Source organism: Heloderma suspectum, chromosome 2, assembly GCF_057233095.1.
Source record: "Heloderma suspectum isolate Gila_16-S chromosome 2, 16-S_ref, whole genome shotgun sequence".
Lineage (NCBI taxonomy): Eukaryota > Metazoa > Chordata > Lepidosauria > Squamata > Helodermatidae > Heloderma > Heloderma suspectum.
The window spans coordinates 31,698,209-31,805,499 of NC_139459.1; the positions used below are offsets into that span (position 1 = coordinate 31,698,209).

The 107,291-nt window shown below is 42.6% G+C and overlaps 3 protein-coding genes across 7 annotated transcripts; all 3 read right to left on the minus strand.

The window, feature by feature from the left end:
* Positions 1-741: 741 nt before the first annotated feature.
* On the minus strand, positions 742-15,870 carry TMEM267 (transmembrane protein 267). 2 transcript variants are annotated; one of them, XM_084833168.1, is made up of 3 exons: positions 15,830-15,870; positions 13,403-13,790; positions 742-2,491 (listed from the first exon to the last, which is right to left on the minus strand). In XM_084833168.1, the coding sequence occupies exons 2-3, from the start codon at positions 13,724-13,726 to the stop codon at positions 2,156-2,158; spliced, it is 660 nt and encodes a 219-aa protein (XP_084689294.1). In that variant the 5' UTR covers positions 13,727-13,790; positions 15,830-15,870; the 3' UTR covers positions 742-2,155. The 2 variants fall into 2 exon arrangements, with proteins under 2 accessions (XP_084689294.1, XP_084689293.1); XM_084833167.1 differs by having other exon boundaries at positions 15,500-15,870.
* A 2,671-nt stretch (positions 15,871-18,541) lies between these two features.
* On the minus strand, positions 18,542-58,839 carry C2H5orf34 (chromosome 2 C5orf34 homolog). Of its 3 annotated transcripts, none has more exons than XM_084833171.1 (13): positions 58,738-58,839; positions 54,166-54,395; positions 49,889-49,978; positions 40,831-41,063; positions 38,707-38,808; positions 36,949-37,069; positions 33,936-34,027; positions 31,805-31,874; positions 29,853-30,023; positions 26,216-26,310; positions 23,188-23,280; positions 21,659-21,699; positions 18,542-21,209 (listed from the first exon to the last, which is right to left on the minus strand). In XM_084833171.1, the coding sequence occupies exons 2-13, from the start codon at positions 54,358-54,360 to the stop codon at positions 20,977-20,979; spliced, it is 1,536 nt and encodes a 511-aa protein (XP_084689297.1). In that variant the 5' UTR covers positions 54,361-54,395; positions 58,738-58,839; the 3' UTR covers positions 18,542-20,976. The 3 variants fall into 3 exon arrangements, with proteins under 3 accessions (XP_084689297.1, XP_084689296.1, XP_084689295.1); XM_084833170.1 differs by having other exon boundaries at positions 40,420-41,063; XM_084833169.1 differs by having other exon boundaries at positions 38,677-38,808; positions 40,420-41,063.
* An 8,296-nt stretch (positions 58,840-67,135) lies between these two features.
* PAIP1 (poly(A) binding protein interacting protein 1) lies at positions 67,136-103,189 on the minus strand. 2 transcript variants are annotated; one of them, XM_084833173.1, is made up of 12 exons: positions 102,840-103,189; positions 91,851-91,999; positions 91,049-91,183; positions 84,622-84,810; positions 81,506-81,618; positions 81,195-81,306; positions 74,381-74,506; positions 72,849-72,955; positions 70,622-70,739; positions 70,445-70,499; positions 69,312-69,405; positions 67,136-68,799 (listed from the first exon to the last, which is right to left on the minus strand). In XM_084833173.1, exons 3-12 carry the CDS (start codon positions 91,157-91,159, stop codon positions 68,700-68,702), a joined length of 1,125 nt encoding a protein of 374 aa, XP_084689299.1. In that variant the 5' UTR covers positions 91,160-91,183; positions 91,851-91,999; positions 102,840-103,189; the 3' UTR covers positions 67,136-68,699. The 2 variants fall into 2 exon arrangements, with proteins under 2 accessions (XP_084689299.1, XP_084689298.1); XM_084833172.1 differs by lacking the exon at positions 91,049-91,183.
* Positions 103,190-107,291: the final 4,102 nt, after the last annotated feature.

The window sequence follows — 107,291 nt, forward strand, 5'->3', positions numbered from 1 at the left end:
ATTCACATACCTGGATTTGCTGATACGTAACGTGGGGGAAAGCCCTGGATAACGATGGTAAAGAGAATTGCCAGCTTGAAGTACACAGCAGGCTTCACATCTGTTTACATACAAAATTGTTGTATATCCAACATGTAATCTACGCTGTGAACAGGATGCAATTCAAACACATACGGACCCTATGCTAATCTACGTTTTGTGGCTTCAACTATATTTCCTGCACCTGCATTAACATGTGTATGTGTATATACATGCACGCAGCTAGCCTCCTTCCTGTCCACACCACCCCTGTGATCTGCTCCAGTATGTAAACTATGACTTCTCCATACCTTGTCTCAAGAAGATCCTGTGTTTTAAAGTTCTCCCCATCTGGTATTATGACCACTGCTCCTCTAATGTGATATGCAAATATCCACTGTGTTCTGAGCTACGAGGAATGGTTAGCTCACATAATTTTGGCCATGATGATGTTGTTAGAGGCAGCCATAAAATGCACAAAAAGTGCAGCCTGCTCTTTAGTTGTCTGCACTACTTATTAGTCTAAAACTGTCTCCTTCTACAGAAGCTGTTCCATAAAAGCATCAACAACTAAGTTGTCAAGCAGAATTTGACTGCCATTTGTTTTTATAAAGGCTTTTAAAGAACAGGAAACTAGATGTTTTCAGTAGTGTTAACTCAAAAGTGCTCTTGTAGAAAACTGCCGACACAAATATCTCCAATTAATTTCATTTTCTTGAATTTGTTACTGTATTTTACAAGCAGCTGTATTTTTATCAGAGATGTGGGAAACAATTTATCATAGTTGCACAGCAGCAGTGCTTGATGGACTGCGGTAATATAAAATTGCACACTTGAATGTTCTTCTGCAAACCAAAAAGGACATTAAAGTTCAGTAAAAGCTTCTAAATAAAAAACACTGTTGTACAAGTAAACTGAAAATCTTTCATACTGCAGTTACCTTTCCAGCACTATTCATTTTGTTATAATTCCAGCAAAAATCCTTAAATCAAATCCTTTCATTATTGTACCACAAATAATATTTGGACAGTCAGTTCTTTGTTTCACCCCTTTCACATTCTGTACATGATGGAATCCCTTAATTCTAAAATGAGCTAATCTTTCAAATGTTTTAAATACTAAAAATATACAAAAAATGTAAGATCTCTGTAATTGGCAAACAAAATACTTGGCCTGTTACAGTGTTAGGTTGCCAGACACACATTTTTTCCCCTCACCTCCTTTGCTTCTAGACAGACAAATGAGGAGCCAAGGCAATGCTCTTCATGGTGCCAGCTTTGGCTCTAGGCCACCAGTTGCTGACCCTAATCTAAATAAAGCACAAGATCACTTTTGTTAGTTTTTTCTGAATATATAGTTTTGAATATTTAATGGTCCTTAGCAGATATGCTTCAAAGTGCTGTACATATGACAACTAAATAGAGAAAGGATAAGGCTTCAAAGACAGAAATACGAATAGCAGTATGTGACTAGAGTAAAGGCCCTATAGCAGAGGAGACAGAGGGAGGAGAATTTTAAAGAATCACTAATAAATATTTAGCAAGGTTGGGAAAGAGAAGGATATCTTCTGCTTCCTATTTGATCCATTATTTACGGTTTCAAGATAAATTTGCATTGAGGTGGAGGATACCTTCAGGGTTTCTGCCTTAAGAGGTGGACAAGAAATATTTGAAATAAATAATAAATTAAATAAATGTCCACACCACTTCCCTCTGCCGCCTAGGAAGAGCTGCTCCCCACCCCACAGACCTCAGCTCTATGAGCCTTTCTTGAGCCCCAAGGTTATACAAGAGGCTGAGAAGGGAGGAACATATTTTACTTGCTTCCTGAAACTAGAATTTATGGGCTAGGGGTTGATTTATGAGCTGGCCAAAAGAGGGACATAGATGAGGATAGCAGCTATTGATTTTTCATAAAATAGTTATCAAATTTTGGAATAAAACAAAGGAAAACAAGTACTGAAGGAGATGCTAATAAAGAGATTGCTTGGACATTAACCAATCACATTAGCTTTTGGAGCAATGGCTTCAGGGAATCAATATTGAAGCTATAAAGCTCTGTGACTTCAGCTTAGACCTAACTTAGAAATCATGAGGGAATTATTTCAGTGACGCAAACACAACCATCTACAATACCCTTAGACATCAATACGAATCCCATGTTTTATTGACATCAGTTCTCTTGTTCCTGTTAAATACATAATAAAAGAACAGAGATGAGGTAATGATGCAGTGATTGCCACATAAAGCCAATAAGGCAGGGGAACAGTTTTTCCAAATGGGCAGATCCACAGGCCATGACGAATTCCATCTCGAATATGATGTGAAGTCCAGGAGATAAACAGCATCCAGGGAAGAAAGCACCAGGAATCCTTCAGCTTGAAAAGGTGCATAATAAATTTCAACATCAGACACACAACAGGGATCACAGTAGAACAGTGAAGGAATGGCCTTCGTGGAAGAGTCAGGGCAGCCTGAGGGAAAGAAAAACAGTGCACAATGGTAGCCTGCATTACAAGGAAAACAGTTTCTTTGGCATTTAACAGTAGAATCTACTTAATTCATCTGCATTTTGACAGAAATAAACAGCACAAAAAGTACCCAAATTATCCATGACCAGATTTTGGTATATCTGGTATGTCCTCTACTATTTTATGTTTTGGTGTAATAATCCTTTCTGTTGTTGCCTGAGTTGGTCTTCTTGTTCCAGGTCCTGGGATGTTTTTCTTTCTTCATTTCATTTAAGTGCTAAACTGGAAGGGATGGGGAGATATTTGTCATATTTGCCATTTGCCACATTGGCTGCAAGCTCAATCCATATGGTTTTCTGCCAAACCTGAGAGTTATTGAAGCAGGACATGCCAAGATTAAACTTCCACCTTTCAATGGTTAGGGACTTTACACAAATACAGCTCCTGTTTTCAAATGAACAAAATTGGAACATATGTGCTTAGTTGTCAAAGACAGGTTGCAAAACACTGGACATTTGAAATGGTTTATACTGTAAGTAATTCTATTTCCAGTTTTCAGGCAAAAGTGCCTGTACTTATGTAGCCAAGATGGTACCACCCGCAGGTATCAGCAGACTCAGGGGGACCACAAGGTTTGCAGAAGTACAACAAAAACATTAGAAAAAATTATCAGGGGGGTGGGGGGAGAGACACACACCAAACAGCCTAAGGAGGACAAAAAATGCTCAGTGGCTACAGAATGCTGACTGACTGCTGACAGGGGGGAAAGTGGAAAACTGGGGGAGGGGGGAATGGAATGGAGTATTGTGGAAAAGGCGGATGGAGGAGACACATAAATCTATATTTAAATGTCTCCAGGGACAGAAGTGAGACTTGCCCATAAAAATCAAAGGTGTTAATTGGGCACCAGAACCCTACTCTACCTCCACCCCACCCTGCTAAAAAAAAACAACTCCAAAGGTAGCAGCAACATGAAGAGCTCCTGTTCTGAGTTCTTATTTAGTATGAAACACCTTTTAAAAACTTGTATACATCCCAAAGCAAATGCAATTTATTCTCCCAACCTTGCAGATTGGAAGTGAGTGTGATATGGAGACAGGTGGCTTACTGAATACTGTTGGTCAGGCTATGAGTGATTTACAACCCTATAGCATTATCCAGAGGTATCAGATCGCTACTGCAGGTTGGGCTGAAATTGAGAGAGTAGTTTACAAGAACCCGGCAATGTTATCTTTGCTTTATTCCCACTCTATAACAACCTAACAGTATAGGTCACTGTTATACCTTTATTGTATTATTATTATATCCTGCTTTTTTCCTCTTGCAAAGAACTCAAGGCAGTTTACACGGTCCTCCTCCTCTCCATTTTGCAGGTTAGCCTAAGAGCCAGTGACTGACACAAAGTCACCCACACAGTGAGCTTCATGGCCAAGCGGAGGACTAGAACCTGTTCTCCTGAGTTGCTTACAATTGCCCTGCAGTGTAGTTCACTACTACTACAAGAGGTGGGGCTGATTTTGATTCCCGCTCAAAATCCCCATATATCTCTGGTCACAGCAAAAGTCAATCTACTTAAATTCTACTTGAGACCTCCTCCTCAGGCTAGATCAATCACTCAATTACATGCAGAAGCCTCATACTCCACTGTCTTGCATACAGACTGACTGCACTTTTAAATGTTCAAACACTACAAAAATAAAATAAGTGTTGCACATGAAGTAAGACCTAAGTTAGAGTAGGGACTCCTTTCTTTGATGATGTTTGTTGTTTCAACCTCTTTTGCCACAGGCTCAGGTAATACTAACCCACTAGGGATACACTGTAACATTTTGTTGCAGGGTCCCACTTGTTATCTTCTAATTTCTACATCACTGTTCTAGATTATTCTTTAATTTCTGATCACTCTTCTACGTGTGTCGTTTTTAAGTAGAATTACCTTGATGAGAAGCAATATGCTTCTAATTACCAAATACCAGAGACTAGCAATAATATTATCAACATGTCAGGACTATGAACTTCCCATTGGTTAGCTGGATGGCAGCTCCTGGAGCTCAGGTTCTAGGACACATCACCCTCTGTACAGCAAGACAAGGTTAATAGCAACCAATGTTGCTATTATGCTTATTATTTGTTTTTTAATTACTGATTGTTTTTAACTGCAGTTGTAAACTGCTTTGGGCAGCTCATAATGAACTGGGAAAGCAGGTTATAAATGATGATAAACTTTACATTAATTCCATCCATCTCCACCCAACAAAAATTTTGAGATGCAACCTTAGTCAGTGTCTTGGGGCTGTTTGACCAGACTAAGAACATAAGAAGAGCCATGCTGGATCAGACCAAGGGTCCATCAGTCCAGCAGTCTGTTCACACAGTGGCCAACCAGGTATTGACCAGAGACCCACAAGGAGGGCATGAGCGCAACAGCACCCTCCCACCCATGTGCCCCCACAACTGGTGTACATAGCTCACTGCCTCTGGTACTGGAGGTAGCAATAGCCATCAAGACTAGTAGCCATTGATAGCCTTTTCCTCCAGGAATTTGTCTAACCCCCTTTTAAAGCCATCCAAACTGGTGGCCATCACTACTTCCTGTGGTAGCGAATTCCATAGTTTAACTATGTGCTGTGTGAAGTACTTCCTTGTATCTGTCCTGAATCTCCCACCAGTCAGCTTCATAGGATGACCCTGGGTTCTAGGATTTTGAGAGAGGGAGAAAAATGTCTCCCTATCCACATTCTCCACATCATACATAATTTTGTAGACCTCCATCATGTCTCCCCTTACCCTCCTTTTTTCCAAGCTAAACAATCCCAGCTATTGTAACCTTCTCTCATAGGGGAGATGCGCCAGCCCCTGAGCATTTTAGTTCAGATCCCATCAGGCTATACTTGGAAGTTGGGATTTTTTGCCCCAATGTGCATAACTTTACACTTGCTTACTCTGATCCGCGTTAGCCATTTAGATGCCCATTCTCCCAGTTTGGAGAGATCCTTTTGGAGCTCTTCACAATCCCTTTTTGTTTTAACCACCCTAAATAATTTGGTGTCATCTGCAAACTTGGCCACTTCACTGCTCACTCCTAATTCCAGATCATTTATGAACAGGTTGAAAAGCACTGGTCCTAATACAGATCTCTGTGGGACCACTGGGGAACTACCACGTTAAAGACTACCACGTTAACTGCATGAAAACTAACACACTGTTAACACACAACCTCAAAGAAAAATTAAAAATACAATTAACAAACCAAACAGTAATTCTGGCATATTAGTCTAGATTATGCTTGCGGAGAAGAGAAAAAGAAACATTTGAAAATTAAGTTCCCCATGTGCAAAGTGGTCTGCAGCTATATTCCTTGTGAAGTGTGCCATCTACTGGAAAAAGGTGAGAAGCAACAGCTTCAATGCCCGGCATTCTAATACAACACAGGATGGATCTTCAAATTAAAATACCAAAATCTGATCCTTTAGAGAACTAGTTCACTCTGCTATTTTAGGATAGTTTCCTTTCAAAAGCATTCTCTCCTCTTATACTAAACACCCACAAAAATGGGGAAAGCAAACTAGGAAAAACTAAATGCCTTTCCAAAAATGCTATGAATTTTGGAGTAAATCACAGATTTTATTCTCTTCATTAAAAAAACAAATAATTGTAGTTCTGTAGTAAAAAACTCAGAATGAACTATGATTTTATGACTATTACATAATGATCACACAAGTCAAGACACAGGCAAAAGGGTCTTGGTCTTAGCAACAAAGCAGCATTAGAGGTCTTTTCTTATGAAGCTGAACCTCAACAAGATGAAGGTACTGTTGATAGGTGGGTCATCCATCCAGGGAGATGGTGTTCAACTTGTTCTGGAAGGAGTTGCACTTCCCCTAAAGCAGGGGTTGGCAACCTGTGGCCCTCCAGATATTTTGGCCTCCAACTCCCATGATCCCTTACCACTGGCATTGCCGGCTAGGGCTGAGTTGTAGGCCAAAACATTTGGAGGGCTACAAGTTGCCCAGCCCTGACCTAAAGGATCAGGGTTGTATTCTGGTGGTGCTCATTTACCTAACAAAGTCACTAGAGGTCCAAGTGACCCCAAACACCTTTCATCATCCAAGGCTGGTGTGCCAACTCAGCTGTGCCCCCCTCCTGGTCAGAAATGGCATGGCTACAGTTATCCCTGCTTGGGTAACCTCCAGGTTAGACTACTGCAATGCACTGTGTGTGGGGCTGCCTTTGAAGTCTGCCTACTACTGGGACTGGTGCTAGAAACTCAACTTGTCAGTGCTTAAAGAGCTGTCTTGGTTATTGGCCTGTTTCTGAGCACACTTTAAAGTGCTATTGCTTACCTTTAAAGCCCTACATGGCTTGGGACCTAGATGCCCGAGAGAACATCTTCTCACATATGAACTGCCTTGTACATTAAAGTTTTCCCCAGATGCCCTCCTCTGGGTGCCCCACAATCAGAAGTGAAGTGAGTGGCAGGAGTGGAGAGGGTCTTTTTTTGTTTGTGATGCCCTGCTTGTAGAAATCTCATCCCAGGGTTTTTTGCCTGGCACCTATCTTAATGCCTTTTAGGCAAACATCTTTGTACTTTCCGAGGCTCACGGGTCCCCAAACCTTTGGGGCTGGTGAGCACATTTGGAATTTTGAAGATGTGTCATGGAAGCTCTCAAAAAATGGCTGCCATGTGGTGGGGAGCCTTGCCCATTCAAAAAAATGGCTGCCATGCTGGGCATGGCTGGACACAAAACACGTCTTTCATAAATGCAAACAGCTGAGACTAAATTAAAAGTAACTTGCCCCCAAACCCAAGTACAAGACAGAGGTGTGGCCTGAGCTCCCAAATAAAGATGGTACTAGAGGGCAGAATGCCAGCTTCCCAGAAGAGGCAGGGAGCTTGATGAGTGCTAAGAGAGGTGTCAGCAGGCACATTGGTGCCAATGGACATGATGTTGTGAGACTCCAGTTCTAATGGCTTAAAAAAACCCTCTGCTGTGATTGTTTTTAGCACTGCTTTTTATTGCTATCAACTGCTTTATTGATTATTGCTGTTTTATGAGCTACGGTAAGCTGCTCTTGGACATTTTAACTGAAGGGTGATATAGAAATGCTATCAAATAAATAAATAAATAAATAAATAAATGAATGCTCAGTTGGAGACTTCAATTCTCTCTTCCCCAGCATATGAACTTATGAAGTCATCAGAGCATTTGTCTATCAGCCTACTGCTGTCTCCTCCAATTGACGACAGGTTTCCAAGGACTTAGGCAAAGGCAAAGGCTTCTTTCTCAGCCCTGCTACACGATATTCTTTTTTTAAACTGAAGATTTTAGGGATTGGGCCTAACATAGGAAGACCCTTGCTGGATCAGACCAAAGGCCAACCTAGTTCAGCATTCTATTCCAACAGGGACCAACCAGATGCCTATCAGAAGCCCCAAAGCAGGTCATGAGCAGAATATTACCCTTCTGCTCATGTTCCCCATCACCTGGTATTCAGAGGCATACTGATATACTAATATAACCTTATCCACCTTGAATTTGTCTCATCTACTTTTAAAGCTATCCAAGTTGGTGACCACTGCTATATTTTGCAGAAGTGAATTCCAGTTTGACTACGCACTGTGTGACGAAGTAATTCACCAAAGACCTTCTTCACACAAAACAAGTGCACTACATTTATTTTATTTTTATTTATTTACAACATTTATATACTGCTCCATATCTAAACAGATTCCAGAGCAGTGAAGAATAAAATATAAAAGGAATAAAATATAATATTAGCCATTATTTTAAAAACAGAATATCAATAAAACCATGGCTGGCCAATTGGGGAAGGTTGTTTTAAATAAAAATATCTTCAGCAGGTGCCGGAAACAAAACAATGTTAGCATCTGCCTGACATCCAGAGGCAGAGATTTCCCCAGAGAGGGAGCCACCACGGTGAAGGCTCTACTCCAGGTGGATTCCAGCTGGGCCACAAAGCTATGCAGAACCACCAGGAGTGCCCAGCTGATGACCTCAGTGACCAGGCTGGCTGATAAGGGAGAAAGCTCTCTCTCAAATATCCTGATACCAAGTTGTTTAGGCCTTTTTGCACTAGTAACAAAACCTTAAACCCGGCTTGGTAGCAAATAGGTAGCCAGTGCAGTTCCCTCAGCAAGGGTGTTACATGCTGAAAATGGGCAGCTTCTGATAGCTGTGCTGCTGCATTCTGCACTAGCTGCAGCTTTGGACCCACCTTAAGGCCAGCCTCACATAGAGTAAATTGCAGTAAGCCAGTCTTGAGGTTACTAATGCCTGTACCGGCATGGCCAAGCTATCCCTGTCCAGGAGAGGCCATAGCTGGGGTACCAGTTGAAGCTTGTAAAGGGCACTCCAAACCACTATGGCCACTTGGGCCTCCAGAGACAGTGATAGATCAAGGAGTACCCCCAGACGATGAACCTGATCTTTCAATGGGAGTGCAACCGTATCCAGAACAGGCGATAAGCTTATCTCCTGGACTCGCAACTATTCACCCACAGGGCTTCTGTTCTGCCAGGATTCAGCTTAAGTTTATTGGCCCTCATCCAGCCCATCACCACGTTTAGGCACTGATCCAAAACCCGAACAACCTCATCTGACTCAGATGTCACAGGGAGATAGCGATGTGTCATCAGCATACTGATGGCACTTTGCTCCAAATCCCCTAATTATTTGGATATAGATCCAAATAATGATTTGGATATATGATTTGGATACAACACCTTCATATAGGTGTTGAACAACACTGCAGGTAAGATGGTGCCTTATGGAACTCCAAAGCTCAATTGCCAGTGGGCCAAGGAATAGTCACCCAATGATACTCTCTGAAATCAGCCCCATAGGTAAGACAGGAACCACTGTAACACAGTACCTCCATCCCACAGAGCCGATCCAGGAGGATACCATGGTCAATGGTATCAGAGATCGAGCAGAATTAACAGGGTCACACTCCCCTGTCCCTCTCCCAATAAAGGTCATCCACCAGGGTGTCCAAGGCTGATTTGGTCCCTTAACCAGGTCGAAAGCCATACGGGAATAGGTCTACATAATCAGTACCCTTCAAGAGTGCCTGCAGTTGCCCCACCATGACCCTCTCAAGTACCTTCCCTAAGAAAGAGGTATTCACAATTGGGCAATAGTTGTCAAATATCTCTGGATCCAGAGTGGGTTTCATCAGGAGTGGTCGCACTACTGCCTCCTTAAGGACAGCAGGAACCATCCCTTCACGCAAAGATGTATAAACCACTCTCTGGACCCACCAGGTCATACCCCCTTGGCTAGCTTTTATTAGCCAGGAAGGGCATGGATTGAGAGGGCATGTGGTTGGTTGCACTGCTGCAAGTACCTTGTCTACATCATCAGGCCGCAGCAACTAAAAGTGATCCCATAAAATTGGGCAGTTGATGGCACCAGACACCATGACTGGAGCTGCACTAACAACAGCATCATGTTCACTGTGGAGACAAAGGATTTTGTCCTCAAAGTATGATGCAAAAAGGTCACAGTGGTCATCGAGCTATACCTGCTCCCCATCAGTTGCCTACCTGAGGTGCGTAAAGAGAAAATTCTGGCAGAACCTCTATTGCTGTTCAGAAGAACATAACGTAACAGCCATGCTGGATCAGACCAAGGGTCCATCTAGTCCAACGTTCTGCTCACACAGTAGCCAACCAACTGTCAACCAGGAAACCAAAAGCAGGACACAAGTGCAACAGCACCCTATTGCCCATGTTCCCCAGCGACTGTTGTACATAGGCATACCGCCTCTGGTACTGGAGGTAGCACATAGCCCTCAAGCCTAGTAGCCACTGATAGACTTCTCCTGTAGGAATTTGTCTAACCCCCTTTTAAAGCCATCCCAGTTGGTGGCCATCACTACATCTTGTGGTAGCGAATTCCATAGTTTAACTATGTGCTGTGTGAAGAAGTACTTCCTTTTATCTGTCCTGAGTCTCTCACCAATCAGCTTCATGGGATGACCTTGGGTTCTAGTATTATGAGAGGGGGAGAAAAAAGCCTCCCTATCCACATTCTCCACACCATGGATAATTTTGTACACCTCTATCTTGTCTTCCTTTTCCCCTTTTTTCCAAGCTACACAATCCCAGCTGTTGTACCCTTCCCTCATAGGGCAGATGCTCCAGCCCCTTGATCATTTTAGTTGTCATTTTCTGCACTTTTTCCAGCTGTACAATATCATTTTTTAGATGTGGTGATCATAATTCATACATGAGTGTGCATGTCGCTTAAAGACCCTTTGAACAGCCTGTAAACTAGGGCAACCTGGTACACCCCAGATGGTTTGACTACAACTCTCGACTGCCCCAGCCAGCATGCTCAATGGTCAGGGATTATGGGAGTTGTAGACCAAAATATCAGCACCTGCTGACCTCTTTGAAGGTTTTTAAGTGGGAATTAAATACTCTGTTATTCTAGCTGGCCTTCCCGTTTTAGAACTTTCATTCCTTGTTGTTGATTGTTATATACTGTTTTTATGCTGTGTTGTTTTTATGGCTGGATTTTTTGTTAATTTGTTTTTAACTCTGTACACCTCCTAGAGTATTTGTGCATAGGAGGGTTATAAATTGAATAAATAAATATCTGGAGGTTGCCTACCCCTGCTGTAAACCAACGCTACAGTACTAGTAAACCCTAAATCAATATTGTATGAACGTCCTCTGAAGTGAAGTTTTAGACATATCCCAAATTCTTTAGCATAGGTATGAGGTGGGCTTTTATGAACTGATTTCTTAACTCATATTGTTGCTACAGTTGTTTCAAGCTTATCATTGAAGTTAATATAAGGAGGAATTCTCAGTATTCTACTAGTTCAATTATGACACAAAATTCTGTGAAGGACGATGGGTTCTCTATTCCTGCCACAACAGCCTTGTAAATAAATACAAAACAGCTAATTGATAGAGGGGAGGGAGGAGCCCTTGGTTCAAATCCCCACTTATCCACAATGCTCACTTAGGCCACCTCTCAGCCTAAACAAGGATTGCTGGAAAGAAAAAAATGAGGCAGAGGAAAAAGCCCCATATATTCTATTCTGAGCTCCCTGGGAGGTGGGTTACAAATGTAATAACAAAGAGGAGAGCCACAAAGAGTTATGGGGAGAAAGAGACAACTGGGGGTAGATAATTCCTTTGCTCTTATCTCAATATAGGTGTCTTTTCGAGGATACTGGAGAGCATTCTTTCTCAAATGTAGGATAACAGACATCAGCTACTTAGTAATTTAAAGGAAAGACAGTCAATTTGGTAAAGTGGGTATGTGATGTGCAGGCACAACGAGGAACAAGACAGTTTCTATGAGGAAGAAACCTGTCTGAGCACCACCTTTTAAGTGGAAGGATACAAATTGAATAAATAATAACTACTCCAAAGCATGTAGCAAAATCCTGCACTTTTTGTGAGATGCTTCTCTCTTTCAAAAGCTAGAGGCAGCCCAGGACTGCGTATGTGTGCTGCTGCCCTCATTCTGCCAGTGAACACTATTAGCAAAGAGCAACAGTCAAGTGTGAAGATCCAGCTGGCTGGAGCTTTGAGTTTGTCTGAAAAGAACCTCCCTTCAGCTTTCAGCCTAGAGGCTGGAGGAGGGAATTGGTCTCTGAGGATGTACACTATCAGGTCCAATCCCTCCTCCACTTAGATCTTCGCTTGCTTTCAGCATAGCACAAGCCTCCATGATGAGATCTGGGGATGAAGGGGAGTAAGACCAAGCTCCCCCACCCTGCTATTGCTAGGGTTTGAACATGGTGAACTTACTGCATTTCTCCCATGAGCCCAATACAAACCCCCCAATGGCTTTGGAGCTGAAAGGGGAAGGATCATGCTCACAAACATGTTTTCTCACACCCTGCCCAAAGCAGTTGTGAGGAGTGCATGGTCAATGCCATAGCACAGCCCATCTGCTTGAGCTGGGAAACATATGGCTTCAGCAGAGGCCACTGTGGATCTCCCTGGTCTGGGATCCATGATGCCACTCTGGGGACAGTCATGCACATAGCGACCTCTCTGCTTGAACCTAGTATTTTAGGGCTCAAGCCCAATCCACCCTCATAGCCCAGAATTCTTTAATCTGTGGGGGAAAGCTTGCTCATAGGTGAAAAGACTCTGAGCCCAATTCCCCCCCCCCCATTGTTTTGTACTGCAACTGGGAAAACTCTTTCCAGTTTAAAGAAGCACTGGTGAGGGTGGGATTGGCCTTGGAGGACAAGCATCCTCTGAGACCAATCCCTCCACTCCCCACTGTGAATCTTTCCCCTTGTCCCCCTTTACTTTAAGGTTTGTATAGGAAAGAAGTCTCAGCAGTAGTATCTCCTACAATACTGACCTTATGCAGCTGTGCCTCTTGGCATTAGACAGGCTAAAGTTATTTCCTTTCACATCAAGCATGGATGGCCCATTACTGTCACAGAGCAGAGCCAAAATGGCACCAAAATCAAAGCTCCACATATAAAAGACGTACTACTTGATTTTCAACTTATTTGAAGTTGAAGTCATAATGATTTTCACCTTAAAATTAAATGTAAAATATCTCCTAGCTTTGGACACCAATTAGCATAAAAAGCTGCCCATGTTTCCTTTTTATCATGTCCGGCACAGGTAGGAGGGGATGGCACATTAGGATGGCCTGCATGATGGTCTACCTCCAAACCTTAGGTTCACCAATTAATCTGAGGGCTAGTTTTAATATGCAATTAAAGTTTTAGTTTATAAATCTACTAAAGGTAGATGAAGCTTGAAGCCATAATTTTTAATATAAAAATTAATTTGTACATATTTCAACTACAAAATCATTGCAACATTTACTTTTGATATATCCAATAGTTTCGGACTGAATTCCACATAAATATTCAACAAAATCCAACTGTGGTTTTGCTTACCTTTAATGAAGGAGAGCCAGCTAGAACAAAGTGATCCATGTCAATCACAGATGAGAGGAAGCCAGCTAAAATGACTTCTGTAAAATCACTTTTCTTCTTGAGGCCAATTACTATTGCCCAAGACCACAATCCCACAACACCATGCACAGTGTTATCAGAGAGTGCCCGCAGCAAGTCATTTTGCTGAATGATAGAAAATTGTAGAAGTCTATCTGCTACAAAGCAGAAAATCCCCAGTCCTAGGCTTGAAATAACAGAAGCTGTGCTGAATGACTGGAGAAGAGCATGGGTCTTTTCAGTCTCAGATGCCATAGCAAGCAACATCTCTCCATGCACAAAATGCCATCAGGGTACATATGGCCCATTGTCTGTTAAATCTTCATTCATTCTGTAATTATTACAAAGAGAGCTTAATGAGAGGGCTTATCAGCACTAAAAAATCTGTATCCTTAAATGAGCAGAGAGATCATAGAACAGCACAGAAATCTGAGAAGTACATAGAGTACCAGTAAACACATTTTCCAGCTCGCTGTCCTATACAAAGCAAAATCTTTGCATGTTCTGTCAAACTGTGTCCAAGATACATCCTATCCTCCACCCAACATTTTCACCATTTTGACATCATAGTATTTTACCCCTTCTGATTGCCTAAATTTTCAAAAGCTCATATGTGTCTCTCTTCCAGTTACTATTCAATCTCTGATGTGTCACGACTGCTTTTATACAGACTTTCTTCATACTTGCCTACCCCTGCCCTCGTTCCAGTAGAAACACTAACCTATAGCGTTGTATGCTCTTTTCTGCATTTCATAAATATATCTTTAAAAAGACAACTATCACTTTGCAACTCTTGCTGTTCTGAGGAAGAAGAAATGAGCATATGCAGTCCAGTTATCAAAACATGCTAGTTTTACAATACTAGCAATAAAGAAAATAATTAACTAAAACAACGAACACGTGAGCTATATTTAATATTTCTTTTAATTAGCAAGCAACCTCTAATTGGTTTCCTCTTCCTTGCCAACATTTACCCAGCTCTTGTCACAAGCAGGGAGGGGTGCTTTTTGCATGCTATGTCCAAAGCTGTACTATGATGTAAAACAGCAATTCTGAAATCCTTGATAATACTTGGGACACTAGTTGGGGGTGTGGATAAATTCCACAATCACAGCCCTGTAGTGGAGAAAAGCCCAAAGGGTCTACACAGTGCACTCCCTCTTGGCCACCATGGGAAGGTATGGGTGTCAAAAGTTAGAAAAAGCCGAAGGTGAAGAATGTGATGGCACCAAAAGAAACCGGTGAAGAGCTACTGTACCCCCAGTCCATGCATTACAATGCAGTGACTGTTTAAATTTAAAGCCTAATCCTTGTTCTTACTTGAAATGCCCTGCCCAGCTTCCCTGCCAATCTTCTCCCCAGCAAGATTTTAATCTATCTCAGCTCTTGTCCCTGCCAGGTTTTTCTTCTCCTTCCAGGTTCTTACAATCACTACACTCCCACCATATTATTTATTTATATACCACAATCATGGTGCTTTAGAGCAGGAATGGGCAGAAGGCAGATGATCTCTAGATGTTCTGGGCTTCAGCTCCCAGGAGCTTCCTACCAGTATAACCAATAGGCAGGAATGCTGGGAGCTGAAATACCAAGCATCTGGAAGTCTATTTCCTACCTACCTACCTCTTCTTCTGAATACAGGAAGACTGGTCTCGACCCTGAAGGGCTTACACAGGGAAGCCATAGGCGAAGAGTAACGGAAGCAGGAGTCAACAAGAAAGCAATATGCAGTTGTTTTCAGGTGTACATACTTAGGCTTAACTACATATATATTGATACCTCACCCCTCCCGCACCCTTACGCAGCCAATGTGATAGGCTGAAACTCAACAGGTGAAGCTTTATACAGTGACGGGGGGAGATGGGGTAAGAAGAGGAGGTGCTGAACGTCTGCCAGTTGTGCAACGACTTCGTACAGCACGTCTCCTCTCCCTCAACCCTACATACTTGCCAAGGGTGGCTAAAGCTTCCCCTGTTGAACTCCGGCCCATAACGTCACAGTTCGAAAACCACAGCAATCTTGCCGAGGGGAAACACCTACCAAGTGGCACCTGTACATGGCGGTGAGAGCACGGAACTGGTTAGTCACCTACTCTGGTGACTAAGCTCATTCCTGCCTCTCGCCTGCAAGGCGGTCCGTCGCCAGCCCGACTCCCGCTTCCAGCTCAGCCTCTCCCCCGCATTTACGGCACCCTGAAAACAGCCTCGGCTCCCTTCCTTCCTCTCCCCATCCTCCTCAGCCAGCCAGCCCACGCTCCACCGCAAACGCCCTCCTTTCCCTCTCCTCGCCCTCGCCGCCCCTCCCCTCTAACGGTCACCTCTCTTCCTCGCCCCACCCCCCGCCACAAGCCCCCGGAACGGCCGCACTCACCTCCCAACCGCCAGGCGAGAACTTAGGCGAGCGCGAGCCCCGCCCACCGGCGGCTCGCGCGCAGCATTGTGGGACGGCTCAAAGGCGCCGCCCACCGGCGCTCTTCCCCTCCTCGCGACTGTGAGCTGCTCAGCGACGCCCTAGCAACGGCTTATTCTCTTCCCCTCGAAAGACGTTATGTTGACGTGGCCTTGGGTGATGGCTGAAACGAATTATGTATGCGAAAGAGCAGGGCTAATAAAGAGTGCCTTTTTATTTATTTATTTATTAATATAAGGCCTGCTCTTTAGCATATATAATTAGTTTTAGCCATAACCCAAGGCCACGTCAACATAATGTCTTTTGAGGGGAAGTGAGTATGTTGACGTGGCCTTGGATGATGGCTAAAACAAATTATATATGCTAAAGAGCGGGGCTAATAAAGAGTGCCTTTTTATTTATTTATTAATATGAGACCTGCTCTTTAGCATATATAATTAGTTTTAGCCATAACCCAAGGCCACGTCAACATAATGTCTTTTGAGGGGAAGTGAATATGTTGACGTGGCCTTGGATGATGGCTAAAACAAATTATATATGCTAAAGAGCGGGGCTAATAAAGAGTGCCTTTTTATTTATTTATTAATATGAGACCTGCTCTTTAGCATATATAATTTGTTTTAGCCATAACCCAAGGCCACGTCAATATAACGTCTTTTGAGGGGAAGTGAATATGTTGACGTGGCCTTGGATGATGGCTAAAACAAATTATATATGCTAAAGAGCAGGGCTAATAAAGAGTGCCTTTTTATTTACTAATTAATATAAGACCTGCTCTTTAGCATATATAATTTGTTTTAGCCATTACCCAAGGCCACGTCAACATAACGTCTTTTGAGGGGAAGTGAATAAGCCGTTGCTAAGGCGTTGCTGAGCAGCTCGTGTGGAGAGGAAGAGGGCCCGTGGGCAGTGCCTTTGAGCCGTCCCACAATTAATAACTTTGCCAGTCTTTAAGAGGCCACAAGACTGCTATATTCGATGCAACAAACTGACAGGGCTACCCCTCTGAAAGTTAACATAGTAAGAGCTGTGCTGGATTAGACCAATGGTCCATGTAGCCCAGAATTCTGTTCACAAAGTGGCCCACCAGCTGCCTGTGGAAAGCTTACATGTAGGGCACGAATGCAACAGCACCCTCCCACTCATGTTCCCCAGCAACTGGTGTACATAGGCATATCACCTCTGATACTGCAGGTAGCATATAGCCACCATGACTAGTACCCATTAATAGCTTTCTCCTCCCATGAATTTGCCTAACCCCCTTTTAAAGCTATCCAAATTGATGGCCATCACTACATCTTGCGGAAGTGAATCCCATACTTTAACTATGTGCTATGTGAAAGAGTACTTCCTTTAAGCTGTCCAGAATCTCCCACCAATCAGCTCCATGGGATAACCCTGGGGTTCTGGTATTATGACAGAGGAAGAAAAATCTCTCCCTATCCACTTTCTCCACACCATGCATAATTTTGTACACCTTTATTATGTCTCTCCTTACTTGCCTTTTTTCTAAGTTAAACAGTTCCAGAGATTATAACCTTTCCTCAAACAGGAGCTGCTCCAGGCCCTTGATCGTTTTGGTTGCCCTTTTCTAAACCTTTCCCAATTCTTTTTTTAAATATATTTTTATTTTATCTTTATAAACACTACCAAAATTACCAACAACCTACTCAATACTTCAGTTCTCATCCATACAATATTTTAGTTAGGACACCATAACAGAAAGAGAAGAAAGAAAGGAAAAAAGAAAGGAGAGGAAGAAAGGAGGTCAAGAAAAAAAAAAGAAACAAGTTCTTTCCCCTTCTCTCCCTCTCTCCACGCCTTAAGAATTAAATTTAAACTCCAACATCTCCCAACCTCCAATGGTATTCTATTTTTAAAAACTATATCTATTATACAACCTTACAATTTAGTAAAGCAATCTTTTATATCAACGCAACGGTTCTACACTTCACTCCCAAAAGCCTGAATATTAGTAATAATAATAATAGTAATCAAAAAGAAAGAATATAGTATTATATAATAATAAAACTTAAGATGAATCTTCAACAGTCAATATTTTTATACTAGATATTTTGTCTATTTTAAAATATAAAATAGAAGAAACAAAGAGAAAGAGAAAATAATAATAAAAAGAGAATACATAAAGGTAAAGAAATATGTATAAAATCATTTCTTCTGAGTTAGCCTAGATCATGAAAGCTACACACAAGAAGTTAACAGTACTTGTTTAGAAATTCCATTTCATGGAATGGTGACAGAGTTCTCACGCATTTTAACATTCAACCAGGCCTCCATCATTTCATGATTTGTAAACTTCTTCATCTGCTCTTCAGATACAATACAAAGTGTAGCAGAATATTTTAAGTAATATTGTAAGTTCATTTGTTTTGCCAGATTTTTTGCTTTGATAAATTGCCTTCTTTTATTCACCACTTCTTTGATGTAATCTGGGAACAGCATAATTTTATCCTGTTTCCAGGAAAGGCTTCCAGGTTGTTTTGCCAAATTCAGGATATAACACTTTTTGGAGACTTTTGCAAATCGAACTATAATTGTGTAATCATTCCCTTTAGGATTTGGCACACGAAATGCCTGCTCAATATCAAGAGAATAATCAGAGGATATAGAAAGTATCTCATGCAAAAGTTTATCCACAAAAGTAGACAATTTCACATCATTAGACAAGCTTTTAATCCCCACTATACGTACATTAGCTCTCTTCATATAGGCCTCCAATTGAGAGATTCTGTCAGATATATTTTTACAAATAACTTGTGTTGTAGTTTCTTGCCACTCGGTCTTCAAGCTCATTAATTTTGGACTCCATTTTTTTCTGTGACGCATTAATTAAATCCACGGCTCTCTGCATATCAGTGATGGAATTTTGAATTAAGTCCAGCCTTTGCTCTAGTCCCGAAAATTGCGAAGATAGGGTTTTCATCATCGTAAATAATCTGCTAAATCTTCTGTTTTTGGCACCTTTGACACAGGAGTTGTGGGAGGTGTTGAAGCAAGCCCTTTTCGTCTCCTTGGTTCAGCCATAATTTTCTCCAATAAATCCTACAGGTCCTCAGATGTTCTCAAATATTGTTCAAAGTTCTTAAATCGTCTCTCATAGGTTGCTGATTTTTCTTGCAGGATATATTGTTATGGAACACACCAGCACTGTTTTCTCCTATGAAATAGTGTAGCAGCCATATCGGGGGTCAGACTAAGTAGCCTCATGCAGCATCATGCTTCATGTTCTTGCTGAGCTCTTGCTCTCTGAAATATATGTTCGTAAGCTGACGAGACACAGGAATTTCTTATCTTGTCAACAAAGGCTAAGGTCATAGAACTGTATATCATGTTCTCTGCTGTTCTCTGCTTATCATGGCTACCCTATAACCCATTTCTTGTATTATAAACAATGGTGCTAGGAGAAGAAATGTTAAGGACTGCAACCCCACACAGGAGGGAGAGGAGGAGCCGTTTCCTATGTGTCACAATATCTATAAAAACAATGTGCTGATGTAAATCGGGGCTTTTGGCTCTTTGGAAGTGATTCCAGCCTTAAGCCCGCGTGTTAAATAAAGAAACTCTTTTTCCTTCACTCCGTGGTCTCTGACTCTGGGTTCTGCAACAATAGGAATCGCATTAGAGCTTTTCATGTTGGTACAGCCCTGGGGGAATAACCCTGGCATCTAGCTCCTCCACTATCGTGCGGGGGTTACCTTACTCCAGTCAAAAATCCAGAGCTATTTGCCTTGCCCCTGCTTTCAGTTCTAGGTGGGAGATGAAAAGGTTTTTCAACCTTTTAAAAAGCTGTTTGAGAAAGCTCCTACGGAGAGTCCGTGGAAGCTGCCAGGGCTACATTGGTCCCAAACTGGAAGTCCAACCTTTCCCAATTCTACTATATCCTTTTTCAGATACAGTGTACTGAAGAAGTATGCTTTATTACTCTTTGCAAGATACCAACAAGGAATTGTGCCCAGGCTTCAAGAACATAGAAGCAGCCCTGCTGGATCAGACCAAAGGCTTATCTAGTCCAGGATCCTGTTTCCCACAGTAGCCAACCACAAACCTCTGGAAGTCCACAAGTAGGACAGGAGGGCAAAAGCCTGCTCCAGCTGCTGTTCCCCAGCTAGTGGTGTTCAGGGACATGCTGCCTCTTCTTTTAGAGGGAGCATATAGAACTCATTGATGGATCAGTCCTCCATGAATTTGTGTAATCTCCCTTTAAAAGCCATCTCTCGTGGTATTGCTCTCTGTGAAGAGTATTGTGGCTTGTACATGGCCATTGGAGAATGCCTCATGCATGAGTGTTCCTTATCCCTATGGCACGGCTTTTCAGATGCATGCATGGGGCTCATGAAAGTGACAGGGAAGGTGATCTGCACTCCAATAGGCAGGGCCTGTTGGAGAAAACAAGGAATATTGCTCCAGGTGTACTCTGTACCTGTTGCTATATGCAAATTAAAAATGGGAAGCACAGCAAAACTGATTAGCCAGTTGTTACAAGACATCATTTATTGTCATGCTGAATGAATGAAAATATAGGAGGTATTCAGTATTTTAATTTTGCAAGGTTTTATTGACAATAAATATCCTTGCAACAACTGATGAAGATCGACTTTATCAACCGTGATAATTCTGAGATTATACATGCACAGAAACAGCAACAACAATTCCTTTGAAAGGCAGGAAAAAAGTTTAAAAGTGACAACAGGATGGAAAATTTAGTAAAATAGTTTGAACAGATGGTGTTGCCTTATTCAAACATCTTCTATGAACTACAGCAATTTTATAAATCTCCTTCATCCCTCTCAACTAAAATCTCAAATATCAGAAAACCACGTTATCACAGTGCAGCAAGATCTTTCATGCATGTGGGAATTCAGGTTTAACTCTTAAACGTTAATTCAATACAGTGACATTCATTTAATGAAGTTACGTTTGTCATAACAGAAATCCTCTCATCTTGTGCCCTTTATATAAACTATGGTTTGTTATGTTCTAAACCTTATATAAACTATGGTTTGATCATCTATAAAGTCAGTGGCTCAGAACAACAATGAAATCGATTGCCTGACCTTGCAAGTCCGATTTTTTCATCTTCAGTCAGGTTAATGAGGGACAGTATCACTTGAAATACTTTTGATCATGTCTTGCTTTTTGGAAGAAGTTAAAAGAGAATCAATATCATTGATAACCTTTGATGTTTTTTCCAGAGTCTCAGCTATGTTCTTTTTACTAACAACCTCAATTAAGGTTTCCTCTGGCCTATCATCTATTTTGGAGGATGGATTTTTTTTCACAGCTGAAACCATACTTGGAATATTGCTGTTCTCCACTAAAACTATAGTTATATTGTTAAGGAAAAAAATAACACAAAACTGAAAAGCAAAATCCAACACTCTTTGCACACCAGCAACAAGAAAGTAAGTCCCATTCTGAATAGACATGAACAGACTTGCATGAATAGACATGCAAGTTTTAAAAATGTCCACAGGGTATTTCAAGATGTCATCAAAAGTGTACATATATAGCAGAGTCTGACAGAAACATTTTTAACAATGAATGAAAACCTCTGGCATAAGCAAGCAACATCTTAACTATTACATAACAGACACAGTCTCATGAAGGTGCTATAATATTTTCATACTATTTACACATACTTTACTGCTGCTTTGACTAACAAACCAAGCCAAAGTATAGAAAATATTTATTACTAGGAGTCTTTAAGTAAGTATGATCTAATAATTGAAGAAATGTTCTATAGATTCAGAACAGGTTATAAAAGGATACAGTTGAATCTTTTTATTTTTTCAAGTTCAGCAGCAACTGACCTATTAAAAACAAAACAAAAAACCTTTGAGAACATATTTCTCAAAATGCCATTTCACTTATCACCGTTTTATACAAATTTATTCCAGGGACAGAAAAAACATAGGTGAACATTCATCCTTCACCTACTACATCCTATTTTTGTTTTAATCATTGAAGAGTACATTTCAATGTATTCCTAAATTTATTAACGAGCATTATTGTTCATAGCAATAATGTCTGAGAAGTCTCCTGGTTGAATGAAAAGAAAAAAAAATACTCTTTGTTGATTTAGGTCAACCAATTTCAGAAAACATTTAAATTATCATTAGCCATCAAAGCAAAGGCTTTGAAATTTCAACAAGTAAGGTCAAGTAAATCAAATCAGTATGACCTGTCCTAGTTTGGGAAGTGGATGGAGAAATAGAGGTTTTATCCGATTTTCAGTTTCAGTTCTGGTTCTGCTGAATTGAACCTTTATCCTGAATCAGACCAGAACCCAAATATTTTTACAGTCTAACTTGAACTGGTTTGACTCCCTGCTAAGGTCTATAGGACCACTTCTTCCAATACCATTTTGTCTGTGTTTTAGGATTCCCTGCTAAGGCCTTGCTCCAAGTGCCTTTAACTGGATGTGATACTTCTGTTGTTCCTGTGCTTTTATTTGCTGCCTCTTAATATTGATGTTATTGTTTTATTGTACAACACCCTGAAATCTGGATAAAAGGCAGTATAAAATAATGTTAGACCGGGGAGATCTGAGTTCAAGTCCCCACTTAGCCATGAAGTTCACAGGGTAACTTTGGGCCAGCCATTGACTTTCATCTAACCTACCTCACAGGGCTGTTGTGAGGATAAAAGGAGTGGAGAAGGTTGCCTTGGGGCTCCTTGGAGGAAAGGCAGGATCTAAATGTAACAAATATAATTTAAATGATTTAAATAAAATAAAGTAATAAGATAACTCACAAAATGCTGAGGGTTAAGGTGTGTGGGGCTTTTTGCACAACATATTTAGCTATTGAAGCATTAGATAGGTTGGACCCTCAATCAATCTTATTAACTTGGCTGTCCTAGATGGTAGTAGCTACTAGGAAAGCAGCTTCTTTATGTCCAAAACAGAACCGTTTACTGCAACACATAAGGGTACATGTTCTTTAAGGATTTTAAGATGTGTTAAGTTGCCATTGACCTAGGTAATCTGTCTGCAATGTAACCCCACAAAAAAGCCCTCTGTAGGTATGGTGCTAACAGTGCTTAGCATTTTACTTCACTGCTTCCATTTACCATACTATAAAACATTTTCACATGAAATCCCAAAAAGTGGATGCTGCATTTGTCACTTGTTGGCAGAATGTGCTGTCTTTAATAGGAAAAAAGCAGCTCTATTGCTGTATCAAGGCTTTTAAGATAGCGAATCCGATGGAAGGCCTGCTTCCTTGAAAATACCGCTGCAGACTTTGGAGTTGTTATTTTATGTTTGGTGACTTATGAAAGACATTTCAGAAGAATACCAGTTTTCTTCAGGAATAGGCTGTGGTGACCCCGAACGTATCTCTCTGTCTTTGTTCAAGCTTCTGCACCATTCCACCACTGTTGTGATATATCTGCATTTGAGAGGAAGAGCTTGTGTTATATCCAATACGAGCGGGCAACACCCACTAAGAACCCATGGCATCCGTGGTATCCCATTCTTGGCAAGGAAAGCAAACCCACCTGTCTTGGCAAGGAAGTGTCTCTCGTAGGGAAGCAAATTCCTTACTCTTATGCCCTTATGATGCATCCAGACAACAACTTTCCCTGCACTTGGCTGGGCAGTGCAGCATACAAGGAAGGAGTTACGCTGGGCAGGGAGGGGCCATAGCTCAGTGGTAGGGCACCTGCTTTGCATGCAGAAGGTTCCAGTTTCAATCCCCAGCTTCTCCAAGTCGGGCTCGAAAAACTTCTGCCTGAAACGCTGGAGAGATGCTGCCAGGCAGCGTCAACAGCACTGGCCTAGATGGGCCAATGGTCCGACTCAGTATAAGGCAGCTTCCTATGTTCCCACAATCCAGAGTAAGCCAAGTACTGTTCTTCTCAGGATACCCTGACATACACTGCTGGTAGCATAAGAAGTTCTCTGTGCAGGATAAATAGCCTGTGGTGGTTCCTCTCAACCATGCAGCCTGGCTGTCTGGGCTGAAAGGCTCAGAAGCACCGAGACAGCATTCCCAGTCTCTAGCAGCTTCGAAGAATTTGTTACACTTATACCCCCACTTAGGGAGCCAATCTCCACAAAAAAACTACAATGTGTTACGGAACACACTGGGTGTCTGTACACCCCAACACATTACTGGGGGGTATTTAACCACTTGCCTGATCACCATAGGTGAAAAGGAACTATGTGCAGGACAGTGGGCTGCTGGCGGAGGAACTTAATGCTCGGTCCGTCCCTCCCTCCAGCAGCCCACTGCGTTTCTATGCTGGGCATGTAAAAGGGCATGCTGCCGCCTCCTCTGCATCTGGCACAGAAACCATGGGGGCTGCTGGGTGGAGCCCTTTTGTCCATTCTTCCCTCCAGCAGCCCCTGGGTGGGAAGAAGCTCTCTCTGCGCCCAGCTTAGAAACAAACCCTGCACATCGTTTTATTGCGGGTTTTATTTCTTTTAATGTGTTCTTAACTGTGTTTTTCATCTATTTTATGACTGTTTTAACTAAGTTTATTTTAATCTGGAGTTTATTACAGATAGCTGTCTTGAGCACCATTTTTTTCTGGTGGAAAAGCAGGGGAATAAATCAAATCAATCATTTTACTAGCCTGCTTTTTCTTCCTAAAAAGGGTCCCTCTTCTACCAGCCACTTTTACGAGTAAAAAAGCAGGCTAGTAAAAATAATCACAGGCTAGCAACTTTTATGGGCTTATTGACAATTGATGGTATTCTCTTCTGGTCCCTTGCAGTTGATGGCACAGTTCATGTTCTAGGCTCTGCCTTGCAGAAGGAGAGGGCAGGAGAAGCTGTAAATAGATTTTGGGGCTGGCTGATGGTAAAGAGGCCAAGTCACAAATGTAGCCCTTGTGATAATTTCTAGAGTCTTATGATCCCTGGCATTTGAGGAAAATCCCAAAACTGTACTCCTGGGAACTCCAATGTGGTGCCAACACGCCCATAGACAGCTCTCTTGGCATCGAACAGACTCCCTGCCCGGCCTGATTTTTATTTTATTTAAGACTTAAAATTTTTTTTTTTTTTAATTGGGAAACTGGCATGCTGCAAAGTGAAGTGCTGCCTGTCAGCACCATTTTTATTTGGGTTCAAAAGAGTGGTTTTGTGATTTAGAGCTCAGACCCCAACTCTGCTTTGTATTTAGGTTCTTCGGCAAGTTACTTTTTTTTTAGTCTCACCAGTTTGCCTTCTGGGAAATGAGTGTTTTGTGACCAGCCATGCCTACCATGGCAACCATTTCATGAATGGGCAAGCCCCCCACCTGCCTCATGGTAGCCAGAGGGAGAGGAAGCAGCAGCCAGACACCGCCAACATTCCTGAATCCAGCTGCAGATGAAGCCCCCTCCCTCATGCTACTGACTCGCTACTGAGGCCATCCGTGGGTGAGGAAGCAGCAGTCTGCACCCCTCCATCATGCCTAGATTTGTATGAGGCGATCAGAGGGAAACAAAGCAGCGGCCCTTCCGCTTTGTCCATGACCAGCTGAACTTTGCAGCTAAAAATCTAGTGCCTGAACTTGCGCTTTTCCTCCTCCCTCCCAATCACCTTTCCTTTTGTGTCTTTTTAAGACTGTAAGGCCACAGGCAAGGACTGTCTTAAGAAATATCTTTGTAAGCGGCCTTCGGAACCTTTTTGGCAAAAGGGCAGAATAAAATTGTGATAAATAATTTTGTGAGAGCATCTATGACATTCTTCCAGAACTTCAAATGTGCCCATTGACCCAAGAAGACTGGGGAGCCCTGTACTCACAGGTGAGACTGACACAGGGTATGTAATGGCTTCAAAGGCCAACGTAACGCTGCCTTGCTTGCTACTGTTGTGCTACCAAGCGAGGCAGGAATAATTTGTACAAATGGTGATGGCTGCTGCTATGGTTGGTGTTGGATGCAGCTCCTAAAACAACCACCATCTTCTGAAGCATTGCAAAATTTATTAATTTAAAACACTTATATCCTTCCTTATTTCCCAAATAGGAACTTAAGGCAGCCAGCAAAGATCAGCACAGTATTGAAAAATAGAGGGGTGGGGCACAGGTGGGATAAGCTTTTGGTTGTATATGTTGCTCTGCCAGTGCAACAGCACATTGAATTAGCCCATCTCTAAAAAAGTACCTGCCTAATATTAACTGTAAAACATTTGTTAACACGGATGCCACCAAGGGCAAAAGATAACAAATAGACAACTTTGCTGAAATGTGTAGCACCAGAAAAGATTTCTGTCATTAAAGCAATTTGGAAAAAGATTTCCCCTGTATTTGCTTTAGATGAGTTGAACAATTCCTGAAAGGCAGAGGAAGTCATACAGAAACGCCTGAATGTATCAAAAAGATCTACAAATACCTTTCATAGAGCCCGGGACGATCTATCTGGAGAAGCTGCTGTGCCCCTTCAGGTGAAGTCAGTTTACACCAACCTGTGTTAGCATCCTGAGGTCTCTTAGAAAGAAAAAAACAAGGTCAAGAAAAGTACCCTCCTTTATATCACTCTCCCAATCAACTCCTGCTTTCCCACTGTAATGTGTTTCAGATTGGGGATGGTTTTCTATTTCTTTCTCCAGGTTGGGGGCTACCAGGGCTGCTACACACTCCCATGACTAAAAACACACCTTGGGAGCCAAGTGGGTCAGTATCACTCCAGATACTAATCTCTCTCTAGTTCTTCTGCAAGCTCAGAAGCAAACCCAGCCTCTCCAGGACTCCCCAAAAGAATGATACTCTACTCCTGCTATTGTTTAAAGGCATAGCAAGAGCACCCCTAAATAAATTCTATGACTGCCACTTGCTGGACAATCATACCCCAGGAACAAAATACTTCAACCTACACCAGGGACCCTCCAGATGTTTTGGCCTACAACTCCCATCACCCCTTGCCAGCACAGCCGACAGTGAGGGATCATGGGAGTTGCAGGCCAAAACCTCTGGAGGACCACAAGTTGCCCACTCTTGATCTACACAATCTAGTAGAGCAGCCTTCCATAACCAGGGCACCGTCCATATGTGTTGGACTACAACTCCCATCAGGGCCAGCCAGCATGGCTATTGGCCATCCTGGCTGGGGGTGATGGGAGTTGTAGTCCAACAGATCTGGAAGGCACCAGATTGGGGAAGGCTGCAGCAGATCTCTAAGGTCCTGCATGTCAGGGTGGAAACTGAGCCAATAGAACCCCAGAGCAGTTCTGATTCTGAGGAGGAACAGCAATCCGTGGGAGAGGAGCGCGCTCATCTCTCACAGGCACAGCAGCTGGCAGAGATTCCTCCTGCCAGCATTCCTGAGATAGTGACCCTGGCAGCGAGAGAGTGCTGGAGGGGGGCTTGCTGGATGCTCGACACCGACACCAGGAGCAACGACAGCTGGAGGGCGCAGAAAGGAGGCGTAGCGCTTGTTTGGCACGCAAGCAACGGTTGCGTCCTGAGGACCCAAGGGAAAGAGGGAGGAACTCTCCCTAGCCCAGAAGTTCAGGGTCTTCCCGTGATTCTCCTTCAAATGGGGATCAACTGCCTACCCAGAGCATAGGCTACTCTGCTGTTCCTTGCTTAGTTGCTGGTGATTAGCATCTGAAAGAGTAATTAAGTTGTAAAAGGATTAAAGCCTTGAAAAGAATCCTTTCGTCTGTGTCTTGAGTTACCTATTGGAGTAGACTGAAAGGGGCCACCAGGGCGCTCCTGACAGCGCAAAACTCAATGTTAACTTTGCCCCCATTTCTCCAAATGTCGCAAGGTACTCTTCAGAGAGAAAACTGAAATATTATTTCCTTTTGCTAGCTGCCTCCTTCTATAACCCTGGCTCCATCCTTCAAGGGTAAACCTTCTCAGCTGGTAGGCCATGGACTCTTAAACACTACAGAGTACAGGGGCTCTTCAGTTCCTACTTCTCCCAAAACTAAAGAGAAAGTGTACACAGAAGTGCCAGCAGCAGCAGAAGTCCTTTCCAGGTGATAATTTCCCCCCGTGCAATAATTACACATGCGTTATTCATTTGTTGCATGAGTTCCAGACAGCTTTATCCTGGGTCGCACTTCCTTTATTAGGAGACCACATTTTTTCAACATTTGAATGGCACTATTTTGTTGTGGAAATGTGATTTCTCATCCACAATGCATGTTGATTGCTAAAGTGACTAACTCCCTTCCGCCCTTCTCGTGCCGTTTTGTGAATTTTAGAAGTTATTACATTAAAAAAAAACCTTTATAAACCCAAACACTCCCCAGTGAAGCACACAAATGTAGAAGTGCTTTCTCCCTTTAAAAAGCTATCCTCTGCGGCTTCCCTCTTCCTGTCAATTACAGGGATGGGATATTGTGCCGCTGAGTCTCTATTGAGACTCCAAAACAAAAATCTGGGTTATTTCTGATCACTTGGAAAAGGGGGATAAATATAGGCTTTGTTTGCAGAGTTCTGCTCTCCACCCAGTTGGATGCAGGCTGTCTCTGGTATTTTAGCTTGTGTCAAGACTCTGTTTCATCCTTCTGTTTCCTGCTATTTTCCTTTTGTATGTACAGTGCTTCCATAGGCGAGTGGTTTTTTTGTTTTAAAAGAAAGCTTCCCCTGGGGCTCCTCCTCATCCAGTGGGAGGACCATCACATGATCCAGGAGTGGCATCAGCACAGAGACAGCCCAGTTGTTTGGACCTTTTCTGGGGTTCAAAGAAGAGTCATGTCAGTTTCCACTGCTGAAGAGACAAGCTGTTCAGTTCAAAGGTGGCCTGTTTCTTCAGCCCTTGTTTGGATTAAAGCTCATGTTCTCAGTGATGATTCAATTATTTATTAACAACTACCACTCCAAACTTTATATTGAGGATGAAAACAGGATATCGAGTCAATTAATTGCTGTTCCAGAAACAGTTGTCCAAAAACATTTTGAGAGCCTTTTTAAAGAGACTACTGGAAGGTTCACATCTCCCTTTTCAAGTCATTTTGGTGGTGGTGGTGGGACTCAAAAAACAGCACTCTCGAAGCTCATCTACATTATTTATGCATTTATTTGTTTAATTTATATCCCACCTTTCTGCCAAAAGAATGGTGCTCAAGGCAGCTAACAATAAATCCAGATTAAAAATAAAATCTGAATTAAAACGTAACAAAAAACAAATAATTAAAAATGTTACAGTAAAGGAAATAAACAGTGCCAGCCTATTAAAAACCCCTTAAGCAACAGACTAGCTTATATGCCAAAGGTCTACCTGAATAAAAATGTCTTTGCCTGCTGGTGGAAGGACAATACAAAAGGGAGGCATCCTACCTGCTGTCAGCAGTGGCCTATAGCCTGGGAGGCATTATGAAAAGGCATTATATCACCCATATCAGCTTGCCTCCACTTTAAGATCAGCAAGAGAAGCCCTTCTCACTTGCCTGCCTTTGAGGGCAGTTAGGTGGGCAAGTACATTAGACAGGGCCTTTTCCACATTGGCCCTACAGCTCTGGAATGGGTTGCCATGAGGAGTCTGCCAGGCCTCATCACTGCAAACTTTTAGGAAGGCCCTGAAGACTTACTTGTTTACTCTGGCCTTCCCCCGACTATGTTTACTGGACTATTCCGCTCTATAGCTGAAATTACACTGTAGCTTTTTAGTAACGTTTTATTGCTGGTATCTGTTATTTTATGAATGTTTGCTGCCTTATTAGTGTATCTTTATTATATGAATTTTAATGTTGTAAGTTGCCTTGGGAGGGCTTCTGCGCTGAAAGGCAGCCTAGAAATATTTTAAATAAATAAATAAATATTATCTACACCTGAGAGTGCCTTGTAGAGCTTTAATCAGAAGTTGTAGACACTTTACACAACCAAGGAGTCACCATAAAGTGACTCTTTTCCTCCTTTAATTTTCATGTAGTAACGTGGTTTTATAGAGCGGTTTTAGAAAAGACCATCCATGTGATGAAACTGAACAAGCAAAAACAGATAAACATAAGGAAACTAGGGAGCAGGACATAGTTACTTCAAACATAAAATTAACTAAACCAATTTCCTTTAAGGCTCACCTGTGACTTTCCATAGTGAGAACCAAAATCCCACACCATGCTCACAATCATTCCATCATGAAAGATAGCATGTACTTTATTATCTGAATATGCAAAGAATCTTCCAACACTGGGAATAACCTTTTCAGCCAGAGGGACTGGTAGCATTTCTCCTCCACCCATCTCAGGAGACTATTTCAAAACAAACCGCATAGGAGAAAATTAAGTTAAGTACTAGCATGCATCTTTATACTAGCATTTGGCCTTCTATTACCCATTTCAGGCCCCAAGGCATGGTCTGAGGGCATAATAAAACAGCCACCTTGCTGAAGCTAAGCAGTTCTGGGTCTATTCAGTGCTGGGATGAGAGACCACTGACAGCCCCTTTTACACAACTCTAAGTTCCACAGAGGAAGAAAGGTGGACTATAAATGTACTAAACAAATTAAGCAATTTCCTTCCTCACCAGGCTTAGCTTTGTCTCATTAAACACCAGGAGCTCTGGAAATATGCAGATAGCCCTAATTGTGCTACAGATCATAGCCCCTAGACCCAAAATCCAACCACTTAGGATTCTGTACAAGAATTTCAAATTTGTTTTTGTAAGAGCTAATATTTGGACCTTGTCTGGGGTTTGAAGAACCCCAGTTCGTCAGTTTCCACTGGTGAAGAGACAAACTGCTCAGTTCAAAGGTGGCCTGTTTCTTCAGCAGCAAAAAATGCTGAGGAAAAACAAGTGAGAAAGCTCTCCTACAACATACACAAACATGCTCTCAGTAATTATGTCACAATCATTTGTCAACAACTACCACTCAAGAACTTTATATTGAGGATGAAAACAGGACTTCCCATCAGTCAATTGCTGATACAGAACCTGGACAGGATGGCCACAAAATCTCCACAAAAAATGGAGGGCTATTTCATTGCATGCCACACGTGGACTCTTTCAGTAATTTAAGAGTGACAAAGTCTGGACAGGCGTTCTGGTGTCAGAGAAGGGCTGGGCAGCCTAACAGAAGAAGCAACTTGCTGGATCAAAACAAGATTCCCCCCAGTAACACATTCTAGAATCTCAGCAAACAGCTGGCAGTATGAGATTCAGCAGAAATTGGCTAGTGGCTCACAATCTATCTTTTGCTGCCCCCTGATGTAGAGCAGGCCACATGAACGTAACCATACTTAGAAGCTTTAAGAAGCTGAGAACACAAGAAATGCCCTGCTGGATCAGACCGGAGGCCTATCTAGTCCAGCATCCTGTCTCCCACAGTGACTAACTGGATGCTGCAAGACAGGCATGGAGGCAATAGCCCTCTCTTGTTGTTGTTCTGCAGCAGGCACAGAGGAGCCAGGGCAAACAGGAATGGGGCACCAGCAGTTTTTGATTAGCAGAAACGCTGATCTGTCTCCTCCCCACTCTCCCGCCCCAGACTACCCTGTTCCCTTTGAGTTTAGCTGCAATCCTTACAGTACCTGGGGAGAAAATGAATTTTCCCAGCAATAATATACTATTCCTTGCTGTAATGCAAAGTATTTTGGGGTGGCTTGGTCTTGAATGGGCAATTAAGACCCATTAGCTTTACCAAAGCCGTGCTCCTAGTAGAGGAAAATTCCTAGAACTGGTTGTTGATATGGATCGACACAGCCACCTGAATTTTTGGACTGTCCTTGGGGCAGGGCTATGGGGACTGTCATGATGAGCGCCTGCACTTCAAAATTTACCGCTGTTCCCCAGTGACCGGTATTCAGAGGCATGCTGCCTCTGATCCTGGGGGTACTTTTTGTTAGGTCTTTATTTCTTTTTCACTGGTCCTTAATAATATACATTTGATCAATACTGTTGCCTGTCCTGACATTTCAGGCTGGGTTGGGATATAAATCTAAAACACACATATGCTTCCTGGAAAATGAGGAGGCGTCTCACAAGCAAGATGACGTGGCAACACTTTATAAAATGACAACTTTTTCACACTTACCACCTTCCAGCAGGAGACATTGTAATTATGGGTTAGTGAAAGCGTGTTCTCAAGATCATGTTGAAGAACTCTAGGTAGGAAAAGGAAAGGAAAAACTCCCTGCATTTCATAGTGACATAACAGGCTTAAAAAATATTATTGCTAGTTTACGTTCAACTTGATAGTGCTAAACCCCTATTGTGGGCAGAAGGTAGATTGGGATCTACTGGTATACCGCTGGATGATTTGCAGAAGATTTATTTATTTATTTATTGCATTTATACCCCGCCTTCTCTCCTCTTGCAAGGAACCCAAGGCGGCTTACATTCTCCTCCTCCTCTCCATTTTATCCTCACAACAACAACCCTGTGAGGTGAGTTGGGCTGAGAGTCTGTGACTGGCCCAAAGTCACCCAGTGAGCTTCCATGGCCGAGTGGGGACTAGAACCCGGATCTCCCAGCTCTGTCCCAATTGTTTAATAACAACAACAACAAAATAGGCTTTCCCAAAATAGGCTTCTCTATTGAGAAGCAGATTTGAACTTGAAGATACAGGTCACATCAGTGGCTCACGAAGTGCAAGCGGTAATTGGCTCCGCCCCCTAAACTGCCATTTTTCATCCAGCTCCACCTCCCAGCCACTATTTTTGCACCTGGCTCTGACTATTGGAACTTGAGGTTCTATTCAAACAATAATAAATGTCTCCCTGTCCCCCCGCCCCCACAAAACAGGGTAAGAACAGGGGCTGGTATTGGGCATTATGAATATATTACACCACTACTTCGTCATGTTTACTGCTCCCAGTCTGTTTCTAGGCCTATATTCAAACTACTCAAACCCTGAGATCATCATCCAAGTACTTTCTCCCAGTGTCCCCTTCCTAGTGAGGTATGGAGTTGGCTATAAGAAAAAGGCCCTTTTCAGTAGAGGCTCCTGGGTTGAGGAACACCCCCCCACCCCACCCCCAGAGAGGCCTGCCTGGCACCTAGTCCAGGGCCCCATCTACACCAGGCGTTTATTCTGGGGTGGGTGTGAGTCAAGGTCCCTTACGATAGATGACACAGTCACAAATTTGCAGCCATCTGTGGTTTTCGCCTGGAAAAAGCAGAGTTCCAAGGAGTCATTTTACTGCAATTTTGGGGTTTGCTGCAGGTTCCCCCGCAGTTGTGGGCCATCTGTTCCTTCCCTGAACTGACTTTGCATCTTACAGTGGGTGTGTTGTAGGCATGCATAGTGCCTGGGTCACCCTGTGACACCCCTTTGCTCCCCCATCCCTTCGCAGCTGCGCAGTTACAGAGGCACAGAGGAACGTTATCATTTATATCACACTTTTGCATATTTTTGCAGCTTTTTTTCTTCACGACAGTTGCTTTTGGACTCAGTACCCAAGGGCTGGGGGAGGGGCTGGGGGGAGGAACAACATTGCTCTGGCTACCATTTCGGAGCAATGGCTAGGAATGCAGCGCTCACGCCTGCAAGTGCGAACCATCGCAAGAGTCTTGGGCTGGGGAGCTGATAAACTGAAGCTGCGGAAATGAAGGAGCACAAAATACCAATTTTTAATCTAAAACAGGCTCAGAAAGACACAGCACAGCCCCTGAAATATAAAACAGCCACTGAAGTGTTGTGCCCCCACAGTCATTGGGACTGCACAGCTGCGCATTTCAGTATAATGGCAAAAAAAAGAGGGCATGGCGCATCTCTTACGGAAGTGCACAGTACACTGCCAGTGTATCGCAGGGCATGGTGATTCAAAGCCGCATTGCTGTGCAGTTGCGACAGGGTGGGGGGCCAAAGCGGTGCCATGTAGATGGGGCCCAGTATGTTCTTGGAGCGAAATACCTTTCCATTTCCCAGGCCTTTTGAAATAATGATGCAGTTTTCATTTTGTTCAGTTCTGTGGATTTTTTTTTTATCCCTCTGCTCTCTCTTTAAACTGATCTGGTCTGTGGTTTTACTTCTCTACTCTCTGTTTTGAATTGACTGTTTTGGTGCATGCGTTTTATTTGTCACTGGTTTGCATTATTATGGTAACATGATTAATTTTGGTTGTAAGCTGCCCAGAGAACTTCTGTTATAGGGTCGCATATACTGGAAATAAATACATAAGAAAACAAACAGCTAATAAAAATACGTAGCTAAAATATTTCACCTTACTGCTTGTGTAATAATTCCCCACACAGAGTAGAGGCTCCCAGGTATATCAGGTGGCAGACTACTTACAGAATACATTGTTCCTTCTCTCTTGAAGATGAAAGAAAGAAAGAAAGTTAGTTTATAAAAGTGCTAAACAAGACTCCCAATACAATAGATTATTAGTCTATTGTATCTTAAATCCCCAGTGTTGGCCATCATATGACTGTTCTACTTTGCTCCAATCCCCTGACCTCCAAAACGTGCAGACATCAATATTTCAAACTGAAATAATGTATTTCAGCAAAGAATTCATTCAGCAGTAAGTTGCTTCCAACTCTTGGGGCAGTATCAAATGCTGGCAGTCTGCCAACGCTAAATACATCACGCTAGTAGAAACCAATGATAAAGCAAAAGAGAGCAAGCGCTTGCTAGCGCAGTCCCCCAAACGAGCACTCTCAGAATGGACAAGTCAGTGGAGCTCCCTTCCACGAGTTCCGCTGACTTGTCTTGTTTGGGAATGGCCCAAAGTTTTTACAGCAGGATGGGCTTTTGCTTCTTTATTGAAAGAAAACAAAAGAAGAAAGATTGGTTACGCATGTGGAGATTCCTACAAGAATCTTGGAAGGAGGTTCTCCTTGTTTACAACTCTAACAAAGCTTTTATACATTGCATGAACATAGCACAGGGCTCCTTCACACAGAGCTTTTATCTTGTGATTGAGATTGCTCCTTCACGGACACTTGCGGGCTCTTTACATGATGCTGTGACCCTGCCATGACCCTCCTGCGCTAAATGCCCTTTGTTCCATTTTTAAATAGGTTGTAGATAATGAGCTATCAAATTACCCCGTTGTGTTCGGCTTCAGTTTCCTCCATGAAAAGAGGAAAAGCGGCAAGGCGTGGAGCGAGATCAATGAAATGGAAGACTCAGATACGGGGAGAAGGAGGTGGGGGGAAAAGGAAGCGGGTGAAAAAGGGAGTTGTTGTGATCCTGCATTTAAAACTGAAGCAGAAAGCCCCATTTTAAATGCAGGATTTTAGGCTGGTGTAGAGATGCCCAAAGTCATGGCTAATGCTGACTGGGTATGGAACACTATAGAGGCAGGACAAATTGCATTGCACTTTTGATTGGTTAGTATTTGCCACACAGAAAAACAATAAGTATTACTTACCAGTGTGATAAGCGGTTCCTGCCATTCAGGTTCTATCTGTTTATTCAAGTGGCATTGAAGCCAGGGCATGAAAATTTCTCTTTGACCCAGATATCCTGTCTGTTTACTTGGTTACATGCAGGGTCAGTGAAAGCTAATGGCTTTTATGTTTTTCTTCCACAGGAAGCACAACTCTGGGTTAGTTTTCAGGGTTGTGCTAGTGAGTGCTAGCTCCCTGTTGCTTTAGAGTTCATTTCTCCTAGTGCCACAGCACCATTGGATACTGTCCTTGGTTTGTACGTAGTCAAGGTGTGGCAAGCTACTGCAGATCTGCTATTCACTGATGCAGCCTTGACAAAATGAACTCGAAAAAAACACTGCATGCAAGATTGCACTGTGGACAGTCGTGGCAATAATCCCAAAGTGAGGATAATGCTCCATGGTAAAGCACACACACTGCATGCAAGAAGGATTCCAGGTTGAATCCCAGGCATCTCTGGTTTTTTAAGGATCTCAGGCACCAAGGCTGGAAATGATTTCAGCCAGAACCCCAGGAGACCAGGGGGGTTGAAGCTTAGGCTGCGGGCCAAATCTGACCTGGCTACAGGCCAAATCTGGCCCTCTGGTGTTCCCCAGACGGCCTGGCCCTCTTCCCCCAGCCCCACCCCCATTTCCCCAACCACCACTCATTGGGTGGTTTCTCGGCTTTTGTGCAGTGTTTTCCACCATTCTACAAGGTTAAAATGCCACTCCTATGTTTAAGGGCGCAACCCTATGGACTGCACCCTTGCTGATCAGAAGCCTCCAAAATCAAAGGTTTCTGAGATTCCTATGCCCTGCCGGGCTGAAGTGGAAGAGGCAATCTTTGCCTCCCCATGCTCTGATCTCCTTTGGAAGGCACTTTCAAGGGTGAGGAAGGAGGCTGGAGGAGCCTCAGGATAAATCATATCCTGGTCTTGCCGGTCTCCTCCCCTCCCCACCCACTGGAACACCCCCTTTTCCTCCTCTCTGAGGTCAATTTTCCGACCTCACAGAGGCAGCCGGGTCGGATCTCTGACTCCCCCTTCTGAGGTTGGAGCGCTGTCTCTGACCTTGGAAAGGGTGTTCCGAGCCATCCTATGGTCCTTGCAACGTTTGCCTAGAGAGCGTGGGGTTGCTCTCTTAGTTACTTTAGCTTTAAGCTAAAATATGCTAGTTTTTGGCTGACCCCTTATGCCTTCAGCTCCATCCAGCCCGAGAGAGCTTCTCTGAAATTGAATTCCGCCGTTAAGCTGAAAGAGGTTTGACACTCCTGCAATAGACAGTACTGGGCTAAATGGACCAACAGTCTCACTCCGCACAAGGCAAGGCTTGTGCTTTCTGAGGGCCCCAGGGGAGGTGGGATTCTGCTTCCAGCTTTCACAGGGCATTAAAATACATAACCTATTGGGTATCATGGGAGGATGAGGTACCATCACAGATCAGGAAATACAGAAAGCCCTCTGCAGTCTCCCCTATTTGCATGTTTTAAAATGGGGAGCACAAACTGAAATCTAAGTAATCACCGTGGATTTCAAACATTCCCATCATTTGGTGGCCATCTCACTAGTTCCAAAAAGACAGATGGTTGTGTATTCCATCTCCTACCATTTGTGAAGTATCAAGAAAAACATAACGGAAACCCTAGTATGTGGTGTGTGTGTGTGTATACACACACACACACACACACACACACACACACAATATACATAGCACATCTTCTTATACCAGATACTGAATAGTTGTTAACCTACATCAACATCCACTTTTATGTGCTAGTTTTATAGTTTTCTTGAAAACTATGAAACTGAATAAAAATATTCAAGAATGGGGGTTAAAAGATAAAACTGTGGTAATTTACCTGTTTTGTTTGTTCCTGAATATAATAACGAGTGAAATATTTTCCCAAAAAGGCACTTTCTGATTTGAAAACAGATCCATCACCAGGATAAATTTCTATACTTTTCCTTCCAAGAAAAAGCCTAAAGGGAAGCATTAGTCATTAGTCCCACTAAACATTTTGCTGATATTGGGCTGGAGCCAGACTTATTCATACTTAAAAGTACTCTGGATCCAACTCATTGTACTGAAGTCACACTGGCTGCAATCCAGTACACAGTTTTCTGTGCTTCAGCTTAATTGAGCTCAGCTGGACAAACATGAAACTGTCCTAGAATGTGGTAGTGCTTTCAATTTTTAAAAAAAGTTATTTTATTAAATTTTATAATATACCTGACAGAGCACCTCTCCCAGCATGAATCTACCCATACGCTATGCTCATAATCTAACGTCTTCCTCTAGGTCCCTCCTTCAAATGAGGCTTGGAGGGTGATAAGAATGGAGAGGACCTTCTTGGTGGTGGCCCCCAATTATGGAAAGATCTCTCCAACGAGGCTCAGCTGGTACCAACATTGTTACCTTTTCAATGCCAGGTGAAGACCTTTCTCTACTCTCAGGCATTTGGCAGCATATGATAAGTTTTTTAATCTGGTCCTGGGATTTCTTATTGTTGATTGTTAACACCTTTTAGATATGTGTGTGTGTGTGTGTGTTGTCTATTTATGTATCTGTATATAAATGGTTTTGATACCATGTATAATATTGTATTTTTAAGGTTTTTAATCTTTGTAAACCACCCAGAGAGTTTCACCTATTGGGCAGTATACAAATATAATAAATGAAAGTTTTGTAATATACAAAAATAGATTATTGCTGTGCACAAGAGAATGAATTATAATAAACCAAATGCATATATTAAGTGTTAAGGTATAAACTTTGTTCTTTCAATAGTTAATACAAGTTAATGGTTTTCTACAAATTATTACTTTTCCATCTACCTTTTAATCTGACACAGTCTATTAATTAAGTTATAATGACATGATTAAGCTTTCAATGGTTTTGCTAGCTAAAGTAGGTCATCTATATATCAACTAAAAATAAAGTATACTTTTTGCTCCGTAACTATTGTTTTTACTCCTATGCAAATGTATGCACAGTTTGCACCTTTCAGTCAGATCAGCCAATCAATTAAAACTCATCCAATCACTCTATATAAAACCGACCTTCTGCAGAATTGCTAATCAATGGGGTACTTTCAAAATCATTCTTATTAGGCAGAGGAGCTAGAAGGGCTACCAGCAATGCCCTCTTCCATTCAATAGTAGTTTAGAAACTCTAGCAGTCCCTGTAGGGACAAAGTCTGTGATTGCACAGAAGGGAAAACAATTACAGATACTAAATAATAACAGGCTTGATCTCAAATTACTAGACTCCCGCTGGAAGAACTGAGCGGGAGAGGAGGCAATCTTTGCCGATCCTCTCTTCCCCCTACAGCCCTCTGCATCACTCTATAGAACAGATTGTCAGAGGGCACAAGCAACTGCCCAGGGAAGGGGAATAATCAAACATCGTCTCTCTCCCTTCTGCCAGAAGAAGCATTCTGTGAGCAGAGTTCTGCTCACAAGATCGTTGGATCTGTACCAATGTATTTAAATATAATTTTCCAATTGCCATAACCCCCCAACAATTTTCTTAAAGTTAGATAAGGAAACTAATTTGTTAGACTTTAAACCTGCCTTTGTCAACACACATGAACACAAACACGGTGATTCTCTTTAACCTGTAAATGACACCCTTGCTCCACAGTACTTTGATTGGCTGGGAATGCGAATAATATCCACCATCTTCTTTTCTCAGTCGGAAGGAATCTGTGAAACTCCACCTGTGGATCAAATCAGTGAAGCATTTACTAAGCAAAACCTGACTGCAATTTTTAAAACTATCTAGATCTCTGGATATTATCCCTGTTTTCTCAGCAGGAAGTCCCACTTTGTTCAGTGAAATGTATTCCTAGTAACTGTGTATAGCTGGGGTGGGGAACCTGCAGTCCTCCAGATGTTGTTGGACAACAATTCCCATCACCCCCAACCATTGGCAATGTTGGCTGTGGCTAACGGAACTTGGAGTCCAACAATACGTGGAGGGTCAGAGCTTTCCCACCCCTGATGTACAGGACTGCAGCCTAAGATTAAAAAAAAACCCAGAATTTTGTACCAATCTGCCCACCAGTTTCTGGGTAGAAACAGCCAAGCTTCTGAGCCTACATTAGATTTCCACACTAACTGGAGATTATGTACTATCTGTTATAATTATTTAACAGATGCTGTAATTTATTACTATACCCTCTCAAAAGGATGTTTATGTTGAGAAACCTTTATGTTCTTCTATTTCGGAGACAATAATAGTCCACCGTCACCCTACCTGTTATGTATCATATGAAGTTTCTGAAAGAGATTATTTGGAGTTTTGGAGTGAAATATGATCAATAGACAGAGCTAGGTGTTGTCAGTATAATACAAAAAGCAATTATCAGCTATAGATTCATTGAGAAACATTCTTAGTATCTAGCACAATATTCTTATTCCTTGTGTGTGATCACATGCTTTTACATTCTATTTCTCTAGCACTTTAGTATGCAGGCATCTCTACATTAAAGAAAACCCCTGCAGTCCTACTGTTGTGAAGCCTTTCCGCATTTACTGCAGGCTCCCAGATGGCAACCACATGATTGCAGAGAGGGGAAGTTTTTAATTTTCAATGTTCCATAGATCTCAATGAAACATCGCCATCTAGTGGCTGTTTAATAGCACAACAACTAATACACACAGTAGGGAAAATCCAGGATATTTAAAGACTTCATTATCTCTGGATCTATTTAACATGGAATAACCGGGAAACACCACGGGATGTGCCCTGGAGGTTGACAACATTGTGAAAAGGACCTGCAAACTTCCGTGAGTGACCTCCCAAAAATGCACAATAAGAACCTTGTGTGATGGCACCCTGCAGATGACTTTACAATTCCTAGCTTCAATCTTCAAAACATCCAGGAGACATCACTATTAATCCCATTTTGCAGATAGAAACCACCAATTACTTTTGGTTTCCTGGCGTTTGTGCAGCTTTTCCCCACTCTAAAAAGGTGGAAATGCTTTTCCTAAGACTTAGTTACCAGCAGAAACAGCTTTAAGCTAAAATATGCTAGTAGTTTTGGTATTTTTGGCCAACCCCCGTTTTGCCTTCGGCTCTGCCCATCACTGGAATGTGCTTGTCCCCGCAACAGCTTCCCTGAAATTGAATTAGATCTTCACGCTGAAAGAGGTCCCCCAGCCTTATTCTAAGCATATTGCAAAATGCCGTTGAAAAGTCCAATTGTGCTTCAAGAATCTTCATTGACTGTACGCCAGTCATTGGCTGCCTTGGTACAAGGAACTTTTTTAAAAGACGGAAAGGCAGGATATCAATATTTCAGAATAAATAAAATATAATTAACCTGTGCAGATATGGAGCATGGCAGCTGAGTGGTAAAGCTGAAGGCAAACAAGTAACCACCTTAGACATTTCATATTCGGAAACATCAAGCTGTACATTTCCACTGTCTTTGTTTCCTTCATCAGCTTCAGCTTCATTACTAGAGTATGACTGGTAAAACATAAACGCCAATGACAACGGGTACTTCCATTCTTCAGGGCAGGCGGACACAGACATACGCTGCATAACCCTAGAATATTCAGATGAACAGATCTGAAAAGACCCATAGATCTCAGCATCTTTTTGCGCAGAATTTGAACTGCTCTCCCGAGTATGATTTTCTGCAACTTTGCAGGGGATTTTGTCCTTTCCTTCTGTTCTCAGCTGCTTAGAAGACAGTTTTAAGACAGAATGTTGGCTGGATCTTCCATACCAATCCTGGGTCAATTCACTGCAGCTTTTCTCCAAAAACAGTAACGGCGTCGATAACTTCTGACTGACTTTGCATAAAAACTCCACTGTAAATTCTTGCTGAAGCTCTGGCAAGAAGAGGCAAGCGTGACCATCTAAAGAAGAAACCTTCACATTCCCGTTATGCATACATATTGCCCCTTTAGCAGTATGGGGACTGGGCCACTTCGCTTCACCGATATCTGTGAAAAGAACCTGTAAAGGGGAAAACAGAATTATTCAAGCACGAGAACATTTTAATTGCAACTCTATGCTAAAACTCTAATTATTTCAGTTGATCGATACATAATTACTAGTAAACAGCTTGTATTTAGCAAGCAGAGATATGTTATTGGCTGCCACTGGAAATCTTTGCTTCCCCCAGTCTGAGAATGATTTGAAACTCCCACAACCTAAAGTCCTCTTCCAAAACTCTGTCTGCCTTGGTAAGTGCTCCATGTGACTGCTGACCTAACACACATCTCCCATCCTGAGTTTAAAAGGATGTGTGTATCCTGTATAAGAGGATGTTGGACTACATGTCTACCAATTTTTTAAAAAATAATAAAACAATTATATAGACAAAACAAACATTCTTAAAATTTTAAACTTAAAAATACATTCTAATAAATTAAATATGTCATATCTGTACCAGTATTTGGCCTTGTTGTTGTTGTTCAGTCGTGTCCGACTCTTCATGACCCCATGGACCATAGCACGCCAGGCCTTCCTGTCCTGCGCTCTCTCCCGGAGCGTGCTCAAGTTCATATTCATTGCATCCGTGATGCTATCTCGCCATCTCATCCTCTGCCGTCCCCTTCTCCTTTTGCCTTCAGTCTTTCCCAGCATCAGGGTCTTTTCCAGGGAGTTTTCTCTTCGCATTAGGTGGCCAAAATATTGGAGCTTCAGCTTCAGTATCTGTCCTTCCAATGAGCACTCAGGGTTGATTTCCTTTAGGATGGACTGATTTGACTTCCTTGCAGTCCAGGGGACTCGTAAGAGTCTTCTCCAGCACCACAGTTCAAAAGCATCAATTCTTCGGCGCTCAGCCTTCCTTATAGTCCAGCTCTCACAGCCATACATTACTACTGGGAAAACCATAGCTTTGATTAGACGGACCTTTGTCGGCAAGGTGATGTCTCTGCTTCTTACTATGCTGTCTAGGTTGGCCATAGCTTTCCTCCCCAGGAGCAAGCGTCTTTTAATTTCATGGCTACAGTCACCATCTGCGGTGATCTTGGAGCCCAAGAAAGTAAAATCTGTCACTGCTTCCATTTCTTCCCCTTCTAGATGCCAGGAAGTGATGGGGCCAGATGCCATGATCTTAGTTTTTTTAATGTTGAGTTTCAAACCAGCTTTTGCACTCTCCTCTTTCACCCTCAACATGAGGCTCTTTAGATCCTCTTCGCTTTCTGCCATTAGGGTGGTATCGTCTGCATATCGGAGGTTGTTGATAATTCTCCCAGCAATCTTAATTCCGACCTCTGATTCATCCAACCCGGCATTTCTCATGATGTACTCTGCATATAAGTTAAATAAGCAGGGTGACAATATGCAGCCTTGTCGTACTCCTTTCCCAATTTTGAACCAATCGGTTGTTCCATGTCTGGTTCTTACTGTTGCTTCTTGACCCTCGTACAGGTTTCTCAGGAGACAGGTAAGGTGGTCTGGTACTCCCATCACTTTAAGAATTTGCCACAGTTTGTTGTGATCCACACAATCAAAGGCTTTAGCGTAGTCAATGAAGCAGAAATAGACATTTTTCTGGAATTCTCTTGCTTTCTCCATGATGCAGCGAATGTTGGCGATTTGATCTCTAGTTCCTCTGCCTCTTCGAAACCCAGCTTGTACTTCCGGTAGTTCTCGGTTCGCATACTGCTGAAGCCTAGCTTGTAGGATTTTGAGCATCACCTTGCTGGCATGTGAAATGAGCGCAATTGTGCGGTAGTTTGAACACTCTTTGGCGCTGCCCTTCTTTGGAATTGGAATGTAAACTGACCTTTTCCAGTCTTGTGGCCACTGTTGAGTGTTCCAGATTTGTTGGCATATTGAATGCAGCACTTTAACAGCATCATCTTTTAGGATTTTAAATAGCTCGGCTGGAATACTGTCATCTCCGCTAGCTTTGTTGTTACTAATGCTTCCTAAGGCCCACTTGACTTCACTCTCTAGGATGTCCGGCTCAAGTTCAGTGACCGCACTCTCATGGCTATCAGGGACATTCAGATCTTTCCTGTATAGTTCTTCTGTGTATTCTTGCCACCTCTTCTTAATCTCATCTGCTTCTGTTAGGTCCCTGCCTTCTTTGTCCTTTATCATGCCCGTCTTTGCACAAAACGTTCCCTTGAGATCTCCAATTTTCTTGAAGAGATCTCTAGTCTTTCCCATTCTGTTGTTTTCCTCGATTTCCTTGCATTGTTCATTTAAGAAGGCCTTCTTGTCTCTCCTTGCTATTCTCTGCAACTCTGCATTCAGTTGGGTATATCTTCCCCTTTCTCCCTTGCTTTTCGCTTCCCTTCTTTCGTGAGCTACTTGTAAAGCCTCATCAGACAGCCACTTGGCTTTCTTGCATTTCTTTTTCTTTGGGATGGATTGAGTTGCTGCCTCCTGAACAATGTTACGGACCTCCGTCCATAGTTCCTCAGGCACTCTGTCTATCAGGTCTAATCCCTGAAATCTATTCCTCACCTCCACTGTATATTCATCAGGGATATGATTTAGGTCATACCTGAACGGTTTAGTGGTTTTCCCGACGTTCTTCAATTTAAGCCGAAATTTTGCAAGAAGCAGCTCATGATCTGAGCCACAGTCAGCTCCAGGTCTTGTTTTTACTGACTGTATGGAGCTTCTCCATCTTTGGCTGCAAAGGACATAATCAATCTGATTTCGATATTGACCATCTGGTGATGTCCATGTGTAGAGTCGCCTCTTGTGCTGTTGGAAAAGAGTGTTTGCTATGATCAGCATGTTCTCTTGGCAAAACTCTATTAGCTTTTGTCCTGCTTCATTTTGTACACCAAGGCCATGCCTGCCTGTTATCCCGGTGATTTCTTGACTTCCTACTTTAGCATTCCAATCCCCTATGATGAAGAGGACATCTTTTTTTGGTGTTAGTTCTAGAAGGTGTTGTAGGTCTTCATAGAACCGATCAACCTCAGCTTCTTCGGCCTCAGTGGTTAGGGCATAGACTTGAATTACTGTGATGTTGAATGGTTTGCCTTGGATTCGTACTGAGATCATTCTATCATTTTTAAGATTGTACTCCAGTACTGCTTTTCCCACCCTTTTGTTGACTATGAGTGCTACTCCATTTCTTCTAAGGGATTCTTGCCCACAATAGTAGATATGATAGTCACCTGAATTAAATTCGCCCATGCCTGTCCATTTGAGTTCGCTGATTCCCAAGATGTCGATGTTCAGTCTTGCCATCTCATGTTTGACCACCTCCAGCTTACCTTGATTCATTGATCTGACATTCCAGGTTCCTAAACAATATTGTTCTTTACAGCATCGGATTTTCTTTTCACCGCCAGACACATCCACAGCTGAGTGTCCTTTTGGGTTTGGCCCAGCCGCTTCACTCTTTCTGGCGCTACTTGGAAATACCCTCTGCTCTTCCCCAGTAGCATATTGGACACCTTCCGACCTGAGGGGCTCATCTTCCGGCGTCATATCTTTTAGCCTTGTGATACGTTCCATGGGGTTTTCTTGGCAAGAATACTGGAGTGGGTTGCCATTTCCTTCTCCAACTCTCTGCCATGACCTGTCCGTCTTGGGTGGCCCTGCACGGCATAGCTTATGGCTTCATTGAGTTACGCAAGCCCCTTCGCCACAACAAGGCAGTGATCCATGAAGGGGTAGTATTTGGCCTATTCTGCCAAAATTCAATAAAAAGGTTTTCATCCCAATAAAAAAATAATTTTGTCTTTCACTGTCCCTTCTCTTACATAATTTGGGGCACAATCATACGCATTTTTAGACAAAAAAAGTCCTACAATTCCCAGTATGGTTGGCTGGGGAATACTTGGAACTGTTGGACTTTTTTGTCCTACAATTGGGGATTGTAGGAATTTTTCTGTCTAGACATGCATAGGCTTGCATCTTTAGTCAGGTTAGGCATGATCGCACAATCAGATACTTTAGGGATGGGAAGACTTCAGGCTTGTCGGATTTGGTTTGGGTTTTTTTACTAGAATTTTAAGACCACCAAGCAGAGCTGGGTGCAAAAGGGATACACATAAAATCAAAGAACAGGGTGCCTCTGAGCACATTCTGAGCCTAGGAATTTGTTTCCAGTACCAACTAAACTGAGTAGTCCTTTCACCCAAAAGTCCACTCCTGGTTACACCACAAGCTTTCTTCATTTCAGCAGCCTAATCTAGTGGAAAAGGTCACTTTTACTGTTGTTGCTATTGTTAAACAATTGGGCGCTAGAATCTCTTGACTGAAAACCACCCAGAAACCAAACAACAGATGATGATCTGCTTTCTGCCCACCCCAGATATACTTTACTCTCCCATTTCTCATTCGTAGGAATTATTATTGTTCTCAAAGTGCTGGTTTTATCCTTTACAGCCATAAATGGCTTGGGGCCAGATTACCAAAAGGAACGACTCCTCCCATATTTATTAAGAACATCTTCGGAGGCCTTCCTCCAGGTGCCCCTGCCAAACGAGGTGGGTGGCTACAACAGAGAGGGACTTTTCAGTGGTGGCACCACATTTGTGGAATGCTCTCCCCAGAGAGGCTTGCCTGGTGCCTACGTTATGGTCCTTTTTGGTGCCAGATGAAAACCTTTTTACTCTCCCAGGCATTTTAAGAATTGCTTTTAGTACTCAGTTCTGCTGCTGGTTTTAATCTGGCTTATGATGCTGTTGTTTATTCGTTCAGTCGCTTCCGACTCTTTGTGACTTCATGGACCAGCCCACGCCAGAGCTTCCTGTCAGCCGTCGCCACCCCCAGCTCCCCCAAGGTCGAGTCCGTCACCTCCAGAATATCATCCATCCATCTTGCCCTTGGTCGGCCCCTCTGCCTTTTGCCTTCCACTTTCCCTAGCATCAGCATCTTCTCCAGGGTATCCTGTCTTCTCATTATGTGGCCAGAGTACTTCAGTTTTGCCTTTAATATAATTCCCTCAAGTGAGCAGTCTAGCTTTAATTCCTGGAGTATGGACTGGTTTGATCTTCTTGCAGTCCAAGGCACTCTCAGAATTTTCCTCCAACACCACAGTTCAAAAGCATCTATCTTCCTTCGCTCAGCCTTCCTTATGGTCCACCTCTCGCAGCCATAGGTTACTACGGGGAATACTATTGCTTTACCTATGCGGACCTTTGTTGTCAGTGTGATGTCTCTGCTCTTCACTATTTTATCAAGATTTGTCATTGCTCTCCTCCCAAGAAATAAACGTCTTCTGATTTCCTGGCTGCAGTCAGCGTCTGCAGTAATCTTCACACCTAGAAATATGAAGTCTGTCACTGCCTCCACGTTTTCTCCCTCTGTTTGCCAGTGATCAATCAAGCTGGTTGCCATAATCTTGGGGTTTTTTGAGGTTTAACTGCAACCCAGCTTTTGCACGTTCTTCTTTCACCTTCATCATAAGGTTCCTCAGCTCCTCCTCACTTTCAGCCATCAAAGTGGTATCATCTGCATATCTGAGATTGTTAATGTTTCTTCCAGCGATTTTAATTCCATCCTTGGCTTCATCAAGCCCAGCACGTCACATGATGTGTTCTGCGTACAGGTTGAATAGGTAGGGTGGGAGTATACAACCCTGCCGTACTCCTTTCCTAATCTTAAACCACTCCGTTGTTCTGTGGTCTGTTCTTACCGTTGCTACTTGGTCGTTATACAGATTCCTCAGGAGGCAGACAAGATGACTTGGTATCCTCATACCACCAAGAACTTGCCACAATTTGTTATGATCTACACAGTCAAAGGCTTTAGAACAGTCAATAAAACAGAAATAGATGTTTTTCTGAAGCTCCCTGGCTTTCTCCATTATCCAGCAGATATTGGCAATTTGGTCTCTAGTTCCTCTGCCTTTTCTAAACCCAGCTTGTACATCTGGCAATTCTCGTTCCATGAATTGCTGGAGTCTACCTTGCAAGATCTTGAGCATGACCTTACTGGCATGTGAAATAAGTGCCACTGTTCGATAGTTTGAACATTCTTTAGTGTTTTCCTTTTTCGTATGGGGATATAAGTTGATTTTTTCCAATCTGGTGGCCATTCTTGTGTTTTCCAAATTTGCTGGCATATGGCATGCATCACCTTGACAGCATCATCTTGCAAGATTTTAAACAGTTCAGCTGGGATACCGTCATCTCCTGCTGCCTTGTTATTAGCAATGCTTCTTAAGGCCCATTCAACCTCACTCTTCAGGATGTCTGGCTCTAACTCACTGACCACACCGTCAAATCTATCCCCAATATTATTATCCTTCCTATACAGATCTTCCGTATATTCTTGCCACCTTTTCTTGATCTCTTCTGCTTCTGTTAGGTCCCTGCCATCTTTGTTTTTGATCACACCCATTTTTGCCTGGAATTTACCTCTGATGTTTCTAATTTTCTGGAAGAGGTCTCTTGTCCCTCCTTTTCTATTATCTTCTTCCGCTTCTGCGCATTGCTTGTTTAAAAATAATTCCTTATCTCTTCTGGCTAACCTCTCGAGTTTTGCATTTAATTGGGCATATCTTCCCCTATCACTGTTGCCTTTTACTTTCCTTCTTTCTTGGGCTGCTTCCAGTGTCTCAGCAGACAGCCATCTTGCCTTCTTGGTTTTCTTTGGACGTTTTTTGTTGCCGCCTCCTGAACAATGTTGCAAACTTCTGTCCATAGTTCTTCTGGGACCCTATCTACTAAATTTAGTCCTTTAAATCCATTCTTCACCTCCACTGCATATTCATTAGGAATATTCGTGAGCTCATATCTAACTGATCTGTGGGTCATAGAATCATAGAATAGTAGGGTTGGAAGGGGCCTACAAGGCCATCGAGTCCAACCCCCTGCTCAATGCAGGAATCCAAGTCAGAGCATCCCTGACAAATGGCTGTCCAGCCTCGTCTTGAAGGCCTCCAGTGTGGGAGAGCCCACCACCTCCCCAGGTAATTGGTTCCATTGCCGTATTGCTCTGACACTCAGGAAGTTTTTCCTGATGTTCAGTCGGAATCTGGCTTCCTGTAACTTGAGCCCATTATTCCGTGTCCTGCACTCTGGGATGATCGAGAAGAGATCCTGGCCTTCTTCTCTGTGACAACCTTTCAAGTACTTGAAGAGCGCTATCATATCTCCCCTCAGTCTTCTCTTCTCAAGGCTAAACATGCCCAGTTCTTTCAGTCTCTCTTCATAGGGCTTTGTTTCCAGTCCCCTGATCATCTTTGTTGCCCTCCTTTGAACCCTCTCCAGCTTGTCTGCATCCTTCTTAAAGTGTGGTGCCCAGAACTGGACACAGTACTCCAGATGAGGCCTAACCAGTGCTGAGTAGAGGGGAACTAGTACTTCCCGGGATTTGGAAGCGATGCTTCTATGAATGCAGCCCAAAATAGCATTTGCCTTTTTTGCAGCCACATCACATTGTTGGCTCATATTCAGCTTGTGATCGACGACAATTCCAAGATCCTTCTCGCTCGTAGTGTGGTTGAGCCACGTATCCCCCATCTTGTAACTGTGCATTTGGTTTCTTTTTCCTAGGTGCAGAACTTGTCTTATAGGGTCTTCCCTATTCTCTTTAGTCTGATTCTAAATTGTGCAATAAGAAGTTTCTGATCTGAACTACAGTCAGCTCCAGGTCTTGTTTTTGCCGACTGTATAAATGTCCGCCACCTTTGGCTACAAAGGATGTAGTCAATCTGATTTCGGTGTCGACTGTCTGGTGAAGTCCATGTATAAAGTCGTCTCTTAGGTTGTTGGAAGAGAGTGTTTGTTACGCACAGTGGGTTGTCTTGGCAAAATTCTATCAGCCTATGTCCCGCTTCATTTTGTTCTCCCAGACCATGCTTGCCTGTAATTCCAGGTGTCGTTTGACTACCCACCTTAGCATTCCAGTCTCCTGTAATGAAAATAACATCTTTTTTTGGCGTACTATCCAGTAGGTGCTGCAGATCCTCATAGAACTGATCTACTTCTGCTTCTTCAGCATCTGTGGTTGGGGCGTATACTTGGATCACTGTGATGTTAAATGGCTTACCCTGAATTCGAATTGAGATCATGATGTTGTAATGGTTTTATTCTTCGCTGCTGGTTTTATCTTTGTTTTATTTAGTGCTGTTTTTTGTTTTAATATTTGTACCGTATGTTTTTAATGTATTGTACACTGCCCAGGGAATTTCAGTTATTGAGCATTTAAAAACTCAGTAAATAAATAAAATTCTCCCTTTTTTTAGCATAACCTATTCTTACTACCAGTATATACATAATCATCTGCTAATACCTTGAATAGCTTAAATTCCTTGAATAACTTAACAATAAAGTAGCTATTTCCGATTTAACATGAGTTATTAACTCTGGGATGGATCTAGAGATCTTTCTATGGAAAGAAACAGGTAAGAGGTGACTTTCCTACCCTCTCATCCCCCAGCTGGTCCCCCGAACCTCCCAAAAATGTTCTCTCAAGGGTCAGGGGAGTCTGCAGGGTGGGGTGGGGGGCTGAAGCGGAAGAACCTTGTCTTGATATTTGGGAATACGTGTGGATAATAAGAGAACAATTTTTCACTTTGTGTAGGCTTGCGAGAAAACTGTTTTAGAGTGAATGGTACCAAATGTCAATTTCGTCTGTGTTGAACAGTTTTGATATCGCCATCAATGAATCAAAGCCTGTGTGTGTGTGTGTGTGTGTGTGTGTGTGTGTATACACACATGCAGACACACAGGACATATTTCTATACTTCAAAGTTTAATTAATCAATGTAATTTGAATAATTACATAATGTTATTTGATAAATCAAGAAAAAATAATCAGTATGATTACCCAATTAAAACTTTAGTCAGAATCCATTTTTGTTTGCAAACCCCCCGCAACAATCCAGCACACAAAAAACTTACATTTTTCCTTTTAGGAGGTATAATACCTGAAGGTAAATAGGGACGATTGGAATATTGATTCCGGAAATCTATTGCCTGCAAAAGTTGCTCCTAAAGGAAAGAATATCAAATATGTATGTGAATTTGTAGATTTGCAAAAGCATCCAGTTAATCCTCTCCCCACCCCAAATCATCATTAAAAAAAAAAAAATTGGAATGGTAAAAAATCCACCTTTAGCTCCATTAATACAGGGGTGTTGAACAAGGGCTGAATTACATTCTGGAGAAACTCTCGGGGGCTGCATTCCAGTGGTGGGTGGGGCCAAAGGCAAAAGGGGAAGGACCAAACTATCAGCTTATTTTAGCTTAAAGCTATTACTGCCAGGAACTGAGCCTTAGGAGAGCCATTTCAACTTTATAGAATAGGGGGAAACTGCACAAAAGTTGGGTAATCACCAAATGATAGGTGGTTGGGGGACAAGGGAAGGGGGTGTGGCTGTCTAGGACAGTGGTCTCCAAAGTGGGGTGCACAAGATGATCCACTGGGGTGCGTGAGCCGCCTGATAATTGAGCAGATTCCCACTGCTCTGACAAGCTGCCACTGTGTGCAATGACGGCAGCAGGATGGGATAGGAGCCAAGAGGGAAGTTCCATGGCATTTCTCTCTCGGCTCCAGTCCTATCCAGCTATGACAGCCATCAAAACTAAGTATCGAAATAAACTGAACTTAGAACCAGACCTTCAAATTGCTGTATTACAAAGTGTTAAACCAAGATTTTCAAAAATAATGAAGCATATTCAATCACATTGCTTTCACTAAAAATATATTTTTTTTTAGTGAGAGGAAAAGGTTTATTGTACTGTTAATACATGAAATAATTATTTTTAAAATGTTGTTTATTTCATCTTTATCTCATCTTTTTTAAATTTCTATTTTTTGTGTATGTTTCATCATGTACATCATATATTAGTACAGTAGTACATGCATATAATTTATAAATAAATATACATACATTGAGGGTGCATATGTAACCCACTGGTATACTGTTCTTTAAGAATTCTGAGTGGGAATATTCCTGCACATGCTCAGTAAAGGAGTGAGATAAGGAGTGGCCACCATTTTAGGCAGTTACCAAAATGCAGTGTGGAAGAAGCTTGCTTTCTCCTCTCTGTAAGACCCTGAACCCTTGAGACAGGTTAGTAGGGAGGTTTCCTTTTGAATTTTTTTTTTTAAGAGCCATGTTTTTTTTTTTTTACAAACACTATGAGTTTCTTGTTGTTTATGTTCTTTTATATTATATAAAGGGCTGTTTAACAAGTTGTTCCTGTGCTGCTGGATCCTGGTCCATTTTGAGAAGATTGCTGTGGAGCTGGAGTGAACTGAGTACAGACTGTTTTCTTCTTCAGCCAGCAGAAAAGTCAAGCTTCGGAGAGAAGTTTTATTTAATTTTTGTTGTGGACTCAAGGCGGGGGGGACGGGACGGGGACAGACCTTTGGGAGGACTGTGCTCTGTTTTATTGTTTTGGTGATAAGTGAATTGTTATGCATGTAACGTTATTACATGTGCATTATTATTGTTTTTAATTAAGAAATTAAAATGATACATGTTAATTGTCCCCGTACAAGGCCTTTGCTGTGAATTCCTTTAGAGACTCTGAAGGGTCTCTAAAGCGTGTTACACACGCTCAATTTTTTTTACTGATAGGGGTGTGTGATCAAAAATGTTTGGAGACCACTGGTCTAGGAAACCCCGGAGGGTAAGATTAGGACTCCAGACAGGCCAAATTTGGCCCCTGGGCCTGAGGTTCTACACCCCTGCATTACTCTAACAGTTGCACTTTATGAAAAACATCCTTAACCCCGCCCCCACCCCTCGACCTGGTTTTATATGTTTGGTTTCAAAGTATTACCGCTTACTATGAGTAGCTCTTCACATCACAGAACTACAGGGTTATAAACTACTCTAAGACGCCCTGGTTCGATCCCTACCACAAGACAGGGCCACCGATGTGCTAAATGCCTACACATCAGCCACATAATCCAGGCCGCAGCAGGCTCCAGCCAGAGAATAGGTGCCTTGTATGCCGGTGCCGTGAAACAAATAGCTCCAAAGGGTTCAAGTGGGCCAATAGCCCCATGATCCAGGAGAGTGGCTGGCAGGTTAACGGTTTTGTTGCACAGCAGCAACTAAGCTATATTGCAAGAAAAGAGGACTTAGCTGCTACACGCGAAGGCAAAAAGCAAATTTTTTTTTAAAAAAATCCTCAAGGGTCTTTCCCCAGTTTTAGCTGGGAAGAAACACTGTTGTATAGGTAGAGGGAATGACTGTCTGATTCAGCACGGCTCAACACAACTGTCCTTTATTTATCACACAGACAACTGCAGAACCTAGCAGAATCCACTGCTGCTACTCCCAACTCTGCAGGAGCTGCCAAGGTTCAAAAACAACTCACAGTAACTCACAGTAAACCCCGCCCCCCCAATACATAACAAATACCTTCCTGACCTAAAATCACAGATAGACAGTGAGCAAAATCCTCCCACCAAGGCTTTCTTCACACGGAGCTTTTATCCTGCGATTGAGATGGCTCTCTCTTGGATGTTTGCGGGCTCTTTACATGACGCCGTGACCCTGCCATGACCCTCCTGCACTAAATGCCCTTTGTTCCGTTTTTAAATAGATCACAGATAAGGAGCTATCAAATTACCCTGCTGGGTTCCGCTTGAGTTCCCTCTTTTGGAAAGAGGAAAAGCGGCAAGAAGAGGAGCGAGATCAATGGAAGATAATGGAAGACTCAGATACGGGGAGAAAGAGGGGGAAAGGGGAGGGGGGGAAAGGAAGCAGGTCAGAAAGCGAGTCATTGTGATCCTGCATTTAAAACGGAAGCAGAAAGCCCCATTTTAAATGCAGGGGTTTAGGCTGGTGTAGAGAAGCCCAAAGTCTTCCCAATATATATATATTTTTTACTGGCATTCACGTCTACACCACTCAACACTGCATCCCAGAAAAAAGGAAGGAATTTAAAAAATATAAGGCAAAAAAAAATATTCCAATGAGCCCGAGTAAAGACCCCCCACCCCAAAACAAAAACATATGATACTCTAAGGCAGGTGTAGGGAACCTCTTTCAGCCCGAGGGCCAAATTAAATTATGGGGAAGCTCTCAGGAGCCACATTCCAGTGGTGATGGTGGATGGGACCAAAGGCAACAGGGTGGGGCCAAAAATACCAGCAGATTAAAGCTCTCACTGCCAGTAGCTAATCCTTAGGAGAGGCATCTCAAGCTTTTAGAATGGGGAAAAACTGCACAAAAGCCAGGAAACCACCAAATCAGTGGCTGGGGGGAAAGAAGGTGGGGCCAGGGGAGGGGGCATGGCTTTCCGGGGAACCTTGGAGGGCCATATTGGGACTGTGAACCCAAGGTCCCCCACCCCTGCTCGAATGGATAGGACAAGGTAACAAATGGAAACATAGCAGAGGCTTTTCAAGAAGGCAAAAATGTGCTTTGCACATATAAGATTCCTGGCCCAGGTTCAATCCCAGACATTTCCTGTTAGAGGTTTCAGGTGGAAGGACTGGGAAAGAGAAACTCCTGCCTGTGAGCATGGAAAGCTGCTTGTCAGAGTAGAGTAATGGTTCTCAAACTTCAATGTTCAAGGACTCTTTCTATATTAACATGCCTGTCAAGGAGCCTCTGCATGCCTGTTACAAAACTCCGGCATGTTATAGAGATTCTGGGAAGGTCTCCAGGGTGGATACTCATTGGGCCTTATTGACCCACATGAACTAACACTGAACACACTTCTCCTGCAGAGGAAGATTGGGAAAGGCGGGCAAGTGGACTTCCGGTTAATTTTGTCTGTCATTACTGGTCTTTTCATTAAGGTAACTTGATGAGCTTCCAAGGAATCCCAAGATTCCCCAGAACACAACTTTGAAAATTACTGAAACTCATATTATTGGCTACAGAAGGAATGTCACTCACAGCATGAACATCAGAAATAGAGGGAATGATGAAGAAAATAACTGGGTCAAATAGGCTATTAGTCTGCTTGGCGAATATCTGTGCACATTCTTTTCAAATATAAACTGACCAACTCTGTTTACCCTTCAGGATTGGCAGCCTTGGCTATTTTGTCCAGCATTTTGAATTACCTATTTTTCTTTCTCCAAAGACACTTTCTTTGGTGTTTATTTCAGTGCTGATGAAAACTTGCCCTAATGCCACCTTTATTATCCCACAATGTCCCCTTTTCTCTCCTGGCACGCTGCTTGGACAATGAATGTTCTTGTTTACCCGGTAGATGCTAATAGCAAATTGTGTCCTCTGACGAACCCGCTCTGGCGGCTGCAGTGGATGGGCAGAGGCAGGAACAGCCTTCTCAAATAAAAACTCAGATCCACAAGGAGAAAGGAGCAACCTGGATCCGTCCACATAGTGCACTTCTACAGCGTTATCCTCATAAAGGATCATGACACTGTCCGAGTCCATTGCAACAGATGAATGACTGTCAACTCAAAGAGAACCTATAAGGGATAGAAAAGCACAACTTAATGTGTTGTGGACATGTAAAGGGCCAGATGCCAGTTATACATTTAGACATTATGAATTATACATTTATTCATAACTATCAACTGCACAAGACACCCTGCATAATCTAGAATAATACAAGGGGATGTGTGTGAGTGTCATTATGCCAAGACTGAAATGTAGACATTTGAAATTTGGCATGAATACCAAGAGGAGCCTAGCAGTGTGTGCCTGAGGGTTATTTTGCTTTTTTTAAGGCATTAATTCATTTTAATTAATGGGGAGAGCGATCCTATGTGGACTGACGGTCGCCTCTGACCCTGGGGGCGACTGCCTATCCAGTGCAGGGCGGGAGGAGTGGTGAGCAGAGGATATCCTCTGCGCTTCTGCCATCCTGTTTTCGCAGCTAGACAGCTGATTTCAGCTGTCTAACCGCAGGACCTCGAAGCACGGGAAGGGGTGGCCAGACGACATACAGGAAGTGTCGTACTGGCACTCCCAACTTCCCTGCCCCAGCTTGCCCCGGGAACACCCCATTTTCCTCGCTCTGCACTGTCCTTCGGCGTGGGAGGGAGTGGAAGTCAGTTCTCAGGGAACTGACCATGGAGTGCGGATTCGTAGGTCGGTTCCAGGGAAACGACAAGTCCTACGGCCATCTAGCCGCTGGCTAGCAGCCATAGGATCACGCCCTTAAATGTGTCCCTGTGGTTGAAGCCTGCAGTAATATCTTCAGCTGCTAGGGGCAGATGTCCCTAACCAGTACAAAGCTTTGGAGCCCATACAGTTTGAAGCCGGGGGAGATCAGTAGGCCAAAGGACAGAGTTACAGGCCTACCCTCTCCCCACTGATATGGGACAGACCTCTCCCTCGGGTGGCTATAGGGGTGCACCATGGCAGGGGCTATGTTTGAAGGTACCAGTGGGCAAGTCTTCACTCAGACAGAGTGGGGACAACGTGCCAGACTCTGCTAGTTGCGTAGGTTTGCTTGACGGCTTCGCCGTATCAAACTAAGGCTTATTCCAACCCGTGTGAAGCCGGCTCTGTTCACTAGTGAGAAATAAACGGGCTTTCTAGGGGAGAAAAAATGGCACTGTTTGCATTCTGTCTTACCTCAACAGAGCTCAAGGTGGTTCATATGAGCTCTTATTTTATCCATGAGCATTGGCTGAAAGAGAGACTGGGCCAGGGTCACCCTGATCTTGCAGAAGCAGGAAATTTCCAAGGGGGAGGGTGGTGTCTGGATTTAGAAGATAAGTAGACCCTCCAGACATGAGCAGTTTGCACGTAATACGCAACTGGCAGTCAGAATGGGCCTCCAGATTCTATGCATAATCACTACCACTTTTCTCCCAAATTCCCTTGGCACGCTTTGCTAAAAAATCTAAACATATATTAATAACGTCAGAAGAGCCATGTTGAATCAGACCAAAGATCACTTCCCTGCATTTGTCTTTGAAGGGCAGGGGGCAGGGAGCTGAACAGCACATGAAGCTAGCTTGGAATGAAAACAGCTCAGTGGCCACTCTGGCTATACACACAGAGCCCTCTCTTCTACCTCAAAACAGCCACTGCTGCAGTGGAGAGAGATCAGATAGAGATACCATGTTAAGCGTCATAAGACCCAGGATCATTTTCTGTTCTTTGGATGCCCGCTGTCTGCAGAGGTTAGGTGGGTCATGACCAGAGATGAGCTTCCCCAACAGTGGCATGCTGGCTCTGGAACGGCCACCTTGCAAGGTTTCTTAGTCTGGCACCTCCTCTTATGACTTCTAAGTATGAGTCAAAACAGTTTTATTCAGCCATGCCTGTTAAGAACAGTAAGCTGTGATGTTATATTTATTTACTTGCAAACATATGCAGCTTCGAATGGGTAGGAACAGCCCTTACCTGGATAAGTGAAGGCTTCAAGCAAACTTTTGCAGCCCGCTGCCACCACTAGGCACGGCCCTTGCCATGGTGCACCCCTAGAGCCCCGAGGCAGTGGTCCGCCCACACCATTGCCCTGACAGCAGCGGGGGGGACTGCCCCACAGCGGAGGAGGAGAGGTCTATGGCACTCCAGCTTCAACCTGTATTGACTTCAGTGCCATGGGCTGATTAGCCATCTAGTGACTGAAGATGGCACTGCAGGTTTCAAACGCATCAACATGTTTAAATTAATTTAAACAAATTAATGTGTTGTAAAAACAGAATAACCTGAGGTACACACCCCTTGGATCCTCTTAGTATGCATGCCATGTTTCAGTAGTCTAGGTTTCATGGACTTGGATCTATGGTATTGACAGACAAACATCCTCTTTCATTATTGATTGCATTTATATCCTATGTTTACTCTAAAAAGGCCAAGGCAGCGTACATGATTCCCTGCTGGCCTCCATTTTATCCTCCCCAAAATACTGTGAAGTAGGTGACTGGCTCAAGGTCACCCAGTGAAATGTATGGCAGGCTAAGCAGAGATTTGAACATGACTCTCCCCAGTCATAATCCAACCACATCACACTCTGAACATGACAGCTTGCTGTATTTCTGCTGGCTGGACTTACTGTATTTTTGTAATGGGCAAAATTTATTTTTACCGCTATTTGTTAGCTTTTGAAGCAGGTTTGAAAATGTATAATTAAAAGGCCAAAGGACTAACAGAGGTCACAGCCCTGTATCCCAAGAAGATTATCACAGCAAGGGGGAAGATCAGCCCAGTTCCAACTGTCGCCTAGAGAAGGTGCAGCTGTAGGGAGCAAACTTGCTACAAGGGAAGTACACTCTGACCTGGTTTGCATGTAATGACAATCCACAGCACAGGTTGAGTATGAGTTGTCATTGAACTGTGGGTTGTTGTTACGTGTGAACCCTGCACTATGGTTTAACTATGGATTCTTAACCATGAACAACTCAGAGTTCACAACCCAATAACAAACCATGGGTTTCTTCCTGGTTGTTCATGGTTAACAATCCAAACCATAATGCAGGGTTTGCATGTAACAACCCATGATTCAACAACCCACAAATGAACGAAGACCCATACTCTGGGCTGTCGTTTCATGCAAACCAGGCCCAAGACAGACCCTTAGTCCATCTAGTCTCATATGTTGACATTGACCGGCCATGGTTTTCCAGGGTTTCAGGCAGGATTCCTTCCTAGCCCTACCTGGAGATGGCGGGGATTGAAAGCACACACCATTGAGCTATGGCTCCTGTGCACAGGTATGTGGAGTTTTTGTTAGGTTGCTTGTTTTGTATTATTGTAGTTTGTTGTAAGCCACCTTAAGGATCATTCAGTTCAAAGGTGAGGCATCCATCTTCAAAAAGTAAATTAAAAGTAATATTAAGCAAATACTTATTATCTATTTATTTATTACATTGCTATACTGCCCAATAGCCAAAGCTTTCTGGGCAGTTACTCAGAAGCAAGCCCTACAGCACAAGATTGCAGCCTACATATTGTTTTAGAATACAAAGGGATTTACAATGCTTGCCTCACTTGAACTGGACCTTTGGTCCTATTTTACAGATGGCAAATAGAAGCCGAAAAGTACTGACAGCCACAATTGATAGCAAAGAAGACAAGCAGACTTCCTAAGAATCTACTTGGGAGTAAAAAAGAATCAGGCATAGTTGGGAGTGGGAAACGCTTCAATGTTTAGGTCAGAAGCTGAACCCAATACAAGTCCCTCTAAAAGCAAAGTAAGGTGATGAGTGTCAACAGGAGCAGAACAAAACCGGGACCATGGAGAAACAAGAGGGAGGTATCCACATGACTAGGAAACCCCTGAAGTTTGCAGAAGTGCATAAAAATTAAACAAACTAACTAAAGGGGCACAAACCAACAACATAAAACAGACCAATGAGGGCTGAGTGTGCTCAGTAGCCACAGAATGCTAGTGTTAACTGTGTATTATTAAAAGAGCCACAGCTGGTCTGATTTGTTCAAGCGCTTTATTACAATTACCTCCAAACAAAGCTGTCCCTTCTTGATGACACAACCTAGCTAGACAGAACTTAACTCTTTCTATTACAGACCAGGCAAGAAAACAATGGAGAACGGGAGCGGGGGGTGGGAAGAAGAGTAGAAGGCCCTGTTTGCGCTCCTTACAGCTGTCCTGGGGCGGGGCATGGCTGGCAGGATCCCCGATCATAAGTACTCCTGTTAAGAGCTCAGGGTATACTGCAACATCTTGTTGCAGGTCCAACTCGCACGTTGTTTCTCCCCGCCCTAGCCTTTCCACAGAGAGCCCGCCGCATCTTTATCGCACACCCGAAGCATCGCGCCCCCAGCAAGCCCTACCCCAAAGCAGAAAGAGGCAGAATACATAGGAAAGGGTGCCGTACACGCTCAGCTTACCCAAGCTTCCATAACAACCACTCCACTAAATTTTTTCCATCCTGCGCGCCGAGACGCGGGGAACCCAACGACACAGCGCGGGAGAAAACGCGAGGGGGCGGAGCTACGTGGGCGGGGATTCATATGGACTAGCGGCTCCTCTAGTGGGCGGAGTTTTGAAGGTCCCCGGGTAGATGCGAGGCGAACGCCCAGGACGGGGCGGCAGCTGATTTAGCGCCGGATTTTTCAGAAAAAAGCTTTTGTTTTAAACGGGCAGTATTTGCGGCTCCCAACCCCAGGCCTGGTCACAGCTGAGTGAACTGGAATTTGATATGGAATATACCTTCCAGTGATCCTCCTTGAATTTGCGTGGTTTCTCCACACGGAACAGCATTCACTGTGAAAATGTGTGGTGTAGTGGCAAGAGTGTTGGACTAGGAGCTGGGAGATCCGGGTTCTAGTCCCCACTCGGCCATGGAAGCTCACTGGGTGACTTTGGGCCAGTCACACGACTCTCAGCCCAACCCACCTCACAGGGTTGTTGGTGTGAGGATAAAACGGAGAGGAGGAGGAGAATGTAAACCGCCTTGGGTTCCTTGCAAGAGGAGAAAAGGCGGGGTATAAATGCAATAAATAAATAATAAGCGCTCGCGTCTGTGAAACACACACACCACTTCCACCGTAAACACAGTGAAATCGGATCCATCCCCCCCCCCACACACACACATCCGAGGCATGAATCCTCAAGTGGAGATATTGCAAACCCACCCTTAGATTACAGCACAAATGCAACCCCCCCCCCCGTCAGATCACAACTCAAATTTCTGTCCATGAACTGAACCGTAAAAAAGCGATGGTTTTCTAGTGCCACTGTGGCACAAGCAGAAAGTCCCTTTTTCAGGGCCTCCACCCCGCCCCCCCCCACTTCTTCAGCCTTTCTTCAGAGACATTTCCAGTTCTATCATTTGAGTTACATCTAAAAGGGATGACAGAGGTGGGGTGAGAAACCAGCGAGGCGAGGTTTCTTTGTAAGTGCTCTATCCCGCACAATCCCCTGAAGTGAGCCACTTGCAGGATGGAAGCCCTCGCTCTGTAGTGGAGCTGAGAGGATGGAGATCCTGGGAGAAGCCCTGAAGAATCCGTCGCCGCAAGGGTGGTGTCGTGCCAAGGGCCGGGTCAAGTGTGCACTTGGCTTCGCACTGGGGCAAGCCCTGGGTAACTAGCCTCCTTCCTTCTCTTCCCTTCTTCCCACTCTCTCTCTCTCCTTCTCCTCTAGAGCCACAACCTTTAGTTCAGCTGGAGAACTCACAACATATTGGAGATCTGAGCAAATTAGGACAGGAAGGCCTGGCGTGCTATGGTCCATGGGGTCACCAAGAGTCGGACATGACTGAACAACAATTTCTAAATCTCCTAACTTATCTGGATGACAATTGTGATTTTGTTGATATATTAGGGTCCAATTTTGTATCTTTAGAGGTTTAAATTGCACTTGAGGCCTGAACAAACTGATTTGTGAAACCACTTATTGGGCTACAGCTGAGTTCTCTTTGGATGTTTGGAGATTTATTATAAAACACACACAAACAGAATGACAGGAATATCCACTGGAAACGTCAAAGGTCCATAGGAAATAATGACAACTGATGTGACTGATTGATTTCAGTGCCAGCTACAAATGAAGCAAGGATCCTGAAAGAAAATGGAATGGACCACAGGGTAGAAATGAAATGAGATGGTTTATATTGATCTTTCTGTTTGTTTTAAATATTAATTTTTGATGCTTCCTTTGATATGACTTTATTTGATATTTATATGACTTTATTTCCTTTGATATGACTTTATCTTCTAAACTGCATTGAGAAAGTAGGAGTTTGAAAGGTGGCTTAGAAGTCTCCTAAACAAACCACATCAACCACACTGACAAGGAGAAATGATGGAGAATAATGATGACTGTGAGAGACTGGATTGATGGCTTCCAGTTCTAGTGGCCATCATTACACTCCCAGGGGGCATCATTTCTAGTCACTGTTAATCTGGTACTAAAAAGGGTTAACAAAGAGTAAAGATTGCTGATTTAATCTGGGAGAGGCCTACAAGAAGAGCCCAGACTCATAACCAGCTTTATATTCCAGCCTCTTGACCCCAGGGCAAGAAGACCGTGAAATTTGATTCTATACTAAATGTTATTTCACTAACCGAGACTCTGAGATTTTTCAGGACTGTCTTTGAAGAAGGGGAAAAATGCAGCTGTCTTTACAAGCGGCTTCACAGAGCTTGCTCAAGGCCACAACGTGTTGGCAGAGTGTCTAAGTGAGATGAACAGCAGAAATGAGCATGCTCAGATGCCTACTGAGAGGAGGAAAAGTACTGTTTTGACTTCTCCTGGTGTACACCTGCTAAGAGAATGTCCCTACTCGATGCAAGTTGGGCAGGGAAGTGTAGCCCTGAGCACGAGCGACAACTAGGAGGAGGTGTTTGGGCAGATATGACCAAAAATGGCCAAAGATGACTGGGAGTTCAAAGAAGATATACCAAAGAGCAATGTCAATCAAGATAGCATGCCCAGATGGTAGACTTTGGGTCATATGTTGGGACATTTAAAAGTAGCCCATTTGTAATGGTGCCAGACACGTTCCCCAGACACATGAAATTATGGGAGATAGATGGGACACCTTGTTTCTGATTGGTGAGCAAATGCTGTAACCACGTGCACCCTATTTCCTATTGGAGGCTGATTGTCTCATTGCTTCTTGGGCCCCACCTTTGACCACAGCAGGTGTTAAAAGCCAGGGAATGGGAGCTCCGGGGTGGTGCTTTTTTTGTTCCTGCTGCTGCTGCTGCTCCACTTCCCTCTTTCTGCTGTGCCACCGGACTTAGGTAGCTATGGACCTCTTTAGACTCTTAGACTATGGGACTTGGAGGTTATATCCGAGGAGATTTGGAATCCCATCTTTGGAGGTGACAACTGGAATTAGTCCTAAGTCTTGAGTTTTCTGTTCACTCCAACTCCTTCCTCTACTCTTCCTATGCCTAGAGGAACTTAGTAATGCTTCAGCATAAGTTTTAGCATTCAAGAAAAGCAGGAGGAGGTAATGGGAGGGTTAACACATAGGTTGAATCGTTTTCATTTAGCTTTGAATTGCAAGTAGGAAACAGGAGTAAGTTGGAAAGAGGAGTCATAACAATGTTAGAAGCTCAAGCCATTATCTTATTGGCCAAGTTCATAGTACCAGCTTTGGCAATTGCAATTCTTTTGATTTATTTTGTTTTTGTTGCATTCTCTTTCCCTGTAATTGGAGAACTTCTAACGCTCATATAACCACCATGCTATTTTGTTTTGTATTTCTCCTGAATTTTCAGCAATAAAGCCATAAATATGGTTTCAAGTTACAATCTCATCTGTAGTGATGTTCTGTGGTGATGTTTACCTGTTGGGATTAGCCTGGTTACCCACTGCTTCAGACCCATATGGTGCAGGTTCTGAGGTTAAATGGGATTGAATTTACAGTCACAGGGGCAGTCATTCTAGTACAGGGGTGGACAACTTGTGGCCTTCCACATGTTTTGGGCTACAACTCCTATCATCTCTCACCACTGGCCATGCTGGCTAGGGCTGAAGGGAGTTGTAGGTCACATAAGAACATAAGAGCCATGCTCGAACAGACCAAGGGTCCATCTAGTCCAGCATTCTGTTCACACAGTGACCAGTCAGCTGCCCATGGGAAGCCCACAAGCAGGACATGAGTGCAACAGCACCTTCCTGCCCATGTTCCCCAGCAACTACTGCTTCTGATACTGGAGGTAGCATATAGCCATCAGGACTAGTAGCCACTGATAGCCTTATCCTCCATGAATTTATCTACCCCCATTTTAAAGCCATACAAATCGGTGGCCATCCCTATGTCCTGTGGTAGCAAATTCCATTAACTATGCGCTGTGTGAAAAGGTACTTCACAAGTTGCCCGGCCTTGTATTAGCACAAGGCCTGTCATTCTAGGTGCCCCAGACTCTGTCATTCCAGACCAGGTTTGTCATTCTACTCTGAGGCCAGCACTCCAGTCACTGGGCCACCAGGCTCTGTCATTTCAGGCCCAAACCTGTCATTCTAGTCTCTCATGTTCTGTCATTGCTATTCTCCATTATTTTTTCATTAAAGTAGTTAATATAGCTTTATTTGTTTATAAGACTTCCAAGCCACCATTCAAAACATTTCTTTCTAAAGCAGGCTATATAATAAAACCATATTAAAGAAAACATCAAAATTAATCTTTAAAATAATGAAACAAAGAGCAACATACACCATCACATTTCATTTCTATCCTGTGACCTATTACATTAACTCTCAGGGTCCATTCCTTGCTTTATTTGTAGCTTGCACTGATTTCAGTGAAGCCCTGTCATGGCAATTACAATTCACAGCTGCCATTATTTCCAGTAGGCCTTCAAATAGCCCATTGTTCCCAATGGGCATCCTTGTTATTCAGTGTAGTACATCCTGCCTTTGCTGGTGCAAAACAGGCCTTGTATAGAGGCTCCTCCACAGCCCCACACTCCTTCATGCAGTATTCAAACCTTCACTCCACCTGTAATTGTGACAGGCATTTCCAAATGTTTCTTACAGTGACATTCACTAGTGAATCAAGTTTTGGGCATGCATAAAATTTGCCTGGGATAGCCTACATCAAATTTCAGAATTCACCAAATTTATTTATTTATTTATTACATTTCTATCCCGCCTTTTTTCCTCCAAGGAACTCAAGGTGGCGTACATAATCCTCCTCCTCCTCCATTTTATCCTCACAACAACAACCCTGTGAGGTGGGTTGGGCTGAGAGTATGTGACTGGCCCAAAGTCACCCAGTGAGCTTCCATGGCCGAGTGGGGACTAGAACCCGGATCTCCCGACTCCCAGTCCAGCACTCTAGCCACTACACCATGCTCGCTCTTTTTCAAATGAGACAAATGAAAAAGTATATTATTGTAGTTTTCTTGTTCATTACTCCACTAATATATAATTACAGTTTTTTACAATTCCACATGACTTTTCCAGATAGCTGGTAAGGTAGATGAAAGCCTGCTGGTGTGGTGCAGGGCATAGGGTATTGGGCAAGCAAGCTCTGTCTTCACATTTCTCCTTAGCCTGCCATGAAGCTTACTGGGTGACCATGAGCTGATGTTCTCTCTCAGCCTAACCTACAGGTATTTTTAACCTCCAGTGAGTAGAGGACCAGGCACAGGCTACTCTAGAACAATCAGAAAGCTAGACACAAAAAGGGAATAGAGGCTATGGAAGGAAAAGACTCTCCAGTGGTGGTGAACTGCAGCGTTTGTGCCATGTTTGTTTTTTTGCCTGAGATCAACATGGCCTACACCTGCAACAAGTGCAAGCTGATCACGCTGCTGGAAGAAAAAGTAAGAGGACTGGAGTAGTGACCCCCCGGGGAATAAGAGAACATGAAGAGTTCTTGGACAGAATGATGGAACTACAGCAGCAAAGTAAAGAACAGAAGCTAGAAGAGCAACAGCAAGCTGAGGCAGAAGAAGAAAATGCTGAGGTGAGGAAAAATGAAGTGGAGCATACTCCTTGGAAAAGGGTGACAAGAGCAGAAGAACTAGAAGCCACTCTGCACCAGTAGAGGCAGTGGAGCTATGGAACCATTTCCAGGTACCTGAGGATGAGACTGGAGGACAGCCTGCAGAGGAAGAATTGCAGGGGAACCTGCATGAGAGCGAGCAGGAGGCTGGAGGTCAGTCAAGCAGAGGCGATGAAACCAAGGCCTCCAACAAGAAGAGTAGCAGTGGGAGACTCCTTGCTGCATGGGATCGAAACCCAAGTATGTCGCAAAGATCCATGGACTCGCCAGGTATGCTGTCTCCCGGGAGGATGGATTAGAGATGTGACTGAAGGGTTGCCTGCGCTCATAAAGCCCACTGACAGGTATCCCTTTCTTCTCATCCAGGTGGGAACAAGTGATACTGCCAAGCAGAGCTATGAAGAAATCACATCAGGCTTTGAAGCTTTGGGAAGGAAACTCAAGAACTTTGGGGCCCAGATAGTTTTCTTATCCATCCTTCCAGTAGTTAGAAGAGGGACAGAAGGGGAAAGAAAAATACTCCAGGTGAATGACTGGCTACGAAGGTGGGGCCGGCGTGAGAGATTTGGATTCTGGGACCACGGGCTAGACTTCCTGGAAGATGGACTGTTGGCAAGGGACAGGTTGCACCTCACAAAGGATGGGAAGAATGTGTTTGGCCACAGCATGAAGAACTTCATCAGGAGGGTTTTAAACTGAATCCTACAGGGGAGGGAGATATAAAGTTGGGGGTAACAATGGATGAAGGCTCATGCACTGCAATGGAGAGAACAGCTAATAATAGTTTTCAGAAACCTAAGAGCACCTAATAATAGTCTTCAGAAACATGTACGAAGAAAGCCAGACTATGAAGCACATGGTCTTCGATGTCTATACAGAGTATGGGAAACAAACAGAACGAACTTGAACTCTTAATACACGACGGAAATTATGACTTGATAGGTGTAACTGAGACTTGGTGGGATGACTCCCATGACTGGAATACAGCCATTGAAGGATATAACTTGTTCAAAAAGAACAGGAGGAACAGAAAGGAGGTGGGGTTGCACTATATGTTAAAAATACGCATCTCTGCACAGAAATACAGGAGAGTGAGCTTGGTAGCCCCACTGAGAGCATCTGGGTTAAAATAAATGGAGCAAAGAATACAAGGAACATGGTGGTTGGAGTCTACTACCAGCCACCCAATCAAGATGATGAGGATGAAACTTTTGAAAAGCAAATTGCCAAGGTTTGAGAAAGCATGATGTAGTAGTAACGGGGGACTTCAATTTCCCTGATATTTGTTGGGAGACAAATTCTGCAAAACATGGCCCCTCCAAGAGATTCCTGACTTGTGTTGCTGATAATTTCCTCCTACAGAAAGTAGAGGAAGGAACTAGAGGATCATCAATCCTTGACTTGATTCTAACCAACAGATAACTTACTGGATAAAGTAGCAGTTATGGGAACTCTGGGGGAAAGTGACCATGTTATACTTGAGTTCTTGGTTCTAAAGGAAGCAAAACCCGAGTGTAGCTGAACACGTCCGATTTTAATAAACTCAGAACAATGATCAGTAAGGTCCCATGGCAAGCGACTTTAACGAGAACAGGAGTCCAATATGGGTGGGAGCTTTTAAAAAAGGAAATTCTCAAGGCACAATTACAAACAATTCCAACAAGAAGAAAAGGTGGAAGACAACAGAAGAAGCCAATGTGGCTTCACAAAAAGCTTAGGGATGACCTGAAAACAAAAAAGGACACATACAGGAAGTGGAAAGAAGGCCAAATAACAAAGGAAGAGTACAGGCAGGTAGCACAGAATTGCAGGGATGGCGTCAGGAAGGCTAAAGCTGAGAACGAGCTGAGGTTAGCAAGGGATGCTAAAAACAACAAAAAGGCTTTCTTCAGCTATGTGCCCAGTAAAAGGCAGAGGAAAGAAATGGTGGTTCAGCTATTAAATAAGGATGGCAAAACAATAACAGATGACAAAGAAAAGGCAGAGGTGCTCAATTCCTACTTTGGCTCAGTCTTCTCCCAAAAGAGGGTCTATGAGCCCCCTGGCAAAGGCAAAGTAGCTTGGCAAAGGCGAAGTAGAGGCTGAAGGGGCAGGACTGAAGCTTGAGATCGATAGGCATATGGTCAAGGAACACCTAACTACTTTGAATGAGTTCAAATCTCCAGGGCCAGATGAACTGCATCCTAGAGTAATAAAGGAACTGGCAGAAGAACTCTCAGAACCACTGTCTATTATCTTTGAGAAATCATGGAGAACTATCAATGGCTACTAGTCATGATGGCTGTATATTACTTCTACTTTTAGAGACATACTTCTCAGTACCAGTTACTGGGCAGGTGCTACTGTACGTAAGTCCTGTTTGTGGGCTTCCCATAGGCATCCAGTTGGCCATTGTGGGAACAGAATACTAAGCCAGAGAGGCCTTTGGTCTCATCCAGCATGGCTCTTATGCTATTAATATATGTTTACAATGTTTACAAAGTGAGCCAAGGGAATTTGGGAGAAAAGTAAGAAATTATGTGTAGAATTTGGAGGGCCATTCATGGACCACCAGATAGATATTTCAAAATATTAATAGAGTATCTGCAATAGTCGTTTTATAATTTCAGATGTGATTACTGAACCATTTTATGTTGCTGCATAGTAATTGTAATATTTTTTTGCCATCTGATTATACCAGCTTAAAGAGGAATGATAAATGTGATTCTAAGTGTGCCCTTGCCAGCAGATGCAAAAATGCTGCTACTCAGAGTGGAAGCAAGGAAAATTTAGTACAATCCCATGTTATGAAAATAAAGACACACAGAAGGTAGATAAAAATATACCCAACAAAACAAAGCAGTTTATTTTCCAAAATAGGGTGTTAACTAATAAGCTAAACAAATGAACAACCAGAAGATGTAGTTGATGTTAACTGCATTAACAGACACAAATTATACCAAGTTATAACAGTGCAATATTAAACAGCTCTATTTACATGCATATTTACAACCTCTGTATACAAGTTATTTTACCTACTTCCTGGGAAAGTCAAAACACATATTTGGTGTTAGGAAATAGACTCTACTCAATCTATTCAATATAAAATGAGGAACAAAAAATTTAGAAGTGTCCTGAGCAAAATTTTACAGAGACAAAAATAGATGATTAAAACGGAAGATACACTAACCAGCAGAAGTATTTAGAATTTGTTATTTCCTTAATATAAAACTGTTTTACTCTATACAAGTGATTGTATATAGTACCTAAATTACCAACTGAGGAGTGGCAGAAATGCTGACATCCTAGTACTGCATTTCAAAGCCACAGACCTTATTGTGCAACTTTAAACTAAAAGCAATTTCATGTGTTTTTGAAGCATATGGAAAAAAATAACAGAATGGCTAAATTCAGACAGCTTGCTTTGGATCTTCTAATCCAGCCTTTCCTAACCTTGAGTCCCCAAATGCTCTTGGATTACAACTCCCATCATCCCCAGCCAGTATGTCCAATGGTCAGGGATGACAGGATTTGTAGGCCAATACCTGGAAACCCAAAGTTTGGAAAGGCTGCTCTAAAACATGGGTGCTGTGTGACTGTGGACTCTTCCTCCTTCTCTTGTGAAATGGGCAGCTAACCATGGGTTGGAAGCAATCCTGATTAACACTAGACATAGTTTGGCATATTCATGCATTATGGCAAACTTATGGCTAAGGCGGAGGGAATCAGTGTGTGACTGGGAAAAAGACCACATAAACATGTGGCACATTACTGCTCCTTCAAACCCATGGTTGGGAGGATTACATGACATCTGAATCGAGCCAATTTGCTGGAAAAAAAGTTTCATGAACTAAAATGCCTATTAAATATCTAGCTGTTTGAAAACAAAGCTTATTTTCAAGTTTTTGCATTTTCCTTGGATGCTCACCATTTTCATGATTGTAAAACATTAAAAAAGGTTATTTTGCAGTTCCATGAACTTAAAAATATGGGACAACAGCTATGCTAATACAAAACCATTCCAAAAGCAAGTCAATGTGTAATTTATGATTCAAGGGATTTTACTTTCAGAAAAAGTGTAACGTTAATACAATAACCCTCAAATTTGTAGATTAATGTGACATGTTTCAAATAAAATTTGTTCCAGCCAAAACATTGTTCATTTAACTGTACATAAAATAAACTATGATATATATACATTGTTTAAGTTACAGGATTTAAGTTTACATTTTTTTTTTGGCAAATTCTGTTTAACAAAATGGAAATTGCATAACTTGAGTACTTGGAGAAACTTAATTTCCTTTCTCTGGCATGGACATTACAAGAATTTCCCATTCTTTCTACCTGCTATTCATACCTATGGGTTTTTTTTTAAAAAGAAAACCTCTAATATTCACATGCAGCATTTCACTGTTTCCTCTTGCGTTCTGATTCTAAGCAAAATTTTTCATATGCTTCTTCAATTTCTGGGTCCATCTCATCGTCATCGTCATCATCATCAAAATATCTAAAACAAATCCAGCTGTTAGATACATATATTTACGCAGATATGAAGACATCAGAGTAAGAAGGCAAATATAAGGATTAATGTCACAGTCTTATACATATATGTAGCCTTGACAATGAACAGAGTGGGTTCTGCTGATTTGATATAACAGCATTCTGTGCAACTCAAGTTGCATTATAATTAAAAGATACCACCAAATATCAAACTGAAGTGCTCAGAGCCAGGTTGTTCAAATACTTTCAGAACAGAAACTTTCACAGAGTTTAATTGAAAGAAGTGTGAGTGCCTTTCACTCACTAGTGCTGTTTTGCAAACTGCTGCATAAGTACTAGCAGAAGACTTTGCACATAAAAATATCTGGAGCTCCATCACAGTGAGTTATCAAAATATTTTAAGAACAAGTTTTGACAGGAGTGCTTTTGCAAAGTGGTACCTTAATTCAGGACTTGTAATTATCAAACTGAAGTTATGATATATCTGCATAAAAACATTTGACTGAAACAAGAACTTACGGATCTCCAGCTCCTGATAAGTCTGTTCCATTTTCCTCATACTCTTGGAACAAATCTTGTCTTTCAAGGAGTTCTTGATATTTCTCTTGATAATCTACAATAGCATTATTTTTTAAATTCAGCTGCACTTTCAAGTTTATTTTATTCATTATATCCATAACAAAAGGAGTAATATACAAATAAATTTTTGTATGCAAATAATTAACAGATCAGTGTGTGATCAGTGTAAGTCTGCAGCTGTATAGGCACCACTGAGAGAGTTTGTTTAGACACATTATTTTGTTGCACTCCATTTCATCATTTTTACTTATCTTGAACTTAGCGTTTCCCAGTCAGACTTTGTCCTCACTAAGCTTTACTTAAAATGATTCTGAATTTGCCCAATTGCATCCATGCAATCATTCACCCCCCGCCCCATTAAAGGAGATGCAGTGTCCTCCCTGCCAAAAAAGGTAAAGGACTGTAACCTAAGGCTAAAGTGGAAAAGTTTAGCTTGTGCTTTAAAAGATTACATGAAATTAACAAGGTGCCTAAGCAAATGAGTACAAGGGCACAAACTCATACAAAGCAAACAGGCTTCAGCAACAAAGGAAGGAAGTGGGATAGTGAGAGACTTTTACTCACAACAACCATGGAAAAACTTATACTTCTCTAATTTTTGCTGATAATTAGCAATAATTTGTAACAAATAACAGCAATGGTTCTATATGCCACTGTGTACATAAGTGTCATTATAAAGTGTAGTCACTAGGTGGCACTGGGTTTAGGGGTATCTGGGTGGAGTCAAGACTTTCCTGTGGTTCCGTTCATGCTGGAGACACAATAAAGTTTTTGTCTAGCTTCCTGATTGGTGTGTCTAAGCCAACCTTCCCCAACCTGGTGCCCTCCAGTTGTGTTGGACTCATGGCATTTAAAACAACACATTAACATAAGTTTAAGGACTGGGGATGATGGGAGTTGTCCTACACATCTGGAGGGCACTTGGTTGGTGAAGGCTGGGGTAAGCCTTCCATGAAAGCTATTTAAACTATATCGGTGCATGTTTTTTTTTAATTAACATTTGACTTCATTAACTTCTTAAACTATAGCTATTTTGTGACTTTAAAAAGAACGAAATCAAATTGTTGGCATACCTGGGTCTGCTGCAGTGAAAGGAACACCTTCAGATGTGTAAAATGTTGGTTCATTCTAAAATTAAAATAAAGTGATTGTATTTATAACTTTCTACTCCACTAATTTATCATGCTTAGCATTTGTACATACATTCAGAGAAATCTATCTGAAACAAAAGAAACGCAAGTATTCTTTACCATAAAGTAGTTAGGGTCATTTTCTGGAGTTGCTTCTCTGTACGTTGAAGTTATATGTACCCTTCCCCAGTTACTTGACCGCAGTTCTACTAGTTTCAGAAGCATATGCTTTACATCTCTGAAACAGACAAAAGTACAAAATAAAAATCAGTACATTCCCAGCACTGGACAGCTTACTCACATTGCTTGCAAGCAGATAATGGGTAAACAACAAAACTAGTCCTTATATTCTTTGGTAATTCATTCATAGCTGCTCACGAATTCAACTTAAAAGTTACCTCATTGCCAAAGGCAATTAAACTTGGAAAGGCTAATCATTCACATTTCTTATGCACAATTTTTAATTTGAAGTCAATACTCTCATGCAATTGATACAACCATGGCATTAGAAATCAGTGATATATATACATATTAAATATGACACACATGGATCTAAAGACTGTTCAGTGTTTGGGCTGGTTAAGTGCAGCTATTTAGATTTGTCTTCTGTCCTTTTCCAAAGATGCAGGGATAAATATACTAGGCTAGCTTCCATAATACGTGGTGCTGCCTTTGAAAAGCCAGGTTGTTAACCAGGCCAGCATAATGAGCATGTTTCACCTATGCTTATTACTTATGTATTAAGATCATTAGAGGCCTGTGTTCGGATGCCCCTAGGCTTCCATGGACAGGGCCTTCTCTGTAGTTGTCTTTCAGTTACTCCAATGGATTTTGCCTGGTGCTGTCTCTTATCTTTCATGCTCCTAGCAAAATTGGTCCTGTTCACCCAAACTTTTTAAGGTCCATTAAATATTGGTTTGTTATGGTATTATTGCTTTTACTGCAGCTTCTCCGCAGCTACATGCTTGTGTTAGATCTCTTCTTCTTCCTCTTCTTTTTGTATCGATTGCTTTTTTATATTTGATTTTAAAACTGTTTTCCTAGTTGTTGTATTGGTTGGTAGAAAGGTGGGGTATCATTTTTGAAAATGTAAGATAGATAGTGTTCCCCTTCCTAACTAACAAAAGTTAAAACCGTAACCAAATCCGTCCCCCCCAATGCATTGGCCAAATCAATTTCCAACGTAATCCTTGTCAAACCCATCTCTAAACAAGATTATACAGAACTAATTAAACATTGTGCGCCTAGCAGCCTATCTGCATCAAGTGATGAGCCATTTTACTTATTGCAAACATGTGTATCCTGCCCTATATCATTAAGATCTCAGGGTGGCCATCACATCATGTTGAATTTTCCTGGATATTGTGAAGAGATTCCAGGGTAGGAAGAAGACATCCACTTTCTACAGCAGAGGTGGGGAACATTTTGGCTCGTGGGGAACATTTTGGCTCATGGGGACAAGATTCCTGTCTAGCTCACCTGCCAGGGGCAAGATGACTTCACGGGGTGGACTCTCCCTCCCGAAGTCATACCCCTGAAGCCCCCCTCCTCTGAAGCCCCTCCCCCCACAGGGTAGTTTCTCTTTGCAGAGGCAGGCACATGGCCCATACCTACTTCTACATGGTGAACTCCTTTTCCCCGTGCAGAGATAGGAGCGATCATTCCTGCCTCTCTCTGCATGAAGAGTTGAAACTCACTGCACAGAGGGGCAGGAGATTACTATTGCCTCTCTCTGCGCAGAGTTTCTACATACAGAGAAAGGCAGCAGCAATCTCCACCCTTTCTCTGCATGGAGAATTTAAGCTCCGCGCAGAGAGAGACAGGAGATCACTGCCACCTTTCTCTGCAGGAGCCTGCTTCAGTCCTCCTTCATGTTCCCTGCCTGGGGAATTTTGGGGAGGAGCAGTGCTGAGCTGGCTCAGTCGCTCTCTCACCTCTCTCCTTTCTGAGGGGGTGGGGCCTCGCTTGCGGTTCTGCGGGCAGGATAGGTCAGCCTGGTGGGCCGAACTGGCCCATGGGCCCGAAATTCCACATCCCTATTCTACAGGATCCACAAAAGATGCTTACTTGCCCTGGGGGTTTGCAATATATACATTAAAATAAATGTTAAACAGTTACAAAATGGGAAGATAATGATTACAAGACTAAATTGATTGAGAGTTGTATTACTTAAATACGAGAATTGTTTTAGCATAAGTTGTATCATAGATAACACAATGACAATCCTTAATTAGATGAACAGAAATCTATAATGAATTGGTCTATTTTACCACATAACCTTAAGAAATAGCAAGGAATAATCATGAGCCATAAAGTAAAGCTGGGAAACATGAAATTTTCTTACTACCTGCTGCAATTTGCATCCAAAACAACATTTTCTATTTTCTGTATTATGTCATCCATATAAGTCTTTCCTTTTTCTTTCCATGCATCTTCCAGTACCGAACCTGTCAACTGGGGAATGCATGCTATTAGCCATTTTGAAAAGTGACATTAAACTAAATTAAATTTCTGTAATATTATTGATTGTGTGATGAAGCCATTAGCATTTACAGACTATCTCTAAAGAAGCTGTTACTACCTTAAACCTGAGGGGTCTGGACTTTACGTGGTTATATAATCCTACTAAACTGATCTCGCAGTTCCATTAGTAATGTGCTCTTGTTTACCCATGAAAACTAGAAGCTGCTCAGATATCTCTCCAGTATCTATGCCACGTACAGAACAGCTTCCCTCATAAATCTCTATTATTTGCTGCAGAATTTGGAATAAAGAAGGACTTGCAAAAACGTCCATTGGATATGCCTTGTAAGAAGATATACCGTCACAAAGGGTTGTGTGCCATTGTTCATGAATACTCTTGAAACTTTTTTTTAAATGGTTAACCACATTTTGAAGATCTCAAATAACAACATTGAGTCGGCTTGAACATTATACTGAATTTCATGGAACACAGAAATAAACTCCAGCCAGGCTCAGCTTAGCGCCCCCCCCCCCCCCGGCTTGCCCCCGCCCCCAGTTTGGCTAATATAATATTGTACTTCATTGAAGAGATGGTACAATTATGCACACATACTAGGGATTAAGTCCCATTTCAATCACTGGGACTTATTTCCAAGTAAACATGCATAGAACTGTGCTCTTAAAACAATTTAAGGCAGCACTGTTATTGAATAGTTGACCTTCATATCTTTTTATGCATTCAAATCAGGTGCGACATACAAAGCAACACTAACTGCTACAGTTTCTTTTTTCTTAAAAAAAAAAAAAAAAAAGAATAGTAATCATACTATTCCCTCCCAACCCCCACTATGACACACTCAGAGAATTAGATTGATTGATACCATTCACTGGACTAAACTGGTTAAGCCAAATTGGTTGGATCCAGAGTTGCATAACTGAATATCTGCTTGTATAGTGTGCTTTCCTGCCCTCTCCTTCCTCACTGCAGCCTTCTGTGCCCCATGAAAAGCTGATCCTGCAGGTTGGGGCACCACAGGATGTAGCATAAGAGGCTGCAGTGGGAGAACGGAATGACCTAAACCAACACAATATCGTAGAAGTTTCTTATATCCTGCCCCTCCTCTAAGAAGCTGAGAGTGGCACATGTAGAATTATCCCATTTTATCTTCACAACTACCCTCTGAAATAGCTTAGCCATAGATTGCAACATGTGCACTCAGTGAACTTCATGGATCAGTGAAGATCTGAATCCAGCACCCCAGTCCAAATCCACCAATTTATCCACTATGATACAGTACAGAAATTGAATATTTATTAAAAGTAACTAACATCCAGATGTACATCGGTAGCATTTTAATGTAGGAATGTTCAAAAACAGATATAAGAATAAAGCCCCAAATAATGAAAATGTCATACTTTCAGTAACTTTACTGCACAGATTAAATTGTTGTCCACAGGATTAGAAAAAAGCGTGTTTAATAATTCCTGAAGTCCAGTCTGAAGAATCTCTGCTCGGGTTAGTTGACCTTTAGTTCCTTTAATCTGTAAATATAAAATAATGTATCTGAACACTTACAAGACGTTAAAATTTATTCTTTGTATTTGGCCAACTTTGGAACCACTGGTTTGTGGACTTCAAAATTAAAAATGCTGCAAGTTATTAAAATCCAAGTAACTGGAATTGTAGATTCCTACATAAACCTAACTGCATATAGAACAGAATTAACATCCATGAACTAATAAAATGAAGCAATAGGTCTTACTCAGGAGTTTCATTTTGGGCAGAACTCTTAATCTAATACAAATTCCCTCACTCTAGGGCCACGGTCTTCACTGCACGGCCTGTGGCCCATTGGCAGCTTGCAAAGCCTCCACATGTGGATCCGCTCTCTGCCCACCTCCCTCTCTCCTTGCTCGATTTGACAGAGTGTCTTCCTGTCCCAACAGCCACAGTGCTTGAGGCATCGCTCCTTGCAGTGCTTAATTACAGTGCTGCTGCTACTCCTTTGTTGCTGGCCCCTTTATTTCATCCCCTCCACTTCCTACCCCAGCTGCATAGCAGGCCAGCTACTGAGCCACCTCCTCCACTGCTAGCTGCGCTACCCTACCACTGCAAGGTGAAGAGGTGTGTGTGTATCCCTCTCCTCTCTTAATGCCAGGAGCTACCATGCTGGGTCACAATTGTTTCCCCTCCTTCAGATCCAGAGTGTGTTTGAGAGACCAGAGATTAGGATCTTCCCAGACTCCCCTCTTCCTTAAAACACTATTACAGCACAAGTCTATGCATGTCTACTCAAAAGGAAATCCCACTGAGTTCTTACTCCCAAGTAAGTTTGCACAGGTTTGCAGCCGTAGCAGCTTATTTGTGATTGACCCACTTGCATTGGGTGGGGGGAAGAGAAGGTGCACACTCAATCGGGGGAAGAGGTGCAAGATGTATGTGTGTGGGGTGTGGGGGCATTTTGCCTTCAAAGACTCTGGTGTTGTTCCCCTTTTTGTTTTGAGGGAGGTAGCTGAGGCTTGCCTTAATGGGCTTCAGAGTACATGTACAGCCTTTGCAATTGCAGTCTCTCTCATTTTAAAAATAAAATTTATCTTACATGTTAGCTTTTGTTGGGCACAGTAAGAAGGCGGTTAGTATGTTTTTGCTTTTATTTCTTTTAAAGTATGGTGGGGTTTAAGCTTCTGTTGGTTTGACAAATCAAAGTCAGTGTGTTTCTAGAGAAGGTTGATTTTATAAATTAATTTGTTTAAATAGTTATAAGATGATAAAAGCAGATATATAGGAATAGCTTATTTGTTTTGGTGTTTTTATTGAAGGCTATCCAGAGTGTGTGGAGGCAGGAACATTAGGCATCCACTTGGCAACTGCAGGAACAGAATGCTGGATTAGAGAGGCCTTTGGTCTGATCAAGCACAGCTTTTATGTCCTTAACATGATACTGCTTCTTGAGTTGTATTTTAATTATAGGATGTAGGAACAAATGACAAGAATGCCCATTAGGAGCAATGAGAACTCTCTGAAGAGGCAAGAGTGTGTGTGTGTGTGTGTGTGTGTGTGATACATTAAATCAGCTTTCCCCAAACTTTTGCACATCCAGTTAAAGTAAGTTTTGCATTTGATTATTCTGTGTTAATTTTAGTAACACAGTTACTAAGTAACACAGTGTTACTAGTATTACTACAGTGTTACTGTATTACTAGTAACACAGTGTTACTAGTAACACAGTTACACAGTTAACTTAATTAACATTAAGTTAATGTGGTTCTCACTCTGAATTTGTTTTTGCCAAAGTGGCTCCCCATTTAAAAAATAGTGAATACTACTGCTCTAGGGAGAAAGTACGAAGTAAAAAATGAACTGGTCTACATCACATTTATTTGAATGTTTACCCCCTTGTTCATCTGATCTATCCATAGATAGAATTAAGGTTTAAAATCCATGGAGATAGCTCATTCGCACCAACATAGTATAGCCCAGTTCATTTATTAGAGCACAAGACAATACTGTGTTGAGGCCTTCAGTTCTGGAGAGTCTCAACAGGTCCTACATGCACAGCCAGAGCTTTTCCACTGTCAGTTTCATAGCCACCAACCTGTGTGCCTACAGCCATTTTGACTGCAATCAAAAGGCCAAAACAGAGATAAAGACTGGGTTTGGATGACACAATAACCCATGATGGGTTAAATAACTTACAATGGTTTATTTAACCCACTGTGGGTTGTGTTGTCTGTTGGGGATTTCTAAATCCACGATGGCTTAATTGCCCCAAATAACCCACTCTTATAACCCATGGTCTTCCGTAGGGATTATTTAACTCACTGTGGGTTATCGTGCCATCTGGCGGACACTATGGGTTATTTGGGTTGCCTACATGAGATGGCAAGATTGAACATCGACATCTTGGGAATCAGCGAACTAAAATGGACAGGAATGGGCGCATTTAATTCAGGTGACCATCATATCTACTATTGTGGCCAAGAATCCCTTAGAAGAAATGGAGTAGCACTCACAGTCAACAAAAGGGTGGGAAAAGCAGTACTGGGGTACAATCTTAAAAATGATAGAATGATCTCAGTACGAATCCAAGACAAACCATTCAACATCACAGTAATTCAAGTCTATGCCCCAACCACTGAGGCCGAAGAAGCTGAGGTTGATCGGTTCTATGAAGACCTACAACACCTTCTAGAACTAACACCAAAAAAAGATGTCCTCTTCATCATAGGGGACTGGAATGCTAAAGTAGGAAGTCAAGAAATCACCGGGATAACAGGCAGGCATGGCCTTGGTGTACAAAATGAAGCAGGACAAAAGCTAATAGAGTTTTGCCAAGAGAACACGCTGATCATAGCAAACACTCTTTTCCAACAGCACAAGAGGCGACTCTACACATGGACATCACCAGATGGTCAATATCGAAATCAGATTGATTATGTCCTTTGCAGCCAAAGATGGAGAAGCTCCATACAGTCAGTAAAAACAAGACCTGGAGCTGACTGTGGCTCAGATCATGAGCTGCTTCTTGCAAAATTTCGGCTGAAATTGAAGAACGTAGGGAAAAGCACTAAACCATTCAGGTATGACCTAAATCATATCCCTTATGAATATACAGTGGAGATGAGGAATAGATTTCAGGGATTAGACCTGATAGACAGAGTGCCTGAAGAACTATGGACGGAGGTCCGTAACATTGTTCAGGAGGCAGCAACGAAATCCATCCCAAAGAAAAAGAAATGCAAGAAAGCAAAGTGGCTGTCTGATGAGGCTTTACAAGTAGCTGAGGAAAGAAGGGAAGCAAAAAGCAAGGGAGAAAGGGGAAGATATACCCAACTGAATGCAGAGTTGCAGAGAATAGCAAGGAGAGACAAGAAGGCCTTCTTAAATGAACAATGCAAGGAAATCGAGGAAAACAACAGAATGGGAAAGACTAGAGATCTCTTCAAGAAAATCGGAGATCGCAAGGGAACGTTTTGTGCAAAGACGGGCATGATAAAGGACAAAGAAGGCAGGGACCTAACAGAAGCAGATGCGATTAAGAAGAGGTGGAAAGAATACACAGAAGAACTATACAGGAAAGATCTTATTGTCCTTAATAGCCATGATAGTAATGTCCTTGATAGCCATGATAGTGCGGTCACTGAACTTGAGCCGGACATCCTCGAGAGTGAAGTCAAGTGGGCCTTAGTAACAACATTACTAACAACAAAGCTAGCGGGGATGACAGTATTCCAGCTGAGCTATTTAAAATCCTAAAAGATGATGCTGTTAAAGTGCTGCATTCAATATGCCAACAAATTTGGAACACTCAGCAATGGCCGCAAGACTGGAAAAGGTCAGTTTACATTCCAATTCCAAAGAAGGGCAACGTCAAAGAGTGTTCAAACTACCGCACAATTGCGCTCATTTCACATGCCAGCAAGGTGATGCTCAAAATCCTACAAGCTAGGCTTCAGCAGTATGAGAACCGAGAACTACCGGAAGTACAAGCTGGGTTTCGAAGAGGCAGAGGAACTAGAGATCAAATCGCCAACATTCGCTGCATCATGGAGAAAGCAAGAGAATTCCAGAAAAATGTCTATTTCTGCTTCATTGACTACGCTAAAGCCTTTGATTGTGTGGATCACAACAAACTCTGGCAAATTCTTAAAGTGATGGGAGTACCAGACCACCTTACCTGTCTCTTGAGAAACCTGTACGAGGGTCAAGAAGCAACAGTAAGAACCAGACATGGAACAACCGAGTGGTTCCAAATTGGGAAAGGAGTACGACAAGGCTGCTTATTGTCACCCTGCTTATTTAACTTATATGCAGAGTACATCATGAGAAATGCCGGGTTGGATGAATCAGAGGTCGGAATTAAGATTGCTGGGAGAATTATCAACAACCTCCGATATGCAGACGATACTACCCTAATGGCAGAAAGTGAAGAGGATCTAAAGAGCCTCTTGTTGAGGGTGAAAGAGGAGAGTGCAAAAGCTGGTTTAAAACTCAACATTAAAAAAACGAAGATCATGGCATCTGGCCCCATCACTTCCTGGCATATGGAAGGGGAAGAAATGGAAGCAGTGACAGATTTTACTTTCTTGGGCTCCAAGATCACCGCAGACGGTGACTGTAGCCATGAAATTCAAAGACGCTTGCTCCTTGGGAGGAAAGCTATGGCAAACCTAGACAGCACAGTAAGAAGCAGAGACATCACCTTGCCAACAAAGGTCCGTCTAATCAAAGCTATGGTTTTCCCAGTAGTAATGTATGGCTGTGAGAGGTGGACTATAAGGAAGGCTGAGCGCCGAAGAATTGATGCTTTCGAACTGTGGTGCTGGAGAAGACTCTTACGAGTCCCCTGGACTGCAAGGAGGTCAAATCAGTCCATCCTAAAGGAAATCAACCCTGAGTGCTCATTGGAAGGACAGATCCTGAAGCTGAAGCTCAAATATTTTGGCCACCTAATGCGAAGAGAAAACTCTCTGGAAGAGACCCTGATGCTGGGAAGGACTGAAGGCAAAAGGAGAAGGGGATGGCAGAGGATGAGATGGCTAGATAGCATCACCGATGCAATGAATATGAACCTGAGCACACTCTGGGAGAGTGTGCAGGACAGGAAGGCCTGGCGTGCTATGGTCCATGGGGTCACGAAGAGTCGGACACGACTGAACAACAACAACAACAACAGCATTGTGCTGCAAGAGTGGGTCAGATTGCTGCCGCTCTGCTCCTATAGGCGTTCTCTGTGTTACGGAAACAGCCTACTCAGGCTATTTCAGTAGTGTCTATGGGGGGAAATGCACAACTGGGAACACCTTAAGTTTGCAGGATCGGGACTAAACTCCTTACACATCCTCCCCGACTCAGGAGGCACCTGATGCACCATCAAAATCCTGCATGATTACTCACAATGGAGTGAAAATCCCAGGTGCACCAAAAAGGGGGGTGAAGGTATAAAACCTTGGAGATTTGCAGGATTAGGATCAAACATTATACACAGCTCTAGCGCTCTTTCACTCCTTGGTGAGTAGCCACGCAAGGTTTTGGCAGTGGATTGGATGCCTCCCCCACCCCCCAATGCCTCACTAGGGGAGGCGGGGTATGAAGTTTGGTCCCAATCTTGCAAACCTCCAGTGCTTTAGAGCCACCACCCCCTTGTCGGGATGATCTGGAATGTTGTCAATGGGTGAAACAGTGCCACTACTCGGGTGGAAGGACTGCAGCGGGACAGGGAGTGGGAGGATGACTCAGGTAACGCACAGTAGCTTAATAAGCTAGTCCTAGTAGCTTATTAACCCTGTTGTGTGGTGGGGCATCATGGATTATTTAAAAAATAAGCTACTGTGAGTAGCTTATTAAGCCACCATGGCTTAAAGTGATGTCTGAAAGTGGCCTGAGCCTCAATCCCCTTCTGTTCTGGCTTCAGTTCAGGAGGGCCATTTTTTCTATCTCTGTGGCTTAGAAAGCTTTCTACCTGCCATCAGTATGTCAGAAAAATATCCCCCCTCTTTTTCTTTAAAAAGTCAACACGACGGTTATAATAGAACTACTTGGTACACTTACTTGAATGAGAGATCACAAAATTTTGAATACCTAAGAGGAAATTTAAAACTATATTTTATAATAGCCTGCTGAAATAAATGCTACTGAAGTATAACAGCTTGATTTATGATCCAAAGTTACTGAACTGCTTGGGTTCAAGAGGTCCAAATCAGGGAACTGGTGCACTGGCAAATAAGGTGTTCAGAATTGGATGCGTACATGCTGCCTGTCATTCATAAATGCTAGCACTGCTAATCACTACATCATTTTGTACTAATATTGTTGTCTCGGTAGTCCTTAGGAATAGTCCAGGTACTTCACGTAAGCTTTCAGCTTTAGTTTGGAAGGAACTAGCATGCAAATATAATGAAAAAGATGCTGGCAGTATTCCACCCAATTGCTCACAAATAAATAAATCAGTTCTCATCAGCCAGTTTTGGCAAGTGAGTGCAAAGGTACTTAAATGTCTTAACAGGGATTTGGGAACTTGATAATGATTTACATTAATTTTTAAATTAAAATTATATAGTAAATATGAGAACAAGATATGTTACTTGTATTTAGATGTTTGCTGTTTTCCATGAGTTACAGTGCCCTACTAATGTACTCTTAGGCCCCTTTCCTCAACAAATTTCTGGCACTACAACTATGCAAGTTTTTAAAAATTATATTTTTAACCAAGGCAGAAAATCCTTTTACCTCTAAATTTAGATAAAGTTCTGCTAAAAATAGCACAAATGCATGAAATCTTTTCCGTGCAGCTTCATCTCCCTTGGCGGCTTCATCTCTGTTTTCATACTCTTTTCGACACCTAAAAGAGATAGCTTTTAATCAAAATTTCATTTTTTCAATAGTATATGCAATGTTTATTGATTCTAGCTATTACAAACTGTTCTCAAACTGTTGGACAATCTCTCTTGCAACAGGAGTTTAAACAGAGAAGACATGCATGGAAGAAAGCCAAGCCAATTTTGACAATAAAAGTTTGTCATAAAAACACATATACTGACCTGTGAAGCAATAATTGTCTGAAGTTGCCACTCTGTGGATTAATGGTGAGATGATGAGAAAGGTAATTGCACAGCCTTGCCCCCATATAGGAAAAATTTGGGACAGATGTAGCCTTCCAAACAGAAGAATAATTGGAATTAGAAAATACAAAATGTTGTGGGGTTTTGTGGATTTTTTCCCTGTATTTATCTGAACATTTTCCTGGACCATGAAATAAGAATTTCAATAGGACAATCTTCAGTTCACTTAAGCTCACTAATTGGTTTTTAAGGGCTCCGTTCAGATCTCACAACAAGCTGTGGTTAGAGAAATGTGAAAATGGAGTACAGAATCAGTACATAAAGAGGGAAAGAGGAAGCAAGTGGGTCCATGGCACAGTTTTGACTACTGTTCAAATAAAACCTGTGCATTGGATTTTGGCCTAGTTCTCTAGAAAGGGCACTTAGTTTATCCAATAGAAAGTTAAAAAGGATACAACCTAATGAAGCTGAAGAATAAATCTCAATGTATTTATGATCTCCATATGTCCATGGAGAGAGAGAGAGAGAGAGAGAGAAAGAGAGATAAGCTGTTGGTAAATCAGTTTCAAAAATTTCAATGGAACATACTAATAATTTTCAAATTACAATAAAGTGGTTTACAAACACCATTCATCTAGTTCAAACTACCTCCATCTTCTACAGAGAAATGAATAGCTGCCCTTTCCCAAGGCAGAAATGTTAATGTTAATTTTAAGAAGGAAGTTGAGAAGAGAAATAGCACTAGTTATTTTCACTTTCCCTTAACAAGCAGCAATTAAAACCTGAGCTGAAAGAAAACAGAAACTAAATGCAATTAACATGGTTCACAACACACTATTACTTAGGAACATGGATTGCTCTGCTCTCTCTACCAAGTATCCTAATTTATAACAGTTCAAATCAAGGTCTCTGTCCTTGTTTTCAAAAATTCCAAGAGGCCTCAACTTTGCTATTCGACCAAAAGTATTTTTGCTACAACTACAATCCTCTACTGAAAATAATATCTAGCTGCATTTATACAATACAAGCACCAGAACAAGCAACTCTGCCTGTTCAGTCTATTTATTTATTTATGGTGCAATCCTATCCAGAGAGTCGCAGCCTCCCTGCCCTTGGGAACACTGCCTTTTCCCCATTCTCCCTGCTCTGTTTTCTGAGCACGAAGAGGCAGCCAGCATGGTTCTATCCGCATCAGCTATGAGGGGGCGGGCGGGGAGCATAGTTTCCTGGCTCTGGGGTCAGAGCCCTGTCTCCAAATTTGGAGCCAGGAAACTGAATCCCCCCCCCCTTGCACTGTCTGGTGGGCATAGGATTGCTCCCTTTATTTATTTATTTATTTATTTATTTATTTCATTTCTATACCACCCAATAGCCGAAGCTCTCTGGGCGGTTCACAAAAATTAAAACCTCTCTGGATAGGATTGCGTCATAAATACATAAATTGACCGAACAGGCAGAATTGCTTGTTCTGGTGCTTGTATTGTATTTATTACATTCCTATGCCGCCCAATTGCCAGAGCTCTCTGACGGTTCATGACAAAACCATAAAATACAACATAAAATATAATATAAAAGTTTAAAACTACAGTATAAAACCAAAATGAAAAATAAAAACCAAAATAAAATCTAGCGGTAGTGCAAAGATTTAAAACAGGAACTGAAAGACTTAAATACCTAGAAAAATAAGGAAGTATTCATCTAGTGCTGAAAAGACTACAATGCAGGTGCCAGGCAAGCCTCTCTGGTGAGCTTATTCTACAACTGGAGTGCCACAACAGAAAAGGCCCTCTTCATAGTAGCCACCCACCTCGCTGCCTTTGGTGGGGTCCTGCAGAAGGACCTCTGAAGATGATCTTAAGGTCTGGACAGGTATATATGGGAAGAGATGATCCTTCAAGTAACCTGGCCACAAGCCACTTAGGGCTTTGAATGTTAACACCAGCACTTTAAATTGAACCCAGAAAAGGACTGGCAGCTGGTGCAGATGGAAAAATACTGGCATAATATTGTCATGTTGTCCAATTCCTGTTAATGAACTTGCTGCTTTATTCTGGACCAGCTGCAGTTTCCGGACTGTTTTCGAAGGCAGCCCCACATATAATGCATTGCAGTACCCCAGACAAGAACTTACCAGAGCATGGATACCTGTAGCTAGGCATCCATGCTCTGTAGGTATATCAGCCTAAAAAAGGTGCTCTGTGCCACTGAGGCCACCTGAGCCTCCAATGACAATTCTGGATCGAAGAGCACTCCCAAACTACAAACCTGATCCTTTAGGGGGTGTGCAACCTCCTCTAGAACAGGTTGAATATCACTCATCCAGGCAAAAGAACCATCCACTAATGGTACCTCCGTTTTGTCTGGATTGAGTCTCAGTGTATTGGTCCCTCATCCAGTCTATTACTACACCCAGGCACTGATTCAGAACACCCGCTGCCTCACTTCAATTTCATGAAAAGGAGAAATAGAACCGAATGTCTCCAAATATTGCGGAGACCTCAGTTCACAACTCCAGACAGCCTCCCCCAGCACTACAATTTTTAGAGAGCAAATAAAACTGTCTAAGAAATTAAAAACAATACTGCAGATATGAATTCACTATCCCCTCTCATTTTCTTCCTATAGCTAAAAATGTTCAGCAAAGACTTCACAAGTCTTTCTAAGCCATACTGCAACCCTATGGGTTGTATGTAATGCTAGTCTTACTTAGAGTAGAGCCACTGAAATGAATAGGACTTAAGTTAGTCATTACTAATTTCAGTCCCATTCATGTGAATGGACGAACATTGCACGCAACCTATAGGTTTCTTTCATTCCAGACTTTAAATCAGATAATGGGGGGATCACTTCTTTGAGCTCAATTTTCAAAGGCACAGTCCTTTCTGTTATTATTTTCAAAAAATGTGTGGTGAAACTCCAATCCGATTGTAAACAATGAATGTCCAGATCCTCAAAAACTCCTACTGGCAGAAACCTTTATTCTCTTCAAAGAAATGCTTTGATCAATCCCTTGTTATTATGACATTAGAAATTCACATAAATATGACTTTATACATAAATGTGCAACCTGTCCATCACACTCACACAAAAATTACCTGTTGGTAAATGAGTTCAACAAGTTCTTGTAATGCTTCATCTGTAGTGACACAACCATTTAGAATTTCTGAAAAATGTGCTATTTCAGTTTCAAAACACGCTGGCTGTCCTGCAAGGCGGTTTAGAAAGTCCTGCACATATTCAGTTAGACTTGGATATCCATCACAACCATCTTCTAAAGAAGGTTCCTAAAAGTAATTACAGGCAGTTTGGGAATTAAACTTAACATGACCATTTCTCATTAAAATGTGTTAACTATATTGGAATGGAAAAACAAAACCTGAAGTTTCACAACTGAAAACAGGAATATCCTAACTGCTTTCTCTATTGTACAGTGCTGTCTTGTCCACACAACGTGGATACTGGGATTTAGAAAAGTGCACAGTGCTGTAAAACTTCCAGTCTTCCTACCTGAGTAGGGCTGGGATCAGCTACTTCTGTTAATGTGGGAAAGGAGAAGAGTTACACCAAAACAGAGTGAAGTAACTTGTGTAAATCACCTAAAGTGGTAAAAACGCTTTGCTGACATATTCAGGGAGGAAAATACTATCCCACAAAACCTTTTACTAGTATATCTGTTCGCACATACAGTACCTGTTACTTGTGGCCTAAAAGACAAAATAAGGGCCAACTTTTATAAAGATTCTCTGGTCACATGAAGGCAATTCTTATTCACAACAAACAAGCAGACAAGTGGCTCTTTACAAACCTAAAATATCCCAGATTCTGGAATACAGAGTCCTTTACATAAGAATATAAGAAGAGCCAAGCTGGATCAGATCAGAGGCTTATCTAGTCCAGCATTATATTCACACAGTGGCCAACCAGATAGCCATGGGAAGCCCACAAGTAGGACATGAATGCCTCAGCACTCTCCCACTTATGTTCCAAGCAACAGACATACAGAGTCATACTACCTCTGAATTAATTAATATATGGCCATCATGACCATAGTACAATACAGTACATAGTACATAATCATATATCTGACCATATCAGATAGATTATGTACTTTCCAGCCAAAGATGGAGAAGCTCTATACAGTCAGTAAAAACAAGACCTGGAGTGGACTGGGGCTCAGATCATGAGCTGCTTCTTGCAAAATTTCAGCTTAAATTGAAGAATGTCGGGGAAACCACTAAACCATTCAGGTATGACCTAAATCATATCCCTTATGAATATACAGTGGAGGTGACGAATAGATTTAAGGGATTAGACCTGAGTGCCTGAGGAACTATGGACGGAGGTCCGTAACATTGTTCAGGAGGCAGCAACGAAATCCATCCCAAAGAAAAAGAAATGCAAGAAAGCCAAGTGGCTGTCTGATGAGGCTTTACAAGTAGCTGAGGAAAGAAGGGAAGCGAAAAGCAAGGGAGAAAGGGGAAGATATATCCAACTGAATGCAGAGTTGCAGAGAATAGCAAGGAGAGACAAGAAGGCCTTCTTAAATGAACAATGCAAGGAAATCGAGGAAAACAACAGAATGGGAAAGACTAGAGATCTCTTCAAGAAAATCGGAGATCGCAAGGGAACGTTTTGTGCAAAGACGGGCATCATAAAGGACAATGAAGGCAGGGACCTAACAGAAGCAGATGAGATTAAGAAGAGGTGGAAAGAATACACAGAAGAACTATACAGGAAAGATCTTATTGTCCTTGATAGCCATGATAGTAATGTCCTTGATAGCCATGATAGTGCGGTCACTGAACTTGAGCCGGACATCCTCGAGAGTGAAGTCAAGTGGGCATTAGGAAGCATGACTAACAACAAAGCTAGCGGAGATGACAGTATTCCAGCTGAACTATTTAAAATCCTAAAAGATGATGCTGTTAAAGTGCTGCATTCAATATGCCAACAAATTTGGAACACTCAGCAGCGGCCACAAGACTGGAAAAGGTCAGTTTACATTCCAATCCCAAAGAAGGGCAACGCCAAAGAGTATTCAAACTACCGTACAATTGCGCTCATTTCACATGCCAGCAAGGTTATGCTCAAAATCCTACAAGCTAGGCTTCAGCAGTATGTGAACCGAGAACTACCGGAAGTACAAGCTGGGTTTCGAAGAGGCAGAGGAACTAGAGATCAAATCGCCAACATTCGCTGGATTATGGAGAAAGCAAGGGAATTCCAGAAAAACGTCTATTTCTGCTTCATTGACTATGATTGTGTGGATCACAACAAACTGTGGCAAATTCTGAAAGAGATGGGAGTACCAGACCACCTTACCTGTCTCCTGAGAAACCTGTACGAGGGTCAAGAAGCAACAGTAAGAACCGGACATGGAACAACTGATTGGTTCCAAATTGGGAAAGGAGTACGACAAGGCTGTATATAGTCGCCCTGCTTATTTAATTTATATGCAGAGTACATCATGAGAAACGCCGGGTTGGATGAATCACAGGTCGGAATTCAGATTGCCGGGAGAATTATCAACAACCTCAGATATGCAGACGATACCACCCTAATGGCAGAAAGCGAAGAGGATCTAAAGAACCTCTTGTTGAGGGTGAAAGTGGAGAGTGCAAAAGCTGGTTTGAAACTCAACATTAAAAAAACGAAGATCATGGCATCTGGCCCCATCACTTCCTGGCATACAGAAGGGGAAGAAATGGAAGCAGTGACAGATTTTACTTTCTTGGGCTCCAAGATCACCGCAGACGGTGACTGTAGCCATGAAATTCAAAGACGCTTGCTCCTTGGGAGGAAAGCTATGGCAAACCTAGACAGCATAGTAAGAAGTAGAGACATCACCTTGCTGACAAAGGTTCATATAATCAAAGCTATGGTTTTCCCAGTAGCAACGTATGGCTGTGAGAGCTGGACTATAAGGAAGGCTGAGCGCCGAAGAATTGATGCCTTTGAACTGTGGTGCTGGAGAAGACTCTTACGAGTCCCCTGGACTGCAAGGAGGTCAAATCAGTCCATCCTAAAGGAAATCAACCCTGAGTGCTCATTGGAAGGACAGATAATGAAGCTGAAGCTCAAATATTTTGGCCACCTAATGTGAAGACAAAACTCTCTGGAAAAGACCCTGATGCTGGGAAAGATTGAAGGCAAAAGGAGAAGGGGACAGCAGAGGATGAGATGGCTAGATAGCATCACCAATGCAATGAATATGAACCTGAGCACACTCCAGGAGAGAGCGGAGGACAGGAAGGCCTGGTGTGCTATGGTCCATGGGGTCACGAAGAGTCAGACACGACTTAACGACTGAACAACATCATGACTAGTAGCAACTGATAGCCTTATCCATGAATTTGTCTAATCCAGTTTGAAAGCCATTTAAATTGGTAGTCATCACATCTTGTGGTAGGGAATTGAATAGTTTAACAATGTGCTGTGCGAAGAACTTCCATTTATCTGTCCTGAATCTCCCACGATGAAGATGGGTGGTAGTTTTTAAAGGAAATTCTCAAGGCACAATCACAAGCAATTCCAACAAGAAGAAAAGGTGGAAGACAACAGAAGAAGCCAATGTGGCTTCACAAAAAGCTTAGGGATGACCTGAAAACAAAAAAGGACACATATAGGAAGTGGAAAAAAGGCCAAGTAACAAAGGAAGAGTACAGGCAGATAGAACAGAATTGCAGGGATGGCGTCAGGAAGGCTAAAGCTGAGAATGAGCTGAGGTTAGCAAGGGATGTTAAAAACAACAAAAAGGCTTTCTTCAGCTACGTGCATAGTGAAAAGGCAGAGAAAAGAAATGGTGGTTCAGCTATTAAATAAGGATGGCAAAATGATAACAGATGACAAAGAAAAGGCAGAGGTGCTCAATTCCTACTCTGGCTCAGTCTTCTCCCAAAAGAGGGTCTATGACCCCCCTGGCAAAGGCGAAGTACAGGCTGAAGGGGCAGGATTGCAGCTTGAGATCGACAGGCATATGGTCAAGGAACACCTCATTACTTTGAATGAGTTGAAATCTCCAGGGCCAGATGAACTGCATCCTAGAGTCATAAAGGAACTGGCAGAAGAACTCTCAGAACCGCTGTCTATTCTCTTTGAGAAATCATGGAGGACAGGGCAAGTGCCAGATGACTGGAGGAGGGCTAACGTTGTCCCTATCTTCAAAAAGGGTAAAAAGGAGGAACCTAGGAACTACAGACCAGTCAGTCTGACATCAATCCCTGGGAAAATTCTGGAGCAGATCATAAAGCAATCCATCTGGAAGCACCTTGACAACAATGCCGTGATTACTCGAAGCCAACATGGATTTGTCAAAAACAAGTCCTGCCAGACAAATCTGATCTCATTTTTTGATCATGTAACCTCCCTTGTAGACCGTGGGAATGCTGTAGACATCATATACCTCGACTTCAGCAAAGCTTTCGACAAAGTGCCCCATGATATCCTGATGAGCAGACTAGCTCAAAGTGGGCTAGATGAAACAATGATCCGGTGGATCCAGTTGGCTACAGAATCGGACTCAAGAGTGCTTATCAATGGGACCTTCTCAAACTGGGGAGAGGTAACGAGTGAGGTACTGCAGGGCTCAGTCCTGGGCCCAGTGCTCTTCAACATTTTTATTAATGACTTGGAGGAGGAGGTGCAGGGAATGCTGATCAAATTTGCAGATGACACAAAATTGGGAGGGATAGCTAATACTTTGGAAGACAGAAATAAAATTCAAAGTGATCTGGATAGACTGGAGTGCTGGGCAGAAAACAACAGAATGACATTTAATAGGGACAAATGCCAAGTTCTGCACCTAGGAAAAAGAAACCAAATGCACAGTTACAAGATGGGGGATACGTGGCTCAACCACACTACAAGCGAGAAGGACCTTGGAATTGTTGTCGATCATAAGCTGAATATGAGCCAACAATGTGATGTGGCTGCAAAAAAGGCAAATGCTATTTTGGGCTTCATTCATAGAAGCATCGCTTCCAAATCCTGGGAAGTACTAGTTCCCCTCTACTCAGCACTGGTTAGGCCTCATCTGGAGTACTGTGTCCACTTCTGGGCACCACACTTGAAGAAGGATGCAGACAAACTGGAGAGGGTTCAGAGGAGAGCAACGAAGATGATCAGGGGCCTGGAAACAAAGCCCTATGAAGAGAGACTGAAAGAACTGGGCATGTTTAGCCTTGAGAAGAGAAGACTGAGGGGAGATATGATAGCACTCTTCAAGTATTTGAAAGGTTGTCACAGAGAAGAAGGCCAGGATCTCTTCTTGATCATCCCAGAGTGCAGGACACAGAATAATGGGCTCAAGTTACAGGAAGCCAGATTCCGGCTGAACATCATGAAAAACTTCCTGAGTGTAACAGCAATATGACAATGGAACCGATTACCTGGGGAGGTGGTGGGCTCTCCCACACTGGAGGCCTTCAAGACGAGGCTGGACAGCCATTTGTCAGGGATGCTCTGACTTGGATTCCTGCATTGAGCAGGGGGTTGGACTCGATGGCCTTGTAGGCCCCTTCCAACCCTACTATTCTATGATTCTAAGATTCTAGTATTATTTCTCCACACCATGAAAAATTTTATACACCTTTATCATGTCTCCCCTCACACACCATTTTTCTAAGCTAAAGAGCCCCAAACCTTGTAATCTTTTCTCCTAGGGGAGTTGTTTCAAGCCCTTGATCATTTTGATGAATTTCTTCCTTAATACTCAGAGCAATGCTGAAGCAGTGTATTTTTGCAGTAGAGTTTGGATAAGGGCAAAGCTGTTATGAGTCTAGTACAAAGTAAAGAAGATTTATTCTTCATTGGCTTTAACTTTGTTTTCAAAAAAATACTAATAAAAACATTAATACATATTAGCAAATGTTATTCAACTGAAATCTTCTTCATTTTGCATGCTATGATGTGAAAAAATAAAATCCAAACCTTGTTGCAGAGCTACTGCAAAAAAGAAAAAAAAGCTTATATACCAACCAGAAACAGAATATAGACTTCCTGTATCCTGATGCTGGAACAAACTGTTCAAAAATACAGTGCTTAGAATTTCTCACACATTTCTTTTCACTCACAGAAATCATCCCAACTAGCTCCCAGTGTGCCTGCAAATCAGCAAAGTAACGAACTAAAAGCTCATGGATGTTAACCAGAGTGACTTCTGTAATATTGGGAGCATAGTGTATGTATGCACTTGCAAAATTGCCAGAACAACTGCACAAGTGAAAATGTTACTTATGAACAGATCTAAAACTTCTGGAAAATTAACGCTGAAACTGATTTTTATATACAAGATGTTAATAACAAGGAGTTGGATGTAACTTCTTTCCCCCCTTTGGGAGCATTTCTTGAGTGGAGTTCTGTTTAAAATGCTCTTGTCGTGGAAAGGGGGGGGGGGCAATCTTTACTAATTCCCCCCTCCCTCTGCAGCTCCCAGCACCACCTCCTGTACTGTGCTGGAGGTTCCCCCAACCCTCCAGAGCAGATTTTTGTGGGAATAGGGGGAATCGAAGATTGCTTCCTCACCCATTCTGCCAGTGGAAATGCTCTGCTGGATTGGAAGCCTTCCATGGATGGAAGGAGCTCTTCAGTGGGTGGAGGGAAGACTGTGGATCCACGCCAAGGGAAATTGTGCATATGGTACTTACTAGCACATTAAACCTTTGAAACAAACCAGTAAATTAATATGTGATAGCAAAAGACATAATTTGACAGGAGGATCTTTGAGATCAAGTAATACAGCACTGTAGTCTAATATTATATTTATTCAGCACTCAAGAATGTGTTTGGTGCTGCATGAACAGGTCCCTGTTCACCAGTGCACAATCAAGGAGGGAGGGATATGACTATCCTCCCAGATAAGGTAGGTAAGTTGACATTTATGGAATAGTAGCCAGTCCATATTATGCCACATACTATCCCAGATGTGAGCAAGGTTAAGATTTGTTATGAGAAAGAATGTTTTCTCCACAAAACCCTATGTCACTCAGCTATAAGAGTTTTCAAGCTGTCCCCAAAGCATCTTCTTAAATCACCAATAGCACAGCAGATTAAAAATGCTGCTTGCAGGTTGCCCAACTGAACTAACCCAAGGCGTGCATGTTTCAGAAACATGGCAGCACTGAAACATCCATGAAAAGGAAATTCTTCACTTCACCAGTTTGATGTTTAAGGACCTTTTACAATACCAAAGGGAAATCTGAGATGGAATGATGCTTGGATTTTGAAGATCAAAGCCATTTCTTCCAAACAAGTCAATTAAGCCTGCAATAGTATACATATCTGCTTCACTTGCTTGGAGATGGAGCAGAAAAAGTTAAATACTTACAGTAAGATTAGGAGTATATCCCGATGGGTAAAATTCAGGAGCATCCACTGAAAGCTTTGACATTACCACTGGAGCTACAATCACATGAGGTTTAGCCTCTGCTGTCCTAGAACAATTTTTTTCTGGTAGAGATGTTGCTTTTGCCTGTTCTGAAAAAAAATAAAATAAAAACCAGTTAAAAAGTAGAGTATTTTAATATAGCATACTCAACCACAAGACAATTAAAAGCCATTTTTCTTTTTCTTTACATTATGAACACATTCTGACAGAGGATACGTAGTCCAGAGAATTTAATCTGGTATTTCCCAGCTAGGTAAATAATTGTGCGTATAACTGAGATATGCTATTTTAAAAAACTAAACCAGTAAAATATATAGTTTTACTTAAACCTATTTTATTTAATTAATTTACACCCTGCTTTTCAAGATAAAATATTTCCAAAGCAGCTTATGATATAGCCAGTGTAGTGTAGTGGTGAGAGTGACGGACTGGGAGCCGGGAGATCCGGGTTCTAGTCCCCACTTGGCCATGGAAGCTCACTGGGTGATTTTGGGCCAGTCACAGACTCTCAGCCCAACCTACCTCACAGGGTTGTTGTTGTGAGGATACAACGGTGAGGAGGAGGATAATGTAAGCCGCCTTGAGTTCCTTGCGAGAGGGAGAAAGGCGGGGTATAAATGCAACAAATAAATAAATAAAATATAGTAAACACAATGGTAAAGAATGATTGAAAGTTTATCAGAGAATACATTAGCTGAAACTGTTTAAAGCATTATTTAGGAGTTAGAAGAGACACAGGAAGACTTCCTCACAGAAAGCCTTGCAGAACAAAAAAAAAGGTCTTCACAGCACATCTGAAGGCAAGAGAGACAGTCGGAATTTCCCTGGGAAGAAATTCCACACCTGTGGAGCCACCACTGAAAAGGTTCCGACCCTGATACACTGACCAGATCTCAACTAATGATGAAACCGCTGTGTGGGGTCATCTGGAGTTTTGGGATGTGTTGTCAACAGTATGCTGATGACACACAATTCTACTTCTTTTCATCTAAAGTAGGTGTGGCAGTGGATGTGCTGAACCGGTGACTGACCTTGGTAATGGACTGGATGACAGCCAATAAATAAGAATCTCAATCCAGACAAGACTGAGGTTCTGCTGGTGGGCAATTCCTTTGTCCAGATGGGGGAAGTGTAACCAGTTCCGGATGGGTCATACTTCCCCTGAAGGAGCAAGTGCATAGCTTGGAGGTACTCCCAGATCCATCATAGTCATTGGAGGCTCAGGTGACCTCAGTGGCAAGAAGTACCTTGTACCAGCTTCAGTTGGTAGCCCAGCTGCACCCATATCTGGATGGGAATAGCCTAGCATCAGTGGTGTGTGCTCTGGTAACCTCTAGGTTAAATTACTGCAATATACTGTATGTTGGGTTGCCTTTAAAGATGGTTCAGAAACCACAGCTAGTGCAGAATTTGGCCAGGTTGTTGCCTGGGACTAGGCAATGTGCACATATAAGCCCAGTCCAGGCTCGCCTGCACTGGTTACCACTTTGTTTCTGGGCCAAATTCAAAGTGCTGGTTTTAACCTATAAAACCCTACAGAGCTCAAGGACTGCCTCTCTTCATATGAACCTGCCCAGTCCCCAAGTTCCGCTTCAGAGGCCCTTCTCTGCATGCACCCTTTGAGAAAAGCTCAGGGAGTGTCAGTATGGGAACGGGCCTTTTCTGTGACAGCCACTTGTTTATGGAATGCTCTCCCTAAGTAAGCTCATCCGGCACCGACACGGTCATCCTTTCAGCACCAGGCAAAGATGTATTTATTTTCCCAAGCATTTGGACGTTAATTATAGTTCAATTATTCTGGGTTGCTTTTGTGAGGTTCACTCTAGGCTGAGTGGGGGGACATTATGTATTTGTGAATGAACACTTTTCATATTGTATTGTTTTTAGATTGTGTTTTTATGGTATTTATTTTATTTGTATTAATGTGCTGATTATGGTTTATATTGTTTCTCTCTCTCTCTTCCTGTTATATTAATCATAGATTCCTGTACCGTGGGTGTAGTGGGAAGTGATGTATAAATCTAATGAATGAAGGAATAAATAAATAAATAAATAAAAACAGACCCAAGAGCAGGATCTCTGAAGCAGATCACAACTGAACTCAGCACCCACAGCACCTTTATCTGAGGTGTTTTAAATGCTTTTAATTACATCATTAGCCAAACACACTTCCAAAGTTATAATAATCCCAACCAGCCCAGATTTTCTTGTCAAATATGTTAGGAGTTTTCCAGGTTTTCCAGTTGCCCTGTAGAACTTTAATAAAATCAAGTGTTTAATCCTCTACAAATAGGTACTTTCCCCCCAGTGTTGCTTTACAATACTGTGATGAGGTAGCCTTCTCCTTTTTCAGCTTCTAATATTTTGTTTTACTAAACTTATTTCTTTGCTTACAGCTATCTCAACCATGGAGCAGTTTACTCCTCTGGCTAAGTGTAAAACCTTATCAAATCATCACTAAACAAAAGGTATATTTCTCATTATATTAAAATTTGGTAGCAGCATCAAGAAATGTTCATTGTTGTCTTAGATAACCATCATACCTTCCAACTCCACGCTTCTATGACAGCATGACTTTTAATAGTTTTAAGACAGACTTGTAAAACCTTATATATCCTCCTCCTATCCTCTCCTTCTTGACTCTCTTGGTGATGCCTTTGTCAGTTAGCTTCCCTCTGGTGGAACAGGTACAGTATCCACTGCACAGCCCTATTTTAAAAAGGGCAGCATTACAGCAGCTGTGTCATAGCGATCATTTCACCTCCCTGCTAGAAGCACTGGCTCTTAAGACAGAGAAAAAACTGAACCAGCCATAATATTGAAATGTATTACTTATAACCTAGCATATAAAGTTGTACTATTTAGCATACTGATAAAGTTTACAGACAAATTCTATGCATATTTACTTAGAAGAAAGATATTATTTGATGGATCTTACTCCCAGATAACCACACACAGAATTGCAGCCTTAAAAGTATAAATAGCTTAGGGTGCAATCCTATGGCCGCTAGACAGTGGCTAGATGGCTGTAGGATTGTTCGGTTTCTGGGAACCGACCTGGCAGTCTGAGGTTGGTTCCTGGAAAACCGCCTTCCTGCCCCCACCCCCGCATAGGCAGCACGGATTGTCCCCGGGCTCCGCACTCAGAAAAGCAGTATGGAGCGGGGTAAAAGGGGGCATTCCTGGGGGGTGGGGAGTGCTGGTACAACACTTCCCATGCGTTGTCTGGCCTCTCCCCCACCACCCCCACTCTGAAGTCCCACAGCTAGACAGCCGAAATCAGTTGTCTATGTGTGAATGCAGGGTGGCCAGAGCACAGAGGAGAAGATCTGCTTTGCCCACCCTGCATTGGATAGGCGGTTGTTTCTGAGTTTAGAGGCAGCTGCCTATCCTGATAGGATCACTCCCTTAGTGTTGTATGACCAAAGTTGTGATACATCCAATACTAGAGAGAGAGAGAAATCCAAATTGCTACACCCTGTGCTACCTAAGCACATGTTTTTTTAAACCCTGGGTTGTTGTGAACACGTCAGCATGCTGGCTCCCACTGCCTGATCTCTCCCACTGCAAATGGGAGGAGCTAATCCACCCTGGGATGCTCTCTCCCTGGGTTGCTTGGTGTTGTGTGCAAACTGGAAACTCTGGGTTGTTTGCAGAGAGACAACCTAGAGTTGGAACGGAGTTGTGATGTGTGAACTAGACCACAATTATACAGAGTGAAGCAAAGCCACAACACTTTTGTTGTGTTGTGATTAACAAGCACAACATAACCACAACACTTTTTCCTGGCCATCTATAAGACAGTAAAGACATTTGATTTATGACAGCAGAGAGCCATTTTGCCATGTTGTAGACAATATAACAGATATCAGTCTTTTTGTTGACTGAAACTGCTTCAAATACCACAACTGAGTAACCCTGCTTGCAATTTACAACCTCAAAAAAACTTATAGGAGCATTTTTGTTTTAAAATGTCTCTTCCCTCCTACTTCAGACCTCCACATAGCCTAGTTCTTAAAGCCTAGCCTTTTCTCTGTCACATTCAGAAAAAGAAAGGAAGCCAAGAGTTCAGTATCAGTATATCAGGGAGATTATTAATGATTACCCATATTAATGCATTGATAACAGGGTGGATCAGCAGTAGCATTGTATGGATCTTAGATTCATTTTCTAGGAATTAGTTTTTCTGCACAGCCAGTTTGTTTTAATAGCATTTAGGGTGCAATCCAATGCAGGGCAGGAAAAGCACAGAGGGGATCATGAAGTGGGGGAGGAGGCTGCTGGACGACACATTGGATGTGTCGTACAGGCATTTCTGCCCTCCTCTCCCTGTTTCGTCCACTCTGTGCTCCTGTTGCGAGCGCGGAGCACAGGAGTTCTCCACACTGCCTGCGAGGCAGTGTGGAACGGGGGGGGGGGAATGTCAGTTCTCTGGGAACTGACCTCGAAGCATGGGCTCCAAGGTCGGTTCCTGGAAAACAAGATATCCTATGGCCGTTTAGCCACTGACTAGCGGCCATAGGATCGCTCCCTTAATAACGCATTTTATTTTATTTTATTACTAATGTATATTTAGCAACGTATATGGAACTTTACAGAGTTGCATAAGCAACTCTGCTCCAAGGAAGTTACAATCAAAACATTTAAATAAGCCTAGGGAATACTGAGAGTTGTAGGACCTTTTTTCTGTCTAAACTTACATAGGATTGCACTCTAAAGATGTTACCTTAACTTTAGGGATAAGGCAGGCTTGACATTCATTTACAACAGATAACTTTTTTTCTCATTTATGTTCGAGCGTTTGCGCAACGGGAAATTCTTTTAATTGCAGTGTATACAATGTATCCCCTTCATGGATCACTGCCTTGTTGTGCTGAAGGGGCTTGCGTAATTCAGTGAAGCCATAAGCTATGCCGTGAAGGGCCACCCAAGACGGACAGGTCATGGCAGAGAGTTCTGACAAAATGTGGTCCACTGGAGAAGGAAATGGCAACCCACTCCAGTATCCTTGCCAAGAAAACCCCATGGAACGTATCACAAGGCTAAAAGATATGACGCCGGAAGATGAGCCCCTCAGGTCGGAAGGTGTCCAATATACTACTGGGAAGAGCAGAGGGAATTTCCAAGTAGCACCAGAAAGAGTGAAGTGGCTGGGCCAAAGCCGAAAGGATACTCAGCTGTGGATGTGTCTGGTGGTGAAAAGAAAGTCCGATGCTATAGAGAACAATATTGTTTAGGAACCTGGAATGTCAGATCAATGAATCAAGGTAAGCTGGAGGTGGTCAAACATGAGATGGCAAGATTGAACATCGACATCTTGGGAATCAGCGAACTCAAATGGACAAGCATGGGCGAATTTAATTCAGGTGACCATCATATCTACTACTGTGGGCAAGAATCCCTTAGAAGAAATGGAGTAGCACTCATAGTCAACAAAAGGGTGGGAAAAGCAGTACTGGGGTACAATCTCAAAAACGATAGAATGGTCTCAGTACGAATCCAAGGCAAACCATTCAACATCACAGTAATTCAAGTCTATGCCCGAACCGAAGAAGCTGAGGTTGATCGGTTCTATGAAGACCTACAACACCTTCTAGAACTAACACCAAAAAAAGATGTCCTCTTCATCATAGGGGATTGGAATGCTAAAGTAGGAAGTCAAGAAATCACCGGGATAACAGGCAGGCATGGCCTTGGTGTACAAAATGAAGCAGGACAAAGGCTAACAGAGTTTTGCCAAGAGAACACGCTTATCATAGCAAACACTCTTTTCCAACAGCACAAGAGGCGACTCTACACATGGTCATCACCAGATGGTCAATATCGAAATCAGATTGATTATGTCCTTTGCAGCCACAGATGGAGAAGCTCTATCCAGTCAGTAAAAACAAGACCTGGAGCTGACTGTGGCTCAGATCATGAGCTGCTTCTTGCAAAATTTCGGCTGAAATTGAAGAACGTAGGGAAAAGCACTAAACCATTCAGGTATGACCTAAATCATATCCCTTATGAATACACAGTGGAGGTGATGAATAGATTTCAGGGATTAGACCTGATAGACAGAGTGCCTGAGGAACTATGGACGGAGGTCCGTAACATTGTTCAGGAGGCAGCAACTCAATCCATCCCAAAGAAAAAGAAATGCAAGAAGGCAAAGTGGCTGTCTGATGAGGCTTTACAAGTAGCTGAGGAAAGAAGGGAAGCGAAAAGCAAGGGAGAAAGGGGAAGATATATCCAACTGAATGCAGAGTTGCAGAGAATAGCAAGGAGAGACAAGAAGGCCTTCTTAAATGAACAATGCAAAGAAATCGAGGAAAACAACAGAATGGGAAAGACTAGAGATCTTTTCAAGAAAATTGGAGATCTCAAGGGAACGTTTTGTGCAAAGACGGGCATGATAAAGGACAAAGAAGGCAGGGACCTAACAGAAGCAGATGCGATTAAGAAGAGGTGGAAGGAATACAAAGAAGAACTATACAGGAAAGATCTGAATGTTCCTGATAGCCATGATAGTGCGGTCACTGAACTTGAGCCGGACATCCTAGAGAGTGAAATCAAGTGGGCCTTAGGAAGCATTAGTAACAACAAAGCTGGTGGAGATGACAGTATTCCAGCTGAACTATTTAAAATCCTAAAAGATGATGCTGTTAAAGTTCTGTACTCAAAATGCCAACAAATTTGGAACACTCAACAGTAGCCACAAGACTGGAAAAGGTCAGTTTACGCTCCAATTCCAAAGAAGGGCAATGCCAAAGAGTGTTCAAACTACCGTACAATTGTGCTCATTTCACATGCCAGCAAGGTTATGCTCAAAATCCTACAAGCTAGGCTTCAGCAGTATGTGAACCAAGAACTACCGGAAGTACATGCTGGGTTTTGAAGAGGCAGAGGAACTAGAGATCAAATCGCCAACATTCGCTGCATTATAGAGAAAGCAAGAGAATTCCAGAAAAACGTCTATTTCTGCTTCATTGACTACACTAAAGCCTTTGATTGTGTGGATCACAACAAATTGTGGCAATTCTTAAAGAGATGGGAGTACCAGACCACCTTACCTGTCTCCTGAGAAACCTGTATGAGGGTCAAAGCAACAGGAAGAACCGGACATGGAACAACCGAGTGGTTCCAAATTGGGAAAGGAGTATGACAAGGCTGTATATTGTCGCCCTGCTTATTTAACTTATATGCCGAGTACATCATGAGAAACGCCGGGTTGGATGAATCACAGGTCGGAATTCAGATTGCCAGGAGAATTATCAACAACCTCAGACACGCAGACGATACCACCCTAATGGCAGAAAGCGAAGAGGATCTAAAGAGCCTCTTATTGAGGGTGAAAGTGAAGAGTGCAAAAGCTGGTTTGAAACTCAACATTAAAAAAACGAAGATCATGGCATCTGGCCCCATCACTTCCTGGCATATAGAAGGGGAAGAAATGGAAGCAGTGACAGATGTTATTTTCTTGGGCTCCAAGATCACCGCAGATGGTGACTGTAGCCATGAAATTAAAAGATGCTTGCTCCTGGGGAGGAAAGCTATGGCACACCTAGACAGCATAGTAAGAAGTAGAGACATCACCTTGCCGACAAAGGTCCGTCTAATCAAAGCTATGGTTTTCCCAGTAGTAATGTATGGCTGTGAGAGCTGGACTATAAGGAAGGCTGAGCGCTGAAGAATTGATGCTTTCGAACTGTGGTGCTGGAGAAGACTCTTACGAGTCCCCTGGACTGCAAGGAGGTCAAATCAGTCCATCCTAAAGGAAATCAACCCTGACTGCTCATTGGAAGGACAGATACTGAAGCTGAAGCTCAAATATTTTGGCCACCTAATGCAAAGAGAAAACTCCCTGGAAAAGACCCTGATGCTGGGAAAGATTGAAGGCAAAAGGAGAAGGGGACGGCAGAGGATGAGATGGCTAGATAGTATCACCGATGCAATGAATATGAACTTAAGCACACCCTGGGAGAGAGCGGAGGACAGGAAAGCCTGGCGTGCTATGGTCCATGGGGTCACGAAGAGTCGGACATGACTTAACGACTGAACAACAATACAATGTATAGAAATCTATACCCTTGCTCCATTTTATACTTCAAGCCTAGAGATGTAACATTTCCAGAAATTTTGAAGTCGTGGAAAACAAAGTTTTTTTCCGTGTGTGTGTGTGTGTGTGTGTGTAAAAACTGGAATATTGGGAGAATTGAAAAATAAGCAATAATTATTGTTTTAGTGCTCCTTGCAGACCTAATGTCACTTTGTTGCTTTAGGACAGCCTTCCCCAAACTGATGCCCTCCAGATATTTTGGACTTCTGCTCCCGTCAGCCTCAGGCACCATGGCCAATGGTCAGGAATGCTTGGCATTGTAGTCCAAAACATCCAGAGGGCACCAGGTTGGGGAGGACTGCTTTAGGAACTTAAAGCAGCCTTTATGTTCCTAAAGTTATTTTATGTATGACTTAGCTTATTCATAATATTATCATTATATTTTAAAACTTTTCAAAGTAAACTCAGTTAGTACATTTGTAATTATTGTCTTAATAGATTAGAACTACATTAAATAACTGCTACAGCATCAGAAACATAGGACTCTATAGAACAAAACCCAAGCTGTCAAGAATGCACATTTACTGTCAAGAATGCACAGTGGTGACTCTACTCACAGGTTGGGAAACTGAGCATAAATGTCTATCAGTAAAATATACTTTAGATCAATAATTTTAATAAGGAATGAAAGAACTAACTATGCTGGGAATCTTACAGAGAGGATTGAAAAAATATTTTTTCCATGGCTTCATTATTTCCAGACATTTTGCATCTCTAGGTTTTCTAAAAAAAAGTGTCATTACATAGTTTTTAGAAATCATTTTGGGGGGAGTAAAGGGTGGGTAGCAATACATACATACTTGGTCTTAAATTCTGAAAGAAAATATTTCATAATCCAAAGCTGTTCCATTTTTTTGGAAAACACCACCAAAACGGTCCTTTGAAAAAAATCAGTTCCCCCCGAATTTTTCTGTTTTTTCCCCAGGCCTTCACATCTCTATTCAAGCCTAAACTATTTTATGTTATTTATTCATTTATTGCATTTCTATCCTGCCTTTTCTCCTCCTTAAGGAACCCAAGGCGGCATACATAATCCTCCTCTTCTCCATTTTATCCTCACGACAACAACCCTGTGAGGTAGATTGGGCTGAGAGTCTGTGACTGGCCCAAAGTCACCGGGTGAGCTTCCATGGCCGAGTGGGGACTAGAGCCCGGATCTCCCGGCTCCCAGTCCAACACTCTCACCGCTACAATACAAAGTGACACAGAATGTTTCAAATAAATACACTGGATTTATTTAGAAACAAGCTAGTGATTTCAATGTCATTTTCTTCCAAATCAGGGTATTTAAGATGTCAGCCTTACAGACTATCCTTAAGTGACTCATTGCTTTTTGCATTGCATGAATCTGTAATTCCAATGAACATTGGCTAAATGTAGACTCAGTTTAAAGACAGCTCTCTTCCACATGTGCAGAAATAGTCCATGAGGACTTTTGCAGTCCTATCCTAAACATGTTTACTTGGATTTAAGTACCAGTGGATTCAATACAACCCTATGGATAACTAATCAGGACTTATTCTGAATAATCATGCTTAGGGCTGAGCTGTTATTTCCTTATTTACATGCTTGAGATTCCACCCTTTCACCCCAATCCTAAACATATGTACTTGGAAACAACTTCTACTGATTCTGAAGAGCTTGCTTCCAATTAAGTCATCATAGGATTCCAGGAGAAGGTATGAAAATGCCCCTAGAAAATTTCCCCTGCCCTATCCAAAATCTGTTTTAGATATGGAGAGGTATATAAATATTGTAAATAAATAAATAAACCCCTCACTAAATGCTATGCCTTCTTCACATCCCAATGAGAAACAAGTATGGAAAGGATTTCTGCACTGAAAGGGTTAAATTATACACACTTCACTGCGCAATATCAAAAGCTACACAGATATAGATCAATTACACACTGTTACAACCATACATACCTATTTATTCCAAAACATTTAAAAGGGCAGCTTAAATGGAGGAATGGGTGTGCAGGGAGATGACACATCATACAAATAAAATGACGGCCATATAGCCCATATTAAATTAATAATCCTGGTTCCATTTCTCATCCATGTGCCTAGAGAATTTAAGGCAGGACCTCAGTAATGCTATTTCAGCAAGCAAAGGGATTACAGGAAGGGGAATAACAAGCTGGATCCTATTCGTGGTTTCTTGAAAGCCCCATTATGTTCAATGGGGCTTACTCCCAGGAAAACGTGCACAAGGTAGCAGTCGAAGATTCCCAATGAAATTTAAAGGCCTGCTCTTGGCTCTATTCAAGATGAAATGTCCACCCCCTCCCCAATGTATGCCAATACCGTTTGATGGTATCATCAGCACAGAACGGTTATCGATACAAATCAAGCAGTCCAGAGCCATTCCCCCCAAAGCAAGGAGATTTACGTTCAATCATTTTTTTTTTTTAAATAGTCACTATTATTCTTTGAACAATAACTAGTAATAATACTAATAATAACTACTGGCCGAAACTAAAGGCGCTCTTGAGGAACAACGATGCATGGCGCTAGACCCAAGATGGGTCTGAGGGGAGGCGCGACGGCGCCCCACGCCTCCCTCAATGGCGCTCCTGCAGGACCCCAGATTCGTCGGGGAGCTGAGCGGAAGGGTGCGGGGAAGAGCCCCCTTTTCCTCCCCGGGCTGGCATTCCTCGGGTAGCGACGCAACCGGGGAAGAAGGTTCCCGACGGGCCAGCCTCGTAGCCCTAGCTAGGTGATGGGGGGGGGCGGGGGTAGAGCTCGACCACCCCCATTCCGCTACCAAGTATTATTTTAAAAGCTCGAAGGCGGAGAGGGGGGTGAAGCGGGGCCGGGCGATACCTGAGGCGACGCTTGTGCCCGGAGGCGCAGTTTTGGGCGGCCGAAGGGGCTCCTGGTGGTGCAAGCCCTGCTTGAGGAGCTGTTCGGGGGCCCCGAAGCCGCCGCCGCCGCCGCCGCTCATCCCCAGGCGGGCCCCGCTCTCAGGAGCCAGAGGGGCACCTCCCCCTCGGCCTCGACCCGCACCGGGCGCCCGGTCAAAGCCGTTGTCAGACATGTCGGCCTCAGGCCCTCCTCTTCCTCATGAAGGGAAAGGAGTCCTCCTGGGCCCGGAGGCAGCGGGTTCCGGCCCGCCAGGCGCCGGCAACACCCTACCCCAGCCCGCTTCACTTTCAGCTCCTCCCCTCCTGCTCGCCTTTTCTCGTCTCGCACACACCGAACGAGCGAGAATCCCCTCCTCCCTTCCCCCAGGCTCTCGTTGCGTTTATCACTGTGGCTCACAGCGCCTCACAGCGGCCCGGAGGCCTCTCCTTGCTCCCGGGTCACCATAGCAACCAATGGCAATACACAGCCCCGCTTGTGGAGAGGCCGAGGGAAGCTGTAACCTCTGTCCCTAAAGGTCAGAGGCCCGCTTCAGCCATGCCGCCTCAGTGTCTGGAGCAGCACTGCAAGGCAGGTTTTCTGTATCTGCTGGAGGCCTCAGGCAACTCCTTCTCTACACGCATATTCATAGAATAATATAGTTGGAAGGTGGTGGGCAGATTTTGACCTTGTGGGATCCGCTGTTTTTTCCCTAGAAACTTGAGGTCTGCTGTTCGGTTTGCAAGCCAAGTGCAAAATAGGGGGGCTCTGGAGTCAATTACCTTCTGCACCCCATGAGCCATACACTGTGTATATGTATATATTTATCTGTTCATGTTTGCACACACACGCAAAATCTACTAGGGATTCTAACAAACTCTCGAAGGGCTCTACACATAATCTGGTCAAAAGCAACAAATTAATAGTATACTCATATTTTACAGGTCAGAAACGCTGAAGCTAAGAGATAAGGAATTAGCACAAGGTCAACAATGGCAGATATTTTTTCAAGTTTAAATTTTACTTGCTGTTGTTAAACTACGGTGAATGAGAAACTTGCTGACCTGCTGCAAATGATCCAGAGATCTACCAGCAGATTCCAATCTACATTCTGCAGCCTCCTGATCAATTCCAACCCCTGCTGAAACAGGAAATCATCTGCTACAGGCCTACAACATCTCTGATAAGTGGCTGTCCACAGTTTGCTTAAAACCCTCTAATGAAGGGGAGTCCACTATCTTTTGAGACAGTCAGTCCCACTGTTAGACAGCATGTACTGTCAGGATGTTTCCCCTAATGTTTAGTATAAATCCTTTTTCTTATAATTTGAACCTATTCATTTGGGTCCTACCTACTGGAGCAACCCAATATTTTGGCCACCTAATGCGAAGAGAAAACTCTCTGGAAAAGACCCTGATGCTGGGAAAGACTGAAGGCAAAAGGAGAAGGGGACGGCAGAGGATGAGATGGCTAGATAGCATCACCGATGCAATGAATATGAACTTGAGCACACTCTGGGACAGAGTGCAGGACAGGAGGGCCTGGTGTGCTATGGTCCATGGGGTCACGAAGAGTCGGACACGACTGAACAACAACTGGAGCAACAGAAATTGAATTTGCTTCCATCTAGGCTAACCCCCAAAGAATCAGCACTGAATGAAAATAACTCCTCCATGTGATTGCATTAATCGGCCCTAGGTGTGGTCTTACCGTCAGACCATTCTTAGCTCTACAAGGTGAAGTTTTTCTCAATGCATATCTTCTTGAAATTAAGCCCCCTCATATCAAATGGAAAGCACATAAGACAAGCCAGGCAGCACAATCCTATCATGTTTATTTAGAAGTAAATCCCAATACGTTCAATGAGGCTTGCTTCCAGGAGTGCATAGGATTGCATCCTGTGAGAAATTCTAAATACATTCTTGTCTTATGAATGGTTTCAGTGTATACTTCTGTTAGAAAAATCAGGACTGGCCCCTGAATCTGGGTAGCAACCTCAGGAGGATTGCTACCCAGATAGTCCCAGCTGTGTAGGTCTTATGAACTCAACAGGTACCTCAAGAAGGATATTGTAGAGCTATGAAAGATGCAAAAAAAAAAAAAAAGGGCAACCAAAGTGATCAAGGGGATGAAGCAATTCTCCTATGAAGAAAGGTTACAACATTTGCAGCTTTTTAGTTTAGAAAAAAGGCAGGCAAGCAGGGACATGATACAGGTGTATAAAAGTATGTATGACATGGAGAAAGTAGATAGTATCTCATACTAGAACCTGGGGACATCCGATGGTTCAATAGTGAGAGATTTATTTATTTATTTATTACATTTATATCCTGCCTTTTTTCTTCTTTAAGGAACCCAAGGCAGCATACATAATCCTCCTGCTCTCCATTTTATCCTCACAACAACTAGGTTGGGCTGAGAGGCAGTAACTGGCCCAAAGTCACCCAGTGACCTTCCATGGCCGAGTGGGGACTAGAGCCCGGATCTCCCAACTCTCAGTCCAACACTCTAGCCACTACACCACACTGGCTTTCAGATTCAGGAGATATAAAAGTACTCCTTTACACAGCACATAGTTATATGGAATGTACAATATGTAGTTATGGCCATCAATTTGGACAGCTTTAAAAGAGGATTAGATAACCTCATGGAGGATAAGGCTGTCAATGGTTACTAGTCATAATTAGTTTGTTATTCACATCTTGGGAGGGCTCCTGCCAGGAAAGGATGTCAAGAAATATTTTAAATGGCTACATATTACCTCCAGAATCAGAGGTAGTATGCCTCAATACCAGTTGCCGAGGTACATGAGTGGGAGGGTGCTCTTGTACTCCTGCTCTAACTCTAGCTCATGTTTGAGGGTCTTGACTCTCACTCTTCATCTTCCTGGCTCTTTCATTTAAGTGACCTTATTTCTGTTATTCTTTTTGACTTCAGTTTTGTCTCTTACTCCCTTATGCCTGCAGCCCCACCTGCAGCATGGGGACAGGAACAGATGCTGTTGTTACCACAGGCCCCATATGTGATTTTACCTTGCTGTTTGGCATTGTGTGGGTTTGGTTTGCAACAGTACAGGGTGGTGCTTCCTTTTTGGAGCCAGTGACTGATGGTGTGTAAGCGAAATGTTTATATTTATGTAGAATATTTATCACTCTTCAACAAAAAAGTTCTCAGATTAACAATTGCTGGCAATGCCTTCAGGGAGGGATTTATTTCTTAGCAAATGTATATGCCACCTTTACAGTTCCAAGGAAGCACTCAAAGTGGCTTATGAAACTCACCCTGTTATGTGTTTAAAGGCAACTGTTACCAGCACCACTATTTATTGCTCTGTAATGTGTGTGTGTGTGCACGTGCACGCTAATGGGTGTACTTCCTCTGTAACTGCTGGTGTAAATATAAGGGAGTGATTGGTGGTTGTGGTTCCAGCTATTAAAGGACTACTATAATAGCTGGTGTTGGTCTTGACCCTTATTTTAAATATGTTTACCCTACTCTTCAGCTGAAAAGGCTCCCATAGCAGTCTTTATAAGACCAGTAACAAACAATACAGTTGTTGCCTGCAAGCCTACAACTTAAAAGACAGAACACAAAAGAAAAAAGGGGATGGGGATGGGAAGGGAGGAGAAAAACAAGCAAACTAAGGCACCAGTTCTTAAACTTACGTAGTTCTTATAAAAACCAGTTGGGATGGATACAGTTCTGGGAGAGGAGGAGTTTTCATTGCAATGCATGCTTATTTGGAATTACATCCCACTGATGTTGACAAAGCTCATTTGCAGGAAAGAGTGCTTAGAACTGCAAGCTTAGAACCGTGCAGGAGCTCCAGCAGTTGACTTTGGCTCACCCTTTCAGAGTCGGCCATTATCAGACTCTGGAATAACTCATTATTATTATTATTAACTAGCAATATTTATGTACCACTTATTTCAAACAAATCCCAGAAAAAACACAGCAGTGTAAGGGGGATAACCATACCCTCTCAGTACTGTTCTCCCGTTTATGTTTAGTCAATGTAGTATTATATTACTGCATTTTATTGCTTGTACCCTGCTTTGGGATTATTTTATAATGAAGAGTGGGTAAGAAATGTCTAAATAAATAAAATACTTGATAATGTATGAAATTAAACTGGCAGTTTGATACTTTCAAATCTAAGCTATGTTTTAGGGTACACTATGCAAGTGATTGGGCTGTTGCTCTCAAAGCAAGTTAATTTTTGGAAGCTAGAGAACAATCTTAGACCCTGATGCTGGGAAAGACTGAAGGCAAAAGGAGAAGGGGACGACAGAGGATGAGATGGCTAGATAGCATCACCGATGCAATGAATATGAACTTGAGCACACTCCGGGAGAGAGCGCAGGACAGGAAGGCCTGGCATGCTATGGTCCCTGGGGTCACGAAGAGTCGGACACGATTGAACGACAACAAAGA

Excerpts from the sequence above, each read along its gene's own strand:
- TMEM267 (XM_084833168.1), bottom strand. The coding sequence starts at position 13,726 with ATGTTGCTTGCTATGGCATCTGAGACTGAAAAGACCCATGCTCTTCTC. Across the intron at positions 2,492-13,402 it reads CTGGCTCTCCTTCATTAAAG|GCTGCCCTGACTCTTCCACG; the intron begins GTAAGCAAAACC and ends TCTTTCCCTCAG.
- C2H5orf34 (XM_084833169.1), bottom strand. The coding sequence starts at position 54,360 with ATGGACTCGGACAGTGTCATGATCCTTTATGAGGATAACGCTGTAGAA. Across the intron at positions 23,281-26,215 it reads CGTCCCGGGCTCTATGAAAG|ATATATCACAACAGTGGTGG; the intron begins GTATTTGTAGAT and ends TCTCAAATGCAG. Across the intron at positions 21,700-23,187 it reads CCTATTCCTGAAGAAAACTG|GTCAGTTGCTGCTGAACTTG; the intron begins GTATTCTTCTGA and ends TGTTTTTAATAG.
- PAIP1 (XM_084833172.1), bottom strand. The coding sequence starts at position 103,053 with ATGTCTGACAACGGCTTTGACCGGGCGCCCGGTGCGGGTCGAGGCCGA. Across the intron at positions 81,307-81,505 it reads AGACAATTATTGCTTCACAG|GTGTCGAAAAGAGTATGAAA; the intron begins GTCAGTATATGT and ends TATCTCTTTTAG. Across the intron at positions 70,740-72,848 it reads TTGGATGCAAATTGCAGCAG|AGATGTAAAGCATATGCTTC; the intron begins GTAGTAAGAAAA and ends TGTCTGTTTCAG.